The following is a 130443-nucleotide window of genomic DNA, read 5'->3' as shown; positions in this document are numbered from 1 at the left end:
CCAATCACCCAGCGTCAGCTCAACCCCCAGGATCCCCTTTTCCCCGGACACGGCAAAGCCACGCACGGCTAGGCGTGGGAGGGAGTAGAAACTCCCCCGTTAGCTCGGGTCCGTGGTGTCGCTACACACCAAACGCCTGCTTTAACAGGCGCCCCTGCGGGGTGTATGAGGGGTGCTTCTTGTCTGCTTTCACCTTAAGGTAATAAACAAAGGACATGTAAGTTCTCTGCAGATGAAGCGACCACTCATTTGACTCAACATAAAGGCTTTCTACGGGGCTGGTGCGAAAAGCACCCGTAGAAAGGCGGATGCCCAAATGGTGCACGGGGTCCAGCATCTTCAAAGCACTTTGAGTCGCAGACTGATAAACAACGGCCCCATAATCTAAGCGGGTGCGAATGAGGCTTCTATATAGGTTCATGAGACATTGCCTGTCACTACCCCACCTAGTACGTGACAACACTTTTAAAACATTCATGGCTTTTAAACATTTTGTTTTTAGATACTTGATGTGCGGTACGAAGGTCAACTTGTTGTCCAAGATTAATCCTAGGAATTTATGCTCCGTATTAACAGACAGACGCTGACCGTTCAGTTCAATGTCTGGTTCTGAGTGCATGCCTCTCTTTCTGGAGAACAGGACACACGTGCTTTTTTGTGGGTTCAGTCGGAATCCGTTTTCCTCTGCCCATTTTGTGAGCTTGTTTAAACCTAACTGAACCTGCCGCTCACACATTGCCAGATTGCAAGACCTAAAGCCAAGCTGGACGTCATCCACATATGTACAATAAAACATATTGCGAGGGATGGTCAAGCGCAAGGAATTCATTTTTATGAGAAAAAGTGTGCAGCTAAGTACACCACCTTGTGGAACGCCTGTTTCCTGGACAAATGTTTGAGAATGAACCGTGCCCACTCGGACACGGAATGTCCGGTTTGACAGGTAACTTTTGATTATGTGAAACATTCTTCCGCGCACGCCAAGGTTGGATAGGTCTCTTAGAATTCCAAAACGCCATGTTGTATCATAAGCCTTTTCGATATCGAGGAACACGGAGAGAAAATATTGTTTATGGACAAAGGCGTCTCTGATCTGGGCCTCGATACGAACAAGGTGGTCTGTCGTGGATCTACTCTCTCGAAACCCGCACTGAAATGGGTCGAGCAAATTGTTTGTTTCAAGAAAGTGTACAAGTCGGCAGTTTATCATTTTTTCGAAGACTTTGCACAAGCAGCTTGTAAGTGCAATAGGCCTATAACTCGAAGCTAAAGAAGGGTCCCTGCCCTCTTTCAAAGTAGGAATAACAATAGCCTCTTTCCAGGAGGTAGGAATAGTGCCAGAAGACCAAATAGCATTGTACAAACAAAGTAAGGTTTTTCGGGTTTCGTTTGGTAGGTTCTTTAACATTTCATACATCACACGGTCAGAACCTGGGGCAGAAGTACTGCAGGAGTTCAGAGATGTTCGGAGCTCAGCAAGACTGAAAGCTTGGTTATATCCCTCGTATCTATTGGATTTGTGTTCAAGTTTCTGCTTTTCTATTCTTGTTCTGTATTTTTGGAAAGTGTCAGTATAGTGGGACGAGCTGGATACCTGTTCGAAGTGTGCACCGAGGAAGTTTGCCTGATCTTCCAAGGTATCACCCTGAGTGTTTACGAGTGGAAGTGTGTGTACTTGTTTTCCTGCTATCCTATGGACCATGTCCCAGACTTTAGCCTCCTGTGTGTATGAATTAACCCCTGATAAAAACTTCTGCCAGCTTTCTCTTCTGGCCTGCCGACGTGTTCTCCTGCCTTGAGACTTTATTTTCTTGAAGGTTTCAAGATTTTCGGCTGTCGGCGAGTTCCGAAGCAGCCTCCAAGCTCTGTTTTGCTGTTTGCGCGCGTTTCGGCATTCAGAGTTCCACCATGGCACACGTCGTTTTCCAGGGTGCCCATTTGTTTGTGGGATGCATTTTGTTGCAGCATCGATCAAAAACGCTGTGAAGTAGTTCACCGCAACATCAATGTTCAAAGTACGGATGTCATTCCAACCTAGATTAGCAATAGTATAAAACTGTTCCCAGTCGGCTCTGTTTATGAGCCACTTGGGAACACGTGATGGACACTCAGTTGCTGTAGTTGTGCTCAAAACTACGGGGAAGTGGTCACTTCCGTACGGATTACTGACGACTTTCCACTGGAATAGAGGCACAAGAGATGGAGATACTATGCTCAGGTCTATGGAGGAGTAGGTGTTATTGGCGAGATTATAATAGGTTGGTTCTTTTCGGTTTAGGAGACACGCGCTCGACGAGAGAAGGAACTGTTCGATAAGTCGACCTCGCGCGTCATACCGAGAGTCTCCCCATAGCCTGCTATGCGCATTAAAGTCTCCAAGGAGAACATAAGGTTCCGGAAGTTCATCAATTAAAGAGTGTAAATCACGTTTTTGTAGCTGATAACTAGGAGGAATGTAAATCGTGCAGATTGTGATCAGTTTATCAAAAAGAACCGCTCGAACAGCCACTGCCTCAAGGGATGTTTGGAGTTGTAAGTGTGTGCATGCAATTTCTTGATTCACTATGATGGCAACACCTCCGGATGATGTCACGGCATCATCACGGTCCTTTCGAAAAATAACGTATTTGCGAAGAAAATTTGTGTGTTTTGAATTAAGGTGTGTTTCTTGTACACACAGCACTTTTGGTGAGTGTTCGTGTAGGAGTTCTTGGATGTCGTCAAGGTTTCTGAGAAGGCCCCTGACGTTCCATTGTATAATTTGAGTGTTCATGGTGAATGTAAAATAATGCTGTGTGTACGAAAAACAAGTGGCTGTTTAGACGGGGAGTTTGAGTTCACTTAACAGGGCCATCACCAGGCCCTGTTATTTGCTTTTTTGTTTTCTTGGCGCGCTCCAAGGAGCCACGCCGCTCTTTCGGCACCAAGGGTGCCGACGTATCCATTGCCTCCTCGGAGGCACTGGATGCCCGCACGTGCGGGCTGTTAGTTTGGATTTTGGGCCTCGCCTGGTGAGGGGAGGCCTTGAGACCCGAAGACTCTGGAGTCTCCGGTCTCTGTTTGAGAGTAGGCGGTGTAGCCTGGGCTACAGCCGCCTTGGGGGCAGGTGCCACAGCCGACGGCTCGCTCTGCGCGGGCCGAAGGGGTGGCGAGGGCTGGTGCGGCGGTGCCCCCTGACGCGCCGCATCAGCGTATGTAGGTCCATAGAATGGAGCGACTCTTCGCCGTGCTTCCTTAAACGTAATGTTCTCCTTCACCTTCAATGTAATTATTTCTTTTTCTTTTTTCCAGTATGTGCAGGAGCGTGAATATGCGGCATGGTTTCCTTCGCAGTTCACACAGTGTGCCGGTTCTTTGCAGTTCTCGGACACGTGGCCTTGGACTCCACATTGTGCACAAGTCTGGCGACCACGACAGGTCTTAGAGCCATGGCCATACTTCTGGCATTGGAAGCAACGACGAGGATTTGGTATATACGGCCTGATAGATGTTTTCGTGTACCCTGTTTGAATGGAATCTGGTAGTTTACTGGATGCAAACGTGAGTATCAAGTGTTTCGTTGGAATTTCCTTATTATCTCTTCTGATGATAATTCTCTGTACATTATTGACATTTTGGCTCTTCCATCCTTCCAAAAGTTCAGTCTCGGTGAGCTCAAGTAAGTCTGCATCAGATACCACTCCGCGAGTGGTGTTCATGGATCGGTGTGGTGTTATGGTGATCGGTACGTCACCAAACGTTGAGAGGCTGTTTAGCTTTACATATTGTGCTTTGTCCCGAATTTCTAGAAGAAGGTCTCCGCTCGCCATTTTGGTTACTTTGTATCCAGCCCCGAGAGTTTCCGTAAGACACCTGGCAACTACGAAAGGAGATACGGTCCTGGCTTGCTTTCCGGTTTTTTCACAGTGAATGACGTGGAAGTGGGGAAAAGTTTCTATTGGCTGGTTGAAGAGATTTATGTCGTCGGTGCGTACCCGCTTTAGGCCGGTACGATCAGATAGTAGAGGAAATGCGCCTTGCATGCCGGTCTTATTTTTGTTCAGCAGCGTTGGCGGCCACCCACCACGGAGCCCAACAAGGGGACGCTGCAAGTTTACAGGTGCTGAAAGCTTGCAGACGTCAGCCGTACAACACTGCCATAACCCAATGCGCCTAGACCAAGGTAGGCTATTTGCACAGGGTTAACCCTTGCCGCCAGGAAAATTGGAAGTATACAGAAGAGAGTAGAAGACAGGAAAGATGTAAAGTGAGAACAAAAGACGAAGATGTAGGGAGAGAGAGATAGGAAAAGGCGACTGCCGATTTCCCCTGGGTGGGTCAGCCCAGGGGTGCCGTCTACGTGAAGCCGGGGCCAAAGAGGTGTGTTGCCTCTGCTGGGGGGCCTTAAAGGTCCAATCACCCAGCGTCAGCTCAACCTCCAGGATCCCCTTTTCCCCGGGCACGGCAAAGCCACGCACGGCTAGGCGTGGGAGGGAGTAGAAACTCCCCCGTTAGCTCGGGTCCGTGGTGTCGCTACACACCAAACGCCTACTTGCGCAGGCGCCCCTGCGGGGCAGTCCAGATGTTTGTGGAATGCACTTGTTTGCTGCGTCAGTAAGAAAAGCCGTGAAGTACTGCACAGCTTCATCTATGCCTAACCCGCATATGTCAGTCCAATTTAGGTGAGTAAGCTTTTGAAATCGTTCCCAGTTGGCTTTGTTTACCAGCCATTTGGGAACATGTGGAGGACATTCATTTGTTATTGGTGTACTCAAAACTAAAGGGAAATGGTCACTTCCGTATGGATTATTTATGACTTTCCACTGAAGTAATGGTACAAGTGAAGGAGATGCGATACTGAGGTCTATGGAAGAGTAAGTTTTGTTGGCAAGGTTATAGTATGTTGCCTCTTTCCTATTCAACAGACAAGCACCCGATGAAAGGAGGAATTTTTCAATGAGACGACCTCGGGCATCACAGCGAGAGTCACCCCACAGACCATTATGTGCGTTCAGGTCCCCAAGGACCAGATAAGGTTCAGGTAGTTCGTCGATTAAAGACTGGAATTGAAGTTTTTCGAGACGGTGGTGCGGAGGTATGTACAAAGAGCAAACAGTGACAAGTTTGTTTAGAATAACTGCTCGGACAGCCACCGCCTCGAGGGAAGTTTGAAGGGGTAATTGTGTGCATGCTATACCTTGACTTACTATAACCGCTACACCACCGGATGGTAGCATGGCATCATCTCTATCCTTTCGGAAGATTATATAGTTACGTAAAAAGTTTGTGTTAGTTCGTTTTAAGTGTGTCTCATGTACACACAGCACTCTTGGATTGTGTTCATGGAGGAGTTCTTGTAAGTCATCGAGGTTTCGAAGAAGGCCTCGGATGTTCCACTGTAATATTTCTGTCTGCATATTTAAACAAGAGAGATGCTGCTGTGTGTACAAAGAGTATCCTGTGTTATTATTATTATTATATTGGTTTTATTGGCGCAAGGGCCATGTTTGGCCAAAGAGCGCCATAAAAATTATAAAAGTGTAATAATTGTCAGTGTATAACAATGGTATTTAGGGATGTGAGCAATGATAATGTTACGTGGCTGTATAGTGGCCTAATAGATACTAAAATCATGAGCATGACGTGGCACTTGAAGTGAGGATGAATGATAGACGGTCATAGTAATAAAATCATAAAAGGATAATAGCACAACTGCCTTGTCAACGACCCTTGTGTCCAAGGGACGCCAGGCAGGTGCTTTTTTAATGTAGTTACCGCAGCAGCAACCTCCACTTGGAGGTCGTGCTACGGATTTCCTGGAAATATGACATGAAAATTATTTATATCTTTTAAAAATGCGAGCAATGATTTGTGCTTAAAAACAGGCTCTTTACCTATAAACATTGACGGATGCAGTGGCATTTGATGTCGGTGAAGAAGTAGAAAGTGTTTTTGTCTAAGAGCATCCAATTCCTTGCATTCAATTAAAATATGAAGAACGCTGAGTGGGTCACCACATCTGTCACACACGGGAGGATCACCACCAGACAAAAGGTGTGAATGAGTGCTATGGGTGTGTCCTATTTGTAGTCTTGTGAGTATTACTTGAGTGTGGCGTGACCTTGATATTGACGGCCAAGTTCCAAGGCTCGGTTTGATAACATGTAATTTATTTCGCGTTTGCTTATCCCATGAAAGCTGCCAGTGCGCCCTGAGCTTCTGTTTTACGAATTGTTTGAGTTCTAACGCAGAGACAGCCATAGATGCATTAGTGTTAGCGTTGTCCTTAGCTGAGGCAGCCAGTTGGTCCGCTAACACATTTCCCCGGATTTCGCGGTGCCCTGGCACCCAGCACAATACAACTTGTTTTTTGAGCGAGTATATGGTGCACAGAAGAGAGTAAAGCATCAAAAAAACAGGATTTTTATGTTTTTTGAGGGTCTTCAAAGCTTTTATGACACTCAGAGAGTCGGTGAATATTATCGCACGTTGTAGCTTTAGTTCCTTTATATGTTTAGCGGCCACAAGTATAGCATAGGCCTCCGCTGTGAATATGCTTGAATTAGGGTGGAGAATGCCAGAATCTGAAAAGGATGGACCAACGGCAGCATAGGACACGCCACTATCAGACTTGGAAGCATCCGTAAAGAATTCAGGACAGTTGTATTTGTGCTGCAATTCGAGAAAGTGAGTGTGTATATGTGCTATAGGCGCATGCTTCGTAACTTCAACAAATGATGTATCACAGTCTATGGGCTGCCACTGCCACGGCGGCAGACATGGAACGGGAGCCATCAGACTGTGTTCAATAAGTGGCACACCCGTTTGTTCAGCGAGGCTCCTCACACGAAGTGAGTAAGGCTGTTGAAACGAAGGACGGTTCTCGAAGAGCGTACAACTTGACAAGTCATTGATAGTCGTGTGTGAAGGGTGTTCTTTGTCTGCGTTCGTTTTTAAATAGTATATAAAAGACATGTATGTTCTTTGCAGGTGCAATGACCACTCATTGGATTCGACATACAAACTCTCCACGGGACTAGTGCGAAAAGCTCCCGTAGACAGACGGATGCCCAAATGGTGGACTGGGTCAAGCATTTTCAGAGCACTTGGGGTGGCAGACTGATATATTATTGCCCCATAATCCAGGCGCGTTCGAACGAGGCTTTTGTAGAGATTGATCAAACAATTTCGGTCACTCCCCCATGATGTGCGTGAGAGTACTTTCAGAATGTTCATTGTTTTTATACATTTGTTTTTAATATACTTGATGTGTGATGTAAATGTGAGTTTAGAATCCAAAATTAGGCCTAGAAATTTATGCTCGGCCTCTACAGGTAACCGCTGGCCAAGCAAGTCAATTTCGGGATTTGGGTGGAGGCCTCTCTTTCTAGAAAAGAGCACACAGGTGCTCTTCTCTGGACTTAACCTGAACCCGTTTTGGTCAGCCCACTTGGATACTTTGTTCAGACAAAGCTGGACATGCCGCTCACACACTGCAAGATTACATGACCTAAAGCCTACCTGGATATCATCCACATACATTGAATAGAATGTGTTATGTGGAATGCAGAGTCGTAATGAATTCATTTTTATAATAAAGAGGGTGCAGCTCAGGACACCACCCTGGGGTACTCCCGTTTCTTGAATAAACGGCCTGGACAAGACATTCCCAATACGAACACGGAATGTTCGCTCGGATAAGTAGCTCTTTATGATATTCAACATATTGCCATGAATACCAATGTCTGACAGATCTCTAAGGATGCCGTAGCGCCATGTGGTGTCATATGCTTTTTCCATGTCAAGAAACACACAGAGACAGTACTGTTTGTGGATGAACGCATCGCGTATGTATGCTTCAATGCGTATGAGATGGTCTGTAGTAGATCGGTCCTCTCTAAAACCACATTGAAAGGGGTCAAGAAGTTTGTTGGTTTCTAGAAAATGCATAAGTCTTTTGTTTATCATTTTCTCGAACACCTTGCACAGGCAGCTCGTAAGGGCTATTGGACGGTAACTTGTAACTGAAGAGGGGTCCTTGCCTTCCTTTAGAATAGGAACAACAATGGCCTCCCTCCACGTAGACGGCAGGTACCCAGCAGCCCAGATAGTGTTATACAGAGCAAGTAAACTGATTTCGGTGTCATCGTGAAGGTGTTTGAGCATGTCATACATAATTCTGTCTGGTCCCGGCGCTGTGCTGTGGCACGCATTGAGGGCCGTCCTAAGTTCGGCAATTTTAAATGGAGTATTATACTGTTCGTTTGTTTTGGACTTCAACTCTAGTGTTTTCCGTTCTGTCATTTCTTTATGTTTTAAGAAAGATTTTGAGTAGTGCGCAGAACTGGAAATGCGCTCAAAGTGCTTGCCAAGGCTGTTGGCCTGGTCCTCCAGTGTGTTCCCTTGACTCACTAAAGGCAGAGGATATGCTTGCTGCCCCTTAAGACTTCTGAGGCTGCTCCAGACTTTCTTTTCATTGGTGTAGGAGTTAATGCCGGAGAGAAACTTGACCCAACTCTCCCTTCTTGCCTGACGTCGTGTTCGCCTACCCAGTGATTTCACTTTTTTAAATTCGACGAGGTTTTCTGCGTTTGGATATCGGCGCAGGATGCCCCAGGCTTTATTTTGTTTCCTACGCGCTTCTCTACAGTCATCGTTCCACCAGGGAACACGTCGTTTACACGAGTGCCCATTTGTTTGCGGGATACACTTTTCAGCAGCATCCAGAATAAACGCACTGAAGAATGCTACTGCGCAATCAATGTCACAATTTGTGATAAAGTCACGAGGTAAAAGTGTCAATTCTTGAAATTTCTCCCAGTCAGCGGATGCTATTTTCCATTTGGGAATATGAGGAGGAACCTCATGCGATAATGTCAAGTTTAACATAGCAGGAAAGTGGTCACTGCCGTACGAATTCATGACCACGTTCCATTCTAACTCGGTAAAGAGAGAGGGAGAACCAAGCGCCAAGTCTATCGATGAGTATGAGTTGTGATGAATGTTGTAATAGGTAGGCTGTTTTTTATTGAAGAGGCATGCTCCGGAGCACAGGAGGAATTGCTCTATCAGTCGGCCTCTCGCATCGCACCGGGCATCCCCCCACAGAGTGTTGTGAGCATTGAGATCACCAACAACAATGTAGGGTGCCGGCAGCTGGTCAATGAGGTGATGAAAATCTGTGCGGTTAAGTTTGTAGCTTGGTGGTATGTATAGTGAACACACAGTGACTAGTTTGTCAAATAGAATGACGCGGACTGACACTGCTTCGAGTGCCGTCTGAAGAATAAGAGGTCGGCAAGGCACGGATTTTTGTACTATTATAGCTACACCGCCGGATGAAGCAGTTGCCTCATCCCGATCCTTGCGGAACACGGCATATTGTCTAAGAAAGTTTGTTTGAGATGGCTTCAGATGTGTCTCTTGGATGCACAGCACCTTGGGATTGTGTTTATGTAAAAGTTCTGTAATGTCATCAAGATTGTGGAGAAGACCCCTAGCATTCCAGTGCATTATTTGTGTAGCCATTTTGAGTGAGTTTTTGTGCTGTGCGTCGAAGTAGACAACCTTAGCTTAGGAGGCCTTTTCAGGCCCCCTAATGCGTGGTTTTTCTTTTTTGGCAGGCTCCTTAGAGCCACGCCAATCTTTCGGCGTCTGAGGCGCCGATACACTTTGTGTTGTGTCCATCATCTCGGAAGAGACGCTGGACGCCCGCTCGCGGTGCCCGCGTGCGGTTGTGAGAGACTTCGGGCCCTCTGCCTTGGCAGGTGGCCCGAAAACTGCAGACCCAGAGGCCTGCATGGCTGTTTGGCTGGTGGTGGTGTCCATTGCCTCCTGCGAGGCACTGGACACCCGCTCCAAAGAGCGATCTGTGTGTAGCGTAGACTTCGCCTCAGTCGACGAAGTCTTTGACCCCACCGGGCAAGAGGTTGTTGGGACCTCCTTGGCCTCCTTGTTGCCCTGGCTGCTGCCAGGGCTTGCAGAGGCCACCGGTGTGGACTGGTTTGCTGCGGGCAGGGCAGCGCTGGCTGTTCCCGCCAGAGGGGCAGGTGGCTCTGACCTGGCCACGCTAGGCATGGTCCAGGTAGCCACCAAGGGCCGTTGTGGTGCCGCCCCTCGTTGCACCACTTCAGCGAAGGAGGCTCTTAGTGCGAATGAAGGTGAAACTCTCTGTCGTGCTTCACGGAACGTTATATTTTCGTTAACTTTTATGGTGATAATTTCTTTTTCTCTCTTCCAGGCTGGGCACGCTCTGGAATATGCGGCATGGCTGCCTTTGCAGTTTGCACAGTGTACCTCATCGTTTTGGCACTTATCAGTTTCGTGACCTGTTATGCCGCATTTGCCACAAGTCAGCTGACCTCGGCAGGTCTGAGATCCGTGTCCAAATCGCTGGCATTTAAAACAACGTCTCGGGTTAGGAACATACGGTCGCACAGAAAGTTTTACGTAGCCGGTCTCGATTGTTTTAGGTAGGATGTTTGAATTGAATGTAAGTATTAGGTGCTTTGTTGCGGTTTCAGTGTTGTTGCGTCTGATTTTTATGCGCTGCACATGTAATATGCCTTGGTCTTTCCATCCGTCTAGGAGTTCCTCTTCACTTAGTGTCTTAAGGTCTTCATCGGATACTACGCCCTTCACTGTGTTCATGGTACGATGTGCAGTAACTGATACAGGGATATTGCCAAAGGCTACGAGGTGTGAGAGTTTGTCGTACTGTTCCTTGTCTTTTAGTTCGAGGAGAATGTCCCCACTTGCCATCTTTGAGGCCTTATAGCCGGTTCCAATGGTGTCTTTAAGGCACTTGGCCACTAGAAAAGGTGATATTGCTCTGGCTTTGGTTGATGATTGCTCGCAGTGAAGGACATGGTATTTTGGAAATGTTTCAACGTTTTGAGGGAAAAACAAAGATGATGCATCGGTGCGTACTCTTTTCGGAGCACGATCAGTTACAGGGGGGTTTTGAGGTCCCATGAAAAATTGGCTTCTTCGGCATCGGCGCCTACCACCCACCACGGAGCCCAACAAGGGGACGCGGCAGAACATGTGAACAAGCCTGCCCTTCGCCAGCAGTACGCCGTTGCTATAACCGAATATGGTTTATCCTAGGCAGGATAGCCACACAAGGTTAACCCTTGCCGCCATGAAAAATCGGAAGTAAATGGAAGAGAGAAGAAGACAGGACAGATTTAAAGACGAGAAAAGACTAAGATATAGGAAGAGAGAGATAGGAAAAGGCGACTGCCGATTTCCCCTGGGTGGGTCAGCCCAGGGGTGCCGTCTACGTGAAGCCGGGGCCAAAGGGGTGTGTTGCCTCTGCCGGGGGGCCTTAAAGGTCCAATCACCCAGCGTCAGCTCAACCCCCAGGATCCCCTTTTCCCCGGACACGGCAAAGCCACGCACGGCTAGGCGTGGGAGGGAGCCGAAACTCCCCCGTTAGCTCGGGTCCGTGGTGTCGCTACACACCAAACGCCTACTTGCGCAGGCGCCCCTGCGGGGAAATAGAAATAGAAAGAAATACGATAACCATTACGATTATCGCTTACTTATTGTGGTTACAGGGACTTTGTCCTTGTCCTGTTTGGTACGCTCGAGAGAGCGCTTGTCCTTCGGTGTCAATGACACCGGAGTTTTGTGGACGATCTCCATTGCCTTGTCTGAGGCGCTGGAAGATCGAGAGTGAGGCGCTGAGAAACGAATCTCAGGCCTTGGCACTCTATTGAGTTTAGGGCCTAGGGAGACCGGAGTCTGCGGGCCCTTTGATGTGCATGGAGCAGCTGGCGCTGCTTCTTTTACGGGGGCGGTTTGAGTCACCATAGAACCACTGGGTGTGGTAGCGGTCGACTCCTGAGGCCTTTGTAACGCTGCCCCCGACTGCGTCACATCGGCGTAACTTCTGTGGAAAAGGTATGATAGCCGTGTTCGCGCTTCGCTGAATGATATTTTTTCTTTGACGGTCAGAGCGATCACTTCTTTTTCTTTTTTCCAACATGGGCATGACCGGGAATACGCTGGGTGTTCCCCGTCACAGTTAACACAGTGGGGTGAGGATGAGCAGTTTTCTGATTTGTGGTCGTTTGCGCTGCATTTTGCGCATGTTTCTTTGCCTCTGCAAGAGTGCGAGGCGTGTCCGAATCTCTGACATTTGAAACAGCGTCTGGGGTTGGGAATGTAGGGTCTGACATTTATTTTTAAGTACCCAGCCTTAAGAGAGGTGGGCATTTCACATGTTCCAAAGGTTAGTATTACGTGTTTGGTGGGTACTTCCTGATTATTGCGACGCATTACAATTCTTTGGACTTTGATGACGTTTTGGTCTTGGAAACCTTCGAGGAGCTCTTCGTCACTAAGGCCTAAGAAGTCTTCCTCGGAGATTACTCCCCTGCTGGTGTTTAGAGAGCGATGGACCGAAACGGTGACAGCTGTTTCTCCAATGCTGGTTAGTTGGGACAGCTTAGGCACTTGGTCTTTTTCGGTTAGCTCCAAAAGGAGGTCACCGCTTGACATTTTGGATGCTTTGTATGTGGGTCCTATTTTTTCTTTTAGGCAGTTGGCCACCAAAAATGGGGATAATTTTCTTAGAGGTGTGCTGTCACTGTGGATAATGTGGTACTTCGCAAAAGTAAATTTAGTTTCTTTCGAGACGTGAAAACTTGCTTCGGTGCGGCCTCTCTTGCGAGACCGATCAAGGTCGGCGGATGCTTGTAAAGCCATACAAGTATGAATGTGTTCGGTAACAGCGGCGACCACCCACCACGGAGCCCAACAAGGGGACGCGGTTGGACTTGTTGAAACAAGCCCTCCCGACGCCAGCCGTACGCTGTCACTATAACCCAATGTAATTATCCAAGGTGGGATACCTACACAAGGTTAACCCTTGCCGCCATGAATATCGGAAGTAAACGGAAGAGAGTAGAAGACAGGACAGATAAATAGTAAGAGATAAAGACGAAGATGTAGGGAGAGAGAGATAGGAAAAGGCGACTGCCGATTTCCCCTGGGTGGGTCAGCCCAGGGGTGCCGTCTACGTGAAGCTGGGGCCAAAGGGGTGTGTTGCCTCTGCCGGTGATGATGTTTGATGTTTTATGGCGCAAGGGCCATTTCACGGCCAAAGAGCGCCAGTTCATCTTACTAAAATTATGGACAATGATTGTGATAAGCGGCTGTATAAGGGCCATAAAATTCCTCGCAGTAAGGCGGGTAAAAACATACAAGTAATAAAATCATGACCATGCGGTGAAAGGTGTGTGTGATGTGAATAGATGACAAAAGTTGGTGATAATAAAAGACGATGGTGCATATGTATGGCATTAGCACAAGTGCCTCACTCGTTCATACCCTTGCGTCCAAGGGCCGTGAGGCATGTGCTTTCTTGTGTAGCCACCGCAGCAAAAACCTCTCTGGAGAGGTCATGCTACGGTATGCCCGGGTATATGACATGAAAGCTATGAATTTCTTTTAAAAACGCTAACAATGATTTATAACTAAAAAGCGGTTCCCTACCGACAAACATTGCAGGGTGTAAAGGTATATGTTGTCGGTAGGGTAATGGAAAGTGTTGTTTTCTTACAGTGTCCAATTGTTTGCACTCAATTAAAATGTGAAGGACTGTCAATGCTTCACCACATCTGTCACACAATGGTGGATCGCCACCATTGTGTGGCGATCCACCATTGGAAAAAACAAGTGATTTCCACCACACTTTTCACTCTGCAGCTCACATTGCAAGGGCCGCTCCTTAGCTTTTTTTTTCCTCTATGTTGAATATCTATGAGCTGCTGCACTATATTTGTTTGCTGCGATTGAGTGTATGTTTTGAAGGCCAATCTCATTTTCTATTGCCCCGTAAACACGTAGATAACTTTGCCACACTGAGTGAATCTTCGAAAAATAATGACAGTAAGATTAGCATGCCGTCTCTGGGTGACTACTCCATCGTATCGATTTCTTTCGAAGTGGACGCCGTCTTGCTAGCCCAGCGAATCTTATAGGTTTGGTCGTTCCGTTTTGGGAGGTTTTCAACACGGTAGGTTTGCCCGCTTGACTTTATTGTAATGTCGTCCCAGGCGAAAATTTGAAGTGGGATTTCAAGTGGTTCCACTTGCTGCCAAGTGGTCTTTAAAGTGGTTCCACTTGCTGTCAAGTGGTCTCTCAAGTGGTCCCACTTGCTGTCAAGTGGTCTCTCAAGTGGTCCCACTTGCTGTCAAGTGGTCTCTCAAGTGGTCCCACTTGCTGCCAAGTGGTCCTTTAAGTGGCCCCACTTGCTGCCAAGTGGTCTCTCAAGTGGTCCCACTTGCTGTCAAGTGGTCTCTCAAGTGGTACCACTTGCTGCCAAGTGGTCCCTTAAATGGCCCCACTTGCTGTCAAGTGGTCTCTCAAGAGGTCCCACTTGCTGCCAAGTGGTGCCACTTCAGAGCAAGTGGATTCCATTGACAGACCACAAGAGAGACCACTTGCTGTCAAATGGTCCCTCTTGCTTTGAGCGGAGACACAACAGGTTCCATTGCCATAAAGTTCCCTAAAGCCTTGAAACAATATTTTCTTTCTTTGTTACAGACACAGTAAATTATGGAAATGTTGTTAGTATGGTTCAAGGTAGTGAATTTTATACTTATTTGGTTACTGCTCTTTCTATGCAATTACTGACACGCGATAGTGTGTATTATTAGGTAACATATGGCCATATCTCTATGTTCTCATAGGGTACGTATTTTACAGGTCACCTATAGTCATCTTATTGCTTACTGATTCAAATGTATAGATTTTTGTACGACATAGTTTCTTGATCAATGGCACTGTATCTTCTCATTGCATCTGTATGTAGCCCGTATACTTTGTTCTTTGGTACTGTAATGTATATTCCTTGTTGGTTGAATTGATTTACTATGGATTTTCAAATAATCTTGAATATTTTGTATACTGGAAAATTACCACAGTTTTTTCTTTTCTCTTCTCGCTGCTTTGCTAGGAAATCTTTATATGTATTCTTTATTTGGACCTTCCACTAGCCTTTGGCTATAGGTCCAACAAGTGTTTGTTATCTGTACATAGAATATGTACATAGAATATGAAAATAAACATTCAAACATTTAAAGTTGTCTCACAAGTAGTCCTGCTTCCTTGCTACTTATAGTGTAATGTGCTGAATTGATTCTTCATGCATTCAAGTTTCACTTGCTATGAAACAGCTTCTAATAAGTGATATGTCTCACAAGTTTTCAAGTGAATATTAAGACAGTACTACTAGTTTGTACCATAACAGGTTCCACTTTGTGCCAAGCAGTTTAATATTTGGTTCAGTTATGCTTCTATAATTAAGGAAAAGGAACAAACGTAAAAAGGGACAGACGTAAATAAATACATACACAATTTACCCAAGTAATAGCATAAATATATGTGAAATTGGTACTTATGAGGCTTTAAGCCTAGTACTCCATTAAGCAAAATAATAAACAGTTGAACTTATGTCTACACATAAGTGACAACCTTCATAGGGACCAACAACTGCCCAGAACATGAAATGAGGTTACTGCACGAATGGAAAGAATGATCCTCATAGTGACTCAAACCAACCCTGTTTTTCTCATGAGAAGTGAATTTATGCCTTTATTTCGTTAATAAAGATTGCAAAAAATGACCTGTAGCACATCCGGTAGCAAAAACTTAAAATTATTCGATGTGCCCTGTCACATGAAAGTTGATTAGTGTATGCGGTCAGAAATTTAGGGGATGTTATTAGGAAAAGGAAAGTTAGGGGATGTTATTAAAAGTAGCTGTAGTGTAAATGTGAAGAAAGAAAAGTGGATTTAACAGAGCATTGTGCTACACATTCTGAAAAAATTGCCAAAATGAGGTTTCTCAGAAATTCAGACTGTCACTTTAAGCAAATGTACCACTTTCAGCTAAGCAAGTTGCCAGAACGGCCAACCCTAATAAAGTCAGAGTAAAAATAGAGATTAGGTAAAATACAATGCTTCGATAGAAATACAGTGCTTTAAGACAAGAAAATATCAACATTGAGGGAATGAATAAAATTGTAACAATAATGGTTTCTGAAGCAGCACTTGAAGTTGGAGGTAAAGCACTAAGGCAAGAACTGAAAGCTCAAAAACCACAAATGATTGAAAAAGCAAAGAGAAGCACGTGACATGACCAACTCAAGATCTGAAAAAAAAAAAAAAACACTGGTTGAGCTGACGAGGTTGATCGATAAAAAGGAAGTCAGACAGATGTGTGAGGAACTACAACTTGAATGTCGTAGAGACAGCTGTAAAAGAAGTTCACAGCATCGAAACAGCTAAAAAAAGAGGTTTAGGAAAGACTAACAGTGAGCTAACAGTGAACAGTGAGAAAATGTGGACTCTACAGAATAAGCAGCAAAAGTAACATGGATAAAATTTAGATGATTGGGAGTGAACATAAGATAGAATGAGAATCATCACTGTTTCACTAAAATGATCCATAGCGATTGCACAACTCCGCAAAAAACATTGTCCCATTCAAATTAAGGTATATGCATGGACGAAGAGACCTTGAAATTGAATGAATAGCTTTTGAAGCACATTTGCGTGCTACTTTTAGGTGGCTTACTCCTTCAAAACTCTTCACTTGGTAATTGTGAGAGACAATGAAAATCTCAGAGCTTCCATCGACTTTACAGACATTGAATATATTCTCTATTTTCACATAGTCATCTCCTAATTTCCCTGCAGTTGAGTCTCTTTTTCTTGACCCTGGATTGTAATTATCAGTATGCATGATGCATCCATTCACACAGATGCGACTATGCTCTTCAATCCTTTGCACACCAGTGATTTTGCCATTTACGAATTCCATTAGGTCATGTGAAGGCACCTGTGGTTTTCCAAGCAGTTTTACTCCCATGCACTTTTTTTTTGTGTGCAAACAAAGTTCCTTAACTTCTTCTGATGCCATAGATAGAAGCTGATTAAAATTGCTCATTAGAAGAATTCGTGACAAGATTTGAAAAGGGATACCGTTTGATGAAGACACAAGTCTTACTAGGTTACCCATGTTGCTTTCGAATTCGAAGCATGAGATAGCCCAAAGTGGTCCATGCAGTAGCACACTCTTTGGCAAATGCAGCAGTGTGTGCATATTAGAAGTCATCTGTGCTTTCTCATAATTACATTCGGTCATGACAACAAACTTTGTTATTTCTAATGTACAGTCGTCAATTTCTTGTGATGTCACATGACTCTTTAACAGGGTATACACTGAAGACACCAGGAGAGCAAAGTGCTCCAGAAACTGAGCTGGCAGGATGCCTTTCAGACATGGAAGGCTGTAGAAGAGGAGCCAAGACTCCCACTCAGATGCCTTCCAATACTTTCGAAGCTTAAGAGATCTCGGTGTTCTATTAAAGCACACTGGAGGTCTCTGGCTTAGGAGACGCTCATCTGCTTCCCTTAATGTCCGAGGAGACCCAATATAACATGCCCTTCCTGTGTCTGAAAACCACAGTTCTGTGACTTGGCGTACAACTCCAAGCAACACAGCATGCATGTAATCAGGGCGAAAGCTCCAGACAATGTCAAATCCAGGAACGTTGAGGAGAGGTGATGGCCCCTTCACCCCTTTGATAGAGCGCTTCATTTTCGCTGCCATTTGCATGTCAGTCAACATGCTAGCTGCAGTCCTGTCTTCAAAAGTTGAACCAACAGGGTACTTCACACATCCTGCAGAAGTTAAGACGAGACTTATGTAGCTTTGGCAGAACACAAATAACAGGTGACACTCATAAACACATATAACCAGCAAAAAGGTAGATATTATTATACCTTCAATGAATTCTCCAGGATGTAGGCACCAGGAACAGCCATAATAGCCATTGAACTGTAGGACGTTCTGCATGGAAGCCCGGGCTGGTGCATCAGCAACAGCAGTTATGCAGTACACCTAGAAAGTTCGAGAAGGCTGTCATTTGCATTCCTAGCACTACATCTATGTAACTGCGTGAGTAAAACAAAACTGAATAGGTGCAATATTTTAAGGAGACACAGGATACCTTTGAATGCACTTGTCGACCATTCACATTCCAGCAGATTCCTTCAGTAGAGAGTTCGTTCATTTGTTCGGCGAATGCCTCGAGAACTAATGTCATGTCTGGATGTTTGGTACCATACCACAAGAGCGCACAAATGATGTTGCTCCACCGTCTGTGTGGTGGAAGCTCATTCACAGTCAGATGTACAGGCCAAATGGAGTAGTTAGTTGATTTAAATACAGGGCTTCCATCTGCACTGACAGTTAATGTGATGTCATCTTTCTGGCAACCAAGCTTTTTTCGCTGGGTCAGATAGAAGGCACCATCAGTCACATCTGACACACTAGCATTTTCTGTGTCTTTTTTTTCATTTAATGATTTGTAAAGGTCTTCTCTCAAACCATCATCAGCGAGCACGGATGAAATTTGCTTTTTTAATGGCAAGCCAACAAAAAAGGAGCCATCTGCTGTCAACTTCCGGCCGGTGTAGCCCTTTCCACAGCACATACCAGTCAGACTATTGCGTTCACTTAAGCTACCACCTGTCTTGGCCAGCAGCCGATTGCAAAACGGGCAGTAAAAGTAGAACTTCATATCTTGTGGTGAAGTTGCAGTGAACTTTCTGAACAGGTACTTGCTGTTTGGAAGCAGATTCGTTCCTAAAATATTATTACATAATTTTAACAGGTCTTCAATGGCAGTCCACGACAAACCATGCTTAATTGCGAAGTCCATTACAAGCACGAGGGCATCCCCTACAGACAAGGTGTTTGCGTTGCCAAGCGGGCGCGCAAACTCCAACCGAAAGAAGTTGGAGCTTGGCAGAGCATCAGACGGCTCCGTCGCATTTGAGAGTTGATCTGACAATTCATCGTCGGTGTCGCAGTCGCCAGCCGACTCTTCTCCTACGATGTTGTTTTCTCGTCCAATGTCCTCGACTGACACGGATGCTTCATCATCGTCCGAGGATTCAGACGCACTTGTGACCACATGTTCTGAACCGACGTCCATAGCAGGCGGTGTTGAACGCGCGGTAGCATTCTTTCTTACTTCATAATGCGTAGATTTCGGCAAACGATCATTCCACGCATCGGGTTCTAGATATCGCTTGCGGTTATTTTTACTCGTGCTCATCACGCCTGTCACAGCTTGCTTCTGATGGGCACGCTAAAGTGGTCCAAAGAGGTTCAAATGAAGAACGAATAATAAGACAGTTAATAGGCAATCAAACGTTGTTTACGACGTCGACGCACATGTGACAAAAGACGTCTGACATTCACATGCTTCATGGCATGGCTTGGCGCGGCTTGACTGTACAAACAGTTGAGACTGGCTTACCATCAGAGTTATTCAATCCTGGCTTACTGACTTCTTCAAATATCAAAGTAGTTATTATAAATGCTTACAAGATACTGTTTTATGTGTTTTGTTTATTTGAGTAAAATAATGGCAATTGATATTTTGACCAACGCCTGTTGTTTTGACGTACAAAACGTTTATTTAGCGGCCGAGTTATTGGCTTCGTTTTTAGCCAAGCCATGGCCGAAGCATAGAACCACTGTACACCTGCCTATAGTGTACTAATCTGGTACACTATACACCTGCCCGTGCCCTGTGACCGTGCATGCCTTCGTCCGTTGTTACTGTCGTTGTGTGTAGTCAGTGTAGTGCTAACGACTCAGGCACGTTTTTCTCGTGGTGCACAGCCATAACACGGCGTACGTGTGAGCAATATGTACGCATTAGTGCGGTTTTTAAATAGCTTTGATCAGAAAGAGTACGTAGTACCCGTCCACAATATCAAGGGCTTCCACCCGGTAAACAAGGACGATTTTAACAAAACCAAAGTGTATACCACACTCTGGATCGACGAAGACCCGGATATTACAGGATCGTACACCTGTAGAATCCTGCTGCTGGCAGGTAAGTAAATGAAGCTAGCAATTTATTGCGGTTTGACACCATAAGTAGCGTCATGCCAAACGCATCGCACATATCACATTGTTTGATATATCACATGAGCAATCGAGGAGCATATGCTCCCACTTGCTTATAGTCGTGTGGTCTACAAATAATGCTATTCGTAATTGTTATGCTTCTCTGCTTGAGGGATTACTGTTGGGAGTCATCATATTTGCTAAACAGCTTTTGCCGGCCGCACGGTATTAACCAACACATATATACCATGCAGAAATTTCGATGCTCTAGCTTGTTGCCTTTGTGTTAAATGTAATACCTATGCTGAACAAATTTGCTTTTCTCAGTGGTGCAGAACTGATGTTAAGCACACACTAAAGAAGTAGAAATAATCTTCATCTGGCCTGCTTGCGCTGCCTTTCTTGAAAACGCGGCACTGCCCTCTTTCCTGCCAGTAACGATATACGTCACGCTGACAACGCGCGCCGTTCGTGACCGTAGAGTGCTGGGCGCGCGGCGATAATGCAACAAGAATGACGCAAGACGACAATTATTGTTGTGGGACAAAAAGGAGCCCACTTTACTCTTACCTTTCTTTGAGTGTATGTGTGTGTGCCCATGTTAAACATCGCCTGCAGCTTTTCCAATCTAATATTGACGCATTTTGACTTTATATTTGTGCATAACAGACTCGGAAGAAGAGTTGCATAAGCAAAGAAGCAACAAGCGTCTTCCGCGGCCTGTAATAAATGCTTCAGACATTGAGCATGAAGAAGAGCTTATCGACCTCGACTTACAGCAGCCAGCAGCAAACAGCACACTGACTGCAAAAGAGGTACTACACTAAGTGCTCTAAACGTTTGCCATGTTTCAGTCGAACATTGCTTATTTGTTTTCATTTCTTTCTGCAGGCACACAAAAAACTCAAACAAAGTCAGGCAGCATCCAAAAGCGCTGCTTATGAGAGCATACTGAGTCAGCATGCCTCAAGTGCGCTAGAAAAAAATAAAGCTGCCCGAGAGTCTCAAGTAAGCATTAAAATGTACACTTCTCGAATTTATTCAATCTTTTTCAACTCCTTACTATTCGTTGTACTCAGTCATCTTCAAAAAGGCACGAGATCACCGGCCATAACCAGAAAAAATTGAAGAAATATACTTGGCAGGAGCCTTACGAAAAAGCGCTGAGGGAGCGGAATGAACTGAGACAGACAGTTGCTGCCATGAATGAAAGATTGGACAGTATGGATTGCAAGCTTTCAATGAGTAAGTGTACCGCAGTTTGTTAGATTGCTATATCTTTGTTGTCAAATGTGGCTTTGGTAGAATCTAAAAGGTTTCAGTGGTGTGTGTTACCTGAATTTCCACAGAGTATCGTGAAATGTGACGTCAAAAAGGTCATTACCGGACAGGTTTAGCTGATGTCAAAGTGCAAGATAATGTATGTTGCTGTATAAATATATGTCAGGAGCAGATAACGCAATATTAACTGAATAATTTGTCAAACAAATCAGTGTCTTCCTAGCTTTTGTTTACTTTGATTTATATAACTTTTTTTTTGACACCGCACACCCATAAACATGAACGGTTTGTAATTAAATCTACACAGTGATACAACTCGCCTTGAGTATAGCCATTTAAATTCAGTTATGAAACAGCCCTTGCTTGCACGGTAAAGTTTAGGCCGAGTTACATAATATTTATTTTGCCATGTGCAGCGATGTATTGATGATTTGAAAGATAAGTACCAATTTTCTTTGCACGTCCGCAATTATGTGTTTAAGTAGTGTAGGTATCATTTGCGACAAACTGCATTGTCATGGTTTTGTTCAGTGTAGAATGCAACCTGTCACAGTGGTCTAGTGGATAAGGCACTCTGCCGCTCACCCGCAGGTCACGGGATTGAATCTCAGCCTTGGGGGCCGCATTTTTCATGGAGGCGAAAATGATTGAAGCATGTTTGCTTAGATAGGTGCACATTAAAGAACCCCAGGTGGTCTAAATTACCTGAGCCCTCCACTACGGCGGTCCTCATAATCATATAGTGGTTTGGGGATGTTAGACCCCAACAACTAATTATTTCAGGCTTTCTTCTAGCCCTGTACATCTGATGAAATGATTATGTCGAATGGGTCATTAACACTAATTTATCCAAATGCACACTTTTCTCAGATTGTTGTGGCATGTACTATCAGCATCGAATGAAATGCAAACTGTGCAAAGCATGAGCAGTGGCACAGTGCGTGCTGCCCTGTCATCACTATGGAAATGCACAGTGCTACCAAACTGGAGCATTGCGCATCTGTCAACGGTGCTGACTGGATGACTATCATTTCTAATGCTTTCCACTGTTCACTTTTAATTTGAAGCTGATAGTGCAACACCTTACTTTATAGGCTTTTATATTGATTCATAGTATTACTGGCAAATCTTTATAATTTTTTTTTATCTTTTCAGTTGTAGAAATGCTACAAGGGGGAAATGTCTGGCAGCCTCGAGAGACACTTACTAGCAAAAGTGCCTCGCAGCTTCGAGGAACACTGGCAAGCGAAAGTGCCCCGCCTCCTAAGAAAGCACAGCAGACACAGCAGTCCCCTGCAGGTGAAGTATGCTCACCTGCATGAATGTTAATGTTATGAAACTTTCTTGCTGGTCAAAAAGCTAAACCTTCAGCCTTTTCACTAGATAATAAAGAGTTGTATCTTGATAACAGCCTCAGTAAATTGTTTTGCTTCTACTTTTTCTCTACTGTGTACAGATTTTCCGGAGACTGAGCGCAGAGAAGTTCAAGCTGAGAAATCACACCCAGCTCCCACAGCAACGTCGCTGGCATCATGTGTCGACACATCTACAGGAAGCCTGCAGAGCCAATGCAAGCCTTCTGGAGAGCCACTGCCCACAGGTAGAAGCTCAAAAGCTTTGAATATCATTGTGTCAAGGCTATCATTTTGATGTAATTCTCAACTTCACTTATTATTTTTCATCGGCAGCTGACTCAAAGGCCACCGATGTTCCATTCACAGAAATTGGTGGTGGCAAGGTAAGTGGATCGCTGTGCTCTCTTCATTTCTTTTCTAATCAGCTTGCTTTGACTTGCAGTATCATGTGAAAAATGGTCTAGTCATCGGGAGCCAGCAAGCCGAGAAAATATTGGGCCACAAGAAACCTTCCCTTGTGGTAAAGGACATGGCCCAAGCCATATGGGGCCGTGAAGGATTGGCAGAACGCAGCTATGGGGGGAAGCTAGCCCCCAAGGATTACAAAAATCCTACTGCGGTAGTGCGGAAACAGCTGAGCCCAGACAAGGTTGCTTTGATTATTGGTAAGGGTGTGGTAGATTTGTGCTGTAAATAATTATGCGACTCCCATGCCTGTTTTAATTTCTGTCTTTTTTTTTTTTTGCAGACACTGTGACACATTGGGGCTCGCCCAGTCAAAAATATTCAATGGGTCCAACTGGAAAATTTCCATTTAAAATCAATGGGTGTTGGACCAGTAGGATTTTCGCCACCCATTGAACATTATCCCGTTCGAATCAATGGGTAAACCCTTATATTCCAAAGGGGGATCCAAGTGGCTCACCACTTCAATGCAACTGGTTCAACAGGGGACCCCATTGGCTACCAGTTAAGTGTGGCTGGTGCTGAGCAATTGCCAGTTAGTTGCAATGGTGCGCACCATTTGAAATTGGTTGGTGACAAACTGGTAGCCCCTTTGGCCTCACATGGCCAGCCCATGAAAACGAAATGGTACGCTGGTGGTTGTCCAATTGGTGTGAATTGGCTAACCCGTTGAATCTAACTGGTGGTCAATTAAATATCCCGTTGATTTCAAATGGTCAACCCATTAAGACTAAATGGTACGCAGGTGGTTGTCCACCTGGTGTGAATTGGCTGACCTGTTGAAGCTAACTGGTGGTCAATTGGAAACCCCATTGACCTCAAATGGTCAACCCATTAATACTAAATGGTATGCAGGTGGTTGTCCACCTGGTGTGAATTGGCTGACCTGTTGAAGCTAACTGGTGGTCAATAGGAAACCCCATTGACCTAAAATGGTCAACCCATTTATACTAAATGGTATACTGGTGGTTGTCCACTTGGTGTGAATAGGCTGACCTGTTGAAGCCAACTGGTGGTGAATAGAAAACCCGTTGACCTGAAATGGTCAACCCATTGAAAATTAATGGTAGGCACGTGGTTGCCCGGCAGGTCTCAGTAGACTAACCCGTTGAAGCTAACTGGTAATCCTGTGGTTCCAGATGTTTGGCCCACTGATCGTAACTGGCATTCCAAACAGCCCCCAATTCATTCTAGTTGGTAAGCAAATTCAATGTGGCTGGTAACCACATGACTTCCCACATTGTTGCAAATGGTCAGCACTTTGATGGTAATTGAGACTCCAATGATTCCATATGTTTCAATAAAAGGTTGAGTTGGGCTAGTTGATACATACTTGGATACATGCAGCGCGAACTTAGACAAAGAACACAGACAAGCGCTCGTCTGCGTTGTGACTCTCTGGTCTTCGACCAAGCTGCACTGCATGTATCCAGATGATTGGCCCAGTGACAAAAGCTGGTGTTTAGCCAGTCACCATTCTACCTGGTAAGCCAATTTAATATGGCTGGCCATTAGTTTCTGGTAAGCACTTGGTTGACGCTAAATTGCTAACTGCATTTCAGCCAGCCAGTGGTTGGTATACAGAGAGAGCCAACTGAAGCTAAGTAGTAGTGTAGTAATTGCAGTCTCTTGGCTGACCTATAAACATGATTATCACATTTCTGCGGATGCAAGTAGAAAATGACAATCCTGTAGAAGGCTGGCTGTCATCACACTGCACTTCATTAATTGCAATTTCACAACACAGTGGAAACAGCACAGGCTGGATTACCTAGTGTGAATGTGACATTAATGCACACTCAAATGCATGCACATACAAGATAAAAACAATGGTAGAGAAAAAAAAAATATGAAAGAATGAAAATTTATTCACACATTCCATAATATTTACACTATTTAGAAAATGCACCAATGGTCCTCCTCTGTTAAACTTCCGCAACGCCCTGGTTGTCCTTCGCCCTGCAAATGTTTTGCAGAATTTATACATTTAGTCAGCCACACAATGGCTTACATTCTTCCAAGTCTAGATGTGATTTAACATAAAAACATTAACATAAAAATAGCTATGCATGTTGAAGGGGTACAACAGCTGTGCCAATTACGCGAATTTGATACAATTCCCCGCTTTTGCGCCGAGCTGCCAAAACCATATTGCGCCACGCTGCGCCAAAATGCCAGACGAGCCTCCAAATTTTCTCAGTCTCTTTCTGTACATGCATGTTGCAAGCAGATGAATATGGCCAAGTTTCTCTTAAAAAAAGGGGGGGGGGGGAGTCCTTTGACACAAAGAACACACTTATCTTACCGCTTGGCAAGCTTCTCAATATCTGAAAGCTTCTCAACAATGAAGTGGTTCATCTGTTTGACTGCCAACGGCAGTACTCCTGCAGGCACGCCTTGATGCTCCAGACGTGCTCTGTAGCAGTCTGAAACAACAAAAATTATCAATAAATAGCCTTGAAGAAACCAGCTGCTTAAAGAACTAATAGCATCGATATTACTTTAAGAACACAAAAGTTCAAAATTGAACTTTTAGTCATATTTCTTGATGCAATGAAGTGTTATATGCTGAATGGCCTAGAATATGCCTTAGCAGCACAGGCTTGAACAATACAGAAAGCATTCTCCAGTTAGCAAAAGTGTTCCGTTCCAGCATTTATTAGAAAAAGGAAACTGCGAACTTAGCGTGCACATGCACAAAAATAATCTAAAAAAGTAACATTTCACAGCTCTCCACTCGCACCATGTAACTGTGTGGATTTATATAGTGCAGGAAGAAAGCAGAGAACACTATTTCTTTTTTTGTCATTTTTTATGAAAGAGATATAAGTTATGATGAAAAAAATGCTGGCAGTCTACACACTAGCTCTATTGTTGGCTTTTCTTTTTTTCGACTATCTTTTTGAACTACCAGTGCATTTAAGAGACTTAAGACTTTCACCTGCCTGCACTCCTGACTAAAACAAATGAATTTAATAGTAAGTAAGAGGCAAGGTGTTGGGTCACATTTTTACAACTACATAGTTTATGTAAAATTGTGTTCATAACTGAAGTCAAAGCAGACAGTAAAGTTTGTAGTGGCTTCAAAATAGACTCAATTGCAACCGAGCTTTGCTGTGATTTCATGTACTAAGAATAAGATTGGTTCAATATGCATTCCAAGAGACTGTCTGCACACTTACCACGCATTACGTCCAACTTCCACGGTGTTAGGGGAGCCTTGCGTGGACGGTTAGGGTACCGTGGACAATGTTTTCCTGCATAACAGATATCCACAACAACGAATTCCCCCGTTACCAACTGACACACACTATGCTTTTGTATTATAACCAACCATGCAGGGAGCGCTCCTTAAGGTTGTCTTTCGACCAGATGGTGACTAGCAGGTCCTTGACAAATAAGGAATCCTTATGATGGGACTGCACATGTTCCCATGCACCTTTCTTGACCATAAGCCCTCGTCCAATGTCCACCTGCACGGAACATATGCATTCTGAAGGCATCCATGTGCAGTGCAACCTGTATTGCATATCATAAACAACAAAGGTCTATTCATTTCACCAGCACTTTGTCAGCCAGTTTTGTGGTGCTGCACTCTAGCATTCTTTCTATGAACTGCACATGGTGGTGTCAGCACCACAGTATTCATTGAGAGAAAGTGCAGCCTTTGTGCAAGACCAGTTTACAAAGTGCCTGCACCTTCTCAGTGAGGTTGTGCTGAATCCGCGCAGCACGAGATGGCTAAAACAGCAGCAGACAAGGCCAAGTGTATTCCTTAATATTTCTGTCCAACAAGTACGTTAGTGAAGTTGTTTTAGTAAGTTGTGTTGCTGACAACGAAATTCATTTTTTTTGGTTGTTCATAAGTTCTGCTTAAAATTTACACATATCTATAATGATCACTGAACTCTTTTTGGAATGTCTTGCTCAGCTGTGCAGAGACAAACTTCTATGACAAGTAATCTATAATGCTCAATCTTGCTTTATATTATTTTAACATGCTTTCAAAAGAACAGTTGTTTGTAATTTGGACAGCTGCACATTATTGACATTCCAGATAGAATACCATTGTTTCACTGTCATTCGGTTGCGGATTGGATGAACCTGGGCGAAGGGCTCGCTCTGTCAAGGTGTCTTGTAGATCCTCAGACACGGAGGGGCTCGACTGGCTGCCATCCATGATCCTTTTCATAATTCTGCAGCCTGCATTTATACATGAGGTGCCGTGCTGTTTGCATTGCCCAGAGAGGAAAAAGAGCTGACAAAATATTTTCATTAAATTTCATCAAACAGCTGTAAACAATAGCCATTTGCAGTCTAAACTCGAAATATCTTCACTTAAAGACTGCCGAACGTTTTATGGTAACAAGCTGTACACACTGCTAAATGTCAGAAGAATGGCATTAATGCTTTCACAGCACAAAATCAGTACAATGAAGACATTTTCTGCTTCATACCTTTCATGTCTTCCAGTGCAGAAATAACCTTGTCCTGAAGCTCCATGTTCAGTCTTCTGAGTTGAGCCATCTCCCTGTCTTTTTCTTCATTTTGTTTTCGCAGTTGGCGAATGATGGTAGATTTTTTCTCTACCTGCTCTTCAAGGTTATCAATGGTTTCATGAGCCCCCTGAAGGCGCCCACTGTCCATTGCTTCTTTGTGGTGCTTTTTAGAATGTGGCCCATCTTGATTTTTCGCCTGCCTCTTCATATTTTCTTTCTTGCTTTTTAAAAGCTGAAGCAGGCGTGCCTCTGCACCACTTGTTGTTTTGTTTTTCGTTTTTTCTTTGATAGGGCTCTGGGCGAAAATAGAAAATAACTTGTTACACACTGTTTACACAAGTGTTGACAGGACCTTTTGTAGGAGGTTTAGATAATAATTTACCTCCGCTTCATTCTCGTAGTCCGAAGACGCCGGCGAATAAACCCTCTTCGGAATACGCGTTCTCTCTCTGGCCTCTGTCTCCGCGAAGTCCTCCGATTCTGGAAAACGTGAGGGCGGATTGCAACATTAACATTTACTGAGTTAGTGTCACATCATCCTCTGACGCGTGCACATTTCACGATCTCTAGCATGCACTTTTATTAGTTTTATTGCATTGTAAATTAACCATCGAACCTCGTGTGAATGCTTAAGTACCGTTGTAACACAACGTCATATGCCGCGAGCGAAATAGTAGCGTATAGACCTTGTCATTAGGTATAAAAGCTGCAGTGCCACAAACAAAGGCGCGTCCTACCGCAAAAGGGCCTTATATACTCCAGGCTGATATACCCGACGCTGTTGGTATCTCTCTGCGGCCAGGTAAATACCAGCGTCATCTCCGTAGAGTTTTCAGGTATATGCATAAATTAATAATGACACCATACTTATTTGCGATTGCACGCGGTAAATTAACAAAATGAACTATGCTAGTGGAGATTATCGATAAAATACTTTGTAGTTACTAACGGTGAACAGTGCTTAGCAGTCAGCCAGGCCAAAGAGAATGCATTTCGCCGGCAACATATCAAACAAAAGCAGGCTTACCTCCCAGTGCCAGAATCCGGGCCCTATAGTAATCGCTGTCTCCACTGTCGTCCGTCCATTTGACTAAATAGAGGGATTTGGACTTGAAGTCTTGCTGGTGACGGGGGAAGAAATCTTTAACGTCTTCTATTGGCACCGTTCCAATTTTTTTATCATCTTCGTACCGGACTCGAACGTGGGTAATCATCTTGCAATGCTGAAGAAAACATCTACACACGTGCGCTACAGCTGGTCAAACGCTGGTCGCACACAGCAAGCAACAAGGGTCGACCGCAGCTGCGGATCTGATAGTTTGTCAATGAAAATGTTATTCTTCATTATAAGTAAACAAAAAATCAGAATAATTTTAAAAGTATTTTTTTACTTTTATAATGTTTGTTTAACGCTACGCTGTTTCAATCAATTCACATGCAGACTGCTGGCTGCAGGGTGTCTATGCAATATGGCAGCCGCTGTGGCCGCAGGCAGCCGGTGCACATTGTCCTATCGCTTACATCGCCGTTTCTGTACTTCGTGTCCCGGAGTGAAATAAGCCGTCTTGTTGCTTCAAGACCTCGCGATGGAGCGCGGTCCGAAGAAAAGAAAGAGAGGACCCTACAAGACTTATTTAAATCCCAAGTCTCAGTTCCAGCTACCAAGGAGCACCGCACGCGCTTGCCCGCCGACCGTAAGTTCTGATCATTTTCAACATGGATGGGCACTTTCGATCGGGGTTTTAGCTTGATCCGGGCCCTGCTGGTATCAGATCAGCGGTTGTCCACAACATTAATCTGCATGTTGCTCAACGACTTCGATCGTTGCGCCGTGTTTTACGGTCTTCCTTTTTACCACCCTTTATAGTTCTGCCCGCGAATGATCGAATGTGCTCGGCCGTGTTAAATTGCTATTTTTTATCAGTGCATTTTCTTTTTCATTAATTTAGCGCAGCAATTTAAGTCCAAATCTCATTATTTTCTTCTAGGGTGCCAGCCCTAGCATGCCTTCTTCGAGTGATGAGGCAGACAGCGACACTGAAAGGGCAGATCCACCAAGTCGAACAACATCACTGAAGAGCCGGAATAGTCACATAGCTAGTCCGGGCTCCGAACGTCCGGAAAGTGAAGAAGATTTCCCCGAGTCCGATAATGAGCCGGTAAATTGAGCTGGTAGTAGAATGCTACGAGAACTATTGTTTCTATACGATAAACCGTTTACTATATCGGCGCACTTGTTCTATCACAGGTAACGTCAAGTGGAGGCCGGTTAGGCTCGTCAGCTGGCAGTGCTATGGAAGCTCCTGCTGCAGCCCCTGAAGCACAAGAGCAGAGGAACAGCGCTGATCCGTCACAGAAATTTCCTGCACGCGAGCCTCACGCCCCAGCAGATGAAGTTATTTTACTAAGGCTTATCAGTTAATTAGTAAGCATACACATGCTATTTTATGCTTATGTATTACGATGGGAAATTATAAATTTTGGTTGGTTTTTTTTAGGACTCTCCACTTCAAGACGGCATTGCAAGCCTTTCTGACGCAGATGATTCGTCACTGTTTGATAAGGATGAAGAGGTAACTTTTACACACTAGTTGCACTCTACAAATATGTGCAGCTGGAAGATTCACATCCACTAGAATAGCCTTGAGCAAGTGCATTGGCACTGTGGTTTTCTCTTGCATAATCAGTTCAAGACGAGTTATCACTTGGGACAATAAACTCTGGGAACAACCTGCAACAGGTTTTCAGACCATGTTCTTAACACTGTCTGTTGTCATGTAATTTACGTGCTATGAGTGAACTAGCACAGCTAACTAGAATAGGCAGATTGGGTTACTGTGGCACTAAATGCTTCTTTTTTTTTTTCTTCACAGGAAGCTTTTTCAAGTGACCATGCTTCACAGCAAGGTTTCCCTGGAGATTTTCTCACATTAGATGATGACATGGTGTGTTTGTTTTCACTGGAAATAACTAGATTTATGGTCAGGTTTTAAGGGCACTACTTTCACAGGCTCTTTTATGTACTGGAAAATGTCTGTGTAAATTGGGCACTGTTAAGAGGGACACGTAGCGGTGATTTGGTGAATGATTCATTTCAAGATCACTGGCTCTTTCATTTTAAAGAATATCTCACCAGTTGGTCTGTAAAAAGTTATCAGCCTAGCAGGCATGATATTTTGTACTGATCAATAACAGAGTTGTTTGCTCATATTCATTGGGCTTATCACGGTTCACTATAACTGAATTCTGTGATAGCTTCATTGACGAAAGCTTTTTTTTTTTTTACTTTCAGCAGCCTGCTGCAGATCCAGTGACAGAGCCTGATCCATCTTGCAAGGCACGCTTTGGAGACCTTTTTACACAACTTGTCACTGAGAAAGTGGTTCTTTCGAAGGGAGATATTCTCCTAATGGCACTAAAGCATGCTGTGAAGAATAATTTGACTCTTTTGGGTTTAACTAGCTTAATAGATTTAATTAACAGAATTTTTGATAAACCTATATTACCTCACTCACAGTATCACCTACATAAACTTTTTAGCGAAACTGGCACCACTATGACTTTTTTCTTTTTTTGTCCGAGATGCTTTTCGCATATTGGCAGTCTTGAGACAAATTCTTACTTGAAATGCTCGAAGTGCAGTCACACAACTTTTGTGTCTTCCCTTTCGGATGCCCCCTTTTTTGTCACTCTCGATGTGGAGTCGCAACTTCAAAGGCTACTTAAGGACTGTGATCTTCTTGATTTAACAAAGCCCCTTCCGACGAATGGGACATTTTCAGACATCTGGGATGGTACAATGTATCGTACTTTTGTAGCCGAATCTCAACACTGTGGACCAAGAATCAGTTTCTCGTTGAATGCAGATGGGACCCCGCTTTTCAAATCAAGTGGGACATCAATTTGGCCCATCCAGCTAATTGTTAATGAGCTCCCTCCACAGCAAAGAATGTCCAAATTGGTCCTGGCCGCATTGTGGTTCTGGAAAGAAAAGCCAAACATGGCACTTTTCCAAGGTACTTTTGTTGAGAAAATGAACGAGCTGTGTGAGAATGGCGTTGAATTACAACGTCAAGGAAGGGTTGAAAAATATAAGGTCTATTGTATCTGTTCAAGTGTAGATTCTGTTGCTAGGGCACCGATGCAAGGTGTAACCCAATTTAATGGGTATTTTGGATGTAATTGGTGTCTCCAAAGAGGTGAGAGAGCTGGCGGGGCAACTAAATACCCAGTTGAGGAAGTTGAACCCACAGAAAGAAGTGAGCTCCAAATGCTAAATGACATGGAGATTGCTTTGAAAGGGGGGGTGCCTGTGCAAGGAGTCAAAACAGTGTCACCGTTGATAAACCTGCCCCATTTTAACATAGTGTGGAGCTTTGTGCCAGACTATATGCACTGTGTCTTGCTGGGGGTAGCGCGCCAGTTCCTAGAATTGTGGTTCAATTCTGATAGTGCCTGTTCAATAAGCCGACATCAGCACATAGTGGACCGCAGGCTTATGTCTATTAAGCCACCAATGGATGTGAAGCGATTGCCGAGGCCGACAAAAGAGCGGAAATGGTGGAAGGCCAAGGAACTTGAGAGCTGGCTACTTTGTTACAGTGTCCCTGTTTTGCATGGCATTCTTGAGAAGCCATACATGCAACACTGGGCTTGCCTAGTTGAAGCCTTGCACATAATGTTGCAGCGTGCAATCAGCCCAACTGAGCTCACCATTGCCGAGGGGCTATTGTTGGAGTTTCATGTGCGTGCAGAACTGCTGTTTGGCAAGTCAGTCATGACATTCAACATGCACCAACTGACTCATATAGCAAAGAGTGTGCGCCACTGGGGACCACTTTGGGCACACAGTGCGTTCCCATTTGAAGCTGGGAACGGCAGCCTAAAAAAAGCTGTAAAAGCAGCTAACGGAATTCCCCATCAAGTCTGCCGAGTCCTACAGATGGAAAGCATGGTAGTAGAACTTCAACGGCAGGCTATCAGTCCAAGTGTAGCAGAGTACTGCTCGTCTTTTGATGGCACAAAAACGCAAAAAAGCGTACTTAGTAGTGGTGGCTACCGTTTTTTCGGACACGGTTCCCGACGTGCATCAGCAGGTTTGCAGCCATCTTTACATGACACTACCCTTGAGTTCACCAAATACAGAAGAATGTTGGCGAAGGGATCAATTATCACTGATAGCATGTATGCATCTAACAAGAGGACCAATAGCTCTGTTGTTGAACTTCAAAATGGGCATTTTGTTATTGTTGAAGAAATATACCATGGCAGCGACAACAAAGCATATATATCTGCAAGGAAATTAAGCTGCAGTCCAGTGATGTACAACTTGGTGGCCATGTCACATGTGCTGAAAGTAAATCACAAGGCAGCGAATACATCACTGGTCGAATGCTCTGAAATCAGAAAGGTGGTTGTGTTTGTGGAACTCGAAAGAGCTTCCTATGTATGCTTCCCTCCAAGTTCCTTTACATTGTAATGTATTTGAAGTGAAGAACCTATGCTGTGTAAGTTTTAAAGGAACCCTGTTTAGTGCACACTATGCCTCAAAACATGAGCGTTTTTTTATGTGAGTGGCCCTTGAAATGCCTTGAGGCGATCGACGTGAAATCGCCACCCGTGACTAGTTAGCTCTTCTAGTAGGCAAGATGTTTGTCATGATGACTCATACCATTGAAACAATTCCGTTTGAGTATATATAATGTATATAGTTCATCAAAAAGTATATAGTGAATCCAAATGTAAATTAATAAACATTGAGTATGTTATGTATATATAACATTGCCACGTCTATATATGGTAATAGAAGATTTGTACGGAGGATTCGCGGGTGACCTGATCATCTCCAAGCAAGCTCACCTAACATCATTCACTTTCTGGATATGGTGATGATTTTTTGTTTCACGATTATGTTTCAATGCATGGTGACAACATGGTGTACCTCATAAAAATTGTTCTTTAGAGCAGTCATGCCTGTGTAGCTCATGAACATACCAAGAAAATGTTTTTAAATGTGCAGTGAAAATGGTTATGTGTGGGCCCGCACATGAGAGCCTCCCCGGCTGCATATTTGAGACCACTGATATAGAGGGATTTATCGTGCTGTGCAGATTAAATTGATTGACCACATGGCTGTGACAAATTGTGAAATATCTGTCTGTAAGCCAGCTTGCTCTCTAGGTTTGATTGTTTTTGGAAATATTTTTTTTTCGTTAAAGTCTAGTGTTTTGCATATTGTATTAGGTATCTGAATATTACCGAAAAGAGATCGGTGGGTCTGAATTTCTTTAAATTTATTATGTCTCTTTTTGTGTGTATTAATGTTTTATATTTGCATTGTGTACTGAATGTTTTCCTATATTTATTCAGTGGGTGCTGTATTTTTTTTATTCTTACTGCTATTGTATTCTTTATTTTAGTGTGTGTGTCGGGGTACTGCAATATTACATGACGCTTTTTATTCTTTTTCATACAAGTTCAGTCTTGTACACTATGCATAGAATGTGTGCTTGTCATTCATACATAATTCATTGTGCCACTGTGAGCATCCTTAAAGGCCAACTCCAGCGATTTTTCGACCATGTCAAGGTAATGGTGTTTCTGTGTTCCTGAGACACTCTTGTCACGAGCCCAATAGCTGAAATGCTCAGGAAATTCGAAAACAATTTTTAATAAGCAAAAAGGTGCAAAACCGAAACCCGACCGGGCGCCCGGTCTGCATATGATGTACTATTTGTTAAGAACTGGAGGCCGTATACTGGTTCTGCCGGCACGTAGTATGAAAACTGTGAAAGCCAGACCAGCGAAGCACCGGCAAAACACCACAGAGGAAGGAAGAAAGCTCTCCCGTGCTATGGTCGTGCCAAACACCACCGCTGTCGTCTTGGGGCCAGCACAATAAACAATGTAGGGGCCAAAGTAGCGATGCCATCGCCTGCGTCACTTTCGTTGACATGACAAACTTGACATCGCACTGACAGTGTTGCCAATAATTCTGGCAAGCGAGGCGAGTTTTTCGAGGCAATCTTTAAAATTCATTTGCAAATAATCTGCGCATCTCTCAAGCCTGTAATTGGCATAAATGACAGGAATGTGCGTAAGAGTGTACCCAGCGAATTTGATTGAGATTCGTTGACCTCGAAAAACCACCGGAGTTGACCTTTAAGCATCCTTAAATAAGTAAAGACATGCTGTTCACGTGTAAACTGTTAACCTGTATGAAACCTGTTTCTCAGTGCTTTACTGAAATGCCAGTTGTATGGCAATGCCTTTTTCCTCCTTTGGAACTAAAATTCCTTTTATTGTGATTCAATTTACTGTTATAAGTATTTGTAATATTTGAAGTATCTTGTACGCCTTGTGTTGCAGCACTGGCCAAGAAATTTTTTTACACCAAAATATGTTCTGTGCTATTTAAATCCTGTTTGCCTTGAAATAAAATTCTTTTTTTTTCAATGTTATTGTTGCCTTTCATACCTTCTTTCGGATATCTTGTTAGTGAGAACATCTAATTGTTTTCTCTTAGTTGCATAACCTTTTCTATCGTATGAATATTAAAAAAATTCAGTCATATCCTGCAGCAGCATTATATGCAGTGACAGGTAGCCCATAAACACGTGACATCAGGTGCTCACTGGTAGTTAGCCATATTCCCTAGTTTGGGAATAAGACATCGTTGGTACATTGTGATGCTGCAAACAGTAGAAGGTGCGGTTCCAATGTGTACTAGTACTTTAACTGCTGCATTTTCATGATGCATATATGGAAAGCTTAATCAGATGCCCTGATACAGTGGTTGTTTGTAAACCAGGCAAGTGTTGTAAACAAGCTTAATTTAATCCAAGGTTTAAGTAAGTGACCGAGCTCAGGGATTCCAAGCTGAAGCACTAGCTCGAATTCTGTTTGGGTAACACACATAAATGAATTGCTTTATATGGAGGGTTGGATGCATCACCGTAGATTTCCATTTATGACTTTCAATACTGCTCAGGTAGAGAATTGTAAAAAATAAACTTCAAAGTTATGCATGTACTGCAATTGGGGTGTCCTATTGGACTCTCCCATTGCAGCTTGGGTCCCATTGACGTCCATTTGAGTCCCATTGCAACCAACTGGAACCACCTATCATGACAGCAGGTCATCCTGTTAGAACTTCAAATATGCAGAGTTGGTTAAAATGTTAGAAGCCACTACATGGGAAGTCCAATTGGACAGTCCCATTGCAGCATGCACTTCCAATTGGGCACCAGTTAGACACCATTTGAACCCCACTTAGCCCCCTTTGCCACCCATTGCTCCTAACTGGAACATCCAGTTGGACCCATTAACTATTTTTGACTGGGCGACATTAAGCGTCACGAAGGAAGGCATCATAAATAACCAGTTTGTAACTGTTGACACATAAATGTCTCTAAATAACTCTTGAAAAATAAGTGATTACGGCATGGGGGGGGGGGGGGTGCACAAAGGCCAGGGTTTAAAATTTTTCTATAATGTAGTTGATACAGGTCACATTCTTATGTGGTGGTGACATTCCGAAAAGAATCTAATCGAAAAAGACGTTCTTATGTAGTGATTAATGCAGTTCTAGATGCAGCGCCACTGCTGTGAAACGTAAGTAAGGGTACGTGTAGCATGCCCCCCCCCCAGCGGTTCCTGTTCATGGAGTTGCTCTGTTTACCAAGCCATATTGATGAAGTCAAATGTTTCAGGTGAGCATGGAAAGTTTTCCGAGCACTAGTTGAATAGTATTAGGGAGATTAACCAACTATGTGTTGGACATACATGCTGCTTTTTGCAATGTTTTGTGGACTTCCTGCTTGTTCCCTTCAGTTGAGATACGCGTCGTCTGCATGCAGCGAGTTCCATCAAGTTGCATGTTGTGAAGAAGGCGCATGAGAAGCGCCCGTCGGGTGCTAGAGTACAGTAACATATCCAGTAACACTATGGGGCATAAGATCCCTAGATAAATAGGGAACTTGCTTTAATCTAGGGACCTTATCCGTTATCGCGGGGGAAGGGGGTTGTAGGGTGGTGGCGTGCTCTCTTGGCTGACTGCATGTTTTTGAAGAGTTTTTAGCAATATTCGGTTAATCATTGCGATTAATTCTTGGTTATTTATGTCTGCTATACCATTGCTATACCATTCTAAAGCTCGTTCGATTATATTAGCCGGTTTTGATCATTGTCAGCTTTGTTGTAGGCCTTTACCGAGTTGCACGTGGTTGTGAATGACAAGCGGAGAGCTCTAAAAGTGTTAGGCTATTGAAACACTGCATGAGCACCCGCAAGCATCCACTAGCTCAACCTGGCATCACTTCAATTTCTCATGCCAGCATGACCACATTAAAGATTAATGCGTGTGCACTTCTCACTTTTGCGCTTGCATTGGGCACCCGTACCCAGGGGCATGCCGTAGCGCCGTCGCTAGTTCTGGCACACAGAAACAAATGTTTTAGTACTCACTACCGCAGTGATATAAAATATTGTCTCAAACAATGACAGGGAGCCTACAAGAGCATGATGGCTCTCTAAAATAAACGGCGACACGAGACGCTCCCTCTTGGACAGCGAAACCGAAACTAATACATTAAAAGTATGGTTGAAAGCACTTGTAATATAAATTTTGGTTTTTGAGATGTTTTATTACCTCAATTGACACAAAATATAGTGACAAATAAAAAGAGTCTTAAACTGTACGGTGGTCATTAAGGGCTCCAGTGGTCACGACCATGGTCACCACGCGCTTGCAGTTTACTGTGGTATCCAACACGGAGGAAGCTTCCTCCGTGGGTATCCAACAACAAATTTTTTGTTTTTTAAAAAATTTGCCAAGAAGACGCGTGAGTTTGCCTGATGCGGTGTTTTATAAAATCAATAACTTTTTTTCTTTCTCCAGTACACTGTTGCTTATTTTGCTTAGCGCGCCCCTAGTGACTTCTAGCGGAGACAGCTGATACCGTTTCGCGCGCTCTCGAGTTCTCTCAAGATTGTTGATGAGCGACCGTTTTCTGTAAGCCGACAAACTGAACGTCGTGGAAGACGGTAGTAAATATGGATTCTAGCGTACGCGATCAACTTGAAAGCAAAGTCGTCTACGATCGTCACGTTGTAAGTCACCTGCGTCCACACTTTCACTTGGGCCTCTGATTTCTGCACCGCATGTCGATATCCTTCGACACGTTTCGTCGGTTTCGAATTGCCAAATGTAATTTTTAGCACGAACAACCTAGTAAGGTGTGGCCTCAGAAGGGAAACTGCCTGGTGTATCGTAACAACAGTGTCACTCATTGCAGGCAACGTACAAGTGGCTTGCGTCGAAATTCGATATTCATACAAACACTGCCAAAAGGTGAGTATACCTCGTTCGGTTAGCGGAACCTTCCTACTGTCGCCTGGTCGCCCTGTTTCTCCATCTTCGTAAAGGTACCTGAAGGAGTTTACAAACGAGCAAGAGGCCGATGGAAGCAATGTCATCGGGCATTCTGTCATTACTGGCATACAGGACAAGGTTCGTCGTTTCTTCTCCCCTAAAATGAGAACGGGTTTTGCACGCGTATGTTTGTGTTCATCTGCCATGAAAGTCCTTACTTTATAGTTCGCTATAGTTACCTTTGTAATTCTGCATATAAAATTGTCGCGCATTCCACCCTGGACAAAAGGAATGACTCATAAAACGCATACACCGTGCCTGTTTTCAACAACACAGTTTATTCTAGAATGAGCAGTAAATGTGCCCGTAAAGGGTTGAACTTCATGCACCAACTATTGTGTATATCACGTCATATTAAAATGTATATCGCACCATAAGAGCAACATGTTCATGATCGGTTGGCTTACAGTACTAATAAAAATTAGTAGTAACTTTATAGGAGGAGGTGGAACTTTCGTTAATGCGAAACCATTGAAAAGACACCACAGGCAATGCACATAAAGTTGACTTTCGTTTTTGTATTCTAGATCTACCGCGTTATCTTGACAGCAAGGCAGTCTGTGTCTGAAGCCAAAAACGATCTGACAACTGTGACGGGTGTTCATGCATTCAGTGCCCAGCCTTCGAACCTGGAGGTGAGTCTAGTAAAAAATTGTGTTGCATTGGCTTCTACTTCAAGTTAAAGTTTTCTTCCATTTTTACTTGAGTCACCAGCTTAGTTTCAATTGAAGACAAAGTAAAAAAGGATGATGTGAGGCCACTAAACATTTTATGGGCAGTGTTAATTAGAGCTAACAGACCTGAAAGCCAAGAAAAAATTAGGGGATGTTATTTGTAGTAATTGTGATGCAAATAATGAAGAAAAGTGGACAAAAAGATAGCCTGCCGCAGGCAGGGACTAGCAACCTTTGAATAGCGTGTTTAGTGCTCTACCAACCAAGCTACAGCCACAGCTGTCACCCTGTTCACTTCATGGAGTATATATGGGCATTTAAACTTGGGAGGAAGCACGTGATCTTTTCACGAGCTGGTATTTGTAGCAGGTCTTACAATGATAATGCCACCTTAACGCCATATGGTTGCTGGCTTTCTTATCGCTTTTACTGCACTGCTCTTAGCTTACAAGAAATTTGTGGGGCATCTGGTGTGACACTTTCTTACTATCGACACCGAGTGTGGAAGGATACATATATTTCAATCACCTTGCAGGACTGCATAGACAGATTAACAGAAGCAGCGACGTCCGACTTCAAGCTCAGGTAATCTTCATGCCTTTGCCTTGGCCATTTGACTTTCGTATTACAGCATGCGTGTGTTTTGTGAAGCATGTCTGTTTGTGATTGTGTTATCGTCTGTGTTCAGCACGCATTTGTTGATTTGTAGTAGAGATGATAGAACAACATTGCTTCAGAAATGTAGTAAACTTTTTGGTTACATTTTTTGCTGTAATTGTGTTGAACCTCTATTTACTTTGTATTGGCAACCACTTCTAACTTGTCACAAAGTGTGAAATAACCAGCTTTAAAATAGCCATATCAAACACATTAGGTGTGAAGTTCTTGTGGTACACATTCTCCAAAGACCGTAAGTTTAGTTAATGGGAGTGCTAACATAAAGAAAAGACTAGTATACAGAGCAATGTCTGGTTTCCTGCAAACATCTTCAAATAGAGCGTCAGCCAGCAACTGGATTTTTCAATGGTGGTGCATCTTGTCAGGCCTGCTTACACCAGAATTGCCAGAGGATCCCAGAAATTGTGTGCAATAACTGCTTACGCCTTTAGAGATTCGGACGAACTTCCCAGTGTGCCATTTAAAAGCGTGGCATTCTAGGTTAGGCAATTCTGCCACCAGTGGCAATCCTTGTAACTATGCTCCCTGTGTCGCTTAACCTGTCGACTATGTTCCTGCAGTGTGTGCCCCATTTACTGCGAAGCAGCGCAGAGGACGCGAGGCGCTAGAAAGGGTCTCAATGGAATCTCAACTGTGGCAGAAAGAAAAGCTGTTTCCCCTGCAAAGCCTCCTTCTCGTGCACAGGTGAGCGAGACCCTTAGAGCCTTCAGACATGCGCATTATTTCAGTGGAAAAAAAAAAAAAGCTGGATTTAACCAGCTAATGCCACACTTCATAGCAGATATGTGTAGGTACTATACTGTCGCGAGCACTGTGCAAACAAACTAAAAAAAGCAAATTTTACATTCACTGGCAGCTTTGTGCATCTTGTTTAGGCATTCAACGAAATGGTCTTGCAGCATGTCGTCATAAATAGCAAGAAAGGTGTATGGTGGCAAGGGTAGGTGATGCTGGAGAAGTCCCTTGACTAGGTTGTCAGGAGTACATGCGGTGCGCTCTCCCAGGAGCTACCACATCCAGTGAGCCATCTAAGAAAGTTGTTGATCATTGATTGTTTTCTCTGTTCATAAGCTGCTGTAGGCAGGTGTGTTCCAAAATACACTACATTACACTCTCAGTAAATGAAAATTTGTTAAATTGAACTACTGCTTAAACGAAACTATTGCCTGTGCAATGCTTGGTTTTGGGCTTGCATTCTGCACCCATGTTCACCTCTGAGTAAACGGTTAGGTGGAACATATTTTTCCGATCCCTTCAGGTTCCGTTTACTGAGAGTCTACTCTACTGTATAAGCACTAACACAGTATTTACTCGCATGATCACACCGCTTTTTTATTGTGTGATCATGCGTACTAAAATTTTTGGCAAAGAGATTTGAAGCTGAGTGAGTTAGTTTGCAGGTCAGTGACGACAGGTGTCAGCATAATAATAATAAAAAAAAAGATCATGTGGATCAACATTTCTTTTTGTAAAAAATTTGCCCTTTCAGACTCACAAGTCGCTTGTTCAAGGACATCTAAATATAACGGTGAACACTGCTAAAGAAAACAAACTTTTCAAAGCCATTCATTAGAGTATCTCCAATGCCTAATCTGTGATGTATTGAATTTTTTATTATTTGTTAAATATGTGCATTCTCGATTCTGACCGTGAGAAAGGTGCTTAAAATCTTTCAAGAACACACGGAGCTGTCTTAAGCCCTCCAGATACTGGGTCTCACCAACCCTGTGTAATTCTTAGTATGTGTTGTCCTTGCAATGACAGAGTCTAACAGATTAGGTGGCTGCATCAGTGAGTCCTCTATTGACGTTTTTACACACGCGGTGGCTTTTCTTAAAAAATAGCTTTATTTACTGCCTTGACTATCTATTTTTTTTTGTTATTGCACAGGTGTACATGCCAGAACAAAATGCACTAATTAGAAATAATTCTCTGCAGTAAACACCAGTTAGAAGGCAGTCGTTATGCTGCAATTTTCTATTATCTTGCATTTTTGTTTCGCATTTTGCTTTCTGTTCATTGAACCTTACTTTTGTGCCAATCGGTTGACCTGAAACGAAGCTTTGTGCTGTTGAATGTTCGACTATCGCTGCTGTTTGTTTGTGACACTTCTTTACATTATGCGATCTTGTGTGGGTCAAAGTTGTACTTTTTCTTGAGTCCACATATTGGAGTATAATGCTGTGTGCTTATTAAGAATATTGCTTACTAAGAATACGGCTTACTAAGAATACGGCTGTCAATGTCTGCTGCAGGACTCCAAGCCGGTGCCAACGAAAAGTGAGCCGGTCAAGACAGAGAAGGATAAACCTACGCCAACATCAGTAAGAGGAACACCTTGCTGCATTGTTTCCACGCTATTCTTTGTATAGCCAGGATTTTGTACACGACTTGCAGTTTGTGACTGTGGTGTTGTAGCAATATTGCAGCGGACAGGTATTGTAGCGAACAATTCAGGTAATTAAGAAACCACTTTTGTGGACTAAATCATGTCTTCTGAGTAAACAAAAATATAAGGGCAGCATTCCTTGTATTTTTTAAGATTTCCTTCTTCTTACCTCGGGTAGCATTTGTTCTTTAATTTTATGCCGGCACCACTCAGATGCATTGTTAAAAGCACGTGCTACCGGGCCTTTATATTGTTTAAATTTTTCCACCTCGATGGAAGAATGGTTACAGTGTTCGGCTGCTAACCCAAAGTTCGATAGAGGCGAAGTGGCAGAGGCCTGTGTACAGTGCTATGTCATTGCGCGCCAGAAGCTTGAAAGAACACCAGACGGTTGAAATTTCTGAGGCCATTCACTGCTGGTGTCTCTCATAGTTATATCGTGGTTTGGGGCGTAGAACTCCACATATTCTTCAAATGGTAGCAGTGCAGTATTAACTGATGTAGGTGCTGCTAACCAGTTCTACTATGTTGGGATAATGAAGAAATGTCAGTGGAATCAAAATGAAGACGGGCAGTGTTAGGTTTGCGACTCAGGTGTTGTACTGCTATGCATGAGCGAGGTTGATTCCGAACCATGACCCTCTCATTTCTGTGGCACCAAATTACAAAACTCTGGTGTACTTCGGTTTATGTAAAAGTTGAAAAACCCCATGAGGCGGATAATAATCAGGAATTTCCACTGAGTCATGCTTTACAAACATACCGCGGTTTGGTCATGTAAAACCCTATAAATTATTTGATTAGTTTATTTATTTATAGATACTGCGATCTTTCTTCAAGATCTTGGCAGCGTAGTACATTACAGGTGAACTCAACAGAAAAATGGTAAACAAACTTATGAATATCTTTGTACACGCACTTTCAAGAAAAAAAAAAAGAAAGCGACAGTATTCTAACAATTGTCAAATCGAACAAAAAATCTGTTAGCACAAAGTAAAAAAAAAGCACATGAAGCATCTCAGCTAAACTTCATCAGCTTCGTCTAAATGAAGGGAACGGCTTTATTTTCGATACTATCATGACATTAGCAAATAGGAAAAGTTTGCTTTCGTAAAATGAGTACCAAGGTTGCCAGTGAGAACGTTTGCACAGTGTACCGACAGGTTGGGCCTTTAGTCACATCACTCAGAAGATTTGTGGTATGCTGAATGGTATGCATGACTGTGTATACACTAAGGTAAAGCTAACTCTCAGGATGCCATAGTTGTGTGAGAGCCGCTAACTGTAGCTGCCCCAGACAGATTACAAACTCTCCTGTTGCATTTTTGGTTCTGTGTCTTTACAATTGCACAGCGAGGTTTTTCACTACGGCTTGTAGCTCACGACTGCTGCGTATCTTATTTTGATCGTTTGCCACCATTCCAAATGTTCTCTTGTCAACACTGTGTTTGCAGAAGGGCTCAGCCAAATCAAAGCCTAAGCAGAACAACCTGGCGACTGCCTTCGGCAAGGCTCGAACTGGAGGTAAGAATTGTTCTCTTGGCCCGTTTTGTGTGTGGTTCCTGTGTTAAAGGTGTGTTGTGTTTTGACCTCCTTTGAATTTGCCTAGTAGTTACAATATGTGCCTAATGTTTACAGTACAAAACAAGGCTTAGGTATTTGAAAAAAAATCGTCGTGTATTCCATTGTGCGTTTTTATTTGTTATGCTGGTTGACTCTTTGAGTTACCTGGCTCATCGGGGTGCAAGCAATGTTTGTATATGTGAAAAAAAAAAAGGCCGTTCATAATTTGCAAATTATTTGCCGATTGAGTGCTTCAGTTGTCATCTGGTGCTGCGGTAGTAGTGTCAAGTTCATTCGCTCACGATTGCTGCTGTCAAGTGTTGTCATGCTGGGTTTCATAATGCACTATTGCATACAAAAATGGTTATCATATCTGACCTTCAAATAATCAAGAAACACCTACTGTAAAAGCTGGAAAATAGGTTTGTGTCAGGGATGACAAGGAAAATGGCCGAAGAAGAGAAAAAGAAAAATGTACGGAATGCGAGCAATAGAAAAAAATTGCAAGATGAAAGAGAGGCGCGCGGGCATGAGATTGGAAGGCGGCCACGTGCAGAGGAGAACGTTGGCCAGAACGACGGAGGAGAAGATGGATAATTGATGCGGCCTGTGTCCTGCCCCAGGACTGCAGCGCTTCGAGAGCCGCCCGAGTCCTCACTTCAGCAAGCGGCTGTCTTCGTGCTCCGGTCATTCAACTGGTGGGCGGTGTACCGAGTGGCCAGGACAGGGCAGCATCACGCCGCTTACCTTGAACGAGCTCGGGCTTGCAGGCACCTGTCTGTCACATCAACGATGCATGGGCCAGAAGGGCCTAGGACGTGCCCGGAGTACCTGCTGGTACTAGTCCAACACCGGATGGGAACGACGTCCATACGCCTTGCGTCGTTTGCGGAGTGTCCTTTCACACCAGCGTGGACGCCAGGATTGGCAGACGTGGTGAGCGATGTGGGGAGATGCACAAAGGACTTTGCTGTACTAGGACTTGTTATATTGTGTTTTGGAGACCTAGTTGTTTATAAATAGCTTTAGTCTTTTGCGTGTACTTGTTTATGTGTGCAATGAAGTGTGTTTTTGTGCCACACTGTGTCGCCTTCATATATCAGTCCCGCCGGCTCAAATAAAACGCACCAAGCTGGTTGTGAACTTTTAGGTGCTATGTGGTCTAATGTACATAACTATCAGGTAGTTTCTTTAGGCATAGTGAAAGCTTATTCGCACTAGACACATCTGTTTTACAGTGAAAGCTGTTATGAAATCGGAACTCGGGTCACGGGCAGTTGTCCACCGTCCCTGCCGGTGTCCGTAGCCACATTGTGCAAAATTAGAAAAAAAAACCTAGTACCAATATGACACAATGAGGCTCGAACCCGGGTCTACTGGTCGTCAGCGAGCCCAATATTCTACAACTAAGCCACGCTGGTGCTTGGGACTTGTTGGCAAATTCACCTTAGGCAGGCTCGATGTCGGGAAAAGCAATCGCATTAATACGACTTATAAAGTATTTTAAAACAACGAAAGAACAACCGGCCGTTGCACAATGCGAATAGCGTAATGAGTGGGTTGTCCAATGATCAAACTCATTACAAAAGCTTGTTCTTGTTCACCTAGCGACTGTGGCACATATCCACTTGAGCCATAATTCCTTATTGTCGTCAGCCACTGCATGAACAGTTGGCAAAAAGTTCCTTGCGTGTTTTTAGCGGATACCACGCTTCTCAAAAGAATGACAAAGTTAGCATAGCCAATGCCGGGCTACTACCCAAAAATTTTATTATTAATGCCGTAGTGCATATCAAGCAAGTGTGCGTGCAGTAGTTACCCAACGAGTGTTTAGAAAAGGCTCTGAAATGCTGCTCTTCTAGCTTTCGCTGTGACTGTGCTGCGCTTTCCGCGCAGGCGTGGCATTTCTTTCTTACGGTGTTCATAGTTGATTGAGTGTGTTTGGGCTGAACTTGGTAAGGACGTGTAGGTCAGAGCAACCCAACATAATATATTTAAGCAATTTTTTTTCTGAAAGTGTTGTTAGATAAAACTTCAGTTGTTGTAGTCTTGTATGCTCACTCACTGTTTCTGTGATATTGATGTGTTATGTCGCTAAAGCATCAAAGTATTGCACGTGTTGGTGCGATGAAGTCTTGATGACGTCCACTGAATAGTTGGTGATGTGCACTGTGGTGTCCTTGTCATGGTTAGAAAAGTTTCTGCACAGCAAAAACTCGGAAAAGTGGCAGGTCATTGTTGTCACAATGTTGATATTTCGTCCGGCCCATTTTGTTTGAGTTAGCGAGAATAAAACATGAAGGCGATACCATGTGGTGTGAGAACACACTTCATTGCACGCACACAGTCGTAAACAAGTACACACGAAAGACTAAAGCTATCTAGAAACAACTAGGTCTCCTAAACACAATAGTTAACAAGTTCTAGCATGGCTAAGTCCCACGGGCATCTCTAATCGCTCACCACGTCCGTCGGTACTTGTGTCCACGCTGATGTAAAAGAATGCTCCGCAAAAGAGGCGAAGGCATGGAAACGTCGTTCCCATCTGGTGTTCAACTGGTGCCGGCTAGTACTCCGGGCCCATTCCCGGCCCCTCTGGCCCGTGCCCCATTGATGTGACAGACAGGTGCCTGCAAGCCCGGGCCCATTCAAGGTCAGCGGCATGACGTTGACCTGTCCCGGCCACTGGCTGCACCGCTTGCTAGCTGAATGACCGGAGCACAAAGATGGCAGCTCACCGAGGTGAAGAGTCAGGCGACTCTTTTTCATTTTCCTGTTTCTTCTATTGCTTGCGTTCTGTTCATTTTTTTCTTCGGCCATTTTTTTTTTTGTCGTTCCTGACACTCATTTTTTTTTTCAATGTATAGCAATGAAAGGAGATCTGTGTATAATATAGACAGAAAAGCTTAATTCGTAGAAAAGCTGTGACAGTGTGGCAACCATGGCCAACTGAATCGAACCAACTCACGTGCCCTCACCATCATTATTAGCATAGCCATAGGGAGTGGCGATTAGTGGGGGGGGAGGGGGGTTGTTTCGAGAATGTTTACATTTTGTGTGTTCATATAGGCATGTCTATGAACACATGCGCAGACACATGCATACAGGTCTGGTGGTACCCCTTAGACAAAAAAAAAACATCTGGCTTGATTGATTGGCATTGCTTTGTTTGCTATCAGAATCGTTTCAAGGGGTGGCAACAGTTAACATTTTTATTACCATAAGAAATTATGTGAGCTCAGCACTGCTTTTTTTTTCTAACTTTGTGTGAAAATGAGTGGGGTAGGACAACAGTTCATCGTATCGTTCAGAAAACAATCTAGTTCGTGGAGCCACATCAAAATTTGACAGCACACATGAAGTTTGGAGTATGTGAGGGAAATATTTACAATCGGCAGATGCAGAAGGTTCACATTATGACATGAAGCAAAAGACAAAAAAGAAGAGTAAAAGAGGGATACCGACATCTTTCAGTTTTGAAACAGTTGGCAGGGCATTTAAGTAGTTTTTTTAACCTAATACTAGCTTAATTGTATTAATTTTACAGGGTGTCCAAGCTAACTACAACTAGAGTTTAAAAATATGCTGACAAAATTTATGATATTGCCAATAAATGCATGTTTCTGACTATAGCATATAGTACATTGAACTAGTTTTTGTGTTCTGCTCAACTGCCTCATTTGACAAGATTAATTCACTAACCTATCAAGTGGCAAAGCTGGGAAAAAAATTTCAGCTAGGAAATTGTAGTTTGATTAGACAGCTTCTAACCTTCAATACATGAAGTGTCAGGGTTTTTCTACTTCTTCTATTTGCCTGTGAAAGGCAAAAAATACCATGTGACATACTCACTTGCATTACCTTGCAACCAAGCATTTTGCCTGCTAATGACTGCAGCGTTTAGCTAGGTGTGCCTCCCCTTCAAAGGTGGCGGGATGACGGTGGTAGTGGCTGATAATAGTACAGTGATAATAATTGTGGTAGTGATGGTGGTAATGATGATGGTAGCACCAGGACAATGACAGTGATAGTGATGGCACACCTTTTGCTTGTAGTAGCACAAGAGATATCCACTGTGTCTGCTTATCAGTCATGAACAAGTGTAAGGTGCTATTTGCATGAATTGTAGACTGAATGTTAGGAAGCATGGCAGTCACTGTGCGAAAATGAGCATGGTATTTGGTGTTTTTTTGTATTTTACGAGATTTTACAAAAAATAGAAGAATGCAGATACTTGCTACATAAAAAGTAAGAAACTGTCTACTCGGATGTTTTGCAAACCCATCTATAGCTTTTTAATTGAGGTTTTGGCCTAGATTTATTGCTTTAGAAGTTAGTTAACTAATCTTGCCCAATTATGCAAGTAATCGAGACACAAAAAATAGTGTATCTTAATCTATGAAATGGTCAATAACATGCACTTGACCGTGTTTTCACGAAGAGCGTCTGCATGTTTTTTAACTCTGGCAAGACTTAGCTGGGGCCCTATGTCTCATTATCATCAGCCTGACTACACCCACTGGCAGGGCAAAGGCCTCTCCAATAATCCGCCAATCAACCCGGTCTTGTGCTTTCCGTTGCCGCATTATGCCTGCAAACTTTTTAATCTTATCGGCTCACCTAACTTTCTGTCTATGCTGTGGGCTGCCTGAGGATAATACCTCAGGATGACACCGGACATTGATTACCACAGCATAGGTATCACGCCCAAACTTTCTGTCCATGCTGTGTTTACCACAGCATAGACAGAAAGTTTGGGCATAAGGTCTATGCTGTGGTAAACCATGTTTTGATGTGTTATACTCAGGCAGCATCACTCCATTTTCAAAAATGCTTTGTGGCTACAAGCAGCATTGAAAAGTGAATTTGCGGAAATTTTATTGTGCCCACCAATGCCACCCATTGAACTACATAAAGAAGCATTTGAATACAGTGACTTCATATTGCAAAGCTAGTTTTTCAAGTTTATTATGACATCAATGAACTCAAAACCATAGCTAGTAAAAAGGGGCTGCTAGAGGTATGCTCTCTACTGTTCTTACTTCATTCTGCTTTACGTTATGTTACACCAAAATATAAATGCGACTTCAATTTTGTCCCTCCGAACGGTATACAAAGAGGGTGTCCTCTTTCAGCTGCTAGTGCATCATCGAAGTCGACACCAACCGCAGAGAAGGATGCAGGCGACAGCAAAGTGACACCAAAAGGTACACCTTCCAGTGGCGAGGCAACGAAGAGGAAGAGTGTCGACAAAAGTCCGAGCGACAAGTCCACGCCCAAGAATAAGCGAATCAAGACGGAGGTGCCAGCTTCTTTAGAGGTGTCCTCCGTGACAAGAAAGAAGCCATCGCGGAAACACGTCATCAGGTGCGCCAACTGCAGTCTTAGTTCTGGGAGTTGTGGTTGCTTAGCACTGTTCAGGTGATGTTGTTTACCATTTTAGCAGTAGATTTTGTGGCAGGTGTCATGTTTCATGTTAAAGAGATGGTATTATTTTTTTTTGTGTATCTTCTCGTGAAAATATTCTTATATTGGGCTTGGTGCATTCACAAACTTGCTTGCAGTCCTTGCTTGTTTTTAATGTTGATTTCCAATGACAAAGTTGGAGCAAGTCTTCGTGCTCATTTTGGGGCAAGTGTGTTTCAGTGGTAGAGTAAGAGTGGGAGGCAAGTGTTCTAATGAAAAAGTCGGAGTATATTCATAGTGGGAGTGACTCCGAGGAGCGGGCAAAGTTGGTCCACCAAAATCAGTGGAGTGGACAGGAAGTCGGTGTGGCGTACTCTGTTTAACGCATTTGCCCACTTGGGGGTGCTGCCGATGTCTCGTGTCTTGGCAGCAATGGTGGATGACATAGCTGACTGGGAAAGTTGGCGACAGCTCCGAACCAGAAAGCTCCAGTGCATCGGATAGTGATAGCGACACTGAAGCTACCGTGTACAAGTGGTAGTTCAACAAAATTTGACTGTGAAATTAGGGGAATGAAATAACTATGCGCAAGGCATTCTAAGCACCACAAAGACTTCCTCTTCCAGCTTGCTCTCCATGCTTGTTCCGGCAGCCAGATTGTGTTCCAATCGCAAATTTGGAGGCGTTGCTTTATGCCGTAATTGAGCACTCGCTTGCAGAGTCCATCGGCCACTCTGACTCTGCCGTTGGAATTCCACACAAAAGACATCTCTTTTTGGAAGGACTTTTTCTGAAAACACACTGTCTGAAACACAATAAAGTCTGAAATCTGAAGTGAGACACACTGAAATCTGAAAACTCACTGAAGCTTATGATTTAGTCAAAATTAACACACCAACTGCCCCTCACCAAAAAAAGAAATCATAGGTAAAATTGTAAAATCTGATTTACTAGGCTCAAAATTTCATTGTTTGAGAAGTTTCAGAAGCATGAAATCACTGAGTCTTCATTGTTTTGGTATTTCAGTGACTCGGAAGATGAAGAAGATGAAGTAACGCAGTCAACAACGACACCCCCCAGTTCAGAAAATGCCACAAGTGGTAAGGGTTATGTGGTTAATATAGTACTGTACATAATTAAAGGGACCAACACGATACAGACCATGCTTGCTAGACGGTGAACTGTAGTGATAAAATCTAGTATGTTGTTTGTGCATAAGTAGAAATTGTAATTGTAAAACAGTCACACGAAATGTACTTAAAAAAAAAAAAAAAACGTGACTGGTCCCCCTATAGAGGAATTGATATAACACGAAAGTGAAACATGTCTCTCCAGAGGCAGCGTTTATAGTGCATTGTTTCACAACAGCAACAAACTGAAAGTCACGTTAGGAATGGCAAGCAGCTCGACACTTGCAGCACACACCTCGAGCAGAAAGCATGCGTGAAATTAGCATACACAGGACGAGTGCGGACTAACAACTGCCACAATCCTTCCTGCGTCATGTATCAGCATGGCGCTCATTTTGTAATTGGGCAGTGGCAGCTTGTGAAGTGATCTTCGTCCTCTTTAAGTTATGAGTCTGATAAGTGCGTGTGCAGGAAAGACCACGCTCCCAGGGGCTGGGGGAAGGAGGGATGGGGGGCAGCGCATTATGGAAGCGGCGACTTTGAGAGCGTGCTATCTTGCATCTGATAATGAAAACGCGCTATAGTTTCCAAGCTTTGAGGACTGCCAAACGGTGTATGGTGTATATAAATGGCTTGCCATCAGCACTCTAGACAACGTACGCTTTGTGGCGTAGTGGTTAGCGCTGCGCACTGAGAATCGAAAAAAATTGCTGGTTCGATTCCACGCGACGGATGTTTGCTTTCTGATTTTTTCTTTGCTATCTCTTAGCGTGTATTTTTCAACGTCACTTTGGTGATATATTTTTGAACGTCACTTTCAATGTCAGTGGAGCCGTGGTGGACCCCGACATAAAACACTTTTGTGTCAAAAAAAAAAAAAAAACAGTAGTGACCGGCTGCTACATCAATTCGCTTCAATGAAGCCTTTGTACTTGCAATGTAGGTATGCAAATTGCCGATCAAAGTTGGGTGTTATTTAACACAGCATACTGTACTCATACCTTGATATAACAAACGCAGATAAAGTGAATTATTGGTTATAACGAAGTAAGTGAAGAATAGTTTTGTTTTTGGTAAACTGGTGTGCACAAATGTAAACAAGTGACTACAAAAAAGAAGATACAGGGACGAGCACAAAAAGCTTTGTCATATATTTTACGAATACAGGTTTATAATGAATTTTCGCTTGGTACGAAGCATTTTCGTGGCAGGTGTGACTTCATTATAATGACATTTGAGTGTAGTTTTAAATTGCATTCTTGAAACTACATAGGCATTTGTGCTTTTTTCTACGCGCATTCAAGCTGTAAGAAAGTTCACGCTGATGATGCTGCATTCTGTACAAATGATGCTGCATTCTGTACAATAATTTGAATGTTTTTCAGCGAAACCTCTGCTGATATGTTTTTCAGGGAACTATATGAAATGAAAAATAGGAACCAGGAAATGCAAAAGTTCAGAAAAAAGACAAAATTTAAAAATGACAGTTGCAGTGAAGTGCACACAATCTTTATTTGGTTACTTTGGGCATGTAAAAAACTTTTGCACTGTTGGCTGGTGCAATTTTTAAAGTCGATTGCCGCGAGATGAACAGCTGCAGTGTTAAGAGATAAGTCTGGCTACTGTTGGCTGGTGCAATTTTTAAAGTCGATTGCCGCGAGATGAACAGCTGCAGTGTTAAGAGATAAGTCTGGCTAGTTGTGAATGACTGACTTGAGAGACTAACTATTTTATGCAAATTAGATGCCTGCAGTACAGTATGGGTCTCGTCATGATCACTTGTGCATACATTTACTCTGAATAAATCAGCTAAACTCCTAAGTAAACCCAAGTAAACATCTGATGATGTGAGCTCTGATACCTGGGCTGGTATTCTCAAGTGACCATATGCGGTGATGCTTTTTTGTGTGAAATTTTTGCCAGAGGCACTCCCATCTGTGAGTGGTAACTTTCTTGGCCCTCTTTTCTAGTACAGTTACCGCAGTGTCAGATCAGTATGGCTTGCAAATACCAGAGCTTTGATTATGCCCAAACACCTTGCAAATGTGGAAGTACCTCTGCAAGCAATCTTCTGATAATACTGCTCCTCCTCCTTGCACTGCTTTGCGCTGTTGCACACTCAGCCACGGTCTGGTCGGTGAGGACGAGAATGGTGTTCCCCGCAGAGACGTAATGGTATGTGATTGTTTTGGCCCCAACAGTTAGAAGCATTAAAGAATTAACCACATAAAGCACGCTTGCATGATCATCGTGACGATTCAGAAGTAAGGAGACAGTACAAAAATACCACGGGAAGCATGGACAATAATAAGTGTTCGGCAACTCGACTATGCAGCCAAACTGGTTTCGGAGGCTTTGCGTTTTATAATAATGCGCATAAGATTAAGTGACATCATAGACACCTTGCTAATATTGCCACGACATAGTGCCTGCATTCAAACAACGCGCCCATCACCACGCGCACAGAGACATACATGGGCGCCGTCTAGTGTTGCGCAGAGACGATGATGATAGCACGAGAACCCAGCTGGCCCCTGCTGATGTGTGCCACGCGCTTGGGACTCTTCTTGAAGAAGTAGAAGAAAAAGACATCTTGCCGTTCTACTGTAACGTGCTACGACCATAGTCCCTTTGAGTTGTGGGCACAGGTTCGCCCTTTAATAAATACGTTTTATTATACCCCGAGTCCTTCAACATCGTTACATTTCTGGTGGACGTGCTGGGTAATGAATCAAAGCCCTACGAACGCAAGACAGCGTAGCCCCGACCACCAGCCAGTTGATACTGCGGAGCCGACACCTGTGCATCAGAGGACCAGTCGCCGTCTTCGAGGTGATTCACCAGAATTCAGCCCACTCCACTTTACGCCAAGGGGAACTCAGTCAATGGACGCCGCCACCATGACAAGTCATGTAACACCAGCCCAAGTGGTGATAAATCAGCCTCACCAGCCACCAGTATTTCATGGCGACTCGTATGAAGACGTAGAAGATTGGCTGAACCTCTTTGAGAGAGTGGCACGTTTGAACGGTTGGGACGAGAGAGAGAAGCTCCGCCGCGTATACTTTGCTTTGGAGGACTTCGCAAAGACGTGGTATGAAAACCATGAAACCTCCTTTACGACCTGGGATGAATTTCGGCGACAAGCTCTGGCGACTTATGCCAGCGCGGATCGCAAAGAAAAGGTGCAGGCTGCGCTCGAATCCAGGAACCAACTCACCAACGAAAGTGTCGCAATGTATATCGAGGACATGATCCGCCTGTTCAAGCGCGCAGATACCCATATGACCGAAGACAAGAAGCTACGCCACCTCATGCGTGGGGTGGAGCAAGAGCTATTCGCTGTTCTCGTCCGCAACCCACCACGAACAGTTGCGGAGTTTCATACGGAAGCGACAGCCATAGAGAAAACGCTAGAACAGCGGGCTCGACAGTACAATCGAGACATAAACTATGCACCTGCCAATGTCTTCTCTGGACGCCAGCGAAGTGACATGGACGCTCTGCGAGAACTCATCAGGTCGGTGATCAGGGAAGAGCTCAGCAAGTTGCAAGCACCTCACACTAGAGCAACACTGTCTGTAGTCGACGTAGTACGAGATGAACTGAGGCAGATGATACGTGAGCCGGAGCGTGTGCCACAGCCGATCCAACGCATACCAACGTACTCTGAAGTACTCAGACAACCCGCGGCGCACACCAATGCAGCAGTTACGATGGCCTCTCCTTGCCCACAAACGGTACGCAGTGCACCTCGTCCACTAGAACCGACGGCTACCTACCTGCCACGAGCCCGTGGTGTAGCTCGCTACGTGGATCAAAGGTCCCGGAAAAGTGACATCTGGCATGACCATGAGCGCAGGCCTTTGTGTTTCCATTGTGGGGAAGCAGGTCACCTGTATAGGTTCTGCCCTTACCGACAGGCAGGATTAAGGGGCTTTCCGTTGTACGCACCATGCCCTCGAAACGGTGAACGGCCAACCGAGATCGAAGAGTACTTGTCCGCGCGCCAGAGCCCACTCACTCCACGCCAACATCAGCCAAGATCGCCGTCGCCCAGGCGTTACCGATCACCAAGCCCACGTGCTTCTTCCGCACGGTCTGGGCACCGTTCTACAAGCCCACACCAGGAAAACTGAAGCAAGCGACCTGTGGAGGTGAGGCCGCTGATAACGACAGTTGCGAAGATCCTCCATTGCGGTTTCAAGGTGACGATGCTATGTTTACAGAGGATAAGCGCAGCAGTGCGAAGATTACTTCAGATTTGCGGTTGAAAATAGACGGATACGAGCTGAATGCTTTAGTTGACACCGGCGCTGATTATTCGGTAATGAGTCACAAATTGGCAAAGAAACTGAAAAAGGTTGTAACAAAATGGAGTGGGGCACAGATACGCACGGCAGGTGGCCACACTATTACACCGCTCGGCAGATGCACCTCAAGGCTCGAAATAAGAGGCTTTACTTACGTTGCTGACTTCATCGTGCTGCCGGACTGTTCAAGGGAGCTTATACTAGGAATGGATTTTCTGCAAGCCAATGGAGCCATAATTAATCTGCGCAGATCCAGTGTAACGTTTTCGACAGAACAAGCTATGTCGGTGGAGGAATCGGAAAAGTGACGTCTTACTGCTTTGCGCGTTGTTGATGATGACGTCACAGTGCCACCTCGCTGTAGTGCAATGGTGCTTGTTGAAAATAAGGCATTTTGTGACCACGAAGGAATAGCGGATGGAAACGTAGAGCTATTTTTAAACAAAGGAATTTGCGTGGCAAGGGGTGTTGTTCACTTAACGAATGGCCGCTCAGTTGTCCTCCTTACGAATTTTGGGAATGAATGTCAGCACATCGCGCAAGGTATGGCTATCGCCTATTTCCACGAGTTCTGCATGGCGACTGAACTATGCAGTTTAGCGACAACGCCAACCACTCCACAAGAGACCTGCAACGTCGACGCATCGGTTAATGTCAACCATAGGCTCCCAGAATATCAAAAGAAACGATTGTTTGCCCTTATAAAAGAGTTTTCGGACTGCTTTTCAACGTCCTCTAAGGTGCGACGAATGGCTATTGCAAAACACAGGATTATAACAGAAGAAGCCACGAGACCGATTTACCAACACCCATATCGAGTATCGCAAAAGGAAAGAGACGTCGTCAAGAAACAAGTGGAGGAGATGCTTTCAGATGACGTGATCCAGCCTTCCAGCAGTCCATGGGCGTCTCCCGTAGTGCTTGTTAAAAAGAAAGATAACAGCCTTCGATTCTGCGTCGACTATCGGAAACTGAACAGCGTAACGAAACGGGATGTATACCCTCTGCCGCGTATCGATGATACACTCGATCGACTACGGAGTGCGAAATACTTCTCCTCCCTTGATCTCAAGAGCGGATATTGGCAAATTGAGGTGGATGAGCGCGACCGTGAAAAGACGGCATTCATAACCCCAGACGGACTCTACGAATTTAAAGCGCTTCCATTCGGTCTGTGCACAGCGCCAGCTACGTTTCAGAGAATGATGGGCGCTGTCCTCGCGGGACTGAAATGGCAGTCCTGCTTGGTGTACTTGGATGACGTTGTCGTATTTTCCGCTACATTCGACCAACATCTAGAGCGACTCCGCACAGTATTAGAAGCCATTCGTTCAGCAGACTTGACCATCAAGCCAGAAAAATGCCACTTCGCTTTTGAAGAGCTTCCGATTCCTCGGACACGTCGTCAGCTCCGACGGCGTTCGGCCAGATCCCGAAAAGACAGCTGCCATCGCGAAGTTCCCGACACCCAAAGACAAGAAGTCAGTACGTCGCTTTCTGGGTTTATGTGCGTACTATCGGCGATTTGTGGAAAATTTTTCGAACATTGCTGAACCACTTACTAATCTGGCAAAAGACGAGGTGCCCTTTAGGTGGGAAAGTGAACAACAGGAAGCATTTGATGAGTTAAGAACACGCCTGCAAGCCTCTCCAATCCTCGCCCACTTCGATGATACTGCCGAAACTGAAGTTCACACTGATGCGAGTAACGTCGGCCTCGGAGCCATTCTAGTCCAGCGGCAAAACGGCCAAGAAAAAGTGCTAGCGTATACCAGCCGCAAGCTTTCGAAAGCTGAGACAAATTACTCTGCAACCGAAAAAGAGTGTCTCGCGGTCATTTGGGCCATAAGTAAATTTCGGCCGTACCTCTACGGTAGACCATTCCGAGCAGTAAGTGACCACCATTGCCTGTGTTGGCTGGCGAATGTTAAGGATCCCTCTGGCCGACTGGCAAGATGGAGCCTTAGGCTACAAGAGTACGATGTTACTGTGGTATACAAATCTGGGAAAAAGCACAGCGATGCCGACTGCCTGTCACGCGCACCAGTGGAGACGAGTGAGCCGGAGGAAGAAGACTTCCCGTTTCTAGGCGTCGTCCAGGCATCAGAAATCGCTGAACAACAACAAAATGACCCCGATTTGCTGCCGCTTATACAGCGTCTCCAAGGACTCAACGTTAAAGTCCCGCGCACTTTATCCAGAGGGCTCCCTTCGTTCTGTCTTCGGGAAGGGGTCCTTTACAAGAGGAACTTCAAGCCTCATGGTGACAAGTTTTTACTCGTTGTACCTGCACCTTTACGAAACGAGATTCTGCACGCATGTCATGATGAGCCAACATCTGGGCACATGGGTGTCAGCCGTACATTCGCCAGAATTCACCTAAAATACTACTGGCCAAAACTGTTATCATCAGTTCAGCGCTATGTGAAAACTTGCCGTGAGTGTCAAAGACGCAAAACTCCATCCGTGAAACCTGCAGGCCTCCTCCAGCCAATAGAACCACCGCATGCCCCATTCCAACAAGTTGGTATGGATCTCCTAGGCCCGTTTCCGACATCGACTGCACACAAGAAGTAGATAGTCGTAGCCACAGACTATCTCACTCGCTATGCTGAGACTGACTCGCTGTACACTGCAACATCTCTTGAAGTTGCCAAGTTCTTCATCAACAACATAGTCCTCAGACATGGTGCACCCAGCGTGGTAATTACAGATCGTGGCCCAGCTTTTACTGCAAACCTAATGAAATGTCTGATGCGAATGACCCACACAGACCAGAGAACTACAGCATACCATCCTCAAACAAATGGCCTAACGGAGCGCTTGAACAGAACTCTGACTGATATGCTTTCAATGTATATCGACGTCGAACATAAACTGTGGGATGAAATATTGCCCTACATCACGTTCGCATATAATACAGCCGTTCAAGAAACAACGCGAGTGACACCATTTGAACTTGTATTCGGCCGAAGAGTCACCACTCCACTGGATGCCATGTTACCACTGAATGATAAAAGCAGCAATCCACCTGGCCTAGACGACTTCCTGCAAAGAGCCGAGGAAGCACGACAGATGGCGAGATACAGACAGAATACGCCGCCAACAACGTATCGACTCCTATCGGTACAATCAGCGTCCTACCGAAGCGCATTTTCAACCAGGTGACAAAGTATGGATATGGACCCCAGTGCGTCGCCGCGGACTTTCTGAAAAACTTTTTAGCCACTACTTCGGGCCTTACGAAGTACTCCATCGCGTAAGCGATGTAACTTACCAAGTCAAATCCGCTATACACGGGAGCTCAAAACGCCGCAACCCTACAGAGGTTGTACATGTAGTCCGGATGAAGCCGTACTATGAGAGATCACCGGAAGACCAGTGACGCCTACGCCTACCACGAATCTATTCATTGCCTGACGCATCGGGACGATGCGTGTGAGGAGGGGGATTATGCCACGACATAGTGCCTGCATTCAAACAACGCGCCCATCACCACGCGCACAGAGACATACATGGGCACCGTCTAGTGTTGCGCAGAGACGATGATGATAGCACGAGAACCCAGCTGGCCCCTGCTGATGTGTGCCACGCCCTTGGGACTCTTCTTGAAGAAGTAGAAGAAGAAGACATCTTGCCGTTCTACTGTAACGTGCTACGACCATAGTCCCTTTGAGTTGTGGGCACAGGTTCGCCCTTTAATAAATACGTTTTATTATACCCCGAGTCCTTCAACATCGTTACAATATGGCATACACAAATTTTGGAGGTCCGTGCTTTTGTTTGCAGGACTAGAAAATACTATATGGTGGGTATTGTCCCCACCATATTGTATGGTTTATGTCATTGTCAAGCGGAGCCAAGCTTCATAAGTCGGCATACCTATTCTTCATAGCCAATCAGGCGTACTCAGACAGACTGACCAGGAACATTACAGTTAAACCTGCTTATAACAAACCTCCGTATAACGAATTCCTCAGTATAACGAAGCTTTTCTATTTCCCGCTGTTACCCCATAGAACATGTGTTTGCGACCTCTATGTAATAAAGTAACAGCGGGAGACATCTTTGATATAACGAATTTTCATCACGGAAAATCAGGAATTGTGCCTCGGATTTTGTCATTTTGGCAAGAGCATGCATCTTACGTCGTTGCCTCGCCGAAGTACGAAGCGGCGGCGCATGCACGTGGCAACCCCGACTCCCATGCCAGAGCGAGTGCTCGTTATTGTGTGTGGGCGTACGCGAGGCCAGCAGGCGGGCCTGCACCCCACGTGTCGATGCGGGCGAATACGCTGATGTGCCCTCCCCCCAATCCAAAAGCAAAGAACGAAAACTACTTTTGCCAACGTTTTTACCTAGCGTTACATGTGGGGTCGTGCTGCATATGGAGGGCGTTTTCCACGGTATCTATGTCTGTTTACGTTTCGTTTTCGACGCCATGTGCGCGTGCATGGTTTGACTGCGTGCACATTTTGTGGCCCCCAACGACGTTCATCTTTTTGTCCTCTTTTTTTAATCTAATGTAGACAGCCAAGTCGCCATTACCGAGGTGATGTCTGATTAGGCGTTGATGTAACTCTCCAAGACCATGGTGATAACAATAAATGTTTGGAGGTTGACGCATCACGAACTTCAGTTTGATTGATTGACTTGTGGGGTTTAACGTCCCAAAACCTCCATATGATTATGAGAAACAGCGTAGTGGAGGGCTCCGAAAATTTCGACCACCTGGTGTTCTTTAACGTGCACCCAAATCTGGTGCTTCGGTCTTGCGCTGCGAGTTTGCGGGTCCGTAGCCTTTGCGATAAGCCAGTTGGCTCTGGTAACAACACGACGGCGCTTTCAATGCAATGCAATTAATGTGGTTAAAACAAATTTTATTGTTATAGTAAGTAAGGCTGGCAGCAAAATCTTTTGGATACGATATTGGGACTCCTACAAATTGCTTGTGTAAGCAAATAAGGCCGCTCCAGGACAAAGTGCTCTTTCCACACAGTCTCTTCGTATTGCTCGTGAATGCGCGCTTAAAATCAAAGTTCACTGTCACTACTCGAGTGACCCCCCCCCCCCCCCCCCCCCCGTGTTCTTTCATGCTTGTTCAAGACGGGTGCTTTCCTTTTTGTTTGAGCATTCGACGGCAGTTCTAACACGCAAGGGGATGTTATCACATGCGCCCTCTAAACGATAAAGAAGGGCTGGCTCATTTTATCTCTGCTTCAGCAGTGCTCGCGCGCTTTTACTCGATAGTAAGAGTTGCGGTGCGCCGGGGCATGTTATCAATCTGGACTTGTTGCGGAACATGGCGGCAATGACAAAAACTTGCTGAGAGTCTTCATATATTTACTGTCGCAATAATAATGCAGTTCTTTCTTACCGCTAAATAAGTGTTTTAGATTAGCTCTACCTTCAGTTCGTTCCCCTTTTTAAAAATTTGTGCATTAATTTTTGAGTTTTTATACCAAACCTGCTTATAACGATCTCCTCGTAAGAAATTTTTCTGATAATCGATCAATTTCGTTATATCCAGGTTTAACTATATTAGGGTCCCGAAAAGCCAGTCTGTGGAGCACTACAGGGTGGGCCAGTGCAGAGTGCCATTTTATGAGGTGTCAAACCAGATAGTTCCTACATTTGCAGTGTAACACAGGTGTTCCCAATGCATTGTGTCCTATGAGACTGGCTGAAAGCTATGATGAGACTGGCTGAAAATGACGTACCAGCAGGAAAAACGTATCACCAAGAAGCGTAACAGATGAGTATCACAGGATTGGCAGCGCATCTCATAGCATGGCATTGAACGTAGTGTTTTGTTTTTCTACAGTGGGAAGTATTTGTGTTAACAACCTCGAGTTCAGTGGTATCCTTGTCAGACATCAAATGACATCACTATATTTTACCATCAGTGAGTGACAGTTCTGTGTGAACATTATTTGTACACTCTACCACTTCTGATAATTACTGGCATACAGTTGCTGCAAAGCCTATTGACCATTGTTTCAAGCATGTTTTCTTTGTAGCACTTTATTTTATCCTTCAGAATAAAAATTGTGATGAAGAGCTTTCCACAATATCATTTGCATTATCTGCATTGTCTGCTTAGGTTGAGGTGAAAGTTAAAGGACCTCGTGTGGCTGGTAACAAGCCTGACTGGCATAGCCCTGAGTGGTAATCCTTTTTTTCAACTGTAAATCGTGAGAGAAAGGTACGATGAAATAGTCAGTTCTTTTAAAGAAATGGATGGTCAACGCCACCTTTATTTCATTCAATGCCAGTGCATACGCATACTTTTTATTGGGAGCTGTCAGTCCGCCTTAGTTCAGACAGTGATCGTGATGCGACGCCCCGAGGGGCAGGGCTGCATGCATCACACGTGCTTCCGAGAGCTTCCACGCAGACACGATAGACGTGTGTCCCTCTCTAATATCATACATCTGTCAAATTTGTTACTTCATGCTCTTTCTCTATAGCTGGAAGCAATGCCGCCACCACCTCATAGCGCTATTTATGCAACAGCGTCATCGTGACGTGTCCTCATTGGTTATAGCGCCACGAATGGCGACATGCTATCTCAAAACACCGTATCACTTAAGAGCCAGCGTGACTGCCAACGTTCTGAACACGATGAATTCAAGACGTCACCCCACGAATCTGTACACAACTGAACAAAAAATTAATTTATATTATTCCCAGCGGGAGGCACTGCATGAGGGGCTCTCTTTCCAATGACCCCAAAGCAGTTGCGAAGGCTAGGTGATGGGCGAGAGCAAAAAAGGGCAAGAGGAGAAGGTCGTGAACAGCTGAATTGGGGGTATGTGGCTGGCATTGATAAAATAGAGGAGACGCTGGAATGGTTGAAAGGTGCAACTGCATGGTAGCTCCAGTTCTGAAATGCGCTCGTGTGAACATAAAAAGAAAATGTGTACACTCATTGATTTAAAAAAAAAAAGATAAATCTAGTTTGCTTACATTTATACTTGTGTACTCGGAAATCTAGAGGAGATTGTTTGAGAAGAAATGTGTAGAAATCAGTTACATCTGTAAAATAATATGCATGTCCTGAAAATGAGAAATTATAAAAAAAATACATTGGCTGCTACATTCGCAGCAAAAAAAATTTTAAAATCTTTCCGCCCAATGATCAAGCAGAGTTGCCACCTGGTGGCCACTGGCTGAAGCATGCCTTGTGTGAATTTATCCCTGCGTCGTGCGCTAGCCGCGTAAGGCTAGCATGTGCGCATACGCCATGTTAAATTCTAAAGGGCTATTTATCCCGCTCTATTAGCATGAGTTGAACTGCTGGTATGTTTGCCAAGCGCCATCTACAGAGAAGCATTTGGCCTTGCTCGGCTGTAGTATATGCACTTCAATATCATCAGTTCGCGCACTTGCCGTGAGTTCTATGTATCGTTGTGGCGCCCTCTTATCGCCAGGATTATTTCAGTGTAGGTGCCGCTTCGTAGTTGAAGCACATTGAATGTGCACTTGGCGTCCTACCGTACATAAGAAGCATTAGATATTGTGTTAATGCAACGTTTTAGTGACTCGGTGATAAACAAAGTTTTCTATTGTTTGCAATTTAACTGTGGCACTGTTGCTTACGTTTAAGCTACTACCTTTAATTGTGCTTGAGACAACCAACCCTTTATTGTATGGTCCTTGTCTCACTACAGCGAAATATTTCTTAATAGTAAATTCTGACTCTTTGGTAATCAAATTGCTGCCTAAACAGAACAGCAAATAGAATGACACGGAGTTTATTACAACTTGAGTTGCCATGCGTAATTTTATCATTGTGCAAAATTTATAGAGATACTCTTGGGTTTAAATTTGGATTCACATTAAATAAGACAGCGTGTCTCAATAATTTTTATTCATATCAATACAATGTTGATGTATAATTTTACGCAAAACATCATCTTCTTTTACATTATTTTGAGTGTTTTTGTGGCATTGTTATAGAGTGACAAAAGGAGCGGACATCATTCACTTAAAAAAGGAAAACATTTCTCCCATTGAATATCTTAACCTTTGTTGATCACTGTCATGTAGATAATCAATCGAAGAAAGCTGTGTACTGAGCTGTTACTTTTTTATAATGTTATTAGAGTAGGAGCAAGTGTGCTGAAGCACTGTCAGCCACGTAATCTTCCTGAACAAGCTTATCAACAGCCGTACAGCCATTTCAAGAACTGAATTAGAAGAGATGCGTTTGAGTATTCGCGGTTATTTTAGCTCGTCGCATAAGACTATGAGATTCGTTCCTCAGTTTTTTATTTATTTATTTATTTTTGCTATCCAAGACCGGCATGCATGTGGAAAAGAATGAATTCACTCACACTACAGCAGTTCGTAGTAAGTGGGACACAAACTCAAGACTTACAAATAAAATACAGGAAACGTAACATAGTGCGCAAACGTAGACAGTTGCCGAATGCAAACATCCCTTTCAATGGCAGATTGCGTTTCTCTCAGAAGTGGTAGTAATATTTGGCGAGCTTCTTGCATGCATTCAGCAATGAACAACATATATATTATTATGAGTAGACTGTGTTCAACGCATTTTATTTGCTGGCAATCGGCTCACACCGCCCACAAAAAAGTGCCGCTGCGTACATTTGTGTGCGCGCCACCAGCTGCCTATCCACACTAGCGCGGTGCGGTGCTGCCACCTATAGCCCGGTCTCGGGGCAAATAAGACTGGACACTGGCTGTGGTGTAAACACAGATGAGTACACTCTTACGTTACTATGTACCTTCGTGCCGAGCTCATTCCCATCCTTAAATCGTACTGTTGCAGCTGTATCCAGTGCTGCTACAAGCGTGGATGACAAACCTTCGGCAAAGTCCTCGCCAGACTCTGGCACCCAAGGGGGTCAGAAGAAGCGCCGACGAGTGATGAAGTCGGTCAAGAAGACTTTCAAGGACGAGGAAGGATTTCTGGGTGAGCTCCCATGCGTGAACATGTCTAAAATTCTGCACTGCTTATTGTGCAATCATGATAGAATCTTTGTCATACGATTTGGGAAAAAAAAAAATTATGGCAAAAGCCATACCGTATTTACTCGTATAATAAACCCACTTGCACGAATCTACCCCCACCTTGGTCTTTTAAAAAAAAAATCTGCTTTAATGTATTCATTTTATTTTGGTGAGATAGCCAGTGTTGTTGATGATCAAAACAGTGTTAAATCATGCCGCTGTATCACAAAATAATGCAATAAAAGTCAAAACATAGTTTAACAACTATGCTAAACAGATGTGAGGAGAGCGAGCGTAGACAACATTCATCAACATTTAAAAGTCGTGCCCTTTGCGGCAGAGTGCCATCTGTTGAACACAGAAGACACCTCTTTGCTTGCAGCCCCACACAAGCACAGAAGTGCGTAAACAAATCAGAAAACACAGCGCAACAGCACGATGTGCCCCCACAATGTGCGTGCGTTGCTACCCCAAGCTTCGTTTTCGTTGCCATGATTGCTGTAGTGAACTTCGTTGGACAGCTGCTGTGCAGGGCATGATCGGCTGGCAGGCTAGCTACATGGCCAGTTTTAAACTTTGCTCTGGAGCATGAGAACCGAGTCGCTAAACGACACTTTGGCGTGAATCTGTGTGCGTTCGTTACAGGAGAAAAGAGCTTTGAGCAAAAAGGTTTGTCGCACATGTCAAGAGCTAAAACGAGGTCAGCTTCCTCTTGTGGCGAGCGAAATTCTGGAATAGAAGCTCTGTAGTCCTGCCACTCAATTAAAGTCTAGCAGTGGTCGGCAGCGAGTTTGTTAATACCGTCATGCAAAATTTCTGCTGTTGTGACTCCCGTGACATTTTTTTCCCATGTAATGAATCCTCCCTCGACTAACTGGAGTCAGCTTTAGTGAAAAAAGCTGGGTTCATCACGCGAATAGATATGGTATTCTCCAAGAAAACGTGCAATGCAAAGGATAAAGCGATGCGGCGCTATTTGCTTGTTACTTTGTTGGTAGCGACCTTGGCCAAATGGGCTGTGCGTCGAACGAAGTGGTGCCCTAAAGTACCGTAGGAACTCGCATAGTCTAGGCCTGGATATAGTTCGAGGTGTAGTATTTCAAGCAGGAGAAAAAAAAAGTTGTCACGCTAATGTAGCCCAAGCAAAACGGAAACCAAAAACATTTATTCACGCACTTATTCATCGTCACCTGAGGCACTTTATTCGGAAACTCCCACAGCACCTCATCTTCAATTTGATCAAGGGCGTTCGAAATCGAGCACTGCTTGAAGGCACAACGAACGAGTGCCTCGGGAATGCAGGTCCAAGCTTCGGCAGTTCATGTCCACAGCATCGCTGGCGAGTCCTGTTTCAACCATCCGGCAAGCTTCACTTCCGGCCGTCATCCACTTCATATACAAGCGCTTGATGTTGTTTTTGAATGGTTTATTCAGGCACACATCAAGTGGCTTCAACGAAGATGTCCTCCCGGGATAACGAAGAGCTCGGCACGAGAGTCGTGCAGCAGTCGCTTCACGGAGGCGACACTGAAACGTGTCAAGCACTATTACCGACCGGAACCCTAGTAGTGCTTCATTGCTCCCAAATGGAGTCTGTCCATTCCTGTTCACTCCATTTTCTTGGCCTCCGGACACTTTTCAGGCCGCTGCATACAAAGAGGGCTTCCTTTTCTTTCTCCCAACCACGAATGCTTTGCTCGACTGCACCTAACTGCCGCCCACAGCACAGTTGCTGATGGTTTTGTTAGCGGAGATCAACTTTCTTTCCTGTCAGGTTTCTGCGATTTCTGCAGAAACTTGATGATGATGATAGTGTCGCGCAATGTTCAAACCTAAAGTGTAAATTCTCGACTGGAAACTTTCGGGATCGCATAGAGTATGGAACCGAATTTTCATCACAAAACTAGAAATTTGCATCAAAACTAGAAAAAACCGTGGGACGCAAGTTTCTAAGATAACTGGAATAGTGCTGTGCCGGGAAGAGTGAGCATATTTTTTATGCTAGGTGAGCATTACGCAATTCCTTTCAGGTAAATTGTATCTGGTGTTTGTAAGAAAGACCTTCTCTGGGTACAGTGGTCTTTTGTTTTGTGTAAAATCAGTTCCGCTCGCCGGCACTTTTTTTAGAATGGCTGATGTGAGTGAACAGTGGGTGGCTGTGAAACGTTGCATTATTCTCAGGCAAAATGAATCTTCAAATTTGTGATATTTAACATTCTTTGCCAAGGTGTTGCTTTGGGGAAAGCATGAGTATGAGGGTTTTATTATAGATTTATATTGTTAAAAAGAGTTGTTAGTTAAAAAAAAACCTTAATTTTCAGGGTATCCACCAAGAAGGACAAAAATTTAACGTAGGCGTAAATGCATTGTTTATTAATGGACATTGAAAATGTCATTGAGAATGAAGCTCACATTAATAATCAGAATCGATGATCATTGAATTAAGCATGTCGCACAGGCTTATAAAATGCGCACTCCGGATTACTACCACCTGCGTACCAGTCAGAATCTTCTTGCTGTTCCCACTTCTGAAAATATCCTCCACTTTTGAATTGATTAGTGATTTGTTGTCTCGGTGGATAATATTAATTGAATTTGATTCAAATTCGGCATTTGGACAGTTGTTCAAATTGAAGAAACCGCCACTGTACTTACTCCCAGCAAAAAAGCCGGTACACACCACGCCATCATCAATGTACATATAAGTGGATGCAAGAAAACTGCAGTTCTGCATCTGACATTAAACTGTGAAAAGCTGCTTCCAGTGACCATTCCTGGCATCTTCACTGAAAGGCTAGCGATTTCCGCCAATCTCAAGGCTGAAAATGGGCAGGCACGGTTGCACCTTTCAAATACAATAGCATCATTTGTATAAACTAGCACCCGCCTCTGAACAGCTAAAATTCTGCTCCTGTGGGCAATAAATGAACTGTAATGACAAATACGGCCATTGCTAGAGGATCGAAGAAAAAGACATTTGTTGTAGCTGAGGCTCGTGCTGGTTCTGCTGAGGCCACTGACTGGTGTGTCGTTGCTGTTCGGTGCAGAAATCAGTTGCCTTGCCTGGAAGTCTTAATGTATTCTTACAATTGGTGGAGAGTGCTGGTTTCCTCAACCTGTAACTCCGTTCCCAGACTCTACCTCGACCCCCGTCTCGCCATAGCCTGACGACATGACCAAGCCAGCTGCAGCCCTAACTCTACCTGTCACCTGTTCCGGCATGCCACAACAGCGAGATCCGGTGATTTTCAACGTCACCGACAACCAAGATGCCGCAGACTGGCTGACCCAGTTATGAAATAGTAAGCGCTCACAATAAGTGGGATGACTCCGACAAGCTTGGTTACCTACATGTCTATATTGTGGGTGTAGCACAGGTGTCATTTGACAACGTTAACTGTGACATTCCCACTTGGTCGTCGCTTCGCAGAAGTCTTTGGCCGACACGCTGTTCGTAAGCTTCACACCGAACAGGGCTTGCCCGGCTGTGCACACCGCTCTGATGAGACCTTAACCTCTTATATGGAGGATGTTCTGGACCTCTCCCGTCGTAATGATCCTGAAATTTCCGACACTGACCAAATCCGGCACATTATGAATTGTATCCAGGACGACGCCTTTCTCATGCTTGTTGTAAGAAACCCCAAACTGTTGCCCAGGTACTGTCAGAGCTGCTGCGAGAAAGCATTTCTGCGCGACTTCGAAGCCTTGACATGACCACCACATCTGCATTAACCCTTGCCGCTGTTTTCGCTGAATAGAGCACGCTAATGCAGCAGATCCAGCAGTTCGCGAATTGTCTCTCGTGCCCTACGTTCCAACCAGTGCGCACAGGCTGACTTCAACACGGAAGGCTATCGAAGAGCAAGTTTCTGATGCTCTGCCTCCCACATACCATCCTTCGCCTATTCAGCACCTCTGATTTACGCTGGGGTCACGAGACGACCATTGCTGTTGCTACCACCCGTCTTGGATCCTGCTTGACTGTCTCAATCCTTTTATGCAACGAAGCCGCCTCTTCGTCCCCACCCACCTGCTTTTAAGGGCGAAGTTCCTAAAGCTGTGGGTCTGTACATGCTTGTCTCTCTTTGTATGTGACTTCCTAGTTCTATAACTCACTCAGCAGGTGCAGACGGACAGAAAGACGAACGGACGGGTGGACAGACAAACAGACGGATGGAAAGACGGACGGAGCACTCATGGCTTACCGATAAAACCCTCCGAAGCTTCGCCCCACTCATCATTATTCACTTCGTGGATATGCTGTAGTTTTTTTTTTTTTTGCCATTCTGCCCAACTATCCACTAGTCCTTGGCACACATCGCACAACAGGCCAATCTGCTACTTCTGCCATCTCCCCGGCCATGTAGCGCGTTACTGTCGACATGATTACTACCCAAGCGCTGGTGAGGCGAGTTACGGCTCCTTTCGTCCTGAGTCATCGAATTCGACTTCGTCCCACTCCACGTCGCATCAGTCGCCGCCAGGTCGTTGCAGCCTCGACAGGAGTCGCTTGCCCTCACCACAACTCAGTTTTATTTCTCCGATGAATGATTGACTGCCACCCGTCCTAGCGAAAAACCGACCATCGCAGTTCTAGAGGCAAGAGCTGTGCACATATTGAAAACTTCAAGGCCTCTATTTTTATCTCTAATGAAATCACTGTGCATATTGATGGGGTAGCTGCATAAGCACTCATTGATACTGGTGCTGCCATGTCTGCGCGCTTAGTGGTTGACTGTGTCACAAGTTAAAGATGATTACAATACCGCTTTTCGACGTCTCTCTCCGTACTGCAACTACACACCACATCCAATCTTCCATGGTGTGCACACCTTGGCTCGTCATCCAGAACCTTTTGTGTCTAGTCGAGTTGGTTGTGTTTTCCCTGTGTTCGCGGACATCATCTCGGGCTGTGACTTCCTTTGGGCTCATCATGCAGTCGTTCACTAGAGTTGTCGACAATGTGTGAACTGTCCCTGTGTGAAGCGCTTATGTGTGATGCATGATCTAGTTGAGTCGTCAATGCTGTGGACACTCATATTTCTCTGTCCTCTGCTTCTGTGCCACTCTCTTGCGGCGATGCACCTTCTTTTGTCGCTCTTTTTTTATACCCTCCGAAGCTTCCGACTCTCGCAAAAGCTTCTTTTTCCCATTCGCAGTTACCATAGAAAACTCGCGCGATGCCTTCTATATAATTAACCCGCATTCTTCTCCAGCCATCTTATTCTGTAACGAACTCATTGGCCACCTTGAGGAAATCGGTTCTGTTTATGCCAGTCACCTACCTGATGGCTGGCCATTATCTCACGTCAACACCCGTACTCCAGATGCCACTATTACTTCCTCGCTTGAAGCATTCCACCCATCAATTGACCCTGAACTCTCCGCTTCTCAGCGTACCTAACTCTTGGCACTACTCGTACGCTTCAGGATGTCATTCGACCTTAGTCAACTTTCCTTGGGTCGCACGTCTGCCATAGATCACCACATCGACACCAGGAGCCATGCACCTTTGTGCCAGCGTCCATATTGATAAAGAGTCTCTCATGCCGAACGATGTGACATTAATCAGCAGGCGAACAATATGCCTCAACGTGGCGTAATAAAACCTTCAAACAGTCCTTGAGCCTCTCCAGTTGTAGTGGTGGAAAAAAAAAAAAAAGATGGCAGCATCAGATTCTGTGGTAGATATAGGTGTCTTAACACAGTCGTATCTCGATGATACGAATTCGAAGGGAGCATGCAAAATATTCGAATTATCCTGAATTCGTATAAACTGAGAATAAGTTAAGGATGATATTGAAGATGAACAAGGAGTTCATTAGCAACTGCTTCTTGCAGAAAAAAAGTCCATAATGTTCTCTTGAACTTTCCTTTCTTCACTGTCTCTCAATAAAGTGTCGCAGTTTTGTCACTGATGCTGCTGGTCTGGTGCGTTAACACTTGACATCAAAGGGAGCGAAAAAAACCACTCGGATATTCACTCGCTCCGCTGCTTAAGTGGCCGGAGAATTGTGCCACGAAGTGGACAGGAAAAAAATTTGTCTTGCATAATTGAAACTGGAGAATTGATGTGAACACCCTAGAGTGGCGAGAAAACCACGTTTGCGCTTGTCAAAAACGTTCACACAATCATTGTGCCCCTCATACATGCCACCGGACGGATGGAGCATCATTCCTGGAGCTGCTGTCATTTTAGTTAAGGTCTACTTTTGTTTCATGAGAAAATAAGTCTTTCATCCAGCGATCTAGAATATGTGTAGGCTCATCAGTAGCACCTACTCTTAGCAAAATATTTTTGAGTAAGTTTGACAGGGGAATTGAGCAGCACATTTCTGGAATTGTTAAACATACCTTCAGGTATGTGGATGACTTCCCAATATTCACACATGGCACTGATCCTTCCCGAGAAGTAGTGGACATGTTAAAGGTGTTTAAGAAAAGTAGCATGGGCCTTGAGTTCACTACCGAGCAGCCTCCCCAAAAAAAGCAAGTTGCAATTCTTGGATTTAAAGTTGCAACTGGGTAGGGAACACATTTGCTGGTGTTATCAACCAAGAAGTGCTAAGCCTGTGCTAGAATACAGAAAGTTGGTAAAGAGGGGAATAGTGAAATATTGTATTATGTCGGCTTTACAGAAATCGTGTGGGCATCTAATCAATGGAAGTTTCAAAAGTCAGGTGGAAAAATTCTAGAAAGCAGGTTACCCGAAACAGTCGATTTTCTCAGTGTACACGGTCCTAGCCAGAGAAATAAAGGGCAAAAAACAAAGATCCAGTTTGGAGACAAAGAAGCGAGGGAAAATGGCTGTCATGCAATATGTACACAAGTTCGCACACAACCTAAAGCATGCTGGAAATAGATATAGCGTAAATTTGAAGTGTTCGGCAAAACTTAAACTAGCAAGCTTGTGTCCACGTGTTAATAAGCCCATAGGTTCAAAAGCATGCTCCGTAAATCACAGAAACATGTTCGTGAAGCGTGTAAAGGGAGTGGTATATATGACACCTTTTTCTAGTGGAAAAGCCTACATAGGCCAGTCGGGAAGATGCGAACGACCGCCTTAGAGAACATCTTACAGATCGCTGTAAAAACTGTGGATGTTACCCTGTGTTTCAAGAAACAAATATTATTTCGACACAAGGATCAGCTAACATGTGAGATAGTGGAATCTTACCACATCCGAAAGAAAGGACGTGACTGTGTTAGCCAAGCTATGATTGTGCTGCATGATAAAGAATATGCATATCTGGGCACCTAGCACTTGCAAGATATAATAAGTGACACATAATATGGACGATTTTGTAATCCCGATAAGAGTGGTATCCTCTGCACCCTGTTCTGATGCACATGCGCGAAAAACCATGTTACCGCTTTGAATTCTTTTTCTTATAAAACTTCAGTTGTGAGAGCAAGCACTGTCCTTGTCAGCCTCTCCTGTCCGTCTGTTTTTTAGGGCACTTCGACAAAATTTTCAATTCCAAAGCTAATCCTCTTTGTCTACGCACCTGGAACAATCGTGTGACTCGGTGAGCCATCGTTTGTCCTTGGCCTCTCTTCAAAGTTCATATCCAAGTATGACGGTCCTTACTGGGTCCTGCGCCAGACGTCGCCAGTCAACTACATTGCTGAGCCTGTTCAGCCACCTACGGATATACGGTGATGAGGGCGCAAGACTGTGCACGTCGATCGATTCAAACCTCACTACGACCCGTTAGTCCTACCTGTGCCATATGTCGCCAGGATGGCTCTTTTTTCACGGGGAAGTCATTGTAGTGGCAAATACGGGCATTGCTGGAGAAACTCTGAAGATGTTTGTTGTGGATAAGGCTTGTGCTGGTTCTTTTGAGACCACTAACTGCTGTCTCGTTGCTGTTTGGCACATTAATTGTTTGGCTTATGTGTACGTCTCAACGTGTTCCTACAAAACTAAGATGAAGCGATCAGCTTCCAAGAAATTAAAAACTGCACATAAATCAGTTTCAATAAGTGCATCAAGTGGAAACTGCTTACAAGATGAAACCAATCTAGCTGCTGCACAGACATGGGCGTGCGAACAATACTCAGCACATTGGCTTGAACCATGCCTAAACAAAACGTTTCAACAGAAACAGAAGGTCAACGGCGGGAAAAAAATTTTCTGTGTCGCCACTCGGTGACAGCACTTGCTGTACACGAAAGAACTGCAAAATTTTCATTTTTTAAATGTACAGACGCTGCCATAAGCAACTGATGTTGACCGTGTGGGACTTGGTTGCACTGCCGTATGTTTATGTTACAAAACTTTAAAGCAGGGGTCTCAAACTCGCCCCACTTGTATGGCCGCAGTCCTGCAAATTTACCCCTGCAAGGGCTAGAATTGTAAAGGAGGTAGGATTGGAAGCAAGGGGCGGGGGGGAGTTTGTACAAAATGTGACCCAATGTTGCCATTAGTCTTTTCTGAAAAAAGTATGGAACCAGAATTCTAACAATATTGATACTGTCCTTTGGACAAAGCATTTCGACGATGGCCACGATATTGAATTCTCTGAACATGTGCACCCAGAATACATTGTTTCATCACGCATACGAGTGGTAAGCGATCAGGCATCGGCCTATACCTGAAACATAATAAAAACAGCTTGTATGGAAAATACTTCAAATATGTCGTTAATTATTATCAAAACCATGTGTATTAAAAAAAGGACTTGTTTTTGGGCTAGTTGGTGCATACTTGGTGCAGAAGACTGCTTCACGATATGTTTTTTGCACCTCAGTCTTCTGCACCATGTGTATTAACTATCATATGCCAAACACAATGACTCAATAATATATTGTAGGCCATTAACTGCATTATAATTTTGCTGCTTGAGGCTATGAAGCGGTTCAAAATAACCTGCCCTTTGATGATCCAAGGGGGAAGATACTGCTACGTGAGGAAAGCACTGCTACCCCATGCTGGCATTATATACTGCAGTATGTCTAAAGACAAGTGACAAAGAGTTGTGTGACATGCATTATTCGCTGCGGAAAAGCCCCTGCTGGAACCTCGCCCTGACGTGCTTTGCACTGAAGGTAAAGCAAAATCAGGCTTTATACTACCTTGTGTTTGTTCAGATAGAAAACCTTTATCTCCCTTAAAACAATATCTATCTTTCTGCCTATCTTACTGACAAACTAGACTATGCGACAAAATAAGAACCATATTTTTACTTTGACTGCTACATTGTAAGAATTAAGCCGCAATATGAGTCAAAATGCTGTTTCTCCCAACTTTGCCACAATATTTTGCCAATACTTTTGCTTCATTTGCTCCTAAACTATCTTTATCATTTAATATAGGTGCATATAAAGCAGATAGTATAAAAATATTACTGGTGAAGAAATTTGCACTTTTTATAAAAAAACAATAAACATGCAGCATATTGCAATTTTCCCCCAAAGAGAAAAAGAAAATTAAAACACGAATGAATCGGCTATCACGAAAGAATAGTGCCTTGAAATCAATGAAAAAATTGTCTCATATCACTTAATCAAACCAGTAATATATAAATTATTTGGCGTGACACAGTTTTCCTTTGGTGCCTGATGCCCAAAGTTTGGAGCGCCTTCTGCCAAACACAGAATTTTTCTGTGAAATATAACGCCTCAATAACTACTCTTCACATTTGCATATACCTGCACGATTTTTTTCAGCATGAGCGGCGATGGTCGAAAATTGACCGTGTACACTTGACACGGAATGACCCACGAAAAGAGTCAAGCACACTAGCCAGAGGTCGGCGGGCCGCATGTGGCATGCGGGCTGCGTGCTTCAGACTCCTGATTTAGGGTGGAGACATGGCTTTTGTCCAGAAATCGAATTAAAAAAAAGTGTGATTTTCGTATTCTTTCTACTATCGCACACCTGTGCGCAAGTTTTCGTTTCGAAATCCCGTGCATTAGCGGCATAACCGTAAGTCATAGATCTGTTGGCACGCTCCCAGCCCTTTAAAGGGCACACCCCACTCGAAAAGTTTTTTTTTACTCATGAACGAATTGTGATCAAATTTCATCCTCTATGCATTTTGACCTGCTGATTCCAAATAAGCAATTTTTTTTTCTGTGCAACAAGTACTTTTCAAAATCGCGCACCTGCGTGTTTCTGTTTCTTCATATTTCTTGCATTGACTAATCTGGAGGTGACTTTTCTCTTGAGTGCTGGCAGTGATAAAAGACAGTGGCATATGAAAATGATGTATAGTCAGAGCTTGCAGTGCTGCAAGAATGAATACTCTAGACTGATTCGGGCCAAAGTCACTGCATGTCAAACGTTTGTAAGCAAAATGCTTTAGTAACACTCTGGACAAATTATTATTTTTTGAAGACATATCTCATGTCATTCAATCAAATGTTATGCCTACTGCACTTTCTATTTCTCCACTTCTTTAACAAAACAAGAATCACTGTGATAGGATAAGTACCACCACAGATATTGTCACTCCAAAACTACACCATGATGAAAAATGCAGTTTTGAGAAAACAAGAAAAAACATTTCAAGACAAGTTAGAAATAATTGTGGAAATCCAATGAACACTACAGTTATCGACGATAATATATGGGTTCAATTAGACAAGAATGCATATTTTGCAACAATCTCTAATAAAGTTAGAGCATCTAAAATTTTATTTGTAAAATTCAATAATAACTTCAAAAATTATTTTTATAAATTTTCTTTAATAATATGTAACTATGTACTATTCCTACTGCACTTGTCAATTCACCACTTTTTTTAGAAGAAAAGAATTATTGAAACTGGTTGAGTACACCCAAATATATTGTTACTCCAACATGACACCATCAGAAATGCCACTTTGGGGAACCAGATGAAAAAATATTATAGCCGTTTTATTGTGCAGTCCCTTCCCAAACAGTCACATCGAAGCGAAAACATCATTCATTAATGTCTGGCTGTTCCCACTACAGAGCGTTGCACGCGTGGATAAAATGTTTATCTCAAATTCATTGCACAACTTTTTCACCATCGACTCTGCTTGAGTTCTATGCCGTCGTCACTTCGCCACAACAGTCGCACTTCACTATCAGTTTCTTAGCGAGGCCGCAGTCGTGGTCTCCCGTGACTAGCAACACGGTCACCCGCCACATACTTTGCACCACTCTTTGCACCGTAGGGAATCAGCCAGCAGCCCAATCAGGATCTCAAAGTTGACCGTCAAATACGAAGATGCAGTGTATGCAGCGGAGGCCGATATGACGCGTCGCTTGCATCTATGAAAACTACAGTCTTTCGCGCTATCGCCGGTGTCGACTCAAGTCGTTCAGGCATGACCTGCTCACGGGCACTCACTTGGGCTATGTCGTTGCTTGTGACAGCTTCAGTGTCAACTGGCACAAGGCTAGAGTCGGCGCGAAGAATGCTGTCGTTCTCGGGCGGATCGCTGTCAGTTGCATTGTCGTGGGCCACTTGCTTATCGCTTGTAAAGCGGGGCGACAGCATGCCCTTATCTTGAGGACCGCTATTACCTGCTCTGGCAATGTCGGATGCCCTGGCACCGCGAGTCGCTTGCTCATTCATTGCAGAGCGGCGCGATACCGTGCCTTTGTGTTGAGGACCGCAGTCACCTCCATCGCCGTTATTGGGTGCTGAAGCAACGACGCTCGCCCGCTGATCGCTTGCAGAAACCCGTTATGTCGTGCTGTTAGCACGTTTTTTTCATTTGTGGCTCGCCTTCAGCCAATCTGATACACCGAGTGGAACTTTCTCGGTACTCCAAGCATGTTCGTCATAGGATCATAACCCAAGCTAAAATGGCGTCTCAACTAGCCAAGTTTTCAAATACAGTGCCCTAAGCCAATTAGACAACCTCATTTTAGCCACGTGATCGAAAGTGGCCAATGACAACGTCTTACGCCTTTCTTTTTTTCTTTTTATTCGAGAAAGTGGCAAGCTCAGTGTTACCAGACCAAGCAATAAAAAAAAAGCGAAACGCGAGAGCTTTTCAACAATATCAAAATGGTCGCGTTGGAGCGGGCCGTTCAAGAGCTAGAGGCAGCCTAAATAAGTGCGATTTGTCCATAATTTAAAGGGTTAATGAGTATCCCGAACTCTACTTGTATGAACTGTTCTTTTTGTAAATTGGAACTGAATATCAGTTTGTAGCAGTGACCAAATATAGTTGGTTGAAGATGTCATCATAAGTGCTGTGTGATTTGTACAGCTTGAACTGTTAAATATTTGTTGCCATACTTTCACGTTTGCCATTAATACATTAAAGAGTTTTGTGTTTCTGTATGTTTTCTGATGCAGTAACCAAGCTGGTAAAGGAACTTGTGAGTGAGTCTGATGATGATGATGATGAAGATCCCCTTCCCAAGAATTTAAGAGAAAAGGCTGCTCCAGAGAAACCAGCTGGAAAAAAGAAGGCGGCAGCATCGGCGGATAAGAAGCAGCAGTCATTGCTATCGTTCTTTGGAAAGAAATAGCAGGAAAAGGCTTCAGAAACAATCGGCACTTTTTGCTGCGGGTCGCTTTAGTGACATGCAAATTTGTCATGTTAACGTTATAGGCATTATGCAACTTACATAGGAGCATTATACCTGTGCATCTGTTACTATAAGTGTGGCAAACATGAGTTTTTGCTACGGACAAATCTCACTCAAGAGCTGCTGCAAATTTGGTCAAATAGCACATGAAGAATGTGAACAATAAAAATACAGTGAATTCAACTGAACTGTGAGCTTTATTCTTGTTTACATCATTACAGTGATACAGCATAAGTCGAGTCCCTGCTACTTAATGCTGGAATGTAATGCACTGAAGATTGTCACAAATTAAACACTGCTTCACATCTGTGCAGTGAAGTTCTGTATCTGTGATCTGTTGAGCAAGTAGTATTGAAATGAAACAGTGCCTGGCACCTAGATTGGTCGCTTGCATGTTGCCTGTACAACTTGTGGTTTCATCAAGACAATGTTTCAAGTAGAACTATAGTAGACACTGAATGATAGGAATTGGTAATTCAAAGTTCTGGTTAATTCAAACAAATCTTAAGGTTTTGCCTTGCCTGGTATGTTTTCAAAGTATTTTGAGGCCACTTAATTTTAATTGCATCACTGCACGAATTTGGTGAATTCAAACTTTTTGCTTGTCCATGCCCAGAAATACTCGCCATCTTTGTTGGTTCTAGCTGAATATCAAGTTTTATTCCACTAACAGCAGCAGACAAAGCCAATTGCCTGCTTACAAAATGTCCAAAGCAAGCACACTAACAAGTGCACGCTGATTGGGCTTTAAAATAAACAAAAAAGAAACAGTCCTACCCTGAAGGGACACTAAAGGCAAATAACAATTTTCGTCAGAGTGAAATATCAATCTTTGGGAATGTCTAAAACTGCCATATTTTCAACAGCAGTGCTCTATTAACCGTTAAAATAAATGTGTGACACCACATGCGCTATGACTGGGACATTTTATAAATGATCCCATTGGCGTCAAAGCGCCTGACTGCAATTAATCGCTGGTAATCAAACTAGCTGAACTAAGAAAAGAACTTTGTGTGCATCAGAACACACAATAAAATGTTGCGTGTCCATTTTTGTTTGATTAAAAAAAACAACAAACAACTGCCTAGCGTTACTATGGGGAATGGCACGTGTTGTCGAGAGTTCCATCTTCGCGTGGTTAGGGTGGAGTGGTGGTGCCGTCTAGCGGGGCCCAGTTAAACTAAGGAAGCAGAAAATTATTCCGTGGCCATTGTTGCTGTGGCTCTCCCTACATTGACTCTACTGCTACTGAAGTCGGCCGTCATGCAGTAAAGGTGGCAGATGTTGAGTAAGGCTACTGCTACATCAGGAGATCCGTTTTCAGGCAGGTGAATTGAAGTGTGCTAACACAATGTAGACCACTAAAACGTGATTTTATTTCAAAATAGGCATTTTATTGGCATGAAAGTTGCACTAAGAGGTTTTTGACCGCTATTTGAGAAATTAACACTGACTTACTGTTTGCCTTTAGTGTCCCTTTAATCTATCGTGTGTTGAATGAATTATGATCTCACTTTTGCCCCAGTACATTGGTGTTTTGCGAAAAAATGCTTTGACAATGAAAAGGGGCTACTAACTGTTGCAGGACGCAACACATTTTGTCCTTTTATTGCACACGTGTTGCATGATAATGAGTAAAAATATGTTTGCTTACGTCTAAACACTTTACTGGCCATCAAGCAGAGCATCGCTTGATGGCCAGTGAAGGCATCACTTGATGGCCACTGGCATCGCAGAGCATCGCTTGAGAAACAACAAACACCACAACGTGGCTTGATATGTTGTCTTAAGTCTACTCTACTATATATATTGTTATGAGAAAGATAGGACTCGGAAGATGAAGACTTGAGGGAATACGCATATATGTACATCTAGAAGCTACTGCGCAAGCATACAGTACAAAGATGAAAAGCAAGAAGGGGTGCAATTCACCAACTGGTTTATTTTTTGGAAACGTTCACTCAAAAACACGTTTGTATGTCTCATTTTTGTCCCCTTGTGCTTGCGCGAAAAGTTTGAGACGAAGATGTTCCAACTAGGCTGAATCGCAGTTTTTCTTCAGCGTATATGTATTTACAACTTGTTAGGCAAGCAGTGCTGCCGATACGAAGCGCTCCCACCACTTCATCTTCTGTCATCCTTTTAGCACAGTGCCTCTGGTACACAGCAACATTGAGGGCATTATTTCAAGCCACTCTACGTGTCCACAGCTTGGAATAGTGTTTTACGGTACCATTTTCTACCGCCACTGATGTGAAAAGCAGGCTGACATGGACTCGTCAAATCAAGAGGGGCAATCCCATAAATACTGCAATGCTTACGCATATGCACCTGTAATTTGCAGCCAGATAAATATGTTATATAAATGAAGAAGACTTGCATGATTGTGTATGTTTCCTTGAAATGATTCTCATTTGACTTTGTAGTGACTTAATGTGCAACTGATGTGCTAGCATTTTGCTTTGTGAATTCACCCACATTAGTTCATATTATTCCTTAAAAGCTGACAGACACACGAGATGTATTAAAAAAGAAGCGAACTTTCGGAATAGCTTGCCAAGTGGCACAGGTATTAGTATGCCGCATTCACAAAGCGCACATATCTGCTGGCTTGGGCAACAAAGTGCATTTTGCCACGTTTCCATCTGACTGTTACATAGGAAGCTACAGCCACTGAAGGGAGATATTGCACATAGTGCTTGTTGGACTAGTACCGAATGTGATGATAACAGTGCTCGAGAAATGATGTGGGTGTGTGTGTATGTATGTGAAATTCGCCACCAACTTGGTAAAACTTAGCATGACAGGCAATGGGACGTAGGCTGATAGTTATAATTTTTAAACAAAGGTGCTCTTGTCACAATGGGTCCGAGGATCCAAAGAAGCACAGGAGGCAGTCAAAATTTAAGGTGATGCTGGTTGGGTGTTTTTACTGTAAAGGCATGCCAGAGGCTCGCCTTCCCGGCTGCTTCGTCGTCGTCTCGCATTGTTCACTACGGTATGAACGATACCGCTTTGGAATACGTGTAAGTTAATGTGAATATGAACATGAATATTAGGCTCATAGTAATGCGGTAGATGAGTAGATTGGACCATAGGTCAGCAAAAATAAAGGAACTACATTCTGACTCACTGAAAAAATATATCTTGCACTTTGGACTTACTAACACTCAGACTCAAAAAATTTTCCTAAGCTGGGTTCACTCATACTGACTGAAAATTTCTTCAGCAGCACTTGATAAGACTCAAACTCACCAAAATATTACTCAATTTGAATCAGAGTCGACTCGATTTGATACAGAGCGAGACTGAGCCAGTCTACTCATGAGTGAGTTCGCCGACTTATGTGTGCTACCCTTCTTTCTTTCTTTGGCATTGCGCAATGCCACCGTACTATTTTCTTCATCAATGCCGGGCATTGAACCTTCGTACATCAGTTGTACAGGCAATACTTGAAAAATTTTTTAAACAGTGTAACGACGCGGACAAAAAGAAAAGAGGGACAGACCACTGTGCTGACTCGCAACTGACTGCTTATTGAAAGCATATCAAAGGAAAAGTAATAAGACAATGTACTACATGCCTCACACCCTTGTGACCTCATTAAAGCAAACAAAATAAGCAAACGAAACAGCAGCCAGCATTACATATTGAAACAGAAAAAAAAAAAAATCGAACCAGACCAAGTGTTCCAAGACAAGAAATTATAAGACAGTGTTCTATCTTGAAAATGCAATTCAGTATCATGTAGAGCAATTTAAGGCATGTTAATTTATTCCTCATTCTTTTTTTAATGTAAGCTTCAATTACTTCTCATGTGGTTTGATTGGGATATGTTGACAGTATCTCAGCTTCATGAAACATAGGTGCACAACGGCACAGCACAACATTAGAGCATCATGTTGGGACACATGCGAGTGTCGATTTCCTCATAGTGAACGCCTTTGTTCCAGTACATGGATTTATATCGGCGCATGAAAGCTGACGAAAAGACAAATGATCACACGAACATAAGCGCCGACTCACTGTTTATTCAATAGCACAGAGCAGCATTAGCGCACCCAGGATTTCTTTCTTGGGGGGATTGAAACCTAAGAGAACGCTAAAGTACCACATATGTACTAAATAATTATTATAGATTATATTACCTATAACAACAACAATAATAATAATAATAATAATATTACTATTAATATTATTTTATAATGTTATTATTATATACATTGAGATGACGATGACAACAATCTCTAAGTGTTTTTACCTGGAGACCATGAAAGACCTTGAGAAGGCCAACAAACCGTTCGATGAAGCAGTGCGCTTTCAAAATAAACGAGAAATTGAATAAAACAAGGCGTAACATAGTTCTCAACAGAGATGTCTGGCAAATACTTATTTTTTCTAGCTTTTCAGCTCCGTTTAGTGATTTTGGTGCTGACGTGTCGGCCGGCTGGCAGTCAAACAATGCTGTTTAAAAAGAATATGACTTATATGGTGGAGCAAAAAAAAAAAAAAGAACACAAGAAAGACACTCGGCGACACCTTGTGCAGTGTGCTTTTCTTGTGCCCCAATTATTGTTGTTTTTGTCTTTCTACCCGAGTAATCAGTAAATGCGATACAAACAAGCCGCATTGGCAACTTTAGCAGTTAAAGAACTGCAACCGAGGATTTCACAGCACGAGGGTGTACTCATCGACAACTCGCAGCACATAGACACAAGTATTAGAAATGTATGTTGCAAATGTTGCTCATTTTCGACATACATGTAAGTAGCATTGCATACACAGCTGGTTGAGCTGCTAGATGTAATACATTTTGAAGTGACATGCACTGTGCACCGAAGCCAAGTCACGCAGGGCATTGTCATGGTACACAGCCCCTCTTCCACTAAGAATAAAATAAAAACGGTCAGACTGACAACTCGTGAAAGCATCTTTTTTTTTTTGTACAAAGCTGCTTCACTGGAAGTGAATGCAGCTTGAGCCACAGAGCATACGGTTTCTGCTCCTTCAGTACAGAAGTAGATATGGGAATATGACATGATTAATCGAATAAATCAGGCAATTTTGCCCTAAAGCCACTTGGATTGAAATGACAACTTGAAAACAAGGCTGCACTTACGGGAGGGGGGTCGACCTCTGGTGGGGGGAATTAAAACCCCTGATTCCCACCCCCTTCGGTACACCACTGACATAGGTGACTCGGTGACAAGGACATTGGGGCATATAAGAGGGGGGTTACAACCCCCTAACCACCCCGTTGGTGCGTCAATGCAGAGCATATATATATATATATATATATATAGAGCGTTGCCAACAAGGATAAATATATTTATTTCCCAACAGTTTCGGGAGGGGTCCTCCCTTCATGATGAAGGGAGGACCCCTCCCGAAACTGTTGGGAAATAAATATATTTATCCTTGTTGACAACACTCCTGTTGTGCCATATCCCATATATATATATATATATATATATATATATATATATATATATATATATATATATATATATATATACACACACACACACACACACACACACACACACACAGCTGCACACAACGCAAGAGGAAGAAAGAAGAAACAAAAACCAAAGCAAGTTATCCGAATATTCAGATACATTTTCTTTTAACTGAATGGATAACTTGCTTTGGTTTTTGTTTGTTTCCTTAGGGCTGCATACAGCCACGTGTGTGTAATCGAGTTCTGGGCTATGTAATAAATTTGAGTTGTGAGTTGGTGCTTGTGCACATGTGATCATTTGTCTTTTAGTCTGCTTTGTTGCGCCATTTTAAATCCAAGCCACAGTACCAATTTACAAAATTGTCAGCGTTACTCACTATGTTTGGAATAGCCTGATATTATTGCATCTACTCCTTTGACCTATGATAGACGATTTTCCGCAGCGGCGCACTGCCATGTTTGATCACGCGACTGTAACTGGCAGCGGCCTTCCCTAGGGTGCCTTGCTGCCCGTGCGCTCGCATCGAAGCACCCTAGCCTTCCCCAGCCAGCTGCGCCAGCCAACGCATTGGGCCAGCGAAGCGGCCGTGGCCATAAGCACCATCGGCCGGGGTCAGAAGCCAACATGGTGGCACCAATATGGACGCGTCCGCCCGCTTCGATTCGAACTCACGCTTGCTACTCGCCCACCGTTTCTACAGCAATATGTAAAGGGTGAAATCAGCGGTCTCTTGCTGCCAACTATCAGGTTCTGTTTGTACTATTGAAGTTAGCTGTGTTTTTTAGCTATGCCTGCTCCAAGAATTAAAGAATGAATGTTAAAAACTCTGCAAAATATCGAAGAATACATATTGCTCTCAAAACTTTAAGACGCAAACATGAAGCAAATATATAAATAGGTTACGAACTTGCGGGCCACACAGCGTAGGACTACGGCGTGATTAATTCGAGATGGAAGTAAACAGGTCCCTAGGTGCCGCCACATTGACTTATCCAGCAGTGCCGTCTGCTCGCTTTTATTCGGGTGTGCACAGACCCCATGAAGAAGCCGAGCAGATGACGTGACTTGGGTGGACACATATTGAGCAACGCTGCCATGGGTAAGTCACCATATCATGAGCCAGGCAGAAGCAGGCAGGAGGACGGCCATGTTACAGTGACGCCATCTAGTTTTGATGAGACAGACCAGCTGCGGAAAATCGTCTATACTCGACCATATGAAAATATGAAAAGGGCAAGAGGTCCGCGACATCTCTTTTGCACTGCTTAAACGGGTCACGTCTCTGACTCCCGAAGTCTTTGTGAGTGACTCCTGATGAGCACTATAAGTACGCCTGCGATGGGCGCTCCGTCGGGTCATATTTGTAGGCGCTCCCAAGCACCGTGTTTCTTTCATAGGATGCCGAAATCGAGCTATAAAAGCTTCGACTATAGTTTTCATGTATATTGGGCTTAGTCACTTGTGTGTGTTCATTACTGTCCTTGTTGTACATAGGCGTGCGCAGTGTTCCCCTTCAGGGGGTGGAGAGGGGGAGTGAATGTTAATCCTTGCGCCCCTTTGCCCGATCAAATCAATGCTTGGAGCTGACCTGGCGCCCCCCCCCTTTCTCAGATTATTAGGGGGGGGGGCGCCTTGTCCACCCCCCTCTGCCCGCGCCTATGTCGTTGTATATACACCGTTTTCAACGGCTTCTTGCACACTACGACGGAATTAACTTATTCTATACACAAAAGAAGGGCAGCAGTGGGCGTTAAAGGGTGAACGCACTTCACTTAGCGATGGCTACGCGGCACGTTTCGACAAGTTCGTGCGTATTCCCGACTGTCTCTGCATCCAAGTAAAAAAGAGCAAAATCACAGCATATCCATGGAGTAAATGATGATGAGTGGAGTGAAGCTTCTGAGGGTTTTATCGGTAAATCGTGACTCGTCTGTCCGTCCTTCCATCCGCCCGTTTGTATGTCTGCCCGTCCGTCCCTCCGTACGTCCATCAAGTGAACACTCCAATTACCGCCATCTCGCATTTTTTCATCATATATTCACAATAGGGTTTCTCAATGCGCGCCCCCCAAGGTGGTGGAGGGGGGCGCGCGCATCGAGGAACCCTAATTCACATATGCAAGTACCGCCATCCTGCAGACGTCCGCATCGAGGGACCCTAATTCACATATGCAAGTACCGCCATCCAGCAGACATTCCAAGGACTAAACGAGAGGTGGCTACCTATACTTCTACTGCTACTACGTACATCGGGGACGTGCGGCTCAAGGAGCTTCGCCCATAAAAGGTTATCAATAGTGTAGACTAATCCTTATAGTAAATCAATATTCAGTTCGTACCCTTAGGGATATGTCATTTGTATTTGTTTTTGTGACGATTTCTTTTTTTTCCTGGCATTGCATATGTTTGATTTTCTATAATCACCACTGAATACTTAACTTTTTTTTTCAAAAATAATTCTTCCTTCTGTTTCGTAGCTGCAATTTTTTCATATCGTTTGATATTCAACATTCTATATGGCGCTCTTGTGGTAAATCTTAATGTGTTCACATTGTTATTATGAATTCATGACGTCTATGTCATGAAGATTTACAATATAATTTTATGTTTTGTTTTTTAGCTTATGTTACAGTTAATAAATTTATTACCATGCCAGCTTTTTGTTGTTTGTTGCTTTCTTTTTAGTTCATCTCTAGCTTTGAATTTTCTTATGTAGCTCCTTGAGATTTCCTGTATATATTATACATGTATTTTTTCTCGTGTTGCCCTTGACACTTAACATACTTTCTAGTACTAGGAGGTCCCCCCGTCAGTTCTTGAAACTATTGGATCTCCGAATGTAATACTTCGCTAACTATATTATATTGTGTCCAAAGAAGCTGAATGAATTGATTGACTGAATTGATTGAAGCGCTTTTCTTTACATAATGGGATCTTGTTCAATATGTTTTTGACACATCTGTACCGCGGATTTTCTCCAGTGTTTTGCACCAAAGCAGCATGACAACATACCGAGCTTCATATCTCTCTGCGCATCATGTATCGCGCAAGGCGAAGTTGGGTATGACTGCATGAGTGATAGATGTATGAAAATAATAGGGCGTTTACCTCTCAATTTTGTCACTCATACCATTGAAACAATGAGACTGTCAGACACATAAACAAAATTTTCCCATTATGAAACTATGGCATTTTTCTAATGAAAAAGTCTAAAAGAGCGATATTTTCTACGCTGAGTAAATTGACAAGCGTCGAACTTTTTTACATTAAAAGATCTCTTAAACACATTTTGTGTCGTCTTCACTTCAAAGCTTCTATGCGAAAAATTGCCATAAATTAGCGAAAGCATGTTACGAGTGGTCGTAAACGCGCAAGTTGATTGAACCGTTTTTCACGTGGCGAGACAGTCTGTGCGAAGCTTCGCAGAAAGAAATTCATTTTCACGAGGAAATTCTCTTCGTTTCTTACAAAAACCAACGTGGCTGATCCCATTTCTTTTGGAATCGGTATAACACGAGAGTGAAACGCGCCTTGACAAATGTAGTTTGGCGTTTATTGTGCGTTGCTTCAACACAGGGGCGAAAGAATGAATGCTACAGCAACAAATTGCAAAGTCACGACGATAGTTATGGCGCGAGAACAAAACGACGACACAGAGACAATAAGGAGACGAAGGACACGAGTGCTAACTTCCAACTCAGTTGGAAGTTAGCGCTAGTTAGCGCTCGTGCCCTTTGTTTCCTTCTTGTCTCTGTGTCGTCGTTTTGTTCTCGCGCTATAACTATCGTCATGCCATACCAACTGGCCCAACCTACCACACTGCAAAGTCGCGTTAAGAATGGCAAGCAGCTCGAAACCTGCAGCGCACACCTCAAGCAGGAAACGCCCACGAAATTAGCATACACAGGACGAGCGCGGACGAACAACTGTCAGAGCTCGACATTTAAAGCGCGATGTTCAGGCATTCTTTATTTTGATATATATATATATATATATATATATATATATATATATATATATATATATATATATATATATATATATATATATATATATATATATATATATATATATATGACGTATCAAGTGATGGTTAGTAGAGGTAGAGAAGTAAGAAGTCGGAGAATGGAATAAAAATGGGGTATGAGCCAGGCCACGTCTCTCATTCATCATAGCGTCACACGAGTCGACAGGATGGAGACCTGCCTGCCCCTTCATCAGTCGCTCTGCATCGACGCAGTTCCACGCAAGACACCCTGACGACACATGGACAACCGCGCAAGCGCCTAGCATTACGCATCGACCAGCATCATGTCAGAAGCATCTACTGACCTTCCCATCCCCAAGTACACCGGAGCAGCGGACGATGGACCCGTACAAGACTGGTTCGACCTGTTCGAGCTCCACGCTACCACTGCATCATGGTCGGAACGGGAGATGGTCATCAACTTTACTGACTACATCTCAGGTGAGGCATTCAAATTTTACCTCACCCACATCTTCGAGAACGATGAGTCTTGGAAAAAGATCAAAGAAGAAATGATCACCCGTTTCAAAGAATACGATGAAGACCTGTCCGTACTTCATCAGCGGAAGGCTTTTCAACTCGCCCGTCACAGTTACGCGAAGTTTTCCCGCAGTAAGCCTATTTTGCAAACGAGACCTCAGAGAAAATATGCCAACATTGTACCATCATATGACTCTTCCGAAAAAACGTCACGCATTCGAACACCGACTGGTAACTTGCACGTCGCAACAGACAAGGTAAAGTCTCCGTATACCAAAAGGAATCTAGACTATTTCACCAAAAGACAAAACCTAAAGCCGTCTTTCCCAAGAGCAATAAAATCGGCAATTTCAACGTGTTCACTGCACCACAACACTTCACATTTTACTGAACCAGCCGAATCCCTTGATGCTTCGTGTCACACACAAGGCCCAGACGGTTTCGAACGTGCGACGGAATTTAGGCGTGACGAGCTGGTGAATCCTCACAATACCAGCCCATACCCTGATGTTCCGGACCAGGGTCGTTCAACAGACATTCTCAGCCTAATCACGCTGCAAAACGAAAAACATACGCCATCAGAACCACCCGAAGCCAAGCCTGTTGTGCTCTCATCGTCAAGTGATAACACACATGGGAGTCAAAGCACTGCAGGAATTTCGAATCCACCAACGCCGGCGCATTCTCAACTGACAGAAGCATTTACAATCAATGATGACTCACAACCATCTTGGGAGCTTTCTCATCAGTCTGTCACGATGATTTCATCGCAAGACAAGCCCAGCAGTACAGTATCGACCACCGACTATCTACTGATCACATCACCATGCAACGGAAAGCAGACTCATGTTCCTGAGAGATGCCCATCTGACCAACTTTCGCAACAAAATGAGCAATTTCAAGAAAGGCAACTCTATGAACCCCAGGAACTACAACGGCTACTCGAACAAGAACAACGATCAAGTGAAACCTCTTTACGAGTACACTTGTGGCTGAAAGATCATCAGAGACAACATCAATTAAAGAAGCAAAGACGAAGTCGATGCCTAAGCCATCTTCGCAGAAAGCAACGTCGACAAAGTTTTCTGCACCAGTTCTCAACGCCGTGTAAACGATTCAACGAACTGAGAGAAGACCACAGAAAGCTACGAAAGAGACGTGCAGCTACCACGTGTACAATGAAGGAACAAAGGCATCATACCATCAGCTTCGGTTCTCGTTTATGCAGGCTGCAAGCACTCGCTCTGTCTCAGCCACGACACAGAAAGCAGAGTCTACGACGAAGAACTTTGTGCCTACGACATCCGACTCTCAAATGCTACAAGTACTTCGACCCTTGTTCATTCATGACGAGAATCGCTGTGTCATCAGTAACTTCTACGTTCAAGGCGTGCTTCAGTTGGCCAGAACGCAACAGTCAACCTCGCCCACCAGAGTTGTCAGTAAATTCATCGGACTGCTCAATCGGCCTTGAAGATTTCGTGAGATTGTGGAACTCCGTCTGGACGTGAAACTGTGAATTTAGGCATTGTTTTGTTCATTCATTTCTTTAATTTGTCATAGTTTGTAACCAGTGCCATCTTTCGGGGGGAGGGGGAATCGTGTGACGTATCAAGTGATGGTTAGTAGAGGTAGAGAAGGAAGAAGTCGGAGAATGGAATAAACATGGGGTATGAGCCAGGCCACGTCTCTCATTCATCATAGCGTCACACACACACACACACACACACACACACACACACACACACACACACACACACACACACACACACACACACACACACACACACACACACACACACACACACACACACACACACACACACACACACACACACACACACACACACACACACACACACACACACACACACACACACACACACACACACACACACACACACACACACACACACACACACACACACACACACACACACACACACACACACACACACACACACACACACACACACACACACACACACACACACACACACACACACACACACACACACACACACACACACACACACACACACACACACACACACACACACACACACATATATATATATATATGACGCTATGATGACTGGGTGACGTGGCCTGGCTCATACGCCATGTTTATTGCATTCTGAACTTCTTCCTTCTCTGCTTCTACCAACCGTCCCTGCCTTCTTACGTCACAGGATTCCCCCTCCCCCCGAAAGATGGCACCGGTTACAAACTACAACAAATAGAAAAAGAGAATAAACAAAACAATGGCCAAGTTCACAGTTTCACATCCTGACGGAGTTTCACAATCTCACTGAATCTTCAAGCCCGACGGAGCAGTCCGGTGAACTCTATAACAACTCTGGTGGGCGAGGCTGACTGTTGCGCCCGGGATAGCTTAAGCCCGCCCTGCACATCTGCACTGATGATGACACATCTTGAGGTCTTGTGAGGAACGAACAAGGCTTGAAATCTGCGCAGCATTGGCTTGACGGATGTCTTTGGCATCGGATCCAGCGCCGTCGTGGCAACAAACGCTTTGCTTTTAGCCGGCGTGCGTGAGAACGAAGGCTGATGGGACGATGTCTTTTCTTCTCTGTTGTATACATGATAGCTTCATGTCTCTTTCGTAACTTCATGTGGTGTTCTCTCAGTTTGTTGGATCGAAGGCACGGCGTTGAGAACTGGTGCAGAAAATTTTGTCGACGTTGCTTTCTCCGAAGGTGGCTTAGGCATTGACTTTGTCTTTGCTTCTTTAATTGTTGTTGTCTCTGGTGACCTTGAAGCCACAAGTGTACTTGTGCGGAGGTTTCACTTGATCGTTGTTCTTGTTCGAGTAGTCGTTGTAGTTCCTGTGGTTCGTGGAGTTGTTTTTGTTGAAATTGCTCGTCTTGTTGTGAAAGTTCGTCAGATGGGCCTCTTTCAGGAACATGAGTCTCCTTTTCTTTAGATGGTGATGTGGTCAGTATATTATCGGTAGTCGACACTGTGCTGCTAGGCTTGTCTTGCGATGAAAGCAGCGTGACAGGCTGATGAGAAAGCTCCCAGGAAGGTTGTGAGTCATCCTTGAATGTAAATGCTTCTGTCAGTTGACAATGCGCCGGCGTTGGAGGATTCGAAATTCCTGCAGTGCTTTGACTCACATGTGTGTTGTCACTTGACGATGAGAGCACAACAGACATTGCTTCAGGTGGTTCTGATGGCGTATGTTTTTCTTTTTGCAGCGTAGTTAGGCTGACAGTGTCTGTCGAACGACCCTGGTCGGGAACGTCAGGGTGGGGGCTGGTATTGCGAGGATTCACCAGCTCGTCACACGTAAATTCCGTCACACGCTCGAAACCGTTTGGGCCTTGTGTGTGACACGATGCATCAAGGCATTTGGGTGGTTCTGTAAAATCTGAAGTGTCATGGTGCAGTGAACACGTTGAAAATGACGATGTCATTGCTCTTGGGAAAGGCGGCTTTAGGTTCAGTTTTTTGGCGAAATTGTCTAGATTTCTTTCGGTATACGGACGCTTTACCTTGTCTGTTGCGACGTGCACGTTACCAGTCGGTGTTCGAATGCGTGACGTTTTTTCGGAAGAGTCATATGATGGTACAATGGTGGTATATTTTCTCTGAGATCTCGTTTGGAAAATAGGCTTACTGCGGGAAGACTTCGCGTAACTGTGATGGGTCAGTTGAAAAGCCTTCCGCTGATGAGGTATGAACAGGTCTTCATCGTATTCTTTGAAACGGGTAATCATCTCTTCCCTGATCTTTTGCCATGAGTCGTCGTTTTCAAAGATGTGGATGAGGTAAAACTTAAATGCCTCACCGGTGACATAGTCGCCGAAGTTCGTAACCATCTCCCGTTCCGACCAAGATGCAGCGGTAGCGTGGAACTCGAACAGGTCAAACCAGTCTTGTACAGGTCCATCGTCCGCTGCTCCGGTGTACTTGGGGATGGGAAGGTCGGTCGATGATTCTGTCATGGTGCTGGTCGCTGTGTGCGGCTAGGAGATGATTCCGTAGTCGATGTATGGTCAGGGCCTCTTGTGTAGAACTGCGTTGATGATGAGACACTGATGAAGTGGCTGGGAGGTCTTCATCCTGCCGACTCGTGTGACGCTATGATGACTGGGTGACGTGGCCTGGCTCATACGCCATGTTTATTGCATTCTGAACTTCTTCCTCCTCTACTTCTCCTAACCATCCCTGCCTTCTTACGTCACATATATATATATATATATATATATATATATATATATATATATATATATATATATATATATATATATATATATATATATTCTCACGCAGTTTATTTACGTACAGACCTACTGGAAGGCCGAGGAACGCCAGAAGAGCGAGGAACGCCAAAAGGCCGAAAATACAAAACAAACGCAAGCTCGGGTCGCGCGCGTGCACCAACGCTGTGGCTTGCCGTTTCATGCTGCTCCGTCGTCGTTCGAATAGTTCCCTACATTGGCCCCAGGTGAATAGCGTAGCCAACCTGGCGACTTAAGGCGTAGTCACTATAGCAGGGTCGTAATACGGCTTCAGGCGACTCACATGCACAATTTCTCGGCCACGACGGCGTAGGTCATGAGACTGTGTCAAAGGCTCAATCTCATAATTTACGGGTGACGTACGGGCGAGAATCGTGCCAGTAATTTCGACGAAAGGCCAGGAGTGCTCGGTGGAATCCAGAGCCAAACTAGAGCACCAGTCGTGAAAGTAGAGAGGTGTCGGTCGGTGTCATGCCGTAGCTTCTGGTGGCCTTGGTACTCGGTTGTCAGTGAACGGGCCAATCGTCTACAATCTTCTGCGTACCTGGCAACATCAGAAATTGCAGTGTACTCAGAGGAATCGGGCGTGTACGGGAGGATAGTGTCCAGCGTGCACGATGGTTCGCGTCCGTACAACAGAAAGAAAGGGGAGAACCCCGTTGTCGCGTGCGTAGTGGTGTTATACGCATACGTGACGAATGGAAGGACAGTGTCCCAATCGGTCTGGTCTGAAGCTGTGTACATCGTCAACATATCACCGAAAGTGCGATTAAATTGTTCTGTGAGGCCATTCGTCTGCGTGTGATATGCTGTCGTCATGCGATGAACCATGTTGCACTGAGCGAGCAACGCTTGAATGGCGTCAGACAAGAAAAGACGCCCCCGGTCGCTCAAAAGTTCGCGGGGAGCACCATGGCGAAGAACAAAGTTGCGCAGGATGAAAAACGCAACTTCCCTCGCGGTTTCTGCGGGTAGTGCTGCCGTTTCCGCGTAACGCGTGAGGTGGTCCACGCCGACAATTGTCCACCTATTTCCAGAAGACGACGTGGGAAGTGGTCCGTATAAGTCGATACCGACGCGGTCAAACGGACGCGCTGGACAAGGCAGAGGCTGAAGTGTACCGGCAGTGCGTTGAGGTGGGCCTTTACGTCGCTGGCATGCAGTACAAGCACGTACGTACTTGCGGACAAATGTGTACATGCCGCGCCAGTAGTACCGCTGACGTAGACGGTTGTACGTTTTGAGAGCGCCAGCGTGAGCGCTTTGCGGGTCGTTGTGGAAAGCAGTACAGATTTCCGAGCGCATGTGGTTGGGTATCACTAACAGCCACCTCCGACCTTCAGACGTGTAATTCCGCCGATAGAGCAGGTCGTCACGAATAGCGAAATGTGTGGCTTGACGGCGGATAGTTTTTGAGACCAAATTAGCTAACGGATCAGTCAGAAAGGCGAGGAGTTGGGAAATCCACACATCTTTGCGTTGTTCCGATGCCATGTCTGTGAAGTCGATTGGTGTTATGACAGCTGAAGAAGGTGACGAGGAGGTTGGGTCAGCCGGTAGCGGTGAGCGGAATAGCGCATCAGCGTCGGAGTGCTTGCGGCCGGATCGGTATACAACACGAATGTCGTATTCCCGTAGGCGAAGCGCCCAACGACCAAGGCGCCCCGACGGGTCTTTGAGCGGTGATAGCCAGCATAGAGCGTGGTGATCCGTGACGACTTCGAAAGGGCGGCCATAAAGGTATGGGCGGAACTTCGCCAAAGCCCAGACAATTGCGAGGCACTCTTTCTCCGTGACGGAATAATTGCACTCGGCTTTCTTGAGGGTTCGACTCGCGTAAGCGACCACGTATTCTTGGTACCCTGGTTTTCGTTGAGCCAATACAGCACCAAGACCAACACCACTGGCGTCGGTGTGGACCTCCGTAGGCGCATCAGGGTCAAAATGACGTAGTATTGGAGGTGATAATAATAACCGCCGAAGCGTGGTGAAGGATTCGTCGCACTCTTTTGACCAAGCAGAAATGCCTTTGGAAGTTGTCAACAGGTTGGTAAGAGGCGCGATGATGGAAGAGAAGCTTCGCACAAATCGACGAAAGTATGAGCACAGGCCGATAAAACTTCGAAGCGTCTTGATGGAATTGGGCTTCGGATGGTCGGCCACGGCGCGGAGTTTCACCGAATCCGGGAGAACACCCTCTTTGCAGACGACGTCACCCAGTATAGTGAGCTGACGTGCGGCAAAATGGCACTTCTTGATGTTAAGTTGAAGGCCAGCAGAGGTGAGACACGTGAGAATAGCACGAAGACGAACAAGGTGAGTCGAAAAGTCGCGAGAAAAAACGACGATGTCGTCTAGGTAGCAAATGCACGTGTTCCACTTGTAGCCGCGAAGGATGGTGTCCGTCATCCGTTCGAAGGTAGCTGGGGCGTTGCGGAGTCCAATCGGCATGACGTTAAACTCATACAGCCCATCAGGTGTTACAAATGCAGTCTTCGATCGGTCAGGATCAGCCATTGAAACTTGCCAATATCCTGAGCGTAAATCTAAAGAGGAGAAATATTCTGCCCCTTGCAAGCAATCGAGAGTGTCGTCGAGGCGTGGCAACGGGTACACATGCTTCCGAGTTATCTTATTGAGCCGGCGGTAGTCGACACAGAATTGGATAGACCCATCCTTTTTGCGCACAAGTACAACAGGGGACGACCAAGGGCTCTGCGATGGCTGGATGACACCACGCTTGAGCATATCGTCGACTTGTTCGTCGATACTACGGCGTTTTTCCGCTGAAACTCGATATGGTCGTTGGCGTATGGGAGCATGAGTACCGGTGTCAATGTGGTGCGTGATGTTCGCTGTGCGACTCAAAGATGGTTGAGCGCAATCGAAGGCAGAATGGAACTTTCGAAGAAGGGACAAGAGTTCTCTTCTTTCTGTCGGCGATAGCTCAGCGGCAACAGAGGGCTGGAATGAGTCTGGCGCGGGCAGTGTGGCCACAGGTGGCGTCATAGCATTGAGCTGGAGGTGAGGTGCATGTTCGGCGAACTCTAGAAGGCGCAAGAGGTCAACGTCTTGTATGTTACCCAAACATTCTCCGCGAAGTAAGGTAACTGGCGACGATAGCGAGTTCGCGACGAGCATGGCGGTAGCACCGGATTCCATGGTGAGTACGGCAAAGGGCAGGTGTAGGCTACGGCGGCGGGTAAATACGTCAGACGGAGTGAACAAAACAGTTCCGGCAGGAGCGGCCATACAGGTCAGGGCGACAAGGGTGAATGTTCTCGGTGCTATTTCCGTGTCTGCAACAACGACAAGCTTGTAAGATTCAGAAAGAGAATCTAGCAAACAAGAGGTTGGCAGCGGTGTAAGGGCAACTTCTGCACGTGAGCAATCTATGATGGCCCGATGACGCGAAAGAAAGTCACATCCAAGAATGACTTTGTGAGAGAAGGATGCCAGCACAAAAAATTCAATGGCATAAAGTTCACCTTGGATAATGACACGTGCAGTGCACACAGCTGTAGGTTCTATGCACTGCGAGTAGGCCGTGTGGAGCATCAGGCCCGAAAGAGGCGCCGTCACCTTTTTCAACTTGCGGCATAAGGTCTCACAGATTATGGAAACGGCGGCGCTGTGTCGATAAGCGCTTGTGCGGCGGCCCCTCAACATTGACGTCAATAACGTTTTGCGGCGAGAAAAATGGAGGCCTTAAGCAGTTCGAATTGTATGCAGATGTTGCCTCCGGAGCTGCAGCGATCAGTTTCCCTCTTCCGTTGCAGGTCGGCGATGCATAGGTGACAGGGAGCGTCGTCGGGGCGATGGTGACCGATGGTTTGCATAGGGTCGAGGACCGTCAGTGGTGTACCTTGATGGCGTCCTAGACGACGACGCCATTGGCCTGCCCACGATGTCGACTGGAAGGGGATCTCGGCGACAGTGGCGGGCGACGTGTCCAGCGATACCACAGGCGAAACAGATGGGCATATTATCCGGCATCCTCCAAGCGTCTGAGCGACGGTAAAATGAAGCTGAAGATCTCGCGTAGGGATACGGCGCAACGATTGGGGTTGTAGGCACGACATAGGGTGGCATGGCAGGTTGAGCATATGGCATACGCTGTTGCGTAGGACGAGCAGCGACGGCGGCGTACGTGAGAGGCGTAGTGACTGGTGGTTGCTGATCAATGCCGTCGTCAATGCCTTTCAATATGTGCCTGATTTTTTCTTTCTCAGGCACGGTAGAGTTGATGCGGTTGCATAGATGCTACACATTTTCAATGTAGCCCGTGTAAGTCTCGCCTGGTTGCTGCACACGGTAACGTAAACGGTGCTCGGCTTGAAGCTTGCGTGCCGCAGGTCGTCCAAAGACGTCCGTAATAGCCCTCTTGAATGCAGACCACGTAGTAATGTCAGCTGCGTGGTTATTAAACCACAGTTGTGCGGTGTCCGCAAGGTAGAATGTGACGTAGCCCAGCTTACTGGGGTCGTCCCATTTGTTACTTGCGCCGACTTTGTCGTACCTCGCCAACCAATCTTCGACGTCCGACTCAGTGGAGCCCGTGAAGATAGGAGGGTCTTGTTGAGGATACACGGCACCGCAAGTGACATGGACGGTCGAAGGTCCCACCTGGAGAGGCGTCTCGGTGGCCATGTTCGTGTCACGTAGAGGGGGAAGCGTACGGGAGCGAAGTTCCAGGTTTGTACGGGAGTCCACACACCTCCACCAGATGTCACGCAGTTTATTTACGTACAGACCTACTGGAAGGCCGAGGAACGCCAGAAGAGCGAGGAACGCCAACAGGCCGAAAATACAAAACAAACGCAAGCTCGAATCGCGCGCGTGCACCAACGCTGTGGCTTGCCGGTTCATGCTGCTTCGTCGTCGTTATATATATATATATATATATATATATATATATATATATATATATATATATATATATATATATATATAAAGAAAAGAAGTGTATACTTAAGGGCTCGTTTTTCCGTGTTTTAACACAATATTAATGAGATCTAACAGACAGTAATGCCAAGGAATGTACAGGGGAAGTTATTAAAACCAATGGAATGTAAATAAGAAGAAAGAAAAGTGGATGAAAAAATTACCAACTGTGAGCAGGAATCGAACCTACGACCTTCGAATAACGCGTTCGATGCTCTAACCACTGAGCTATCACAGCGGCCTTCCTTCCATCCACTTTTTTGGGTTTATCTGTGAATTTAGAAGTAGGAGCGACAGTCAGCGCCATCTATAAGCCAAACGACGAGTGTGAAAACACTCTTATGCGCATGTTTGGCGTCACGTAGCACGCGAATTATTATGATTATATATATATATATATATATATATATATATATATATATATATATATATATATATATATATATATATATATATATATATATATATATATATATATATATATATATATATATATACCCAGACAACACTCGATGTCCTGAGGTCGTACTCATATGGTACAATCGTCCTCGCACAGTTCTCATTGACCTTATACTGAGGACGACACAAGCTGGTTTGCCCCGGAAACGTCTTTTCGAGTGCTTTCTGAAGACAACAATTGGTCCGAAAAAGGTCCTGTTAAAGAGCTTTTGGGGATGACAAAAGCATTGGACTGAGTACTTAGATATAATTCCTGAAGCAGCCTGGAACAACAGCCAATTGCGATCAATTGGGCTTCGAAGCAGCTTGGTCCCAACGTGAAAGGATCGACTTCTGCATCTGACGCATGGCCCGACCTCGGGCAAGTCAAGTCAACGCCCGTGTCGAGTGTACTGATAGGCTGTCATGCGGAGCCTCTAGCACTAGTGAGTGCATTGGGCGTGATACACGTGGTGATGAGGACACTGTGTCAAACTTTCGAAGAAGATTACAAACGTAGTTGATTGAGCTGTGTTGACTGCCTTGATACTGCTTTTCTTTTTTTCAGACTTTACGCAGACTCGAATGCCTGAGAAAGCTGTCTATTGTGATCAATTACTGTTAAATAAATAAATTTCAGTCATTAAGCTTTGTTTGTTTTACTCTAATAGTCCAGCACTGTCACCTCTCTGTTAATTGATGCAGTATATGTACTCGAGAACTCGCAGTTGTTTTTCTTTTGATGTATGAAAATGTCATGAAAAGAAGTAAATCCTAAGTAGTATCACTGCCCACAGTACCGAACCGGCCATGCTATTGTTGTTCTGAAAAGATACTGAAAAGGTCCTGAATTGTTGTTTTGATGATGTGCTGAGGTTGTTATGTGTACGGACAAGAGGACGGAATTAGTGCCTTTCTAGTACCCTAAGAGGACATTCTGAGGACGTCATATTGTCCTCACGGAGGCATACTGAGGATGTCCTGAGATTGTGTTTGTGTTGTCTGAGTCCAGACAACACTCGATGTCCTGAGGTCGTCCTCATATGGTACAATCGTCCTCGCGCAGTTCTCATTGATATTAGTACTTACTGAGGACGACACAAGCTGGTTTGCCCCGGAAACGTCTTTTCGAGTGCTTTCTGAGGACAACAATTGGTCCGGAAAAGGTCCTTCTAAAGATCTTTGGGGATGACAAAAGCATTGCACTGAGCACTAAGATATAATTTCTCAAGACCTTTGCGCACCAAGTAGATGCATTTCATACGTCAAAACTTTCTCCACACGTTTGTTTCTTACAGTCATAACGTTATTGTATATTTTGGCTTCGTTTTTTTTGGGGGGAGAACAGAAGATTTTCAAATTATGCGTCGCGCTTAATGAGACATGCATAATCATTGGCTTAGGTATCGAACCTGGTATTGCGATATGTACATTTGAAACAGTGTGTTCTTAAATGTCACAGCCTTAAATTAGTCATTATACGTCTCTGTAGCGCGTAATAACAAACTAGCAGCTTGAAACAGCTGACTATGCGGCACCATTCTGGATAGTCAAGTAGCCAAGCCATTCCAAGCCAAATGACTGTCAAAATGGCAGCGGAGGCTCTGTCACAGAAAGTGCAGTGGACTAGAGAAGGCTCGTGTCCTTTGTTGTTTGTGTGCATGGTTAAAAGTGAGATATGTGTGAGAGTGTAAGTCGTAAGTGATGACGGGAGGTAAATTTCCGTGTTGATGGGTGCACTGGACAGCTCAAGGTTCAGACTGATCATGGATGCATTGTCACCAGCCGACCGCGGCGAGATGTGGTTCGAAGCAGCCTGGAACAACAGCCAATCGCGATCAATTGAGCTTCGAAGCAGCCTGTTCCCAACGTGAAAGGATCGACTTCTGCGTCTGACCCCTGGCCCGACCTCGGGCAAGTCAAGTCAACACCCGTGTCGAGTGTATCGATAGGCTGTCAGAGCGGAGCCTCTAACACTAGTGAGTGCGTTGGGCGCAATACACTTGATGATGAGGACACTGTGTCAAACTTTCGAGGAAGATTACAAATGTAGTTGATAGAGCTGAGTTGACTGCCTTAATACTGCTTTTCTTTTTTCAGACTATACGCGGACTCGAATGCCCGACAAAGCTTTCAGTTGTAATTAATTACTGTTAAATAAATAACTTTCAGTGAACAAGCTTTGTTTGTTTTACTCTAATAGTCGAGCACTGTCACCTCTCTGTTGATTGATACAGTATATATACTCGAGACCTCGCAGGTGTTTTTCTTCGGATGTATGGAAATATCATAAAAAGAAGTAAATCCTAAGTAGTATCACCACCCACAGTACCGAACCGGCCACGCTATCGTTGTTCTGAAAAGATACTGAAAAGGTCAAGAATTGTTGTTTTGAGGATGTGCTGAGGTTGTTATGTGTATGGACAAGGGGACGGGATTAGTGCCTTTCTATTTCTAGTACCATAATATATATATATATATATATATATTTATTTATTTATATATATATATATATATATAACTTTTGCCCGAACCATAAACATATAGAAGGCAGCAATGTTCAAACAGAAAGACGCACAAAACGAGTGCACAAGTATACACAAGACAAGCGCAAACTGTCACAGTTCTTCCTTTGTCGTGTGTCAGCAGCGCGCTCCTTTCGTAAACGTGGCCGCGGCATCGATGAACTTTCGTCCTCTCCGATTACGAGTCTGACAAGTGCGCGCTCAGGGGAGGCCACGCTCCATGGTGGCGGCACTTCGTCCAGGCGACGGCCTTAAAGGGACCCACAGCTGATTGACTGATGATTGATATGTGGGGTTTAACGTCCCAAAACCATCACATGATTATAAAAGACGCCGTAGTGGAGGGCTCCGGAAATTTAGACCACCTGGTGTTCTTAACGTGCACCCAAATCTGAGCACACGGGCCGACAAAATTTCCGCCTCCATCGGAAATGCAACCGCCGCACCCGGGATTGGATCCCGTGTCCTGCGGGTCAGCAGCCGAGTACCTTAGCCACTAGACCACCGGGGTGGGGCACCACAACTGGCCTGAACAGTTGATTAGATTCTGGTTGAAAGGAAAAGAGCGTGAATTATGGTGACAGGTGACAACATGCTTTTCGCGATCTGAATAGGATATATAATTTTAAATCGCGTTCAAAAGCAACCAAAACCGATATGTCGCGCCCCTAGCGCAAGAGCTATGAACCACAATTGTGAATTTCTAATAAATTTGCTGTGAACATTTAAAGCGCATCGAAATAAGGGCTTAAATTTCAAATATGTATGGTATTGTTCATTTTCGTTTGTTTCTATATGGCTTAAAAGGTAAAAGAAGTAGAGCATGAAAAGTGGCGCTGATTTCGTGCCGCGCGTCGTTTCCAGAGCCGCTATAGGTTCCCGTCGCGTCGGGCGCGTTGGAAAAAGCACGTGAGCTTGTGAATGCGATCGCTGTGGCATGCGAAATTCCATCGACCTACTGCTTTGTGGAGAATTGCTACCGCTTCATGCCTGCTGCCAGTGGTGGCGCTCCGTTGGATTCGTCGCTACCGCTGTCGTCCGTCGAAGCATATCGCTCTGGCACTACTTGTTGGGGGTGCTAATTTTGCACTCGCATACGAGCCAAAATTCGTTCCTCTAACTCGGTCAAGTTGTGAAGCGATTACATATCGAAGCCGTCCAACTACAACCGCACGTGAACTACTATGCGTGAATTGTTGATCATGTGTAAACGCAGCGTTTCGTTGTCAAAGACTTGGCTTGGCTCGACTTCGCTAAATTAAATATCTCACTTGTGCACGGCCAAAATTATTTGCATAAGAAGCTCCAGGAAAGTGCTGTAACCCTTGTAAAATAATTAGCATGCTAGAAAGCAGTGGCCACGGGACTGCAGGATTGACAAACACAACAATACGTGTTTGTACTTATGGCTTCACTTTTTATCACTGCTGGCGTTACACTGGTGTGTAATCGTTATTGCGATCACATCCACTGTTAGCAACATGTCTCCTTAAGACTGCATAATCACCGCAAATAAAAAAAATTCTGATTATAGATGTTCTACAGCGTTTTACACGTAGCCAATCCGCGATTACAAGGTCTGACCGGTAAGCTTTCCGTTGAACTCAAGAAAACGGGTACCGTAAATATTGATCGTGGGTTCCTTTAAGAGCGCCCAACGTCACGCTATCTCGCTTTAGGGCCCGTCACGCCATCTCGCTACTAATAATGAAAACGCGCTAAAGTTTGTGAGCTTTGTGCACCGCCAAACGGTGTATGAAAATGGCTTGCCGTTAGCACTCTCGACAACGTATATGCTTCGTGGCGTAATAGCGCCACGCGCTGCGAATCGAGAGATTGCTAAGTCAACTTCGCGCTAAATATTCTCGCCTTCTCGTATTTTTTCATAATTTGTTATTAAGCCCATATATTTTATAACGTCATATCCGTGTTAGAAATGCGTCAGCGGAGCCGTGGTGGACCCCGGCGTAGAACACTTCCGTGTTAATAAAATTAATAACTGCAACGCGGTAACCCTGATGCCTCGGCTCTTTAGGAAGCAAGGCATTGAGGGTTGAACGACGTGTGCGCCGGGCAATCAAGTTAAACTTTTCTGTCGAGAGCGGTGAGAAGAATGTCGAAAACACGGTTGCGACACATGTGCTTTGCTAGAAAAAAAAGTATTTTGCTAGACAGAGTGGCGACAATCAAAGACACCCTCGTTTTGTTTAAAAAGGAGAAAAAAAAAACAGAAGCCGACATCGCGTGCCAGTCTTGCGGTTCACTGTTTGTTAAAAATGACCGCTGAGACAACTTACTGTTAATTCGCGTAGAAATCACGAATTCAGGACAGTCTGTTATCATGAGGCGGTGTCTGTATGCGCATGTCTGACAGAGGGTCCAATCTCATCAGCTTTCGAAAGCACGGATGGTGAAAAAAAATACCTTGTGAAGCTTTGGGGTAGTTCGCAATCCTGCGCTAAATGCCGTTCCACAGCTGTAAAACTTGAGAAAGCACGTAGCACGCACACGCATCGACTTATGTCCATAAAGTTTCTACTACTCTGTTACAGTGGCGTTAATAAATAAAAACGAAACAAAATCTAGAAAAATTTTAAGGGCACACATCTTACCATGGTGGCCATTTTGGTTTTTTTTTAGTGTATCTACTGGCAACGGAACCCTCTTCTGAGCGTCTCGCGCCCGCCATCAGGCAGGTAATACAGGCGCAGGTCTCTAAGGCATTGCCGTCAGTCTCTCAGACAGCACCCTTCACCGCGCCATTGACTTATGCTGCTGTTGCTGCTACTCCGCCACGACCTCCGCTTGGGCTGACTCCCCAGCCTGTACGAGTATCAACGACGCCATTTCCAGCAACACAACAGCGCTATAACGGAAACCCTTGGCGCACAGTTGACAATCGCCCGATCTGTTAAGCATGCGGATATCCAGGTCACGTGGCGCGCTTCTGTCGCCGGCGCTTCGCAACGGGTCCGGCTGCACCTCCGAGGTACCCTGACTACTCTTTACCGGCCCCGTACAACGCGCAACGAGAACTGCCACGTCAATGCGACTGACAATCAGTGGAACGCGACCCGTCACCAACCGAACTAGACCACTGCCCTGCTGCCGACTACCGATCATTCGGTCCCCGTCGCTCATCCTCACCACGCCGCTACCGTTCTCCGTCTCCTCTGCGTCGCCGACCGAACCCTGTAGAGGCGGAAAACTGACTGCCGCAGCTCCGGAGGCACGAGCTGCGAAATCGTCGCATTGTAGAAGTCTTCGCCCGTCCCCCCCAAACGTTCTAGAAGTGTTTGTTGAAGGTCTACGAACTCTTGCGCTTGTTGATACGGGTGCTGCCGTATCTGTGATCAGTCAGAAATTCTGCCGTTCGATACGAAAAGTAACGACGCCGCCTTCCGACGTTTTGCTGAGTACCGCGAATGCGCAACCAACTCGACCAGTCGGAGCATGTACGGCGAGAGTAAATATTGAGGACGTCCTGTACCACATCGAGTTTCTCGTGTTGACCACTTGTGCCCACGACGTGATACTTGGATGGGATTTTTTGTCACGCCACCACGCCGTAATTGACTGTGCTCGCGCGCAGGTGGAATTATCTTTGTTTTCAGATGCGCCATCTACCGACAATGAGCGCACTCACCTGGGCAAGCTTCTTGTTGCTTCCGACGTTGATGTTCCTCCTCTTAGTGCCATCGTTGTCCCCGTCAATCGCACTGAATTATCCGGCTCTACCGTTGTGTTCGCCCCATCTGACGTTTTCAGTCGCCGCCACGGTATGTCTCTGCCATACGCCGTTCTGCCACCTCACCAGGATACTTCCGGAATCGTCGTTTGCAATGCTAGCTCATGCCCTCTCACCTTAAGAGCTCACGAAACACTGGGCTATGTTCATCCTGTTGATGACAACGTTATTGTGCCTATTGAGTCCCACGACCCTGGCCAGCAACTTCAACTGAACGCCGTTACTTCTCTTTTTACGCGGGATGACTACTCCTCGGATATCTTCAATCGTTCCATCGACAGCAAGCTTCGTCCGGATCAACGGGACCAGCTAATGACCCTTATCCATGAATTCCGAGATTCATTTGACCTTCCTCAAAAGGCACTGAGTCAAACTAACACCGTCGCTCACACAATCTACACTGGAACGCACCCTCCTTTGCGGCAACGCCCCTACCGCGTATCACCCAAGGAACGAAGTGTAATTGCAGAACAGGTGGATGATATGCTTCAGCGCGGTGTCATCAAACCATATTCTAGCCCCTGGTCTTCACCTATGGTGCTAGTGAAGAAAAAAGACGGTTCGATTATATTTTGTGTCGACTACCGGCGACTGAACAAAATTACACGGAAAGATGTATACCCTCTTCCCCGCATCGACGACGCTATCGATTGCCTACAAGGTGCCGAATTATTTTCTTCGCTGGACTTACGTTCAGGTTACTGGCAGGTTCCGATGGCAGAGTGTGACCGTCCCAAAACAGCGTTCGTTACGCCGGATGGCCTATACGAATTCATGGTTATGCCATTCGGTCTGTGCAAATGCACCTGCAACGTTTGAGCGAATGATGGACAGCATTTTACGCGGCCTTAAATGGCAGATATGCTTATGTTACCTCGATGATGTTATCGTATTTTCTCCTGATTTACCTACCCACGTCGACCGTCTGCGCACCATTCTTCAGTGTCTTACCAAGGCAAACCTCCAGCTTAACCTAAAGAAGTGCCGCTTTGGGGCTCGCCAACTTACGATACTTGGTCACGTTGTGACAAAGGATGGAATTTGCCCCGCCCCAGACAAACTTCAAGCCGTAGCCGACTTTCCGAAGCCGACTTCACTCAAAGAACTTAGGAGCTTCATCGGCTTGTGCTCGTATTTTCGTCGTTTCGTCCACAACTTTGCAACAATAATAGCCCCACTTAACTACTGAACGGTCCAGCTAATCTTTCTAACTGGACCCCGGCATGCGACGAAGCTTTCCTTACACTGCGCCGCTTACTTACGTCCCCACCGATTCTACGCCATTACGACCCAAGTGCCCCCACTGAAGTGCACACAGATGCCAGTGGCGTTGGTCTGGGAGCAGTACTCGCGCAACGAAAGCCAGGTATTCCAGAGTACGTCGTCGCATACGCAAGCCGCGCACTCACGAAAGCGGAGATGAACTACTCCGTAACTGAAAAGGAATGCCTCGCAATCGTTTGGGCGTTAAGCAAGTTTCGTCCTTACTTGTACGGACAGAGTTTCGACGTTGTGACCGATCACCACGCACTTTGTTGGTTGGCGTCGCTAAAAGATCCTTCAGGTCGCCTTGGACGTTGGACTCTCCGACTACAAGAATTCGACATTCGTGTCGTCTACCGCTCAGGACGAAAACACTCTGATGCGGATGCCCTCTCACGATCACCAGTGAGATCTGCCGCAGACCTGCATTCGGACACCAACTTCTCCATCGCTCCCATTTCCGTCACAAGCATGTCGCCTGAACAGTGGAAAGACCCATGGATAACATCCCTCCTTAAAATTCTTTCCGACTCTTCAACGTCTGCGTACACACACGCTCTTCGCCGCCAAGCCAGCCATTTCCCGATACGGGACGCACAACTATACCGCAGAAACTACCACGCGGATGGTCGTAAATGGCTCTTGGTGATACCACGCCACATGCGATCTGATGTCTGTGCGTATTTTCATGCCGACCCACAACATGCTCACGCTGGTGTGTTAAAAACATATCAGCGGATCTGCCAGCGTTACTACTGGCGTGGTATGTACACTTTTGTACGAAAATACATTCGGTCTTGTTCATTATGCCAACGACGAAAGACAGCTGCCCATTCACCCGGATTATTACAGCCTCTACCGTGTCCGGCGCACCCTTTCGACCGCGTTGGTATCTATCTATATGGTCCCCTTCCTTACACTGCCACTGGAAATCGATGGATCATTGTCGCCGTCGACCATCTGACAAGGTATGCTGAAAAAACTCCACTACCTACGGCTGGTGCACGTGACGTAGCCAATTTTGTTTTGCGACGCCTCGTACTGCGTCACGGGGCACCACGTGAACTACTAAGTGATCGAGGGCGTGTCTTTTTATCCGAAGTTGTACAACAACTCCTTCAGGCATGCCGCACGGTGCACCGCACCTCTACAGCCTACCACCCGCAGACCAATGGTCTAACTGAGCGCTTCAACCGAACGCTAGGAGACATGCTCGCCATGTATGTCAATTCCGACCAAGCAAACTGGGATGTCATTCTCCCATTTGTGACCTATGCGTACAACACCACGACGCAGTCAACCACAGGCTTCTCGCCTTTCTTTCTTCTATATGGGCGTGAGCCATGCTCCACCCTTGACACCATTTTGCCGTATCGTCCCGACGTCTCAGAGTTCAGCCCTCTTTCTGAAATTTTGCACCACGCTGAAGAGTGTCGTCAGTTGGCCCGATTATTCACCTCGGACAAGCAAGCATTCGAAAAAGACCGCCACGACCGCGACCAGCAAGTCGAGACTTTTGCCGTGGGCTCGCTTGTCTGGCTCCGACTGCCCTTCCACTCCCCAGGTCTGTCCGCTAAGTTTGCCCCCAAGTTTCACGGTCCTTATCGCGTCGTCGAACGTCGATCTCTTGTCACATACCTGATCGAGCCGGTCACGCCATCTACAGACAGGCGATGCCTTGGTCGTGAGACTGTCCACGTGAGTCGTCTCAAGCCATATCACGACCCACTCCTAATCTCATCACTTTGACTTGCCAGGATGGCTCGCCTTCATCGCCGGAGTATTGTAGAGAGGAAGAAGAATATGTGCCGCAGTGGGTCACGCCTTTAGCAAGAGGAGCCGAGCGCGAGCTGTTGCCCCGAGCGTTGTGTTTCCTGGGTCGGTTCCTGCCGCCCGCTTTCCACATCAATAGACCTGCTGTGCAAGTACTACTTGCGCCAATAAACCCCGTTCCATAGGTTCTATTTTTACTTATAAAAACATTTAAACCGTGCGCAGATATCAAACGAAACAAAACGAACATGGGTTCCCAGATCGTGTAATTGCATTATTCTATTCAGTCTCTCCTGAAACTGATCGAGTAGTCGTTGTGCTTTGAATAGTCTCACACTGCTGCGTGACATCGAACACCGGTACAGGCTACAAAAAGTAAACGTATTCAAAAAATTGGCAGATCCCACGTAGTCACAAAACGAGCGCTCAAAAAAGGGTGTGCCGCCAAATTCTCGCGACGAAGCGCCGAGAGGTCAACGATAAAAAAAAAAGAAAACACGCATCCAAAGACTCCCCGGGCGCGCGTCCCTCTCCCCTCGGAAGCGTAGGTTCGTCAACGAACCTCCTTGCATCGGCGGCCGAGCAAGCCCTAGAAAGTTCTCAATAGAAAGGGGCGTGGTGATGCAGGGTTGCGTAATCTTTCGCGGACGGCCATCGTACCGTCTCACCCTTTCCCCAGCCTTCGCTGCGTATCGTGCCGACGAAATGATGAGAACTTTCTGGAATCTCGCGCGGAAGGCATTTAATCGAGCAGCCAAGATGGGAGATCAGGAGAAGAAGGAAGTTAGCGCCAGTGTGCGTGGGGTATTCCGCCATGTCTGTCGGCGAAGGTTTTGTCCTTAGTGACAAAGCAGGAGAAGAGGAAAGTATGCGCCTGAGTGCGTAGGGTGTTCCGCTCTGTCGTCGGCGAAGGTTTTGTCGTCAGTGACAAAGCAGGAGAAGAAGTAACATTGCGCCAGAGTGCGTAGGGTGTTCCGCCTTGTCAGCGAAGCCTTCTGTCTTCCGTGACAAAGGAGGAGAAGAAGAAGAGGATTTCCACCTGAGGGGTGAAGACTGGAGCTACAGGCAAGAGTGTGTGTCTACCGCTATCGAGCGAAGACGCGTAGCAACAGCTGCGTGAGTGAAGCCGACATGTTTCCGGCGAAGAAGTTTGGAGCCTGGAGAACGGCCAATTGAAGACGCGAGGTTTCCTGGAAGAGAAACTTCGGGGGCAGCGGAATGACAACAACGCTGGACTTTGAGTGAGTGATTCTCGGAAGAGTATCATCCAGACTTTTGTTACAGGAACTTTGGACTGAATAAGTTCCCAACTCTTTAGTCTTTAAGTGTCTTGGTTGTTCGATGCATGCGACTGCATTGTAGTGCGTATTGTTGTCTGTGTCCGTTGTTTCGAGTGTGCTGATTGTACTGTGTAGTACACTGTTTGATTGGTGACATATTGTATTCAACTATTGTCGAGTGTGCATACTTGTTTATCGTTTTGATCTGCCATATTTGAGAATATAATTTTGTTTTCTTTATCAACTCTCGGCTCTGACTTGTTCTTTGGGCCACAGCCGGCGTCCACTGGCGCGCCAAATAGGACCACTTCTAAATTGTCCACGCTTTCGTGGTGCGGTTCGGGGGGCCGATACTTCGGCCCTTAGAATTAGCCCGGCGATCGCCTCCCGAATTAAAGGGACCTGGGACAATTAATCTGGCGTCCGCGACAAGGACACAGTGTGTCCAAAATAGTGAGAAAGAGCTTCGAGTTGTTGATACTGCTATCGGAACGATTTCGTGTGTTGCTCAGTGTTCTCGTTAACGAGTGCAGGAGAGTGTTCCGATAGACCGATTTAGGCAGATACTTTTTGCACGCGGCAAGGTTTTATTTGCGAGACACAATGGATCTCGAAAAGTTAGTCACTCTTGGTGAGAAGATGGGTCTTTCTGGCGCCGAACTACGGAAATGGGTCACCCAGAAGGAAAAAGAAGAAAAAGAGAGGGCCAAAGAAGAAAAGGCAGCTGAGCTGGAAAAAGAAAGGTTGGCGGTCGAAAGAGCCAAAGCGGAAAAATAAGCTGAGTTGGAGAGAGAGAGGTTGGCAGCTGAGAGGGCCAAGGAAGAAAAAGCAGCTGAGTTGGAGAGAGAAAAGCTGGCCGCTGAAATGGCGAAAGTAGAAAGAGAGGCAAAGGAGCGACAGCTGAAAGAAGAAAGAGAGCAGCAATTGAAGTTGGAGCTGGAGAGAGAAAAGTTGACAGCCGAAAGGGCGAGACAAGAAAGAGAGGAAAGGGAACGGCAGCGACAGCACGAGATGGAACTCGAGTGGCTCCGTTTGCAACAGCGAAGTGAAACTCTGCTCCAAGCTTGAGTTGAAAGCAGCGAACGGGAGGACCACGGCTTCCGCTTGAACCCAAGCAAGCTGCTCGTAGCGTTTGATGGAAGGAAGGACGACCTTGACGCGTACCTTCACCGATTTGAGACGATTGCGAGGAGCCAGAATTGGCCGGAACATCAATGGGCAACTGCTTTGAGTACTTGCTTAAGTGGTGAAGCGCTCAGTGTGTACGGCAGGCTGACGCTGACCAATGCAGCCAACTATGCAAAGGTGAAAGCTGCTTTCTGAAGCGATTTAGATTTGCTGTGGAAGGATTCCGGGACAGATTTTGGACAGGAAAGCCAGCTGATGGGGAGACGGTTACGTAGTATGCCGCCCAACTTTGCCATTATTTTGACAGACGGATTGAACTTTCAGGGACAGCGCAGCAGTACGATCCGCTTAGGGAGCTCCTAATTAGAGAACAATTTCTTACTAGTTGCCACCCAAGCCTGTCGCTGTACTTGAAAGAAAGGAGAGCTAAGTCACTCGAAGACATGCTTGAATTAGCTGATCAATTCTTGGAAGCGCAAGGTGGCACTAATTTGGCCAAGGTCAAGAAGGAGTGTCCTGAAGATTCGAAGAAATCGGCTCCCGAAGAAAAGAAGCGTGCACCGGAGAGCATTCCGCGATGTTTTCTGTGTAACCGAGTGGGTCATCGCGCTAACAACTGTCGAACTAACTTTACGAGTCCCATGGTTGTAAAATGTTTCAAGTGTGATCAGACTGGGCACAAAGCAGACGCTTGTCGTAACGGAGTGAGTCAAACTCACCAGGTATCCTGTGTGCTAGCAGCACCGAAATCCGATGATAATGCCGTCACCGACGGATTCGTAGAGCTGAAAAATGGGGAGAAACTTCCTATTGTCAGTGCTGTAATGACAAAACAGCCAACTGGTGTTACGAAGGGAATGCCAACGCTGCCTGGAAAAGTTGCGGGCAAGAAGATTGCGGTTTTAAGAGACACCGGTAGCTCCATGGTTATCGTGCGGAGAAATTTGGTACGGGAAAGTGAGTTGACAGGCAAAACGAAACCGGTTTGCCTAATTGACAGTACGGTTCGGATGCTTCCCGAAGCAGAAATTGACGTTGAAACCCCGTACTTCAGCGGGAAGGTTACGGCTCTATGCATGACGACCCCCTGTACGACCTCGTCATCGGTAACATCGGCGGGGCGCGAGGGCCGAAGGATCCGGAACGTTTGGGGGAAGACCCGAAGATGGAGCCCCCGCCGACGCAGGTACCGCGAGGTACAGTGGAGAAAACCCCCGGGAAGGATTTCACTCGAGCCCAAGGTGAAGCCGTGGTGCAAGAGACAGTGAATGAAAGATGATCGTGTTGAATGAGTTCACGTGCTGGGCAGCTGGACTTACGTCGGCACGACCTCAACCAACCGAAATGTAAAGGTGACGGAGTCGGCCAGCCAGGCCCAATGTCGTGACATGAACAAGCGGGTGACAGGATCGGTTGAACGTTATGACCCGTTAACGATGTCGAAAGGGACAACGATGGCTGAGACGCCACCTCAGATACCGTCGTTGGAAAGGGCTCATCGGAACATAAACAAGAACAATAAGAAGAGATCGAGAGAGCACCGCAAGAAAGGGCGCAAGCGCAGCTCGAAGTACTTAGGATAGGTGCTGAGGTCAAATTGGAATGCGTTTGGCTGTGTTGAGCCTCAATGTGTTGTGTTTTGTTATCCTGTGTCACAACTGTGAGTCGAGCGAATCAAAATGTTTGTTACGGTGATGTGATGTATAGTATTGTACAATTGTTGTAATGAGAGAACTTTGTACATTTGTATTGTTTGGAATATGTGATGGAGTATTGTATTCATGTACCTGTGGCTATATTTTATGTGTTGTGAGATTGAATTACAATGTACAATTGTATTGAGTGATCTATTGTCAATGTGACGTGTCATGAGCGACGGACTATGTTACAGTCTTTGAGAGTGTGGGGACTGTTCGCGCTCGTTTGTGTGGTTTTGAATATTATGAGATAATATTCTTAAAGTGGGGGGCAGGAGTCACAAAACGAGCGCTCAAAAAAGGGCGCGCCGCCAAATTCTCGCGACGATGCGCCGAGAAGTCAACGATAAAAAAAGAAAACAAGCATCCAAAGACTCCCCGGGCGCGCGTCCCTCTCCCCTCGGAAGCGTAGGTTCGCCAACGAACCTCCTCGCATCGGTGGCCGGGCAAGCCCTAGAGAGTTCTCGATGGAAAGGGGCACGGTGATGCAGGGTTGGGTCATCTTCCGCGGACGGCCCTCGTACCGTCTCACCCTTTCCCTAGCCTTCGCTGCGTATCTCGCCGATGAAATGATGAGAACTTTCTGGAATCTCGCGCGGAAGGTATTTAATCGAACAGCCGAGATGGGAGATCAGAAGAAAAATGAAGTTAGCGCCAGTGTGCGTGGGGTATTGCGCCGTGTCTGTCGGCGAAGATTTTGTCCTTAGTGACAAAGCAGGAGAAGAAGAAAGTATGCGCCTCAGTGCGTAGGGTGTTCCACCATGTCGTCGGCGAAGGTTTTGTCCTAAGTGACAAAGCAGGAGAAGAAGTAATATTGCGCCAGAGTGCGTAGGGTGTTCCGCCTTGTCGCCGAAGCCTTTTGTCTTCACTGACAAAGGAGGACAAGAAGAGGATTTTTACCTGAGGGGTGAAGACTCGAGCTACAGGCAAGAGTGTGTGTCTACCGCTATCGAGCGAATACGCGTGGCAACAGCTGCGTGTGTGAAGCAGACGTGTTTCCGGCGAAAAAGTTTGGTGCCTGGAGAACGGCCAATTGAAGACGCGAGGTTTCCTGGAAGAAAAACTTAGGGGGCTGCGGAACGACAACAACGCTGGACTTTGAGTGAGTAATTCTCGGAAGAGTATCATCCATACTTTTGTTCCAAGAACTTTGAGCTGAACAAGTTTCCTAACTCTTTAGTCTTTAAGTGTCTTGGTTGTTCGATGCATGCGACTGCATTGTAGTGCGTTTTGTTGTCTGTGTCCGTTGTTTCGAGTGTGACTGATTGTACTGTGTAGTACATTGTTTGATTGGTGACATATTGTACTCAGCTATTGTGGAGTGTGCATAATTGTGTATTGTTTTGATCTGCCGTTATTGAGAATATAATTTTGTTTTGTTTATCAACTCTCGGCTCTGACTTGTTCTTTGGGCTACAGCCGGCGTCCGCTGGCGCGCCAAATAGGACCACTTCTAAATTGTGCACGATTTCGTGGTGCGGTTCGGGGGGCCGATACTTCGGCCCTTGGAATTAGCCCGGTGATCGCCTCCCGAATGAACGCGACCTGGGACACACGTACAGTGGGAATCGATGATATGCGAAGCATGAATGAAAAATGTTCATATTGCCACCTGATATGCTTGGGTGAGATCCAGGAGTGGAAGAAGACAAAGACGATCTGTCTGAGCTGCTGCTTGGCTAGTCGACTCAACGAACCCAATAAACCAAGTTTGTCTTAAGAAACGTGACAAGACTGGTGGAGTTGCTGGGTACAACGTCTCACGATCCACCCGGTGCCCAAGACCCCGTCCAGCAGCCGGAACACAAGCCCTGCATCCGTGGACACTCCTGTTCTTAGAGTAAGCCGCCGCCAACGAGGCCTACCGCCTGAGACAACAACCACTGACGCAGCGACTATGACTTCGACACAAGATCCCGTGCAAGCTCTGACACCTTCCACGCCGATCTACTGCACCGTCCAGAACCCGCTCATGCCTAGTCCCTTTCACGGAGAGCAGCATGAAGATGTTGACGACTGGCTGAGTGAGTTCGAACGTGTCGCAGCGATCAATTACTGGGATGATGCCGCGAAGCTCCGGAACGTGTACACTTCCTAAAGGACGGTGCCAAGACGTGGTTTTTGAACAGGGATGATGTTCTGACATCTTGGCGCGAGTTCCTGCGTCGCCTTCTGGAGACCTACAGGAGTCCCGACCGCCGCGAACGGGCGGAGCGTGCACTACAACCACGCATCCAAATGCCAAACGTGACCGTCTCGATGTACGTTGATGACACGGCTTTTCAAGCGAGCGGATCCTGCTATGGCAGAAGAAAAAAAGTTGCGCCACCTCATGCGTGGTGTGAAGGAACAACTTTTTGCTGGTTTGGTGCGTTGTCCCCCTAAGAGTGTTGCTGAGTTCCTTAATGAAGCGGCAACAATGGAGCAAGTACTGCACCAACGGTCTGCCCTGTTTGACCGTCAAGTGAATGCTGCCTCAACCCCCGAAATTTTCGCCACCCCTGGGAGCAAGAGCCCTGAATGGATTCGCGAGATCATCCGATCTGTTGTCCGGGAAGAAATGGAAAAGATGTACGGGACAAGACCAACAGATGTTGGTTCTATCACCAGTGTCATCCGTGACGAGGTCCAACAGGTGTTGCACACTCATCGTTTTCCGCTGATGTCGGTTGATCCGGAAACGGCGCCTGTTTCTACTGACAGTCGCCGTCGTACGTACGGGGAAGCCTTGCGATCTGCCACGCCTCGTTCTGGTCAAGGAGTCCTGACCCAGCCAGTGCCGCACGTCCCGTTCCAGACAGTGCTGCACGTCCCGATCCAGACAGTGCCGCACGTTCCGCTTCAGACAGTGCCATACGTCCCGATCCAGACAATGATGCCGTCAGTCGCAACTCAGTCGGCGCACTCTGGTTTGGACATCGATGGTCGCCGTGCACCGACGCGCAAGTCTGATCTCTGGCGTACGCCGGACAGACGACCCCTCTGCTATCATTGCGGTGAGGCTGGTCACATTTACCGCGAATGCCCATACTGGCAACTTGGCCTGCGTGGATTTTCCTTCAATTCACCTCGTCCCCAAATGGTTCAAAGGCCGAGGGACATCGAAGAGTATCTCGCGCAACAGCGTGCACCCTTTACACGACGGCAATCTTGGTCACCATCTCCGAGGAGACCCGCAGCCACTGGGTCACGTTTCGATGTGACGGCACGGAAACGCTCTCCAAGCCCTCGTCGGGAAAACTGAAGGCAGCGGCCTCCGGGGGCAAGGTTGCTGGGACTCAAAGTGCGGAAGACCTCCCATCGATTCTTGCACGCAACACGGAAGACATTCAATCAGAGAGTAATCGCAGTACCGAAGAAACGCCGAAATCCACATCTGAACCCAGTGACCGCGTGTCACTTGACATACCTGTGCTGATTGATGGTTTTCAGGTCAATGCATTGATAGACACTGGTGCAGACTATTCGATTATCAGCGGGAGGCTAGCAAAAGATCTCCGGAAAGTGATTACGCCGTGGAATGAAACGCGAATTCGAACTGCTGGAGGACACGTTGTAACGCCACTGGGTCGCTGTACGGCAAGAGTGAAAATTCGTGCGTCAACGTTTGTGCTCAGCTGCCTCGTTCTGCGCGACTGTTCACGTCAGCTGATTATCGGCATGGACTTCCTTCGGGAATACGGTGCCATCATAAATCTCCGTGAACGCATCGTGACCTTCTCGACTCAAGGCGCAACAGATCGAGGCGCTGATAACTGCCGTAGACCTGTGTTGCGTGTTGCTGACGACAGTGTGACGCTGCCGTCTCGAGCGACTGTTCCCATAGAAGTCATTTGTGAAGACCTCCGGGACGGTGACGTGGTGGCTGAAAGCAACCTATCACTTCTGCTACTCCAAGGGGTATGTGCCGCCCGAAGTGTTGTACGTGTCCGTAACGAACAGTCGCGAATACTAGTTACGAACTTCAACTACGAGCACCGGCATCTTTTCCGCGGAACCACCGTAGCCTATGGAAAACCTGTTGCCGACGTCACGGAGTGCTTCGCGTCCGAGGAAACGCATGAGGATGAAGAATTTCTAGACCACATCGACATTGATTCGACGCTGTCAGACAAGAGAAAGGCTGCACTTCATGACCTTTTAAGGGAGTTTCGGTCTAGCTTCGCCTCTTCTTCCAAAGTCTATCAAACACACCTCGCCAAGCATCGAATTATTACCGACGATGACGTCCGCCCCATCCGGCAGCAGACTTATCGCGTTTCTTTCAAAGAACGTGCGGCTATTCAGACACAAGTAAAACATGTGCTCGATGACGGGATTATTCAACCATCCAGCAGCCCTTGGTCCTCGCCAGTCGTTCTAGTGAAGAAAAAAGACGGAACGCTGCGATTTTGTATTGACTACAGGAAGCTTAATAGCGTCACGAAAAAAGACGTTTACCCGCTTCCACGGGTCGACGACTCTCTCGACAGATTACGACGTGCGAAGTATTTTTCGTCCATCGATCTAAAGAGTGGCTATTGGCAAATTGAAGTGGATGAACGAGGCCGAGAAAAAACTGCATTTGTGACTCCAGATGGACTTTACGAATTCCGTGTTCTTCCCTTCGGCCTCTGTTCTGCCCCAGCCACTTTTCAGAGGATGATGGACACAGTTCTCGCTGGCTTGAAGTGGCAAAGCTGCCTTGTCTACCTCGATAATGTGGTCATCTTTTCCGAGAGCTTCGAAGAACACCTGAAGCGTCTGAGAAAGGTTCTGGACGCCATTCGCACAGGAAAACCACGCTGAAATCGCAAAAATGCCATTTCGGCTACGAAGAGCTAAAATTTCTTGGACATGTCATTAGTGCGGATGGAGTGCGACCTGATCCAGACAAAACTGCTGCTGTCGCCGCCTTCGCTGTTCCATCAGATAAAAGAGCAGTACGCCGTTTCCTCGGCTTGTGCGCGTATTATCGCCGATTTATCGCCAACTTCTCGAAGATAGCTGAACCTCTTACGCGACTCACCCGAGATGACGGGCCTTTTACTTGGAGCGCAGAACAAGATGCAGCGTTCACAGAGCTACGGCAGAGAATGCAAACAGCCCCTGTTCTTGCCCATTTTGATGAAGACGCTGCTACAGAAATTCATACAGATGCCAGCAACGTCGGACTTGGCGCTGTCCTTGTACAACAACACGGTGGCGTTGAACATGTAATAGCTTACGCCAATCGTACTCTTTCTCGAGCCGAGACCAACTATTCTACATCGGAAAAAGAATGCCTCGCAGTCGTGTGGGCGACGACCAAGTTTCGGCCTTACCTTTACGGTCGTCCCTTCAAAGTGGTGACTGACCACCACTCGCTCTGCTGGCTGGCAAATCTCAGAGATCCATCCGGCCGTCTTGCTCGGTGGAGTTTGCGTTTGCAAGAGTTCGATATTACGATTGTGTACAGGTCAGGGCGCAAACATGAAGATGCCGACACGCTTTCTCGAGCACCTGTGGGGCACGCTGTCAGGGGCTCCGAAGATGATGCCTTTCTCGGAGCAGTTAGTGACTCCGAATTTGTGTCAAAGCAGCGGGCAGACGACGAATTACGCCCAGATATTGATTCCCTGGAAGGCCGGAACTCTCAGGTCCCTCGACACATTGCTCGCGAACTGTCCTCTTTTTGTATAAGAAGAGGCATTCTTTACAAGAAAAACGCCCGTAGTAGCGACAAAGCCTTTCTACTCGTTGTTCCTACCGAAATGCGGGACGAGATCCTCCTTGCGTGCCACGACGAGCCCACGTCAAGACATTTGGGCTATTCGCGAACTCTCGCCAGAGTACGCCAACAGTATTACTGGCCACGACTATCAACTACTGTACATCGATACGTGAAAGGCTGCCGTGAGTGCCAGCGTCGCAAGACTCCGCCTGTGAGACCCGCGGGCCTGCTCCAGCCGATCGCACCACCACAGACACCATTTGACCTCGTGGGAATGGACCTTCTTGGACCCTTCCCTTTGTCATCCCCTGGGAACAAATGGATTATAGTTGCGACAGATTATCTTACTCGGTATGCTGAGACAAAAGCGTTACCCCGTGGCACATCCTCTGAAGTCGCGCAGTTCTTCGTGCACCAAATCGTCCTACGGCATGGTGCCCCGTCATGCGTGTTTACGGACAGAGGGACGTCATTTACAGCACGAATGATGGAGGAAATTTTTAAATTGAGCTGCACAAGTCATCGAAAAACGACGGCTTATCACCCGCAATCGAATGGACTGACAGAGAGGCTTAACAAGACCATAGCGGACATGCTGTAAATGTACGTTGACGTACAACACAAAACCTGGGACGAAATTCTTCCGTACATAACGTTTGCATACAATACGGCAACGCAAAAACAACGCGATTTCCGCCTTTCCGACTCGTTAACGGACGCAACGTGCGAACCATGCTCGATGCTATGCTTCCGTGTGACCAAAGCAATGAAATCGCTCCAGACGCTGAGCAATACACTCAATACGCCGAAGAAGCTCGTCAGCTAGCTCGCATAAACACCAGTAACCAACAATATGAAGACGCACGACGTTACAACCTCCGCCATCGAAACGTCACCTACCACCCTGGGGATCGAGTGTGGGTGTGGGCCCCTGTCCGGCGACCAGGTTTATCCGAAAAACTTTTAAGCCGTTATTTTGGACCGTACAAGGTTCTTAGGCGTGTCACCGATATTACCTACGAGGTATTTCCGGACGGCGCAGCGTCTGCTCGTCGACAGCTTTGGCCCGAAACCGTGCATGTCGTTAGGCTGAAGCCCTACTTCACACAGTAGCCCATGTGGTTCACGTGTTGCGACAAGCTGTGACATTGTGCTGCTGCTGCTGTTCGTGTTCTCCTGTGTTTTTATGCCTTTTATTTTTGCGCTTGGCGCGAGCATTGGCGAAATTTCCTCATTTGCGCTGCAAGTACTGGCACTCTCCCTCTTTTGGTTCTCTGTATCTGCGTGTGTATGCCTTCATTTTTTTTTTCGTTACGAGCATCGAGTCGATGCTTTCAAAGGGGGGACTAATGCCACCTGATATGCTTGGGTGAGATCCAGGAGTGGAAGAAGACAAAGACGATCTGTCTGAGCTGCTGCTTGGCTAGTCGACTCAACGAACCCAATAAACCAAGTTTGTCTTAAGAAACGTGACAATATGTCTGTTTAAAATCAGCACAACGTTACGAGGTGGAACTAAATGATGCCGTACATGACTTCCGTTTCGTGATTATCATGTTCGGATGTGTCGTTTACCTTCGTCATCTATTCACGTCACGTGATACCAAATTTAGTATATGTGGAGCTAGAAAAACGGCTGCGAGCACGCTATGAGCGTGGTTCGTTGTCATGTTCTTACATGACACGCGTGTCAGGATCATCACGTTTGCACTAGTCATAAATTTTGTCATGCATTCACGTCTCGAAACATCGAATTTGGTATATGCGGAGCTAGCAAAACGGCCGGGAGCGCATCATGAAGGGCCCAATATACTCCAATGTAGCGTTGACGCGCGTGCACGCTGGGCACAGCAACGCTACGTTAGCAAAATGGGAGCACTTTATAATCTGACGCCAGGCGCGACCAGCGTCCGCAAAACGGGAGCACTTTATAGACTGACGCCAGGCGCGACCAGCGTCCGTGCCGTCCTGACGGACGCTGGTCGCGCCTGCCGCGAAGTGCGACATCCTGCATTTCGCGCCGATGCCATAGGGTAACATTACTCTATGCCGATTCGTTACCCAGACAACACTGCGTCTCTCTCTTTTCGTGACGGAAGGACACTGGATGCACTGAAACGCGCATGCGTCAAAGCAAGCGAGCATATGGCAGGACCGGCGCATGGCGTGGCAACGCCTGCGTGACGCGACGAAATGAACGCCGGTGAGCACGTGCACTGCGTCACGTCTAAATGTATTAATGCCTTGACTGTGTCATGTATCATGTTTTCACATGACACACATCTCATGATTATCATGTTTGCACCAATCACATACCTTCGCCATTCATTGGCGTCACGTAATACCAAATTTGGAATACGCGAAGCTTGGGAAACGGCCGCGAGCGCATCGTCAGTGTTGCATGTAGTCAAGTTGTTACATAAAACGCATGTCGTGATTATCATGTTTGGATGTGTCATTTACCTATGTCGTCCGTTAGCGTCGCGTAATACCGAGTTTTCGTACATATGAAGCTAGTGAAATGGCCGCGAGTGCATCAGAGTGTAGCCCGTAGTTGATTGATTGAATTGCGGGGTTTAACGTCCCAAAACCACCTTATGATTATGAGAGACGCCGTAGTGGAGGGCTCCGGAGATTTTGACCATCTGGGGTTCTTTAACGTTCACCCAAATCTGAGCACACGGGCCTACAACATTTCCGCTTCCATAGAAAATGCAGCCGCCGCAGCCGGGATTCGATCCCGCGACCTGCGGGTCAGCAGCCGAGTACCTTAGCCACTAGACCACCGCAGCGGGGCGCATAACATGTAGTGATGTTGTTACATGACGCGCATCTCATGTTTATCTTGTTTGCACCAGTATCATACGTTCGTCATCCTTTCACGTCCCGTAATACCAAGTTTCGTATAAGTGAAGCTAGCGAAACGGCCGCCAGCGCATCATAAGCGTGGAATGTAGTCATGTTGTTACACGGCACGCACGTCATGATTTTCATGTTTGGGTCTGTCGCTTGTGTTCGCCATGCAATCATGTCATACCATACCAGTTTCGCAACATGCCATGTCAACGAAACCACCGCAAGAGCTGCAGTACCATGAAATGTAAATCATGACATTAATGACATCCATATCATGATTTTCATGTTATCCCTAGTCAAATACGTTCTTCATACAGTCATGTTATGTCATACCAAGTTTGGTATCGATACCATTATCGAAACGGCCAGGAGAGCTAAAAGTCATAGGCGGCGAGATAGATAGATAGATAGATAGATAGATAGATAGATAGATAGATAGATAGATAGATAGATAGACAGATAGATAGATAGATACGCTCAAAGTCACCGAAGTTCGCTAAGAAATGCTTCGCACTTAAAAGTTCGATGCACTATACTTAACTGTCAAGCAATTCAGAAATATGATGTGTGAAAGAGAAATTCAAGGGGGACACTTGCAAGTGGTGCCCCGCCGTGGTGGTCTAGTGGCTAAGGTGCTCGGCTGCTGACCGGCAGGTCGCTGGATCGAATCCCGGCTGCGGCGGCTGGATTTTCGATGGAAACAGAAATGTTGAAGGCCCGTGTGCTCAGATTTGGGCGCACGTTAAAAAAACCCAGGTAGTCGAAACTTCCGGAGCCCTCCACTACGGCGTCTCTCATAATCATATGGCGGTTTTGGGACGTTAAACCACACATATCAATCAATCACTTGCAAGTAGTGTCCCCCTCAGTATGAGTACAAAAAAAAGTCAGGACCCCCCCCCCCCCCATATACGTTACTGCCCCGTTTACAAAACCATCGATGACGCCATTGTTTGAGGTAATTAGGCATGTATATGGTTTCCCCCACACCAGTAGAATCTTAAGTTGTTAGGGAGATTTATAACAGCGGTATGCGATATGAGCGCTACTTTTTGCTAAGTTTTGTTGACTTTCTGCTTGTTACGAAAGTTAAGATGCGTGTCATTTGCAGCGAGTTCCATCAGGTTGCATGCGGTGACGAAGGTGCTAGAAAAGCGCCGGTGGGAGGAGCAATCGCAAGCATCGCGAGGCGATGGCGCTCGCCTTTTGCGTGACGCGGGTGAGATGCTTAGCTTTAGATATGTTCTCAAGCAGTTTTGATTTAAATATTGCGATCACGTTTTGATTGTAAACATTATTTACTTATATTAATCTTTTATAGGTTGGTTGATTTTAACACGGTTTTGTAGATCGGTAACCTCGCTTTATGCCTGTATTCACCACTTCAATTTGAGCGTGATGGCGCCGCATGAGATCTACGGAAGCATGACTAGCGGGATCCTCAAAGCGCTAAGCACTTTAAAAAGTTTAGTGTAGGGGCACTCTAAGCAGTAATTAAAGGCAATCTACATCATTTGAAGTATACGAGCAGAAAGGCCGGCCCACTCAGTAACTTTGTTGCAGTTGCGTGACTCAGAGCCCGTGCGCCATCTTGCTGGACCACACGAGCTCGTGCTGCACTTCTCAGTGCCTTTCGAGCCCTGAATCAATCGCCCACCACAAGAGAACCCGACGGAATATCACAAAACATGAAACAAATTTAGGACGGAGACTACACATAGAATATTGCTACTTGCCCACGAGGTGCGGCCAGCGCTGGCCATGGCTGCCCGCTAGAATGGAAGATGTTCTGGGGGAGCGCGGGCTCGGGCTAGTAGTTGTTGTTATTAAGTCGGCCATCTTGACAGTTTTCTGTGCATCTCCCCGCCGGCCCAGTTCTTCCGAGTAAAAGACCTTTCGTAGCTCGCGACAACTGGTGGAGGTGCTGGGTAACCCTCAGCCGAAGTTCCAAACGCCTCTGTACTTGCAGTGACAACACCTTCTCACCGCGCAAGCTGAAGACTCCGAAGACTAGCTCCTGAGCGTGGACCTCTGCCCGCGATGACGTCAGTGACATCTCCGAACGCTGTGGAAGGCGCTGCAGCCTCCAACGCTCTGGAAGGCACTGCGGCCACGCCTAATACACTGCGGAAGCCATGTGCTCCGAAGGTGTCCTCCGGTTCCGTCTTAGAGGTTGTCGAGTGCTGGCTGGCTCAGTTCGAGCGGGTCTTCGATTACAATGGTTGGACCGACTTCGTCAAGATGAGCAAGGTGTATTTAAGCCTAGAGGACGGCGCTCGTGCTTGGTGCGTTTTTGGAGCGTTTTTTGCCGTCAGTTGCTGGCAAGTTGGGCCAATCCCGATAGCGGTGAAGGAGCCGAGCGAGTGATTCACTCGCGCGCCGAAATGCCGAATGAGAGCGTCATGATGTACGCCGAGGACAAGACGAACCTCTTTCGTCGAGCCGACCCCGACATGGCAGAAGAAGCTCCGCGATTCAATACGAGGACAGAAGCAGCAGCTTTTTGCTGGCCTCGTTCGCTGTCCCCCCCAAACCATGGCGGAGTTAGCGACCGAAGCCACTACTATGGAACAAGTGCCGTAGCAGCGCTCTGCTGTGTACAACCGGCAACTGTGTGTCGCGCCGTGAGTAGGCCAGATTGGAGGTGCAGGAAGCAGCATCAACATCGAATCGGGAAGCAGCATTAACATAGAATCTGTCTGTGACAACATTCGATCGGTGGTGCTGACGAGCTACGAAAGTTTCAGTGCCAGTCCCAGCCTACTGTTGGGTCCATCTGCAGCAGCATCAGAAACATAGTACGACAAGCTCTGCAAGTGCCACCTTCCAGTTATGTCCCGCCTGTTTCAATGGAGCCACGTCGTGCAACATACGCGGAAGCTGTCAGTCGAAATATTCCTGCTTCGTTGTGCTTCATTAATCCTACGCCTCAGGATGCACTTCCTTCTCTGCAATTGACCATTTGGAAAATCGACTGCCGCTTTCAAGAAAATTCCATATGGCGCACATCAGACAGATGACCACTGTGTTATCACTGCGGTGATGCGGGACGTGTACCGGGAATTTTCCTCGCCACCTTGAACTCCAGGGTTTTTTACCTTCAACTCGCCACGGCCGAGATTCGGTGAAAGACTGAGAGCTATCGAAGATTACCTCTCACAGCAGCGCATGCGACTGCGGCGGCAGTCGTGGTTTCCATCCACAAGACGATCTTCTCCAAATTTTCGGAGCCTCCCAGGGGTGGCGCAGGCGCGCTCGCCAAACCCTAGACGGGAAAACTAACGACAGCGACATTCGGGAGCGAGGCCGCTGACAATCGACGCAAGCAAGGCCTCCCAACGACGCAAGCACGGACCCACAGTGATTCACCGACGACAGCGACGAAATCTGGAAGCAGATATTCTGTGGAGATACATGTGGTACTCGACGGTCGCCACGACGTTAGTGCATAGTCCACACAGGTGTGGACTATTCCATCATGAGCGGAAAACTATATAGCAGCGCAAATACACAAAGTTGTTTTGCCTTGACACGGAACACAAATTCGTACTGCCGGTGGGCATGTAGTCACCCCAATCGACATGTGCACTATCAGGGTCAGCACGTTTCTCGCCAGCTGCCTCGTACTTCGCGACTGTTCCCGAGACCTAATACTGGGTGTCGACTTTTTGCGGGACCACGGCGCTGTTATCGATCTTCGGGAGCGTACTGCGACCTTTTCGACAGCTGGATCTACCGACAAATCTGACGACAGCCGTGACAGCGCGTTTCGCGTTTCTACCGACAGTATCACGTTGCCTCCTCGCTCCAGCGTCCTAGTTGATGTGGTGTCCGACAAGTTACGGAATGGTGAGGTTGTAGCCGAAGTCAACTTGGCGCTTTTGTTTGCGCTAGGTGCCTGCGCTTGCCGCAGCCTCGTCACACTTCGTGACGGACACTCTGCCCTACTTGTGACTAATTTCCGTTATGAGTCTTGGCACCTGTATCGCCACACCGCAATCGCTTTCGCCTACCCTGTTGCAGACGTTGCTGAATGTTTCACATCTGCATCAGCCGACAACTGGCTTCGACCGACACCAAGCGACGTGACTTCGTTACTTGCCAAAGTTGATGTCAATTCGGCCCTCTTAGAACAGCAACAGACTGAGCTACGTGAACTGCTATATAAATTTAAAGAGTGCTTCGCATCCACCTCGAAGGTTCGTCAGACACCGATCACCCAACACCGAGTGATTACGTATATCGACGCCTCACCTATAAAACATCTTTACCACGTTTCGGCAAAGGAACATGACGTGATTAATGCTTAATTCGAAGAGATGCTGCAAGATGACGTTATACAACCCTCTAAGAGTCCCTGGTCATCTCTGGTCATTATCGTAAAGAAAAAAATGTATCACTGTGCTTCTGTGTAGACTACAGAAAACTTAACAGCGTAACAAAAAATGGCAGCATATCCACGGAATGAATGATGAATAGTGGGGCGAAGCATCCGTCCGTCCATTCGTCCATTCGTTCTTGCTTCCGTCCATCCATGCGTGCGTCTGTGTGGCCGCCCGTGCGTCCATTCGTCCGTGCAGCCATCCATGCGTCCGTCCATGCATCTGTCTGTGTGTCCGTTCGTCCACCTATTCAACACTCCAAATACCACCATCTCGCATCTTTTCATCATATATTCCTCATATTGAAGCACCGCTGCTAGCGGACATTCCAAGGTTCGAACGAGTGGGGGCACACGCACACTTTCTTACGGCTTGCGCTTCGTGTCTACTTCACACCTTTAACCACCTCGAGTTCATGATATATACTAGTTCACTGTATTCATGGCACTGTGACCCAACGCTCGCTAAACCTTTCTAAAACCTAGGAGGTTACGCCCGGCGAGTATAACGTAGCAACCCTTTCTTGTCTTCTGTGCGTTGTTGAACGATGAAAAAATCCGCAGCGTGCGCGTTACCTAAAAGCCGAATTCTCCTGTCTCTCATTCCCCCTTAGCAGCCATTGGCATGTTTATTGCGCACTATTTTTTATTGTTCAACAACGCACAAAAGAAATCTCTCACCGGCACCACCTTGGAGGTCAAAATGTTATACTTGCTACACACTACTACAACGGCTACGAGGGACGCAGGGTTGTCAGATGTAGCTACTTTACGCCAAACTGGCTACTTTTAGCAGGCCGCAGCGACCAAAAAAAGTGCTGGCTACTTGGCTAGTTTTTGGCTATTGTTCTGGCGCTAGTGCCAACAGCTACCGTATACGCTAAAATACGCGAGATCATTCACAAAACAAGTGGCGTCTATTTATTCTGCAAGCAACGACTTTATCGGAGTACTGATGACTGTGCTCTTTTTATTCCTAAAGCATTTGGCGGCATGACCGCAAGGTTCGGCAACATTGTAACACAGTTTGTGCAGTTTCTTTGTGTTTCTTTCTGGCCTCGTTTTGTTTTGCAGGACCAATGCCGGTTGTGACGTGCACGTGCAGCTGGAAGTTATATACTGGCATACACCATACACTGGTGATGGCTACTCCAAGGGCAACAATGCCACTGCGCGGATGATGTTTCGGCAGCAGTGGCTGCAGGACCCCAACCTAAAAGGTAAGAATGTTTTGGAAAGGTTAATGTTGCTTTTAAGTTGTGCAACAGGTCGGTATTTTATCGCGAAGCGTTTTCTCCTGCTTCTTATGCTGTTCCTGTCTGCCGTTGTTGTCGGGGGTCTCTCTGAGGAGGCTCAGTGGAAATTTCCGTACGTTTATACCCAAAAATCAGTTGGGTGTCAATGTTCAAAACGTTTTATGGTGCACAGAAAGGCTGGCGGCAGGAGCTTTGTGGGGAGCTGGCGGTTAGTTTGAGGTGGGTGATTAAAAATTAACAAGAACTTTTCGTCGTGATGGCTTCTGTGGTTCCGAATATATATTGTGATAGAAACGAGCATTGCAATGTTTGGCACTTCGTTTTATTAGCTGCATGGATACACCAAGTTTATATACCTGTAAATTCAGGCATACAAGGGAGACCAGACAGACGTAAACATACTTCTAACGCTTATTTTTATTCAAACATAGCTTGAATTGACGTGACTTTCCCGCAAGGTTCTTGTACAGAAAAGGAAAATAAACTGATTGAGTGATTTACTGAAACGCTAGCATTGTGCTGAAAGTGCGTACTTTACATTTCGTGCAGACTGGGTTGCCCCTTTAGAAAAGGGTGAAGCATTCATGCGGTGCAAGATTTGTTCCTGCGACATACGGGCACAGTGCGCCGACCTGACTAAGCATGCTGAAACAAGGAAGCTCCGCACAAGAGTTGCACCTAAGGACCAGCACTGGTTGCGAGATGTCGTCGCGCCTGTTCTCGCGGTTGAGGAAGAGCAAAAAAGACGCGCTCTGAAAATTGCTTTTTTCACCGCTTGCCATATGTCAATAAGATGTGTGGATGAGCTTTCGGATTTACCGAAAGGAGAGCTCAAGTACAACCTCGTGATGCACTGAACCAAGTGTGCAGCACTTATTACAGGAGTACTAGGACCATGTTTTGCCGAATATTTGCGCAAAGACATTTCAACGAAGGCATATTCGCTACTGGTCGATGAGTCGACTGATATTTCAGTCAGAAAGCTTGTGTGTGTGTGTCAGTACGCTACTACACCCCAACTGCAAAGTAAATAACCACCACTTTTCTGCACTTGGAGGAGACGGAGGATGGAAAAGCTGATACCATTTACAATGCTGTGCATCTGACACCGCGGGAGGGCGAGCTAAGCCCCAAAGACTGCGTTGGACTTGCAACGGATGGCGCAAACGCCTTGTGTGGCCGAAATAATTCTCTCTGGAAAAAAATGAAGGATGAGAAACCTTCGAAAACGCTTGTGAAGTGTGCATGCCACTCATTGGACCTTGTTGCTTCACAAGCATTGGAGGCAATGCCAGGGTGCCTGCAGTTTATGGTGCAAGAAACGCATAATTACTTTGCCCACAGCAGCTCACGGCAGACCACGTACAGAAACCTGTACAGCAACGCAGCTCAGGAACAAACTGAACCTTTGAAGATTCTTTCCCCTTCTGCCGCACGGTGGCTAGCGATTTCTGACTGCATAGAGCGGATTCTAAGCCAGTATGATGTTCTAAAGATGTGTTCCACGAATGTGCCCGACAAGGCCTACAGCATGCAGCTGCTAAGCAAGATGTTCAATGACGAGAAGAACCGCGCGTATCTTCTGTTTCTGGATCCGCTTCTCACTGACCTTAAAAGAGTGAACAAAATGTTTCAAGGTGAGGACGTGGGCGCACTTGGAATTTTCGAAGAGCTGCAGAAGCTGTACAACCGTCTTCTCGCAAGAATCTTGAAGCCATCCGTGCTTCGACAGCATGACGAAGCGAGCCTGTGCGACCTGGAACTGGTGAACCTCGAGTCAACATATTTAAGCGTTGGTGATGCAGATTTCGGTAGCAGCTTCAATGACCGTATCAATGAACTGCATCTCGCCAGTGAAGAGCGAATGTTGTTGAAACAGCGTTGTTTTGCCTTCCTCAAGGCTTGTGCCTCTGATCTTCAGAAACGTCTTCTGAACACTACATCATTGGTCAGGAAGCTTAGAGCCGTTAGCCCATCATCTGTTTTAGGACCAAATGCGATGAAGGCTTTGAAAACCTTGCCAAAAGACGTGTTTAGTTGTCCTGAGCACTGCATTGAGGAACAAGTACGGCACCTTCGACAACTTGACAATGTGAATGCAGACATGCCAACTATTGAATTCTGCACCGAAATATACGCCTACCGGGATGTGTCAGGTGCTAATACAATGCAAGACATTGCAGACAGCGCAATGAAGCTCCTTCTTCTACTTATATCGAACGCCGAAGCAGAAAGCGTGTTTTCAGCCATCGCTCTCACAAAAAGTGACTTGCGGAATAGAATGCCCCACGACCTACTCCTCGCGAGCCTCAGAATCAACTTTGGACTGCGGCTGAAAGGAGTCACAAACTCCACATTTTCGGTGCCATGGGAAATGCTGGAGAAAGTCAACTCGAGTATGTACACCTGATTTTTCTGGTCTAGTGAACTCTCTAGTCAGCCGTCGCTCTCACAAAAAGTCACTTGCGGAATAAAATGTCTCATGGCCTACTCCTCGCGATCCTCAGAATCAAGTTTGAACTGCGGCTGAAAGGAGTCACAAGCTCCACATTTTCGGTGCCGCGGGAAATGCTGGAGAAAGTCAACTCGAGTATGTACACCTGATTTTTTTGGTCTAGTCAACTCTCTAGTCAGCCGTCGCTCTCACAAAAAGTGACTTGCGGAATAGAATGTCCCACAACCTACTCCTCGCGATCCTCAGAATCAAGTTTGGACTGCGGCTGAAAGAAGTCACAAGCTCCACACTTTTGGTGCCGCGGGAAATGCTGGAGAAAGTAAACTCGAGTATGTACACCTGAGGTTTCTGGTCTAGTCGACTCTCTAGTCTAATGGGATGTGAGAAAAGTGGAGATTATGTTTTTTATAGTTTTTATGTGACAATGGTCAAGCTGATGTGTTTGATTGTTTTGTTCTGTTGCGATGCGCAAACAAGCTTAAATTACACTTGGCTACTTTTCTGAATCCGAAATAAATCGACCTCGGCCTGTTCGCTTCTTTTCTGGCTCCTTTTTTCTTCGTGGATCTGGCAACCCTGGAGGGACGAACGAGTGCCGCTATAAGGAGCTTCGCCCCTAAAACGTCGATCCGCGTCCGCATCGATGATTCCCTCGACAGACTGTGGTGGGCGAAGTATTTTTCATCGATAGACTTAAAAAGTGGCTACTGGCAGATCGAAGTTGGTAAACAAGATCGTGAAAAAACCGCCTTAGTTACAACGGATGGCTTATATGGATTCAAGGGGCTTGCCTTCGGCCTCTATTCCCCACCTGCGGCATTCCAGAGAATGATGGACGCTGTTCTTACCGGTCTAAAGTGGCACACGTGCCTAGTTTATGTGGGTTATGTTGTTGTATTTTCTGTGACCTTTGAGGAGCATCTAAAGCGTCAGCAGACTGTACTGGAAGCGCTCTGCTCTGATAACCTGACGTGGAAGCCAGAAAAATGCAACTTCGGTTATAAAGAACTAAAGTTTCTCGGCCATGTTGTCAGTGCGGATGGCGTTCGACTAGACTCTAAAAAAAGCAGCGCCGTGGCCTCGTTTTCTGTTCTACGTGATAAGAAGGCAGTACGTCGCTTGCTTGGGCTCTGCGCGTACTATCCCCGCTTTATAGCCAATTTTTCTAGGATTGCTGAACCGCTCACTCGACTCACTCGTGAAGACGCGTTATTCGTCTGGGAGGAAAAACAGGACGCAGCTTTCTCTGAACTCCGCGAGCGTTTGCAGACACCGCCAGTCCTCGCTCACTTTGAACAAGATGCTGATGCTGAGATTCGTACTGACATCAACAACGTCGGTCTTGGTGCTGTCCTCGTCGAACTACAAGAGGACACAGAGCGACTGATAGCGTACGCTAGCCGCACTCTTTCGCGCGCCGAGGTCAACTACTCCACGTCAGAGAAAGAGTGCCTCCATGTTGTATGGGCCATGATGAAATTTAGGCCTTGCTTTTATGAATGTTGAAAACCAGGAAGCGGAGCCGTTGTAGCGAACGTCGTCTTTATTAGATGCTGGTTAAAAAAAAACTAAAACAAAATGGAGTGTGGAAGCGCACTCCGGGAACGCTCTGGTCCTCTTCTTCGTCTTTTTCGCTCTTTAGAAACAATATTTAATGGCTCGTAGCCGAACAACTTGCACGGACTTTCTTCTTTTAAGACAATTATTTACGTTATATTGAAGTTTGCTCTGCATATTCGAGAGGATACATCAGTTGTTTCGGTCTCTTCAACGTGATGCCACCAGAAATGGCACCTTGTATGGCCTAACTTTGCCGTCCTTGCCGCGAAATAATTCTGTAACTTGTCCCATCTTCCACAATTGTCTCGGCGTGTTTAATCCTTTTACGAGTTCGATGTCTCCTTTTTCCACTGATTCGAGATCTGTGCTTGTATTTTCAGTCACATGAGCTGAGAGGTTGAGGTTGAGGATGTTGTAGGTAGCCGGTGGATCTAGCCTTGCATAATTTGCAGGTAATATGAGCTGAACGAAGCTCTTGTAGGTATACTCTCGTCTACACCTGTTCCAAAGATGGTTTAAAACTTGCTCTTTGTGCCTCCATCTCCGTAGAAGAATGTCGCGTGACGAGGACGTTTCTTCCGATGGTGTGCTCACACAATCTGCAGGAAGCACAATCAGTCGTTGTCCTATGAGGAAATGGCTTGGCGTAAGTAGGATTGGTTCAGATGATTCTGCATACATAAAAGTGATCGTTCGAGAGTTTATCATTGCCTCAACTTGAATGAGGATGGTAGAGAGTTCTTCATAATTAAGGAAATGATTTCCCAGTGTTTCATTCAATGCAGACTTCACAGATCTAATTAATCTTTGTCAAAATTCTTCAGTGATGAATTTTCAAACGATTTTGTGGCTGGGGAAATACGAATACTTTTGCAATTTCATCAACCCATGAAGTCGTATCTCCCTTGAGGCCTTTCTAAAGGTCTCGGTATTGTCGGAGTAGAGAGAGGGAGAGCTCTTTATTGAATAGCAGAGAATTTAGCCAGCGTGTGTGTGTCGCTGACTTGCAACTCTGCGTGGGGAAGGGGATTGTGGTCTGAAAGGCAAGAAGAGGACATAAAAAGTATTTAGAATCAAAATGGGAAAAACAAAAAAAAGTAAATATACAGACATTTTTTGTCTCTTGGGCGAGTACGTGTGCTGACAGCATGCCTTAGTACAAGTTTTCAAGGTGCTCCTACAGTTAGTCTAGCTGAATGATATTGTCTAAATACGTGAATAAAAGTTTTATCGCATGCCTCTGCTGCGTGAAGCTGGGGAAATGACTCAGGTTACAATCAACTGATAAATTTCTTTGGGTTAACAGATGCATGCAGTGTTCACAGAGCGGACGCTCGTCGGAAAACGCTCGGCACTCAAGCAAGATATGTTTTACAGTTTCTATGGAGCCACAGTTATTGCGGTATCAACTGTCTACTTGACCGAAGCGATACCGTAAATTGTTTCTATAAGCACTGTCCAGCTGGAGACGGTGGTAGAGAGTTTCCAGGTGTCGAGGGATTCGGGATGGGAGTCTAGTCCTTAGATGTGGTGGGTTGACAGAGTTGAGGAAAGCATAATGATGCGTCGGGAGGTTCCATAGCTTCTTCTTTTCTTCGGAAGCAAGGCTTTTAGCCAGCTGGGAAGCATCTGATGTAGTAAAATAGGTTCGCCTGTAATTTTGCTTATGAAGTGCTTTGAAGGTCGCTTCATCTGCTTTTTCATTGGCCAGTATACCGCAATGAGCGGGTATCCATTGAAATGTGATAGCGTGACCCGCGATAATAGCCAAGTGGAGTAAGTGATATCAAATGAAATCGGGTGATAATTTGTTTTCTTTAGGAGGCTGAATAGTATTTGTAGTGCTCCCTTGGAGTCGGTGAAGATCACCCATCGGTTCGGTGTTGGACGCAGCATGAAGAGGACTGTTTCTTTAATTTCATGAAGTTGTGGTGTCATTGATGTCCTAATTCTCTGGGCGCGCGCCAGCTGAAGGGAGGAGGAGCAGCGGTCATCTTGAAATTTGACGCGTTTCCGTGGCACGTAGTGTTGCGAATTTCAGCAGACGTGATCATGAACGCCTCGTCTACGCATTGCGCTTGTCAGCTCAAAATTGTCAAACTTGGTGAGTGGTCCTTTAATACTCTTTAGTTCCTCTCTCTCTCTCTGCCACAGCTGTGCGCTCGTATGTAATGCTGCGCGTGCTCCACTTGTACTCTGCCTCACGACGGCAATATGCTCAGTGAAGCGCAAACAGCAACGCCGGCGAGTGATGCACTCTCCTTCACAACAGCGCTATAGACGCTCGTGGAAATGAACGTAAGTGGCAACGCCGGAAAGTGAGTATCGAAGCTGCGAGGCTGTAAAAGCGCGCGTTCGTTGTGCCTCCTCTGTGCAACTGTGTTCGAAACGCCATGAATACAGTAAATGTCAGTGCTCATTGAAGCGGCAGCACCACCGCCGCGGAACACCGGAAGGGTGGGAAATCCCAACGTAAACGTCAGCATCGGCCAGCGGTAGTTCAAATGCCTTGACAACCACCGCCTCGTGAGTCATATAATCGAAACGGAAACTCGATGGGCACCCCCACAAAGCTTTCGCATCCCACCATAGTTGCGCGTATGAGAGATGGTGCCTAATTTTTGAGGACGATAGTCTTCCTTCGACGTAATGTTTTGGTTTGTCTGTCTGTCTGTACAATTTTCTTTTTGTCCACCCTTTATGGTACCTGGTATTATCAACGGCACCAGCTGATACCCTAAACGGCTGACCCCATCTGCAGTGCTCATCATTGTAGCTCAAGGTCCAGCGTTCATACTTGTGTGATTGTCAAATAAAAAGCAAGTATTGCGCTTATCTAAGGCAACATAACAACGCGTATATATTCTGTATGTGCGCCTGCGCCAGTCGCTTGTTATGCAATGGAATTCTCGTGGTCTACGTGGCCATCTGTCTGACTTCAGACAATGGGTTTTTAAATATAAATTTCCTGTTATCGTTATATGTGAACCTAATATGCCTTCGACTTTTCGTATATCTGGATATATCCAGATTTGGTCCCGCAGTGATCAACGTACAAGGAAAGTTCTCGTTTGTATACGCCGTGATTTGACGTTCTTGAGACACTCAGTCACGTCGCATACCAGCAATGATTACGTGAGCCTGACTATAACACATAAAAAAAGCGGACATTCTTAGTAATAGGAGGATCATACACCCAAGCGCAAAGATAGACTGCTTCCCCCTGGGGACCATTCTTCAAGCAGCACAAAATCCACACACTGTGATTGGTGATTTTAATGCACATCATACTTTCTGGGGTAGCACTACAATGAATTATCACAGGAGGGATTTGGCCAATTTTATATGCAACTATAAAGTAAGCGTGCTCAACGACGGATCGCCTACATTTATTCCTGGCACGTCCTACAGCAGCTGCCCCGACCTCTGTTTCGTTTCCAGAAGCCTTCTGTCTTCCGCATGTTGGTGCACAGATTTGGACACTCGCGATGGTGATCACCTTCGGACCTATGTTATGTTCAGGCGGTTTTGCCGCACGCACACACGCTACACCCGTCAAACCGACTGGACACTGTTCAAGGCATCTCTCAAGTCC

The 130443-nt window shown here is 45.6% G+C and overlaps 5 protein-coding genes across 6 annotated transcripts; 3 read left to right on the top strand and 2 right to left on the bottom strand.

The window, feature by feature from the left end:
• Positions 1 to 15226: 15226 nt before the first annotated feature.
• On the bottom strand, positions 15227 to 19120 carry LOC142796344 (uncharacterized). Of its 2 annotated transcripts, XM_075886707.1 has the most exons (3): positions 18008 to 19120; positions 17781 to 17898; positions 15227 to 17678 (listed from the first exon to the last, which is right to left on the bottom strand). In XM_075886707.1, exons 1-3 carry the CDS (start codon positions 19118 to 19120, stop codon positions 16429 to 16431), a joined length of 2481 nt encoding a protein of 826 aa, XP_075742822.1. In that variant the 3' UTR covers positions 15227 to 16428. The 2 variants fall into 2 exon arrangements, with proteins under 2 accessions (XP_075742822.1, XP_075742823.1); XM_075886708.1 differs by having other exon boundaries at positions 17339 to 17678; positions 17781 to 19120.
• Positions 19121 to 19719: 599 nt separating this feature from the next.
• LOC119176356 (uncharacterized) lies at positions 19720 to 30260 on the top strand. Its single transcript, XM_075886709.1, has 12 exons — positions 19720 to 19909; positions 20593 to 20738; positions 20815 to 20931; positions 21003 to 21168; positions 22360 to 22503; positions 22661 to 22804; positions 22893 to 22942; positions 23002 to 23224; positions 23308 to 29217; positions 29512 to 29682; positions 29772 to 29948; positions 30022 to 30260. Exons 1-9 carry the CDS (start codon positions 19720 to 19722, stop codon positions 23418 to 23420), a joined length of 1293 nt encoding a protein of 430 aa, XP_075742824.1. The 3' UTR covers positions 23421 to 29217; positions 29512 to 29682; positions 29772 to 29948; positions 30022 to 30260.
• On the bottom strand, positions 24873 to 28737 carry LOC119178124 (uncharacterized). The gene is made up of 8 exons (XM_037429286.2): positions 28551 to 28737; positions 27906 to 28003; positions 27482 to 27818; positions 27091 to 27227; positions 26359 to 26497; positions 26207 to 26281; positions 25330 to 25450; positions 24873 to 24983 (listed from the first exon to the last, which is right to left on the bottom strand). Exons 1-8 carry the CDS (start codon positions 28735 to 28737, stop codon positions 24950 to 24952), a joined length of 1128 nt encoding a protein of 375 aa, XP_037285183.1. The 3' UTR covers positions 24873 to 24949.
• On the top strand, positions 29110 to 34983 carry LOC119163582 (uncharacterized). The gene is made up of 6 exons (XM_075885397.1): positions 29110 to 29217; positions 29512 to 29682; positions 29772 to 29918; positions 30022 to 30096; positions 30397 to 30468; positions 30816 to 34983. Exons 1-6 carry the CDS (start codon positions 29110 to 29112, stop codon positions 33000 to 33002), a joined length of 2760 nt encoding a protein of 919 aa, XP_075741512.1. The 3' UTR covers positions 33003 to 34983.
• Positions 34984 to 37478: 2495 nt separating this feature from the next.
• LOC142785628 (uncharacterized) lies at positions 37479 to 75804 on the top strand. The gene is made up of 12 exons (XM_075883897.1): positions 37479 to 37633; positions 37819 to 37874; positions 37949 to 38033; positions 38483 to 38590; positions 39165 to 39214; positions 39868 to 39991; positions 41563 to 41631; positions 43151 to 43220; positions 48395 to 48626; positions 49692 to 49765; positions 62909 to 63052; positions 75381 to 75804. The coding sequence occupies exons 1-12, from the start codon at positions 37577 to 37579 to the stop codon at positions 75554 to 75556; spliced, it is 1245 nt and encodes a 414-aa protein (XP_075740012.1). The 5' UTR covers positions 37479 to 37576; the 3' UTR covers positions 75557 to 75804.
• The last annotated feature ends 54639 nt before the right edge of the window (positions 75805 to 130443 follow it).

This window comes from Rhipicephalus microplus, chromosome 2, assembly GCF_043290135.1.
Source record: "Rhipicephalus microplus isolate Deutch F79 chromosome 2, USDA_Rmic, whole genome shotgun sequence".
Lineage (NCBI taxonomy): Eukaryota > Metazoa > Arthropoda > Arachnida > Ixodida > Ixodidae > Rhipicephalus > Rhipicephalus microplus.
The sequence above is the reverse complement of the archived record's forward strand: the minus strand, read 5'-3'. Positions and strand labels throughout refer to the sequence as shown.

Excerpts from the sequence above, each read along its gene's own strand:
- LOC142796344 (XM_075886707.1), bottom strand. The coding sequence starts at position 19,120 with ATGAGCACGAGTAAAAATAACCGCAAGCGATATCTAGAACCCGATGCG. Across the intron at positions 17,899-18,007 it reads GTCGACAAGTGCATTCAAAG|GTGTACTGCATAACTGCTGT; the intron begins GTATCCTGTGTC and ends CGAACTTTCTAG. Across the intron at positions 17,679-17,780 it reads TCCTGGAGAATTCATTGAAG|GATGTGTGAAGTACCCTGTT; the intron begins GTATAATAATAT and ends TAACTTCTGCAG.
- LOC142785628 (XM_075883897.1), top strand. The coding sequence starts at position 37,577 with ATGGATTCTAGCGTACGCGATCAACTTGAAAGCAAAGTCGTCTACGAT. Across the intron at positions 37,875-37,948 it reads CATACAAACACTGCCAAAAG|GTACCTGAAGGAGTTTACAA; the intron begins GTGAGTATACCT and ends ATCTTCGTAAAG. Across the intron at positions 39,215-39,867 it reads ACGTCCGACTTCAAGCTCAG|TGTGTGCCCCATTTACTGCG; the intron begins GTAATCTTCATG and ends ATGTTCCTGCAG.
- LOC119163582 (XM_075885397.1), top strand. The coding sequence starts at position 29,110 with ATGGAGCGCGGTCCGAAGAAAAGAAAGAGAGGACCCTACAAGACTTAT. Across the intron at positions 29,218-29,511 it reads CACGCGCTTGCCCGCCGACC|GGTGCCAGCCCTAGCATGCC; the intron begins GTAAGTTCTGAT and ends ATTTTCTTCTAG. Across the intron at positions 30,469-30,815 it reads TCACATTAGATGATGACATG|CAGCCTGCTGCAGATCCAGT; the intron begins GTGTGTTTGTTT and ends TTTTACTTTCAG.
- LOC119176356 (XM_075886709.1), top strand. The coding sequence starts at position 19,720 with ATGTACGCATTAGTGCGGTTTTTAAATAGCTTTGATCAGAAAGAGTAC. Across the intron at positions 19,910-20,592 it reads TAGAATCCTGCTGCTGGCAG|ACTCGGAAGAAGAGTTGCAT; the intron begins GTAAGTAAATGA and ends TGTGCATAACAG. Across the intron at positions 20,932-21,002 it reads AAGCTGCCCGAGAGTCTCAA|TCATCTTCAAAAAGGCACGA; the intron begins GTAAGCATTAAA and ends CGTTGTACTCAG.
- LOC119178124 (XM_037429286.2), bottom strand. The coding sequence starts at position 28,737 with ATGATTACCCACGTTCGAGTCCGGTACGAAGATGATAAAAAAATTGGA. Across the intron at positions 26,282-26,358 it reads TAAGGAGCGCTCCCTGCATG|GAAAACATTGTCCACGGTAC; the intron begins GTTGGTTATAAT and ends TCTGTTATGCAG. Across the intron at positions 24,984-25,329 it reads ATTGAGAAGCTTGCCAAGCG|GGCGAAGGACAACCAGGGCG; the intron begins GTAAGATAAGTG and ends AAACATTTGCAG.